General features: G+C 48.8%; 2 protein-coding genes across 2 annotated transcripts; both read left to right on the forward strand.

The window, feature by feature from the left end:
* Positions 1-49,074: 49,074 nt before the first annotated feature.
* On the forward strand, positions 49,075-82,545 carry LOC133359554 (E3 ubiquitin/ISG15 ligase TRIM25-like). The gene is made up of 6 exons (XM_061577997.1): positions 49,075-49,796; positions 50,381-50,476; positions 69,273-69,506; positions 71,692-71,714; positions 72,012-72,115; positions 78,647-82,545. The coding sequence occupies exons 1-6, from the start codon at positions 49,224-49,226 to the stop codon at positions 79,192-79,194; spliced, it is 1,578 nt and encodes a 525-aa protein (XP_061433981.1). The 5' UTR covers positions 49,075-49,223; the 3' UTR covers positions 79,195-82,545.
* A 13,681-nt stretch (positions 82,546-96,226) lies between these two features.
* LOC133359602 (E3 ubiquitin/ISG15 ligase TRIM25-like) lies at positions 96,227-113,463 on the forward strand. Its single transcript, XM_061578065.1, has 6 exons — positions 96,227-97,338; positions 97,612-97,707; positions 107,644-107,877; positions 108,707-108,729; positions 109,930-110,033; positions 112,351-113,463. The coding sequence occupies exons 1-6, from the start codon at positions 96,766-96,768 to the stop codon at positions 112,896-112,898; spliced, it is 1,578 nt and encodes a 525-aa protein (XP_061434049.1). The 5' UTR covers positions 96,227-96,765; the 3' UTR covers positions 112,899-113,463.
* The last annotated feature ends 6,604 nt before the right edge of the window (positions 113,464-120,067 follow it).

A 120,067-nucleotide genomic window follows, 5' to 3' on the forward strand; every position in this document is an offset into this window, starting at 1 on the left:
ATCCACGACCCCCTGCATACCAGGCGAGGGAGTTAACATCTCATCACACCAAAATAAAAAAAAAATCTACATCTTACACGGTTTACGTTTATATACAACGTGAAACATTGATACAGAGCCAAGAACAGAGGCAAGGCATCGCACCCACGAGCAGCAGAGGGCAGTCAAACGCACGAATGCGCGGTGCGCACTGCCATTTGATGTGGTACGTTCACTCGCTGTTAAAATAACTCCACGCGTTCGTCAAACACTGCGTAGAGCTTAAAAGTAACATTAATCGACCTTTCAGGCAACGGCCCTACTTCATAGGACATAATTGAGAGTTAAGCAGGACTGCGATTAAGAATGAGTGCGTGCGTGTTTGGGTTTGACTGATGATCGTTGCTTGAGTGAATGTAAGGGTTTGGAATTGGTTCCCACGCACGCGTTTCTCTCTGTGTGCACGTGGCAGAGTTTAGCGGATCAACAGCGAATTAATAAATAAATAACAACGCCAGCTTCTGTAGCGCCGTAGCATGGCGAGCCGTTCTCAAATCACCAAAATGTTTTGGCGACGCTGCGTTTGGCAGTGGCGCACAAATAACAACAACAACAAAACAATCTCAGCACATTCGGAGAATCGCACCACAACTTCTCCGGGCTCACGATGTGCTGTGAAGAGGGGCCTTTGCTCGACACGTCGCCTGTTGTATACAGTACTGCCTTTTAAGGCCACAGAGTGTCATGAATCAACTGGAGTTTTCATTGTTAAAAATACGAGTGTATTTGCACGTGTATATATTTGTGTGCATTTCAGTTTCTCCGTGTGTCTATGACAGTGTAACTCACATCACTGAGAAGCTATGCCAGTGTGTTTATATTTACTACCCAGACCCAAGCGATGAGGTTGTCTATAACATGACACATCACACTATCTACTACGTACAGCTCAGATACAGTACACGTATGAGTAATGCTGTTACCCTCACCATGTACTATAGCTGAGTTATAGACAGTGCATAGTGTGTTGTGTAGTGTGTTGTGTAATGCTGTTACATACCCTCACCATGTACTATAGCTGAGTTATAGACAGTGCATAGTGTGCTGTATAGTGTGCTGTGTAATGTTGTTACATACCATCACCATGTACTATAGCTGAGAGGAATTTAGCATATTTATGGGAAATTCAGGAATGCGATTAGTGCTATTTGTGAAATGCAGCATCAAAGGAAGGGGATAGGGGTAGCATTAATAAAGGGAAGGAATGTTAATAGTATGTAGCTGCAGTAACTAAACAACAACGTAAAAAGCTAAAGTATAAACTACATAGGGAGGGGATAAGGGTAGCATTAATAAAGGGAAGGAATGTTAATAGTATGTAGCTGCAGTAACTAAACAACAACGTTAAAAGCTAAAGTATAAACTACATAGTATTAAATTGTATACTGTATTACTATACACTACCCTATTGTTGTATATGTTGGTTATGAAAATTTGTTATGTTGTATGCGTGCGTGGGTGAAATTATTATGTTGTATATGTGGGTTATGAATATTCAGTGAAAATAATAATAATTAAATGAAATTTGGCCAAATGTGTAATTATCCGGAAATATGTTAATTTATGTAATTACGCACATTTTAATTATGCCAATTCGAGAGGTAATCGTATTAATTATGCGAGTGGGTGTAATTATGATAACGCAAGTCGTTATGATAACCAGACCCCGGTTCACCCCGTTATCGCTTTAACATTTACTGAGTATGTATTAGTGTGTTTATTAAGGTCACCAAGTTCAAATCTCAACGCAGAAGCAGATCTTATGCATAGATTTCAGGAAAGAATCACACAACCACTTCTGTATTGATCAATTTATTACTAATTCAACCTTAACTATGATATAGTATGCGAACTCTCAATCCCGGAACGTCAATACGGCATCAATACAGTATCATCAACGATTGTCTGATTTCACTTTGACAACGGCACATGGATCCCGCATAACGCGATGGTTCTTAGTGAGAGAGAGAGTCGTTAAAACATGCAAATATTATTCTAAGAAAACCTTAACGTTAATGAATGATTATACTCAATATTGTTCACGCAGTACCGCACTCCTTATTGATCATACGCAACCCTTATCACGTTGTTAACACCTTGGGTCACGGAACAGTTGAATATTCTGTAGAGGATGCGAGTACGTGCGGCGATTATGACTGAAAGATACTTGAAAGATTATACGGCGATAAAAAAACACAATCAAAAACAGTTATTATTCTTAAAGGCACCAATCTCAACAGATACATCGGCAGGTTATCTCAGAACGGCTCGGAGTAAGGGCCTGCGACGGTGCTCCTTTTCCGAAGATCGTTATCTTATACCAAGTTTACTAATTGGGGACCAGATCACCTGATAAGGATCCGGTGGGCCACCACTCCCCACGTGAGCGTGGCTCGGCGGAAGGAGGTGCCAAGAATCAGTTCATATTGATGGATCTGTTGGGAATTTATGCGATTAAGAGTACAGCCCACTAAATATTAAAGATAAAAATTAAGAATACTCTTATAAACGACGGAGGGCCATCCCTCGGTCTCGTTGTGATGCTTTCCAGCCACGGATGGCTTATGGGTTCGAGTGTTTTTGAGTGGTAAGAGTTGTCTTGAATAGTCAGTGTTCGGAGTCGATTCTTTAGGTCAAACAGACGCCTGGTGGTCGTGTGGTGAGGGGGCGGTGCGCGTCATACGTATCAGTCGATCCCCTGTCACCGTGGTGGTTCGGATGGCTGTTGATACGCTGTCGCAGTTCGGAACCCGGTCGGTAGGTGGCGCCCACAACTCGCTCGTAGCGTGCAGCGCTGGATCGTCGCCAAACCGCAACGATCACCACTCCGGCGGCAGCAGAGACCTCCGGCGGCAGCAGAGATTGACGAGCTGAAGATGAGTCGAGCCGACCCGCTGGTCGCAGCTCGCTCCTGAGTCGACCCTCCCGGTCGAGCTCGCTCCTGGGTCGACCCGCTGGTCGCCCTCGCTCCTGAGTCGACTCTCTGGTCGCACTCCTGAGTGGACCCACTGGTCGCACTCCTCCTGAGCCGACTCTCCCGGTCGCGCTCCTGAGTGGACCCTCTCGTCGCACTCCTGAGTGGACCCACTGGTCGCACTCCTCCTGAGCCGACTCTCCCGGTCGCGCTCCTGAGTGGACCCTCTCGTCGCACTGGTTTCCAATGCTCAGGATCCGTTCCTTTATGCCGAAAAATCCCCCTGGATCCCGCCCACAAGGCGGGGCTTCCGATTTTTGCTGTGTCAGGATCTGTCCGTAGGCAGGTGTGTCCATGTGTGTGTCCGTACGTCCGTGTGTCCTTGTGTGCATCACTGACGGTATATTCCGTTGTCACACTCCCTCCATAAAACCCACGAGCAAACAATCAGATGTTACAAATTGCCTCGAAGTCGTCTCTCTGTCTGGGTGCAATATTATCTCTTGTCTGGCCTTCTTCATGAACCCAAAACACAGACGTTACAAATCGTCTCATAGGCGTCTTTGTTCGTGTTGCACAACCTGGAGGGAGGGGCAACACTCTCTCCGACCCGGCGCACAAAGAAATGGTTAAAAGTTTTAAGTTAACATTTGTCCCTTACTATTTCACAGTTATGATTCTGTATGTAACCTAAGGTCTGTCGTTTCCCATCGTGGTGCTTGACTCCAGTAGGTTTTTCCCCGAGCGTATACACACTCCTATCCTGCGCTGCGGGGATACAAAGACGGCCGGGATCTCCCTTTCTCTCCGACCCTGGGTTTAACATCGTTTTTTTTTATTATGTATTCATATTCGACCTGGTGGTGATTCATCCCGTTATCCTGGCTTTTCCATAAGTTTTACTTTTGTCTTTTCATGCATATACTTATTACTATTAATTTATTTCCGATATCTTAGGTTAAGGGGTAAGTTTCTTGATCCTAGGAATTCGTATTCCTTGGTGCCTGCATGGTTATATAAGCGGAATATAGTTTACGGTGAATAGCGTTAACATTGATGCTATGTACGATATTATGTATTGTGATGTCTTTAACTTAACTTGTTTGTCAGAGCTTTACTGACACGAAGTTGTATTTCATAGCCCGCAGTCTTTGCCCCACCCTATCTCTGCTCGCCGTTGTTGTTGCCTGCCGTTAATTCAAGGCCTCATTAATTTCCGTCACTCCTGAGTAGGTGAGGGCGGTTGAACCTTGGAGTCAGTTCTGGTTTTTGTCTGCCTGCTTCTTCTCGTGTCCCCTGACCCCGGGAGTTATTATTCTACTTTATGGCCTGTCGAAGCCCCACTCGCTGTTGCTGGGCTGGTGTTGTTCCCGGCTTTTTGCTTACGTTTGCAGTTCGCCGTGCTCTTAATTTCCTTCCCTCGTCAACCTTATATCGACTATTCGCTCCTGTCTGGGTGCGATTCAATTTTGACTTAGGAAGGTTCTGATTGTCATATGCTTCGGGTCGAGTTGTATAGAAAGTATTAAAGTATGGAAATAACATTTCATATTGACTTAATAATGGTGATGGTTCAGTAGGCGTAACTTGTGGCCTGGTTTAATTGGAGTGGGTGTGAATATCAATAACTTTAGCCTACTCTGTTGTTGAATTTCGAATTTTGACGTTACTTTAAAACCATGCAGGATGATTGGGCTTTTGCCTTAACTATGTCTGGCTGACACTCCCACTGTCTCTGCCGCCTGCACGGGTGACATGTGCCCGTTCATCAGGCCTTATCTTCCCTTGAAGCAAGGTTGTAAATTCTGCCATCCTAGCCCTCCTCCGGTTCATTACTTAACAACACCTGGTGTTTTGCAGTTTGCTGCGCTTGGTGTGTTTCACTCATTAAAAAAAACAAGTAAAAAGATAATATATAAAAATCATCAAATATTATTAATCTCAATTATGGAAGAAGGGTTAGGATACAACATTCCGCCCTTTTAAAAATGACCAGTGGTCAAATGGCCACGGGTTATTTAAAAAAAAAATGTATACCCTTCTTCCATCATGAACCATCGATTGTCCTCAAGTTTTGCTGCTATTCCTTACAACGCGCGCGTACGTGTCACAACTTAACATGGTTATATTGCATTGAGCAAAGAAAATTAAACAAGCGTTAAACATCGATATTGCGTTACATCGGTTCTGATACATCATGACTCCGACGAATATTCATTTTTGTTTTTGTTAAATCCTGGGAAACGCTAGGTAGCGGTTTCGAACGCATTTATGCGTTACCTTCCTCATGTTGCCTCGTTCACCACTTATCACTTCGATAATTCGATCACGGTTTTCGGGTTCGTTTTTGTAGTTTCCTCTCTCACTCTCTGTGTCGTGGGAGTGTGTGGTGAAAAATTGTGCTGCACATAACCAGAATTCGCGCACACGACCCACTTTGACCCTTGGTTCGAGGCATTCGCTCTCTCTGCGATTACATGCACATTTGCCGAGTCAGTGTGTCGATTTAATTCTGTCCCTCGTAATGTTGCCCTCTTTGTTTTTACTAGTGTGTTGGATTTCAACACCATTCCCGATACGTCATGGACATTCGTCTCCATTTTAGCACTCCGATCCACATAATTTTTGGTTTCCCTTGGATATTTTCCATTCAAAGGCTCATGCCTGCGCTCCTCAGGGCGTGTCCCTGCTGTCTGTTTTTGTACTGTCCGATCACGCTTCAATGCAACCCTGTCCTTGTATTCGATCCGCGCGTCATTTACGGGAGCACTGTCCACGTTTTTGCCCGCCCTGTCACTTGCAGCCTGCCTGTATTTCACATTGAGCGCCGGGTTTAACACCTCGGCGGGTGTGGCGCGTATGGGCTGCCCGCTCTCAATCACTGTGGATGGTTCATCACGTATTTGGACCGTATTCTGTGTTATTCCTCTATTCCCTCCTGGTATAGCCGGTGGAGGAATTGGTCGGAATTGGATCGATTGTGTTTGACCTCCCATCCTGCGATTCTCGTGAATGTTCGCATCCATACCTCCGCGGTATGTGTAACACCTTCCCGCTAGGTGGTTATCTTCCCATCTCTGTGCGTAATTTGAACCTTGCGTGTGTCGTGGGATGGGGTGTTGATATGGTTCTGCTCTGAACCTCTCCCTCCTACGATTCTCCTGCACCCTTGGCCCAGTGTTTTTCCCATTTGGGTGCCAAATTTTTCCTGGATTGTTACTTCGCCATACCTCCGGGTAATCTTGACCTTGCGCATGTCGGGGCATGGGGTGTTGGTATGGTTCTATTCTGAACCTCCCCCTCCTGCGATTCTCCTGAATGTTCGGCTTTGTGCCGCTCTCATTCTCGTGCCAACCTCTCTCTGGGTTATTTTGCCATGTGTGCGTGCGTTTCTGCTGCTCTCTGCATGGTGGGACTGCTCGGTGATTTTTATTCCTCTCTGAGAGGCTGGGTTCCTCATCCCTCTCCCTGTGTTCTGGATCCGAATTATGATTCTTAGCTCTGTATAACCATGCCATGTACGCCTTGCTCTCTATGCGGCGTAAGGATGCGGTTTCTGGATTCAAAACCATTCTCACCCTTTCTGTAATCTCTGGGCTCAAGGATTCAAAAAACATAATTTTGAACATTTTATCCCCTTCGTGGTATTGATTCACATCGCCTGCGTAATACGCTCTTTTAAATTGGACGAGGTAGTCACGTGGATCTTGGTCCATGCCCTGGGTCATCGATTTTACAGCATAAAACCCCTCAGTGAGTGTCGAATATTCTCCAAACTTCCGAATCACTGCCAGGCTCAATTGTTTAAAATCATTTCTAACCTTGTGTGGTAGTGACTTTACCCATGGAATAGATTCTTTATGTAAGGTCCGTTTCAACAAACTCGCTTTTTCATCCCGTCTCCTCAGCCCTCTAATCATTGCCTCCTCTTCCACTGTCGCGATATGTGTGTGGATATCCATAGTCTTATTGTGGGGGTCAAAATCGGGAATTCTGACTAGAGCCTTGTCCATCAACTTAAGGGTTTTACTGGTGAACAGGTATTCCGAAAGTTGATTGCTGACAGCGTCATCATCAAACAAGTTATCATCAGGCAATCTGTCACTTTGGTCTGTGCTGTGTCTCCTGTGTTTAAGTGGTGTGCATTTTCTGTGTGCGCGCCCAGGGCCGTGTCGCTCGTGTTGCCATTTCCCTTCAGTTTTTGCCTCTGCCCTTAGTGTACCATGTCCTGGCGATTTTACTTTAACTTTTGTGCGATCAATCCCTGGACTCTGTCCACGTACCCAAGAGAGTGATTTGATGTTACTTCCATATTTATTCTGTGGCTCAACGTCTGTGAGTTTCGCTGGTGTCGCGAGCTTTGATTTCTCCTCCCTCTCGAGGGTGTGAGGACATTTCTCGTCGTTTATTAGAGACGATTTCTCTCCCGTTTCCTTTCCAAATTTTCCTTCATTCCACAATCCCTGTCTGTATGCCTGTGTGAGAAGGTATGAGTCCTGTCCTGCCTTCTCTGCAGTTTTTGCATCGTGTTTGCCTTCGTTACTTTTTATCCAGTCAATTAGTTTCCCCCAAGGTGTGTTCGTGTTATCGATACAGCTCCCTTCCCATATGTCTCTCTGACTGTACTGCTTTGTAACAGATTGGTCGGTACGTTTAAATACGAGCTCCCCGTATCCCGTAACCCATTCAAATATTGTTCTTAATCCTAGCATCTTAAGTATGGCAAGAGTTACCTTAATATTTCTTTTCAGAGTGCATATAAACAATTGTATCACAGGATGCGTCAGTTCAACTCGAGCAAATAATCTCAGCCCAGCTGTCTTTGTTATACTCTGCTACTCTGGTACCTCCCTTCAGAGCGCGTTTTGTTTGTATACCCCCGTTTACAATTGAAGTACCCGTCGAGGACGCTTGACAACGGAGTTGAGGCACACGTATATTTATTTAACAAGTTGCCAGTACAGGACAGCACTAGAGGGGGTAGCGGCCCCCTCACCCGTATAACTCAGGGAATACCCCTAGCTATCCATAGCCTATCCCCTGAGTCCTCCACTAAAGAGCTAGGGGAGGCTGTCTGGCCCGACACTGGTAATCGGGCTACGGTACCCGGAGTCCCAGAGCACTGGCTCTGGTTCACGGGACCACGCCGCTGGCTCGAGCCTGATCCCGTGGGGCCCTGATAAGGGCGGCGATCAGGGGGAGTCCAGGGCTCTAGCTACGACGTCTTCCGACTTCTTAGCTTAACTATAACATAACTGACTAAGCCCATATAACGACCCCTTTTTATACCCAACCCTCCTTGAGGGGTGGGGCCCCGGGGGATCGTAACGCCGAACCAGCCCCCCCCCAGGGTGTCTGGCTCGGACGTCGCAGAGGGCATCTCCCTGTGCACACACGTAGCCCCGCCCACTGTGTTTCTTTCCCATAGGCTGCCATGCATAACGGCCCTCTCTCCAACATCCCTACATCACTCCCCCCCGCATAGCTCGCAGCCGTCCCGGCTGCAACAATTTCAACAAATGAATCTTTACCCCTTGACTCCCCCCGTGTGTGCCCCATTTTTTCATTTAACAGAACGAGAATTGAACAACAACACTAACAATGCCCCTAAAGGGAGAACAAACCGACGCGCCCCCCCCCCCGAATAAATACGAAATCCGTAGAGGCAAAATATGTACATTTCCCGGAACCCTCAGCGCACACACAACACGCACACAAGACGCACACACACACACAGCCATAATACAACAACGCGCCAAGAGCGCCACACGAACGCAGCGTCCAGTAACAATAGCACACGAAAGTGTACCAGAAAACGCAAAAAAAATAAAAAAAATTTTCTTCTTATTTTCGTTTCGTTTCCACTTCTTGTTCGCGTTCCAGTGTTTTTATAAGAGTCTGCGCATTTTAGCGCGCGTCCTTGCCGCAGGCCCGTCACAAGGGCCAACCTCAGATGGCGGACCATTCGGTGGCCGCTGTCCCATCCGAGGCGAGTCCGCAATTGGAGCGGCGGGACCCTCGGCATCCCCCGTGAGGGATGTGCGCGAGCCCGTCATTCCGGGAGAACCTGGGGGCGGGGCAACCGGCAAGACGTCAGGTGAGATCAACAGAGGCGGACCCTCCGGGTCGGTCGACCCCTCACATGCTTGGCCCTGCGCGTGTGGAGCAGAGCCCCGCACCGCAACGAAGGGTTTTAGTCTAGAGGGGTGAACGAACCACCGGCGCCTCCCCCACTTGATACGAACGCACTGCGGTCGCAAAACCTCGACCACCTCGACGGGGCCCCGCCATGGCCGTACCAGTTTCGAGGAGGTCGCAAGCGGTACCTGGGGACAGTGCAGCCATGCCCTGTCCCCTGGCTTCCACTGCAGCACGTGCGCGCGCGCGAGTCTGAGGCGCTCATTCGCCTTTTGGCGCATGCGGGAATTGAGCATGGCAGCATCCCGCGCCTCAGTTAGCTTTTGAAGGTTAAATTTAACGTGCTCGTCCAATTTTATTTTACCTAGAGGCGCGGGGATCTGCAGCTGTGCCCGAACAGGTGGGTCATGTTCGCGACCATACATGAGAAAGAAGGGTGAAAATCCCGTGGCAGCATGGGGGGCCAATCGATATGCTGCCAGGACCCCTTGAATTTGCAAGTCCCAATTGGTCTGTGACTCCGAAACCAGGTGCGACAACATAGACGTGATGGTACGATGCAGACGCTCGACCATCCCGTCAGTTTGTGGGTGATAGGGAGAGGTACGAATCTTCTTTGTACCTAGGAGATCACAGACTTGTTTGAGGAGGTTCCCGGAAAAATTTTTACCCTGGTCGGTCAGCAGCCGCTCCGGAGCACCTTTGTCCATGACGTAGCCTTGGACAAAGGCGTCCACGATGGCTGCTGCCGACTGATTTGCCAGGGGCCAGGCCATAGGCCAGCGTGTGAAGTATTCGACCCCTGTTAGCAAATATCTATTGCCCCTAGGAGTGGCGGGAAACGGCCCCAGGATATCCAACGCTACGAGTTCGTTCACCCTGGAGACTGTGATGGACTGCAACGGCGGGTTCGACTCCCGAGCTGGTGGTTTGCGTTGCGCACACCGGGGGCATGCTGCCAGCAGATCCGTGACATCCCGTGTCATGCCCGGCCAAAAAAAATCCAGCTGGAGCGAGGCGAGGGTCTTTTGGGTACCCAGGTGGAGGAGGCGCTCATGAGCAGCCCACACCACCTTACCCCGTAACCCCGCAGGAACTACCAGCCGGTGACGGTGGGATTTACCGTCCCAATGCATGAGCAAGCCTGCGTGTATTTCCCAATTGTCGGCATCACCCGTCCCACACCCCCTCTCCCTGGCGCGACGACGCAGCGCGAGGAGGGAGGCGTCCTCCATCTGGAGGCGTCCCCACTCAATCACAGGCAACCCAAGCAGGGAATCCCTTCCCTGTTTCCCGATCTCATCGGGGAGCGATGTGTCAACATCGGCGGCGGCCGCCAGGACTGGAACCGTCATGTCCCCAGCTGGCTTGCAACGCCCCGACCCCAGGAGGCATGCGCATTCGGAGGTGGTTGGCATGCGCGACAGAGCGTCCGCATTTGTGTGGCGAATGCCCTTACGATAGGTGGTGTCAAAATCGAATTCCTGGAGGACCTCCAGCCATCGGGACAATTGTCCCGATGGCTGTTGAACCTTCAGGGCGTACTGCAGTGCCGCATGATCCGTACGGACAGTGAAATGCTGACCGTACAGATATGGGCGGTACTGTTGGATGAAGAAAACAATTGCCAACAGTTCTCTACGGGTGACGCAATATTTTTGCTCCGCTGGAGACAACACCCGACTGCCGTACGCAACCACCCGTTCCACGCCATCAACCACCTGGGAAAGCACGCCTCCGATACCTGTGTTGCTCGCGTCGGTGTCGAGCAAAAACGGCCTCGAAAAATCGGGGTAAGTCAAAGGAGGAGCCTTCACCAATGCATCCCGAAGGGAGCAGAAAGCTACTTCCTCATCCCGACCCCAGTGGAACCGAACCCCTTTTGATGTCAAAGCATGTAGGGGTTTGGCAATTGTAGCAAAATTAGCGACGAACCGTCGGTAATATGAAGCGAAGCCAATAAAACTCCTCACCTCCCCCACCGAGGTCGGAATTGGCCAGGAGCTGACACACTGCGTTTTGGCGGGATCGGTAGCAATACCCGAGCGCCCCACGATGTGCCCCAAATAACGCACTGACTCGCGAAACAAATAGCATTTTTGGGGCTTAAATTTCAAATTAGCAGCCCGCATCCTTTGGAAAACCGCCCGCAGCCTCTGGAGATGTTCGTCAAAGGTTCTTCCAAAAACAATTACGTCATCCAAATAAATCAGGCACGATTCCCATTGCAATCCAGCCAAAACCAATTCCATCAACCGCTGGAAGGTTGCCGGCGCTGAGTGTAAGCCCATCGGCAACCGGTTGAATTGGAACAGGCCGTGCGGTGTACGGAAAGCGGTTTTAGGCTTCGAGTCATCGTCCAGAGGAAGCTGCCAGAATCCCGAAAGTAAATCTAGTGTGGAGAAGAATCGCGCTCCCGCCAAGGCGTCCAGCGATTCGTCCATCCGTGGGAGCGGGTATGCGTCGGCAACCGAAACCTTATTAAGGCGACGGAAATCTACGCAAAACCGCAACGAGCCATCCTGTTTCTTAACCAGGACAATCGGTGCTCCCCAAGGGCTGGTAGAGGGAGAGATAATGTCGGCGGCTAACATGTCATCGACAGCCGATTTGACATGGTCCTTTTCGGCGGGACTCAACCGAAAAGGATTTTGGCGAATAGGCGCGCTGTCACCCGTGTCAATATGGTGACGCAGCAGGTGAGTACAACCCAAATCGTATTTATTCCGACTGAAAACGTCGGAAAATTCCTTTAGCAGCGATCTAAGCCGTTGGCGCTCTAAATTGGACAGGTTCGTCGATCCCGCACAAAGCGCGTTGAGCCACCCTTCATCGCCGTCCGAATGCGGGTGCGTCCGAGCAGCAGTGTCAATGTGGTTCACGGCAGGTTCCTCGCAGGGCACCGGCGTCGCGTGAGCGAGCACAGTCCCTTGGGGAACCACTACTGTCTGCGACCCGACATTGAGGACCGCGATGAAGGGATCCTCGTCCCCCCTTACGATGGTCTGGGCCGGAATTAAATGAGGCCCATTAACCCCGGCCCTAGACGGCCCCAGCACAACACCCTGATCCCCAACACCCTTAGCGAAGGGCCTACGAAGTTTAAGAGGTACCAGCATTTGTGCCCCCGGCGGCACACGCACTGTTTTTACGACGAACGCCGGTACCGTCGCGAACGCCGTCCGAGTCGCTACAGGGGAAGGCAGGAACGCCATACGTCGCCCCGACGGAAGCTCAATGCATCCTTGGTCGATCAAAATACGAATTGGCATCCTGCCCAAGAAGTCCGTCCCCAGCAGGCACGGAACTGCCAGTGAGGAGGAGACAAAAATCGGCCCCGACAATTTGATGTCCCCGATAGAAATTTGCGCTCGAATCTGTCCCACGATGCCGAGAGAGCCCCCGTTAGCGGCATAGAAAGGGACATTAACCGGTAGCAAAGGACGGCTCTGCACCGGTAGAATATTGTAAATTAGTTCCGAAATAATTGTCGCCGATGCCCCTGTATCGACTATGATGCGTACCTCCACCCCATCAATGTAACCGACCACGGCCGACGATCCCGACGCCGCGGCCACCACGCGATGGGCCAACACGGACCACCGCTCGGGCTCGATTTGAGTCCCCGCAGTGATCCGCGCCGGTCCATCGCAGCGCCCCACCGGCCCCCCGTTCGTTACGGTGCGAGAGTGTGCGACAGGTGGGTGCGTTGGCCAAACATGTGAGGTGCCGCGACTCGCCGGATCATGGTGCTGGAGCTTGGGAGGAGGAAGAGGAGGGCCGGCGTCCTGTCGAGGCGTCGTCCCCCGCTGTCGAGGAGAACGGCACCCCGAGGCGACATGGCCCCGGATGCCGCAGTTGAAGCACCGCGGGAGCGCCGATGGAGACGATGGACGGTCGAAACGCCTCGGCCCGTCCCGACCCGGCCGCGCCCCCGTCGTCTGTTGCCGTCGATGGTCGACGGCATAAAGTTCTTCTGACGGAAGGGTGGCTGCAGCCACCGCACGCCCAGCCGATGCCCTGTTTGCCTTTCGCCGCTGCTGCAGAAGGTTGGCGTGGAGGAGTCGCGCAGCCTGGAGGGAGGTCATTTCTGCATCCCCTTGTGCGATGACGACGATGTCGAGGTCGTCCGCCAAGAGGAGGATCTTCTCCGCGACCATTGCGTCCACGCCGTCGTCGTCCATGCGGGGAAAGGCTGTTTTTGCCAGCGCCAGAAGACTTGTCCGGAAAGCCAGAGGCGACTCTTTTTCACCCCGCCTGCGATCGTAGAACTGCTGACGGCATTCGGCTGAAGGTCCATAGACCCCGGCCAGCAGCTGTAGCGCCATTGGTAGTGTAGCCCGCTTCTCTTTTGGCGCCGACGTGAGTGCGGCGAGCGCGTCCCCATCGAGGAGCGCCGGCAGCGCGCAAAGGGCCTCCTCGTCGGACCACCGCGCCATCTCCTGATGGGCGAGGAAGCGTCGCCGGAAGCCGCCCCAGTCACCCTCCGCACCGATGAATTCCTTCAGCGGGGGCAGTCTTTGGTGAAGCGCAGCGGTCGATGTGGACTCCCGCAGGTTGCTTTCACCTCCCTTTGGCGGTGCCTCGGCGCGACTGGCCGATGGCATCGCCTGTCGCGGCAGCGATGACGCATCCTTCGGCTGCGATGACGCTGCAGCCCCGGCGACGGCGATGTCGGAGCCGATGTCTAAGCTGGCCACGCCCCGAACAGCCGCGGCGTCCATGGCGGGAAATTCAAATTTTGAAGTCGCTGAAATGGCGGGAAAGTGCTCCGGCCGCCGGTTCTCCTCGCCCTGCGGTGGACCACCAACCCCCAACCGCGTAATGCCTTCCAGTGTGGCGGCAGCGGCATAAAGTAGCTCCGCCAGCCGTTCGTGAGCCAGTCGTAGTGCATCTGGCTGCGGCCCCTCTCCATGCTGACGTCCCTGTGAGAAGGCGCCAGGCTCCGGCTGCACCCCATCTTGTTGCTCTGTCTCGGGCTCGGCGATCTCCGCGGCGTCCTCCTCTCGTGGTACCCTGGTCCGAGCTGTATGGCGCGTTTCCATTTTTACCACTTCTGACGCCAGATGAAGTACCCGTCGAGGACGCTTGACAACGGAGTTGAGGCACACGTATATTTATTTAACAAGTTGCCAGTACAGGACAGCACTAGAGGGGGTAGCGGCCTCCTCACCCGTATAACTCAGGGAATACCCCTAGCTATCCATAGCCTATCCCCTGAGTCCTCCACTAAAGAGCTAGGGGAGGCTGTCTGGCCCGACACTGGTAATCGGGCTACGGTACCCGGAGTCCCAGAGCACTGGCTCTGGTTCACGGGACCACGCCGCTGGCTCGAGCCTGATCCCGTGGGGCCCTGATAAGGGCGGCGATCAGGGGGAGTCCAGGGCTCTAGCTACGACGTCTTCCGACTTCTTAGCTTAACTATAACATAACTGACTAAGCCCATATAACGACCCCTTTTTATACCCAACCCTCCTTGAGGGGTGGGGCCCCGGGGGATCGTAACGCCGAACCAGCCCCCCCCCAGGGTGTCTGGCTCGGACGTCGCAGAGGGCATCTCCCTGTGCACACACGTAGCCCCGCCCACTGTGTTTCTTTCCCATAGGCTGCCATGCATAACGGCCCTCTCTCCAACATCCCTACACAATCACAAGGCAACGTTAGTTCACAACACTTCGATTAACACATCAGTGATTCGTTCCTGAATTCATGCACAAACTGTCTGCGAGAGATCCCGGAAGACGAGCCCCCATTATGTTGTATATGTTGGTTATGAAAATTTGTTATGTTGTATGCGTGCGTGGGTGAAATTATTATGTTGTATATGTGGGTTATGAATATTCAGTGAAAATAATAATAATTAAATGAAATTTGGCCAAATGTGTAATTATCCGGAAATATGTTAATTTATGTAATTACGCACATTTTAATTATGCCAATTCGAGAGGTAATCGTATTAATTATGCGAGTGGGTGTAATTATGATAACGCAAGTCGTTATGATAACCAGACCCCGGTTCACCCCGTTATCGCTTTAACATTTACTGAGTATGTATTAGTGTGTTTATTAAGGTCACCAAGTTCAAATCTCAACGCAGAAGCAGATCTTATGCATAGATTTCAGGAAAGAATCACACAACCACTTCTGTATTGATCAATTTATTACTAATTCAACCTTAACTATGATATAGTATGCGAACTCTCAATCCCGGAACGTCAATACGGCATCAATACAGTATCATCAACGATTGTCTGATTTCACTTTGACAACGGCACATGGATCCCGCATAACGCGATGGTTCTTAGTGAGAGAGAGAGTCGTTAAAACATGCAAATATTATGCTAAGAAAACCTTAACGTTAATGAATGATTATACTCAATATTGTTCACGCAGTACCGCACTCCTTATTGATCATACGCAACCCTTATCACGTTGTTAACACCTTGGGTCACGGAACAGTTGAATATTCTGTAGAGGATGCGAGTACGTGCGGCGATTATGACTGAAAGATACTTGAAAGATTATACGGCGATAAAAAAACACAATCAAAAACAGTTATTATTCTTAAAGGCACCAATCTCAACAGATACATCGGCAGGTTATCTCAGAACGGCTCGGAGTAAGGGCCTGCGACGGTGCTCCTTTTCCGAAGATCGTTATCTTATACCAAGTTTACTAATTGGGGACCAGATCACCTGATAAGGATCCGGTGGGCCACCACTCCCCACGTGAGCGTGGCTCGGCGGAAGGAGGTGCCAAGAATCAGTTCGTATTGATGGATCTGTTGGGAATTTATGCGATTAAGAGTACAGCCCACTAAATATTAAAGATAAAAATTAAGAATACTCTTATAAACGACGGAGGGCCATCCCTCGGTCTCGTTGTGATGCTTTCCAGCCACGGATGGCTTATGGGTTCGAGTGTTTTTGAGTGGTAAGAGTTGTCTTGAATAGTCAGTGTTCGGAGTCGATTCTTTAGGTCAAACAGACGCCTGGTGGTCGTGTGGTGAGGGGGCGGTGCGCGTCATACGTATCAGTCGATCCCCTGTCACCGTGGTGGTTCGGATGGCTGTTGATACGCTGTCGCAGTTCGGAACCCGGTCGGTAGGTGGCGCCCACAACTCGCTCGTAGCGTGCAGCGCTGGATCGTCGCCAAACCGCAACGATCACCACTCCGGCGGCAGCAGAGACCTCCGGCGGCAGCAGAGATTGACGAGCTGAAGATGAGTCGAGCCGACCCGCTGGTCGCAGCTCGCTCCTGAGTCGACCCTCCCGGTCGAGCTCGCTCCTGGGTCGACCCGCTGGTCGCCCTCGCTCCTGAGTCGACTCTCTGGTCGCACTCCTGAGTGGACCCACTGGTCGCACTCCTCCTGAGCCGACTCTCCCGGTCGCGCTCCTGAGTGGACCCTCTCGTCGCACTCCTGAGTGGACCCACTGGTCGCACTCCTCCTGAGCCGACTCTCCCGGTCGCGCTCCTGAGTGGACCCTCTCGTCGCACTGGTTTCCAATGCTCAGGATCCGTTCCTTTATGCCGAAAAATCCCCCTGGATCCCGCCCACAAGGCGGGGCTTCCGATTTTTGCTGTGTCAGGATCTGTCCGTAGGCAGGTGTGTCCATGTGTGTGTCCGTACGTCCGTGTGTCCTTGTGTGCATCACTGACGGTATATTCCGTTGTCACACTCCCTCCATAAAACCCACGAGCAAACAATCAGATGTTACAAATTGCCTCGAAGTCGTCTCTCTGTCTGGGTGCAATATTATCTCTTGTCTGGCCTTCTTCATGAACCCAAAACACAGACGTTACAAATCGTCTCATAGGCGTCTTTGTTCGTGTTGCACAACCTGGAGGGAGGGGCAACACTCTCTCCGACCCGGCGCACAAAGAAATGGTTAAAAGTTTTAAGTTAACATTTGTCCCTTACTATTTCACAGTTATGATTCTGTATGTAACCTAAGGTCTGTCGTTTCCCATCGTGGTGCTTGACTCCAGTAGGTTTTTCCCCGAGCGTATACACACTCCTATCCCGCGCTGCGGGGATACAAAGACGGCCGGGATCTCCCTTTCTCTCCGACCCTGGGTTTAACATCGTTTTTTTTTATTATGTATTCATATTCGACCTGGTGGTGATTCATCCCGTTATCCTGGCTTTTCCATAAGTTTTACTTTTGTCTTTTCATGCATATACTTATTACTATTAATTTATTTCCGATATCTTAGGTTAAGGGGTAAGTTTCTTGATCCTAGGAATTCGTATTCCTTGGTGCCTGCATGGTTATATAAGCGGAATATAGTTTACGGTGAATAGCGTTAACATTGATGCTATGTACGATATTATGTATTGTGATGTCTTTAACTTAACTTGTTTGTCAGAGCTTTACTGACACGAAGTTGTATTTCATAGCCCGCAGTCTTTGCCCCACCCTATCTCTGCTCGCCGTTGTTGTTGCCTGCCGTTAATTCAAGGCCTCATTAATTTCCGTCACTCCTGAGTAGGTGAGGGCGGTTGAACCTTGGAGTCAGTTCTGGTTTTTGTCTGCCTGCTTCTTCTCGTGTCCCCTGACCCCGGGAGTTATTATTCTACTTTATGGCCTGTCGAAGCCCCACTCGCTGTTGCTGGGCTGGTGTTGTTCCCGGCTTTTTGCTTACGTTTGCAGTTCGCCGTGCTCTTAATTTCCTTCCCTCGTCAACCTTATATCGACTATTCGCTCCTGTCTGGGTGCGATTCAATTTTGACTTAGGAAGGTTCTGATTGTCATATGCTTCGGGTCGAGTTGTATAGAAAGTATTAAAGTATGGAAATAACATTTCATATTGACTTAATAATGGTGATGGTTCAGTAGGCGTAACTTGTGGCCTGGTTTAATTGGAGTGGGTGTGAATATCAATAACTTTAGCCTACTCTGTTGTTGAATTTCGAATTTTGACGTTACTTTAAAACCATGCAGGATGATTGGGCTTTTGCCTTAACTATGTCTGGCTGACACTCCCACTGTCTCTGCCGCCTGCACGGGTGACATGTGCCCGTTCATCAGGCCTTATCTTCCCTTGAAGCAAGGTTGTAAATTCTGCCATCCTAGCCCTCCTCCGGTTCATTACTTAACAACACCTGGTGTTTTGCAGTTTGCTGCGCTTGGTGTGTTTCACTCATTAAAAAAAACAAGTAAAAAGATAATATATAAAAATCATCAAATATTATTAATCTCAATTATGGAAGAAGGGTTAGGATACAACACTATGTCTTAGAATAATACATAGTGTAATATTACACTATGTATTATTCTACCCACCCAACTGTATATCACACTGCTGTATATTCACTACACAATTTCGATACTATATATTACCTTATACATTGTATTAAACATTACACTTTAATAATATTTATTATTATACAATATGCTATACACTATACCATTGACCGTCGCGTGAAAGGTACTAAGAGGAAGCAACGAAATATGTCAATAGGAGAGTGGTGGTAAGCAGCTTGCAGCGGAGCAAAGAATCCATTCCCTGCAGAGAATACAAGATATATAGTCAATGTCAGTGAGTGGAACGCGGTCTGAAAGTCACCGTAAACGTGGACACAATCAATTAAGATCCGAAATGGTTAATTACGTCCTTCCAATGATTGCTAAGCCGGAATCCATCTTCTTGGTTGAAATTGTCTCTGTGCTTGTATATGTGGATCGCCTCATGAACGAATCTCTCATGGTAGCCAGATGGCTTGCAGAGAACCTCTGTCTTGGAGAAGTCAATATCATGTGAGCCCACTGAATTGTAACAGTGATCTGCCACGGCTGAGGTGTTAGTCCTACCGTGTTTCAAGTCTGCTTTATGTTCACGGATGCGGTCCGAGACATGTCGTTTGGTTTCTCCAATGTAACTGCTACCACAGAGGAAACTTAGTTTGTAGACGCCAGGGTACTGTATGTCTGGAACCACATCTTTTACAGACGGGACCAGATCACGGATTTTATGTACTGTGTTGAATCGGACCTAGATCTTGTGTTTAATCAGGATTTTGGAGATCTTTTTTGTGACCCAGCAATGTAGGGTAAGGTGATGGTCTTGAGAGGCTCCTCAACAGGATCCTTCTTGATGGTTGGAGTGATGGCTTTGCGGATTGTGTAGTCGGAGTAACCATTAGCCTTAAGAGTTTGGCGTACGTGTTTTAGTTCACTGGCAATGTGTTCCTGGTCGGAAATGCATTGGGCTCTATGATATAGAGTCTTGATGAGGGAATTCTTCTGGGATGGATGGTGGTGGGAATCCGGTTTTAGGTAAGCATCCGTATGGGTGGCTTTCCTGTAGACAGAGTGGCTCATTGAACCATCAGGTCTCCTTTTTATTAGGACATCCAAAAAGGGTAGCTTGCCATCTTTTTCGACTTCCATGGTGAATCTGATGGCTGGGTGTATGGAATTGATGTGGTCGAGAAATTGGTCTAGAGCAGGCCGGCCATGTGGCCAGATGACAAAAGTGTCATCTACGTACCTCTTCCATAAGGTCCGGCGTAGAGTGGCAGTCTGGATGGCGTCAGTCTCAAATTTCTCCATGAAGACGTTGGCTACAACCGGAGATAGGGGGGGGGGGGGCATTGGGGTGCCCTCAGTTTGCTTGTAGAAAGTTCCATTCCAGGTGAAGTATGTATTGGTTAAGCAGTGTCTCACTAGGGGGGGTACCCCAGCATTCAGTCCTTGATGAACCAAGTCTTCAATGATTGCGATGGTGTCAGGCACAGGAACTTTGGTGAATAAGGAAACCACATCAAAACTGACAAGCAGGTCGTCTGGGGACAGGGAAATCCCCTTGATTGTCGATACCAGGTCAGTAGAGTTTAGTACCGCAGAGGTGGTTTTTCCAGTGAAAGGCAGTAGGATTTCAGACAAAAAACTAGCCAGTTGTATGTGGGGGAGTTGATCGTAGAAACAATGGGACGAAGAGGTGTATCTTCTTTATGTATCTTTGGCAAGCCATATAATCTTGGTGGCCTGGCTGCAGAAGGTTTCAACGAGAACTGTTTGGTCTGATCAATTAATGTGGTTGAATCAGAAATGATTTGATTGGTTTTAGAGACGAGGCTGTTGGTGGGGTCTCTTTTAATTTTTGTATAGCTGCCATCGTTGAGTAGTTCTTGAATTTTGTTGTTGTATTCTATTTTGTCCATGATGATAGTGGCATTGCCTTTGTCGGCTGAGAGGATGACAATGTCATCCCTCTTTTTTAATTGAGCTAATTCAAAACGCTCATCTTTGCTGATGTTGCTAGCTGGCATCTTAGCGTTTCTGAGGGTTGCAGAGATTTCAGATCTTGCTACGTCTGCAGAGATGTGACTCAGGCCCTTGAGAGCTACATCTACTCTAGCAATTATATCATTAACTGCTATGCGTCTAGGTGTGACTGCAAAGTTTAGTCCTTTAGCTAAAACGAATTTCAGACCTTCAGAAATAGAACTGTTACTGCGATTAATTACGACTTTGTTAACGTCTAGCTTTTCAATGTGTGGGTCCGGTCTCTTGTTTGAGAGGCGGTTGAATTTGGAAATCAAGTTGTCCTTACATTTGGTCGACATAGCAGCAGCTGACGAGGCAGTCATTTTGTCTACATGTTCCCAATCCGATGTGGACATTGTTGCACTCAAAGATAAGTGTGATTTGTAGAGTGTCTTGTCTATCTGATCTAGATCGGTGCACGTAGGGCTGATTTTCTCTGAGATAAGAGCTAAGCTAGTTCTAGACAGAATTCGTTTAGCATTAGAAGAAGTTACAGCAGCAGATGTTAGTGTAAATGCGTTTGGTATTACCTTAGAGTCGCGGCATCTCTTCAGAAAGGTGAGAGACTCGATTAGCTGAACCTTCTTATCACGGAGCTTGTTGAAGGATCTCAAAGTTATGTGGAATCCCTCCCCGTAGAGGCGGTTAAATTTCGATTTAAAGCTTTCGTGACTGCAGGGATTCATCTTCTTGGTTCTTTCGGTAAAGTCACGTAGAAGGGAAGTAATAAAAGAATAAAAATAAAAACATATAAAATAATTCTCACGACGTTTCGACCACAACACAAGCAGCCATTCTCAGCTGAAGACCAGGTCTGTCGAGGCGACAGCATCTAAAAGAAAACACCACCACGCTTGGAGCGTCTATTTAAGCTGGGTTGGAAGGGAGGGAAAATGCGCATTGGCAAAAGAATCTGCATATCAAGAGAAATTTAGCATATTCATGGAAAATGCAGCATATACAAACACAGAGACAATTTCAACCGAGAAGATGGATTCCGGCTTAGCAATCATTGGAAGGACGTAATTAACCATTTCGGATCTTAACTGATTGTGTCCACGTTTACGGTGACTTTCAGACCGCGTTCCACTCACTGACATTGACTATATATCTTGTATTCTCCGCAGGGAATTGATTTTTTGCTCCGCTGCAAGCTTCCTACCACCACTCTCCCATTGACATATTTCGTTGCTTCCTCTTAGTACCTTTCATGCGACGGTCAATGGTATAGTGTATAGCATATTGTATAATAATAAATAGTATTAAAGTGTAATGTTTAATACAATGTATAAGGTAATATATAGTATCGAAATTGTATAGTGAATATACAGCAGTGTGGTATACAGTTGGGTGGGTTGAATAATACATAGTGTAATATTACACTATGTATTATTCTAAGACATAGGGTAGTGTATAGTAATACCGTATACAATTTAATATTATGTAGTTTATACTTTATCTTTTAACGTTGTTGTTTAGTTATTGCAGCTACATACTATTGGAATAACAGCCATAGAGGGTTCACGTGGGGATTGGCTTGCCGGTCCTGCTTTGTAGCCAATAAGGGATGAGCCAGGGAGCATGGCCTCGGCGTGATCACGGCATGTCAGCAGGGGTGATTGGCCTGGCCATTCGGGGCCCCAGCTAATTGGGAGCCGGATCAGAGGCGTGGTCCCGGGATTGACAGGGAACCATCGAGAACGGTCAATGCTGTCTATGGAGGATTGGCTGGGGGGTACCACGTGACGAAGGGATTAAGAGAGAGAGAGAGAATGATCGGGAGCAGACTTGGGAACGACAAGAGCAGGGTCACGCGCATACGGGGGCTCTGGGTGCCACGTGCGCGGTGGGGACTTGGTGTGAAGTCTGCCCTCTCTCCGTTGTCTGCCAGCAACGGAGAGTGTGTGAGTAAAGTGTAATTGTGGAAGTGGAAATATAAAGGACTGATTCCGAAGCCGTCTCAAGAAGGTTTATTACAATTGTATTAAGCATATAAATGTTATACTATTTGTTATTATACACTGTACCGTGACTGCAGGGATTCATCTTCTTGGTTCTTTCGGTAAAGTCACGTAGAAGGGAAGTAATAAAATAATAAATATAAAACATAATAAAATAATTCTCACGACGTTTCGGCCACAACACAAGCAGCAGTCCTCAGGTGAAGACCAGGTCTGTCGAGGCGACAGCGTCTAAAAGAAAACACCACCACGCTTGGAGCGTCTATTTAAGCTGGGTTGGAAGGGGGGGGGGGGCAAATGCGCATTGACAAAAGAATCTGCATATCAAGAGGAATTTAGCATATTTATGGAATGCGATTAGTGCTATTTGTGAAATGCTAATCCTGCATAATGCATCATGGATTAGCAGCATCAAAGGGAGGGGATAGGGGTAGCATTAATAAAGGGAAGGAATGTTAATAGTATGTAGCTGCAGTAACTAAACAACAACGTAAAAAGCTAAAGTATAAACTACATAGGGAGGGGATAGGGGTAGCATTAATAAAGGGAAGGAATGTTAATAGTGTAATAAATCTTCTTGAGACGGCTTCGGAATCAGTCCTTTTTATTTCTACTTCCACAATAACACTTTACTCACACACTCTCCGTTGCTGGCAGACAACGGAGAGAGGGCAGACTTCACACCAAGACCCCACCGCGCACGTGGCACCCAGAGCCCCCGTACGCGCGTGACTCCTGCTCTTGTCGTTCCCAAGTCTGCTCTCGATCGTTCTCTCTCTCTCTTAATCCCTTCGTCACGTGGTACCCCCCAGCCAATCCTCCATAGACAGCATTGACCGTTCTCGATGGTTCCCTGTCAATCCCGGGACCACGCCTCTGATCCGGCTCCCCATTAGCTGGGGCCCCGAATGGCCAGGCCAATCACCCCTGCTGACATGCCGTGATCACGCCGAGGCAATGCTCCTTGGCTCATCCCTTATTGGCTACAAAGCAGGACCGGCAAGCCAATCCCCACGTGAACCCTCTATGGCTGGTATTACATCACCCGCCCCCTCCCCCCCCCGGTAAAAAAATTTTAGCCGTCTAGGCTGGATAAAGGGTGATGAACCAATTCCGTTAAACATCTTATTAGGGCACCAAGGTGCATTTAACAGTAGAGGGTGAAACGGCGTCTCCGCGCCTAACAACACTTAAAAACAGTCACCCATGAAAAACCCGATATACATTAGGGCGCCCCTGCAGCGCAGTAACGACAGGGAAAATAGCTAAACGATCAAACGTTAACGAAACGGGAAAGATTTCGACCGCGTACGCGACGCGGGACCCTCTCCGCTTCCAGCGCATGGTCGCTTTGCTTCCGGGTGGACAGGAGGTAGTAGGCTCGAAGAAGAAGTAGGTTGTTGGTGCTTGGTCACGTCCAGGGCAGGCCCCGTTGGAGGGGGGGCAGCAGGGGCTTCCTCAGCCCTCAGAACCTGTTCATCTGTAGGAGGCACAACACAGTCCCCCTTGGGATCAACGGGTGTGGCAATCGGCGTTGTGGGCTCGGCAGAACCCGGCAGGTCAGCTAGTGGGGATGAAGGACCGACACGCGCGTCAACATAGGGTTTAAGTCGTGAGGAATGAACATACCAGAATCAAAAATCAGAATCAGAATCAGAAACGTTTTTAATCGCCATGTAAGTTTGCACAAACAAGGAATTCACTTTGGCGGGACGGTGCAAACATTGAACAAGTAGGAATCTTAACTTATATAAAAGGTATACACTCTAACTATACTAACGTTACAAAGTATAAGTAATACTAAAGGGCTAAAATCTTTAAAATTATGAATAAGTAGATCTTATAAAATGCGAAATATAAAATGTTAATTAGCCGTATTAAACAATCTTAAAATACAAAAATACAAATAAGATTACACGTTGTAAGTATGGAAAGGTGTAATTGTGTAGATAAAATGTTATAGTAAGTGTAACAGTCATTTTAAGTGTAAAAGTCATTTTAAGCCCTTGGCCTTGTTGAGGAGGCCGTACTGAACGCGGATACTTTGCGAGTTCCGAACATCTACCAGCATCACAGGCCCCCGCCACGGCCTGTGCAGTTTGGGGGATGTGCCCGCCGGTACCTGGGGGCAGTGGAGCCACGCCAGGTCTCCCACTGACCAAGGCATGCGAGTATGCGATCGACGCGCATACCGTTCGTTCCTTGCCTGGGCACGGGCCGTCGCACACCGGGCAGCCTCTCGCGCCTCTATTACTCGTTCAAGCGAGTCACGCACGTGGTCAGGCAAGGAGCGGGACGGTCGTTTACTCGGCTTACCCAGTTGCACATCGATGGGTGGAACATTTTCACGGCCATACATAAAAAAAAATGGTGAGTATCCCGTGGACGTGTGTGGAACCATGCGGTATGCCGCTAAGACGCCTGGTATGTGCAGGTCCCAATCGGTTTGCTTTTCACTGACCGTGTGACAAAGCATAGCCGAGAAGGTACGGTTGAATCGTTCCACCATACCATCTGTTTGTGGATGGTATGGGGAAGTGCGAATTTTCTTTGTACCCAGCGCATCACAAACTTCCTTAAGCAATTTAGAGGAGAAATTCCGCCCTTGATCTGTGAGCAGCTTCTCAGGTGCCCCCTTGTCCATGACATACCCGTTCAAGAAAGCGTCGGTGATGGACGCTGCCGTTTGGTCGGGCAGAGGCCAGGCCATCGGCCATCGAGAAAAATATTCCACCCCGACCAGAAGGTATTTATTGCCCCTAGCCGACGGGAAAAACGGGCCCAGAATGTCGAGAGCAACTAATTCGTTGATACGGGACACCTCAATGGAACGTAACGGTGGTACATAGTGGTTCCGAGGCGGCTTCCTCTTCGCACAATCATGGCATGAGCGGACAAAGTCATTGACGTCTGCCGTCATACCGGCCCAGAAAAAATCCTTTTGCATCGCGGCCAAAGTCTTTTGGACGCCGAGGTGCATCAACTTATCAGCGTGCAGAGCACGGAGCAGGTCGTAGCGAAGCGAAGAAGGCACTACCAAGCGTGGTCGGTCAGACAACCCGTCGGTACACATTAACAATCCCGACTTGCCTCGGAACATCTGCCACTTCCAGCCCGCCAATTGAGATTTTTGTTTCCCTACCAATTTCTGTAGCGGAGACAGTGAGGCATTGGCCTCCTGCTCACGTAACCAGACCGCGTGCGGCAGCCGTAAGGTATCATCGGTGTCCACCGACACCTGCTGGTCATCCTCCTTCGCTTTCGCCCCTGCGTCGTCCTCATTCGCTATCGCCCCCATAACCGGTCAGGGCGACGTGGGCGGTGCCGCACAGCGGTGCGTGCCCGTCAGGCAAGTGCACGGAGGAACGGGCGGCAGCCTTGAGAGCGCGTCAGCGTTCGCGTGACGGGCCCCCTTTCGGTATGTAATATCGAAGGAAAATTCCTGTAACGATTCCAACCACCGAGCCAATTGGCCTGACGGCTGATCCAATTTCAAGGAGTATTGCAAAGCCGCATGTTCAGTGCGAACCAGGAATATCTGTCCATACAGGTACGGCCGGTACAATCGAACAAAATGGACAATTGCCAAAAGTTCCCGCCTTGTCACTCAATATCGCGTTTCCGCAGGGGATAGAACCCTGCTGCCGTACGCCACCACTCGCTCTACCCCGTCCTTACGTTGCGACAAAACGGCCCCAAAGCCGATATCACTAGCATCCGTTTCAAGGATGAACGGCTGTGAGAAGTCTGGGTAATCTAGCGTAGGCGCCGTGGCGAGGTGGTCCCGAAGTGCCCTAAAAGAACTTTCTTCCTCCGCTCCCCATTTAAACCTTTGATTTTTGCCAGTTAGAACGTGTAATGGTTTTGCCAACGTCGCAAAGTTCTTAACGAAGCGGCGATAATAGGAAGCGAATCCAATAAACCACTGAACATCACCCACTGAAGTGGGTGTGGGCCACTGTCGTACACATTTGGTTTTCAGAGGGTCAGTGGACACGCCGTCCGAACTGACAATATGACCCAAGTAACGGACGGAGTGTTGCAGATGGTGGCATTTCTTAGGTTTACACTTAAGGTCAGCCGCGCGCATTATTTGAAAAACCGTCTCTAGGCGTTGGAGGTGTTCCTCGAACGTGCGGCTGAAGACAATTATATTGTCTAGATATATGAGGCACGTTTCCCACTGTAGTCCAGCCAACACCAATTCCATGAGCCGCTGAAACGTTGCCGGCGCCGCATTCAAGCCCATAGGCAACCGATTAAATTCAAAGAGACCTTGCGGTGTGCGGAATGCCGTTTTGGCCTTCGACTCATCATCGAGGGGAATCTGCCAGAAGCCCGAGGACAGGTCAAGGGTGGAAAAGAATTTAGCACCCGATAAAGCATCCAATGAGTCATCCATCCTCGGTAAGGGGTACGCATCCGCCACCGAAATTTTGTTCAACCGGCGGAAATCAACGCAAAACCTCGTACCACCATCCTTTTTCTTAACCAGAACGACGGGCGCGCCCCAAGGGCTGTTGGACGGCGAAATAATATCCGCCGCCAGCAATTCATCTACTGCTCCGCGCACGTGTTCCCTTTCCACCGGGCTCATGCGATGAGGGTGCATACAGATGGGAGGTGCCGCACCAGTGTCAATATGGTGCGACAAAAGCGACGTGCGGCCGAGGTCCAAATCATTTCTGCTGAAAACATCAGCGTACCGTAGCAATAGTGAACGCAGGGCGTTCCTTTGTTCATTCGACAAGGAAGAATTCTCTCCACATAAATCTGCGATCCAGCGTTCTTGTGAACGATCGTGCGGAGGCCCACCCGCGGGCATCCGGGTGCGCGGCGTTTTGTCACAAGAGGCGAAATCGGTGGTGGCGTGAGCCAGCACCGATCCCTCCGGAACAACAACGCGGTCGGGTCCCCCATTCAACACCTGTATGAAAGGTGCCTGACTTGGTCGCACGATCGTTTGTGCCGCCGCCAAAGAAGAAGATTTAGATACCGAATTCGATGGGGATAATAGCACGCCCTTCGCATCCCTTCCCATTTGAAGGGGTTTTCGGTAACGCAGCGGAATGAGCATTTGCGCTCCCGACGGAACCTCCACCGTAGCAGCAACTACGGCAGTAACTGCATTACCTGTAGGCGCATTGGCCAGCAGGGAAGGCAGGAACGCCATCCTACGACCCCCCGGCATTTCTAAACAGTCCTGGTCGACCCGTATTCTCAGCGGCATCCGGCGCAGGAAATCAGTACCAAGCAAGCATGGAACAGCTAGCGAGTGAGAGATTAACACAGGTCCTGCGGCGGTAAAATTTCCGATAGCGATGCTCACATCTACCTGACCACAGATACCCATGCTTCCCCCATTTGCGGCAACACACGCATCATTAACCCTGCGTATCCGCGACGTAGGAATGGACAACAAATGGAAAATAACATCTGAAATGATGGTAGCAGACGCGCCCGTGTCTACCAAGATACGGACGTCAACGCCGTCGATGGTACCCCGTACCATCGACGAGCCCGACGCCGCAACCACAACCCTGCGAGCCAATTTCTTCCACTGTGTAGTAGAGCGTGTAAATGGAGCAGGAGAAGTAAAATTATCTTTAGGAGTGTAAGAATGAGTGCGAGTGGATGAGTGATGTGACAAGACCTGCCGGGTGTCCGATTTGTGCCGACTCGCCCGAGGTTGTTGCAGCTCCGCAGCAGGTGGAGGAGATGGAGGTCCCCTTGGCAGAAGAGGCGACAGCAGAGGTCGGCAGCGGCAGTCACGGGCGAAATGGCCCCGTCTGCCGCACTTGAAACACGCGGCCGACGTCGGCCGGCGGTCGGACGCCCTTGCGCGTGGACGGCCCGTGTAGTCGCCACGTTGGTCGCGCAGCCGCCGTCCCGGAATCCTATGTGGAACAGCAGCAGCCAGTGTGATGCCGCCGCCACGAAGCCGTTCGGCAGGCGCCCAAATCCCCGACCTCGCCACCACCAAGCAAAGGAGCCAACCCCGCGTCCCCCTCACCTCACCTCACACGAACACACCCGCACGCATTTCCCCCCCCCCCCCCCATAGAGCTCCGAGGGGAGGTCACCTGGCCGACCGGTTTTTATCCGAGAAACCCTTATCGGGGTTAACTCTCACGGTTTCCGGCGATCAGGGAATTGGACGACCTCCCCCGTGCTACGTTGCGCCGCGGCGCTGCGACCAGCCTTAATATGGTGTGGTCGCGGCATGGGGCATTCGGCCACCGCGGTTGAGGCGCATTTCCCCCCACACACACCCCCACGGGTCGACGGGGCAAGCAGGGGAGGGACGGGACAGCATGAATAGCGGGACCGCAGGAGCTGTTGCGCATAGTCATGGAGGGTTGGGATAATTACGCTTGAGCGCGCAGGCCCCATTGTTAGGAAGGGTAAGGGATGAATTAGGATGTACGCCGCCAACGCCGCTCACTGATTAGCAGATCAAAAGCGCCCGGAACCGCCGTGCGCGGGCTCGAGGTGCACGAGCCCATTGTTCAGCGCAGCACCCCCTTTGAGGTAGGGAGGATAAATAGAGGGGCGCAGAGGGGAAATCGCTCTCTTTTCTCCAGGCCAGCGGACCAGCAGCAGCTCCAGCCAGCGACCCGGACGTCCGTGCGACGCATCGAGGTGCGCTGTTAGCGCAGAGAGCAGCGAACCTCCGCAGGCACCAAACAGTGAGTTGGGAGGTGAAGTAGGGTAGCGTAAGCCGATAAATAGGGAATAGGTACAGGTTTGGGTGGAATAGGCCAGCCTCGTCGACTCACTGATTCAACATCAACTCGCAGGTAGCATATAATAAATCATTAATAGCGAAGCGTGGTCTCGCGTGATCTTGTCGTGCAGTGTGGGCGTGTGGGTGCGCGTGTGTACGCAGTGATTCTGTAGTGCTGCGGCTCGCCTCGGGGGAGCGCTGCGCAGAGCGGTGCGAGAGTGGGTGTCGCGTGTGCTCACTCCGTGTGTGATACAGGTGCGCGATCGTAACTTGAGTAGTCAGTGTGGAGTTGGAGTGCACGAAGCGGTGTGTGTGTGTGTGCATACGTTCGTTATGTGTCGGATACGGATGCGCATTGGTAACGTGCCGCACAGGGCTATACTGCGAGCACGGCGTTTGATTGATGATGATGTGCGCACGTATGCTCGCAGCGTGGGAGCGCGGCGCGAGTCTGTAACAGTAGGGGCGTCGCGTTCGAATGCCGGCGAAACCGTAGTGGGTAATAGGGAGGTGGGGTAACGTAAACGGAATAGGGGATGCAGGCGGGAGGGACCCCGGGGGCCAACGGCCCCCACATATTGGTGTCAGAAACGGGACGATCCCCCGTGCCCCCAAGGGAAAGAGGCCCCCCAACCCAGGTTAAAATCAAATGCACATTTACGGGCAAAGGAATTCCATCATGGAAATCGTTTGCCCGCAGCATCAGGGGGGCTAAAAAAGTTAATGGGTGGTCAGATGAGGAGGCGTTGCAGCAGTTAGAGCTACATTTAGATGGGCGAGCAGCTGACTTTGTGGAAGCTTTGCCCGCAAGCGCATAAACTCAGTGGGAAAAATTAATGTGCGAACTCGAACGGCGCTTCGGCGCCTATGACGAGGAGGATGCGCAGACGGCCTTAGAGGCACGCCGCCGCCAACCCGACAAGGATCTACGAGATTACGCAGAGGATGTACGCATGTTGACCCAGCTCGCGTACCCAGAGTACGAGGCCAAAATAATTGAGGGCCTCGCCGCCGGGAAGGTCCAGCGATATTTGGCACGCACCCCGTGGTGGCAGCCAAATATAGACGGTGCACGCCTCTCCTTTAACACACTTGTCGAGCGCGCGCGTAAATGCGAGAAGCTCTCTGGTGAGCGCGCGCAGCCTCGAGGGAGGGGACGAGAGTGCGCCGTAGCGAGCCTACTCTCGGACGAGGCGGAGGAGCTCGCCATCGCAGGAAGGGGACGGGCAAGGGAGCCCCAGAGACCCAGCGAGAAAACCCCGGGGTGGGTAGCTGGGTTACAGGCCGGTATGGGAGATATGATAAACCAAGTAGGTGAGAGGGTAACCCAGGTACGCAAGGAAGCAAATAAAAATATGAAGACCATCCAGTCTGAGATGGGTGAGCTACACTCCACAGTAGGGGGGCTGACCGGGAAGGTATCCCAATTAGAGTCCGAGTTGGAACAACTGCGTACAGGGAGAGGGAGCGGGCAGGGGACCCACTACGGAGCCGCCACCCCTCCCCGGGCGTGTTATGTGTGCGATCGGCGAGGGCATTTCAGGAGGGACTGTCCTCAGGTCGCCCGAGCTAGACAAGAGCTAAGGTCAAACACTAAGGCCCCCCTAGAGAGGGGACTACCGGGGGGTGAAATCGACGTAGCCGCGACACAAACAAGCTGTAGTGATAATGGCGAGCGAGTGATCTCCACACAGGTTCCAGCAACAACGCCCACGGAAACGGTGACTCCTGGCGACTGGCTGCAGGAGCTGGTGGCGGGGATCACGAGGGCCACGTCGCTGGTGGAAGGGGAGGTAAACGGAGTGCGTACCCGAATCCTGCTGGACACGGGAGCGGTGGCCTCGCTCGTGAGCGCAGCGCACTGCAGCGCGATCGGGGTCGACGTGCGTCACCTGCAGGCCCCGGACCGCGCGCTGCACACGGCGAGCGGAGCCGGAATGGGGTTGCTAGGGAGAGCCACCCTAGAGGTCCGCATAGGCAGCCAGGTGTGCACCCAGGAGTTCTACGTGTCGAGTGCGTTGTGTCACGAGTGTATCGCAGGTACCGACCTCCTAGAACGGTTGGGACTCAACGTGCAACCCCGCCAGCGATGCGCCACCATGGAGAGCAACGGCGAGCGGATACCGTTCCTGGGACGAGAACAAACGTGCCTCCGCTTTGCACCTGTGGCCGCTATCCTGGCGACGGCAGTCACCATCGGCCCGCTCACCGAGATGCTGGTGCCGGTGGCAACATCCCCCACCGACCCCGCACTCCGACCATCAGGGGAGGTAATGCTAACTCCTCACCCGGAGTTGGCAAAACGGTATGGGGTTGTGGGATCCGCCACGTTGGTAAACGCAGATGGGGACCGATTGTTTATGCGGATGTTTAACCCCCACAATACCCCAGCGATACTGCGACGGCGCACCCCGATAGCCACAGTACACCCCCTGCACGCACGCCACTCTAACGTATCGGTGTTCGCACTCTGGGCTGAGGACCCCGGTCGTCCTGAGGGTGAGCAGGACCTAGCCTGGCGAGTCGGCCCGACTCCCCGAGCCGAGGTCGTTCTTCTGCTCGACGCGTAACATGTACCATGGGCGGACTTACCTAAGGGAGAGGCCGATCGGCTGCGCGAGTTACTGCGGGAGTATGCCGACGTGTTCAGTGAACACGACTCAGACGTGGGTCGGACCGACCTTGTTAAGCACCAAATTGACACCGGTGCAGCCCGACCCATCAAACTCCCTGCATACCGAGTGGGCGCACCCGAACGCACCCAGATCAAAGAGGCGGTTGGAGACATGCTTCGCGATAACATAATTCAGCCCTCGGCGAGCCCCTGGTCAGCCCCGGTGGTACTAGTAACGAAAAAGGATGGGTCAACCCGGTTCTGCGTCGATTACCGTAAACTGAACGCAGTCACGCTCGGCGACGCCTTCCCCATACCCCGCATCGACGACACTTTTGACAGCCTCGCCGGAGCGCGATATTTTTCCACCCTCGATCTCGCGTCCGGGTACTGGCAGGTGGAGATGGCGGAGGAGGATCGGCCGAAAACCGCATTCACCACCCCGATGGGACTATTCGAGTTTCGAGTACTCCCGTTCGGACTCACCAATGCACCCGCGACGTTCCAGCGGCTGATGGAGTTGGTGATGCGGGGTTTGCAATGGGAACAGTGCCTGATTTACTTGGACGATGTGATCGTGTTCAGTAGATCTTTGTCTGAGCATTGGTCCAGGCTACGAGAGGTGTTCCAGCGACTGCGAGCGGCTCATCTCAAGCTCAAGTCACGTAAGTGTTACATCGCACAACGCGAGGTGGGGTATCTCGGGCATCGCGTCAGCGAGGCAGGCGTGCGTACCGATCTGGAGAAGGTATGCGCCGTAGTGGAGTGGCCACGGCCAAGGAATCTGACGGAGATCAGATCATTTTTGGGGCTCGCCACCTATTATCGTCGATTTGTAAAGGGATTCAGCGAGATTGCACGCCCCCTCACCCAACTCACTTCCCCTAAGCACCCCTATCAGTGGACGGGGGCCTGCCAGACGGCCTTCACCACTCTCAAAGACCACCTCACCCACGCCCCCACCCTCGCTTTCCCCGATTTTACCACAGATTTTATTTTGGACACCGACGCCTGCAGCAGCGGGCTGGGCGCGGTGTTGTCACAGGTACAGGATGGGACGGAACGAGTCATCGCGTACGCCAGCCGGACCCTGAGTGGGGCCGAGCTGAACTATTGCGTGACCCGCCAAGAGTTGTACGCCGTGATTTTCGCATGTAAGCAGTTCCGGCCGTATTTTTACGGCAGGAGATGTCGCGTACGCACTGACCATTATGCTCTTCAGTTCCTTCTTACATTCAAGGAGCCGCGGGGGCAGATGGCCCGTTGGTTGGCGCAGTTGCAGGAGTACAACCTGCAAATCGAGTATCGGGCTGGCCGGACGCATGCAAACGCGGACGCCTTGTCGAGGCGGCCCACGGTGTACGCCGAGACAAGGGCGGAGGAGGCCTGCCCCTGTTTCACGGGGGGACGCTGCCGGCAGGCAACGGACCCCCGAGAGGCCGCGGCCACTGACCCCCCCCCAGCGAGAGAGAGTGCAGTGTGCGCCACAGAGACCCTCACAGGTGGCACCGAGGATCCCGTCGACCGCCCGGCAAGCGCGGGACCCGCGGCTCGGGACCCGATCGGACGGATCCAGGAGGACGTCGGCTGCGCCTTCCCGGGCCTGAACGACGAGCAGCTGAGACAGACCCAGCAGCGAGATCCGGATCTGGCGGCCGTGGAGGCGGCACTGCGGGAGGAAAAGAGCACCCTACCAGGACCCTGGAGTGGTTTGTATGCCCGGTTGTGTGTGCAGAACGGAGTGGTACGGGAGTTAACCGAGGCCGGCCAGCCGGGGTGCATCTGTGTTCCTGCCCAGGTGCGACCCCAGCTGCTACGGCTGGTGCATGACCACCCACTCGGGGGCCACGATGGGGAACGACGCACGCGAGAGACCCTGCGTCGCCAGTATCTCTGGCCCAAATTGGCACAAGACGTGGCGGCCTGGGTACAGGTGTTATATGTGTTGGAATTATGAAATTTTGATGAAAATAATAAAAATTAATAATTTTCCGAAAAATGCGCAAATCGCATTAATTATGATAGTGTGTGTATTAATATTCATAAATTATGATAATGCGTGTGATTATATGCATAAATTATGATAATCACGGAGATAATCGTAGTAATTTATGCGGATGCTTGCGGTCATGTTAATGTGTGCAGTTGTGATAATTAGGCTCGGTTTCGTTTATCCAGAGTTATCAATCAGGATAACACGATTATCATAGATTCATTTACCGATTATTCTAGTGTGTTATAATATTTTAGGTCTCCATTTTCATATCTCATCGCAGGATACAGCTCTTATGAATAAGATGGTTTTGCATGGACTTGGAAAGAACACTCAATATGCTTCTGTGATAACAATTTTATTCTAACAAACACGTGACATTCTATCATGCAGGTCAACATGCGTCAATAATTCATGGGCAAGATTATGCAATTAACTAATATGAACGACAAAACTTATGCAGTTGTGAAATTATGCAATTATGCAATATGAATAACGAAACTCTTATGCATTTGACTAAAATGAATGAATAAACACTTATGCATTTGTGAAATTATGCAATTATGCAATATGAATAACGAAACTCTTATGCATTTGACTAAAATGAATGAATAAACACTTATGCATTTAACGAACTGAATGACTAAAAACACTTCTATCAATTGTAACCTCTACTTTTCCTACCAGGCATCTCATTAGTTCGCCCATGTATCGATCACAATCGGCGACTGGTCGAGTTTGAAAACAAGCATGACACACTTCCTATGGCGGTAATATAGCACTTATTGTACCCAAGAGGCGAAAGTATATGTCAATAGATTCATCGGCAAGTATAAAAATCCTCTTAACGGAATGTTTGATACAATGGTGGGTGAGGGCGTGTGGGCGCGAGAGCGAATCTGGCTCTGTTTTAATTAATTCTTCGGCGAGATTCTGGGACAAAGGAAACTGGTTTGACAAGATATTCTCTCTCTGTGTTCGGTCGATTCGTAATGAGGATTTCGAGAGGTTGAGTTTGCCTCGACGAGTCTATTGATCGCCTATGTGATGAGCGAAACAAGGGAAAGGCACGCTAAACAACCTCACTCTTATCACCGACGGACTCTTAATCACTCGATGGGCCACTATTCCTCGTGGCCAGCTGATGGTTCATGTAGTTGATAATCAGTCTTTCGATAATTGTGTAGGGTTGATATGATGGTAGGGACGACATGGATAGTCTCAAAGGGGGTTGGGCGTCGATGCGTGCGTGTGTGGGTCTATTGGTGGGGGAAGTTGTGGGTACGAACGACTTTAGGAGAAGGACCCTCTGGCTTGCGCAGCTGCGGTGAGAGGGTGAGCGGCTCGCTTTCCGACTCCTCCCTCGGCTGACCCCGTACGATGACTGACGGCGCGGCCACGCTCGTTTGCGTGGTCAGGCGATGCACCTCGGCGTGGCGACACGGCAGGGGAGCTGGGCTCGTACACTCGTGTGCGGCAGGCGATGCACCTCGGCGTGGTGATACGGCAAGAGAGCTGGGCTCGTACACTCGTGTGCGGCAGGCGATGCACCTCGGCGTGGTGACACGGCAAGGGAGCTGGGCTCGTACACTCGTGTGCGGCAGGCGATGCCTCGGCACCGCGCGATCCTCGTCCTTCTGGATGACGAAAAACTTCTTCGTTGGCGGCGACGAGAAGAGATAGAGCCGAAGCCCTGGAGATCTGTGATGGGGGCCAGAGCCCCTGACGATCTGTTGGTGGAGCCAAAGCCCTGGCGACGAGGAGGCCCTCGTGGCCCGGATGATCTGCGTTGGAGCTCGTGGCCCGGATGATATGCTTTGTATGGATTTTCCTTCGGTTTATATCGGAAAATTCCACTCGGCTTCCCGAGTTGTTCAAAGGCTGTGTCATAAAACCTTCCTGTGGGGGTGGACCATCTGCGTCCGTGTGTGTGTCCGTCCGTGTGTTTCGCGTGCGTGTTTGTCCGTGTGTTTCGCGTGCGTGTTTGTCCGTGTGTTTATTAGCTTTGAAGACACAGCTGTGTGTGTCGTTCTGGAAGAAAGGGGTGGGGGTGGGGGCCTCGTGTCGGCTGCTTCAGAAGTTATCCATTAGCCAGACCGATGATTCGCGTCGAGTTATAAAAAAAAACATTCGAATCCATGTTTTGTTACTGATTAATATTTGTCGCGAAAACCTACGCGTTAAGCGAGCTTAATTATTCCCTCCCTTGCTCTGGGATCACATCTTTTGTCTCACACAGCTTAAGTTGGTTTGGTTTGGAAGTTGAAATGCAACTTATTTGCTGCTTGGTTCCATCTGCATAGTTATGCCGAAACAGTGTTCACGATGTTTCATCGTGACCCGATCTCTCATGGAAATGTTATTTCCATGCGTGTGCAATTTTTGCTGTCCGTGTTGTGGGGAGACAAAGGCGGTTGTTTCCACGGTGGGAGCATCCGGCGCATGCGCTTATTTATTCGAAGGCGTGTGTTAATTTCCTTTGAGCCCTTGCCCCAACTTTTATGGGTGTCATTTCCTGGCTTGGTGCCTGTGTGTGGAGATCCTCTCGGAAAGACAAAGGCGGCCGTGTTGCTCGCTTCCCATGGGTGTTGTGTTTGGTTAATTTTGAGAGCCTTCTCCGCCCTTGATTCCTCTTCTACTTTAATTCCGTACTTATTATTTGACTTCTTGTGATTATTTGATCTGATATCCCGGCTAGGAATTTGTTTTGGAGCGAAATAGATGCCATAATTATTCTTTGATGCTTCGGCCCGGCCGTGTAGATATTCTTTAAAGGTAAATAATGTCAGTACTTAATTAATAATGATGGGTCGCGATTCTGGTGCAATTTTTGTCTGGTTTTCAATTGGAGTGAGGATGGATACTGTTTGCTTAATCTTTATGGTTAAGTTGGTAACTTGTGTATTTAACATGGTTCAAAGACCCATCTGTGCTTTTTGTCGTCGATGCTGTTTCCTTGTTAAGAATATAATTATCTCTTCCTCCGTGTCTCCTGGTTCTGTGGGGTTTTTTTTTCAAAAGGGCGTCCTGCTGACCCCCCTGGCTGCCATTCCCCCCCCCCCCTGTTCCTCTTGTGTGAATTTAGGGGAGTTTTTATTACCTTATTGCCCCCCCTTTCATGTCCTCTTTCCTTTCAAATGAGGTGTGCGCGCATCTGTGGTAGTGTGGGGGCCTCTGTGGAAGTGTGGGGGCGTGTTCGTTCCCACGTGGCCGCGTCTATTAGAAAAAAACGATATTATCTATGTTGGCAGAATAATTCTTAAAAAAATATATAAAAAAATAAATAAAAAGGGGGTACATACACAACACAGGGCTGCCGCGCCTGTCAGCAGTGCGGGCCGAAACCGGCACGATACCAGGTACCCCTAAGGCCGTTCCGCGTCAGCCGCACGAATCAGCTGGTCGGGATCGACCTTCAGGGGCCATTCCCGCGATCCCATCGAGGCAACCGGTATATCCTGGTCGCAGTAGAGTATTTCACCCGCTACCCCGTGGCAGTGGCCATCTATATATATAAAATCGTGAATGTCTGTCTGTCTGTGTGTGTGTGTGTGGATTTCGGCCCATACGCACTTTCATTGGACGGCGGTTGCCCCTGGCAACGGCTAGCCACGCCTTCGCCGCTTTCAATGGACCTTGCAACGGCTAGCGACGCCTTCGCCAAGGGCTGCAGTTTCATTGGACGGCGGTTGCCCCTGCCAACGGCTAGCCACGCCTTCGCCACTTTCATAAGCTCCGTATTTAATTAAATAATTGCCATTACACAGTATTGTTGGAGAGCTAGGGGGGGGAAGGAACGCCACCCGTACCCTGCCTCTTCCAAGCCGACAATTTTAGGCGAGGCCGCAGGCTTTGCACGCTACTAGGCCTCGACACCCACCACGCCACTCTGAGGTAAATTCATCAAAGTTTTTCCTACTCTTCACTACACCCCCAACACAATGTGTGCTATTAATATTACTTTTAAACCCAACGCGCCAACAATCGATTACTTTAATGTTCACTGTACAAATACTCATTAAGCTGGGTGAGCGTACTGCCAGTCTATCATGTACACTGTAGCCTGCTTATTAAGCTCGGTGAGCGTACTGCCACTCTATCATGTACACTCTAGCCTGCTTATGAAGCTGAGTGCGTGTACTGGCAGTCTATAATGTGGACTCTTGCCTGGTTATTATAATCGATTCTTTATATGTTCTTTGTACAAACAGTCATTAAGCTGCTTGAGCGACCCCAGTTCGATTCCAACTCACGCCCACGACCGCTGACGATTATTTGAAACGGACCTGGCCCTCCCCTAGGTCCACTCAGCCTCAAACGCGTAACTGCTGTGGTGTGTGAACATCGTCACTGGGGAGACAAAGGCGGCCGGGCATCGTGGATCCAAGTCCCGGGCGAAGCCGGGTCATGTGTATGTGTGTTTGTGTTTATGTGTATGTCTCTGTGTCTCTATGTATGTGTGTATGTATGTGTATGTATGTGTTTGTGTGTATGTGTGTGTGTATGTATGTGGGTTTTTTTTGTATGTCTTTATGTGTATGTCTGCGTGTCTGCATGTATGTGTGTGTGTATTGTGTATGTGTTTGTGTGCATGTATGTGTGTGTTTGTGTGTATGTGTGTGTATGTGTGTGTATGTGTTTGTGTGTATGTGTATGTATGTATGTGTGTGTATGTGTTTGTATGTGTTTGTGTGTTTACGCTCGCATTACACAAATGTGTTGCTGGCCTAAGGCGTTCCTCGCACAGCATTGCCGCTTTATTATTTCAGTCGTTTACTGCCTTACGCACCCTGAAAGTCGTGTGTGTCTGCAGCAAGCGCGTGTATGTGTACCTATGGACGCGCGCGCGTGTGTTGTGTAGGGGGAACGGTAGTGTAGTGCTTAGCGTGCTGTCTGTGTCTGTGTGTGTGTCTGTGTGTGTGTCTGTGTGTGTGCGTGTGTGGTGTGTGGGGAGTGGTAGTGTAGTGCTTAGCGTGTTGTCTGTGTGTCTGTGTGTGTGTGTGTCTGTCTGTGTCTGTCTGTGTGTGTCTGCGTGTGTCTGTGTGTGTGTCTGTGCGTGTGTGGTGTGTGAGGAGCGGTGGGTGTAGTGCTTAACGCTACGCTGCGCTACCAACCCGGCGAACCGAGTTCGATTCCCGCTCACGGCCACCACCGGTGACGATTATTTGAACCTCCCCTAGGTCGACTCAGCCTCAAACGAGTAACTGGTGTGGCGTATTAACATCGGCACTTGGGAGACAAAGGCGGCCGGGCGTGGTGGATCCAAGTCCCGGGCGAAGCCGGGTCATGTGTATGTGTTTATGTGTATGTCTGTGTGTCTGTATGCATGTGTATGTATGTGTGTGTATGTGTTTGTGTGTATGTCTGTGTGTGTATGTATGTGGGTTTTTTTGTATGTGTTTATGTCTATGTCTGTGTGTCTGTATGTGTGTATGTACGTGTGTGTATGTGTTTGTGTGTATGTATGTGTGTGTGTATGTATGTGTGTATGTGTTTCTGTGTATGTATGTGTGTGTATGTATGTGTGTTATGTGTGTCTCTGTGTGTCTGCATGTATGTCTGTGTGTATTGTGTATGTGTTTGTGTGTATGTATGTGTGTGTTTGTGTGTATGTGTATGTCTGTGTGTATGTATGTGTGTGTATGTGTGTGTATGTGTTTGTGTGTATGTGTGTGTATGTATGTGTTTGTATGTGTTTGTGTGTTTACGCTCGCATTACACAAATGTGTTGCAGGTCTAAGGCGTTCCTCGCGCAGCATTGCCGCTTTATTCTTGCAGTCGTTTACTGCCGTGCGCACCCTGAAAGTCGTGTGTGTCTGCAGCAAGCGCGTGTATGTGTTCCTATGGACGCGCGTGTATGTGTTCCTATGGACGCGCGCGCGTGTGTTGTGTAGGGGGAACGGTAGTGTAGTGCTTAGCGTGCTGTCTGTGTCTGTGTGTGTGTGTCTGTGTGTGTGTCTGTGTGTGTGCGTGTGTGGTGTGTGGGGAGCGATAGTGTAGTGCTTAGCGTGCTGTCTGTGTGTCTGTGTGTGTGTGTGTCTGTCTGTGTCTGTCTGTGTGTGTCTGCGTGTGTCTGTGTGTGTGTCTGTGTGTGTGTCTGTGCGTGTGTGGTGTGTGAGGAGCGGTGGGTGTAGTGCTTAACGCTACGCTGCGCTACCAACCCGGCGAACCGAGTTCGATTCCCGCTCACGGCCACCACCGGTGACGATTATTTGAACCTACCCTAGGTCGACTCAGCCTCAAACGAGTAACTGGTGTTGCGTATTAACATCGGCACTGGGGAGACAAAGGCGGCCGGGCGTGGTGGATCCAAGTCCCGGGCGAAGCCGGGTCATGTGTATGTGTGTATGTGTTTATGTGTATGTCTGTGTGTCTGTATGCATGTGTGTATGTATGTGTGTGCATGTGTTTGTGTGTATGTATGTGTGTGTGTATGTATGTGGGTTTTTTTGTATGTGTTTATGTGTATGTCTGCGTGCCTGTATGTATGTGTGTATGTACGTCTGTGGATGTGTTTGTGTGTATGTATGTCTGTGTCTATGTATGTGTGTTTATGTGTTTCTGTGTTTGTATGTGTGTGTATGTATGTGTGTTATGTGTCTGTCTGTGTGTCTGCATGTATGTGTGTGTGTATTGTGTATGTGTTTGTGTGTGTTTGTGTGTTTACGCTCGCATTACACAAATGTGTAATGCGGGTCTAAGGCGTTCCTTACACAGCATTGCCGCTTTATTATTTCAGTCGTTTACTGCCGTACGCACCCTGAAAGTCGTGTGTGTCTGCAGCAAGCGCGTGTATGTGTACCTATGGACGCGCGCGCGTGTGTTGTGTAGGGGGAACGGTAGTGTAGTGCTTAGCGTGCTGCCTGTGTCTGTGTGTGTGTGTCTGTGTGTGTGTGTCTGTGTGTGTGTCTGTGTGTGTGCGTGTGTGGTGTGTGGGGAGCGGTAGTGTAGTGGTTAGCGTGCTGTCTGTGTGTGTGTGTGTCTCTGTCTGTGTGTGTCTGCGTGTGTCTGTGTGTGTGTCTGTGTGTGTGTCTGTGCGTGTGTGGTGTGTGAGGAGCGGTGGGTGTAGTGCTTAACGCTACGCTGCGCTACCAACCCGGCGAACCCAGTTCGATTCCCGCTCACGGCCACCACCGGTGACGATTATTTGAACCTCCCCTAGGTCGACTCTGCCTCAAACGAGTAACTGCTGTAGCGTATTAACATCGCCACTGGGGAGACAAAGGCGGCCGGCCGTGGTAGATACAAGTCCCGGGCGAAGCCGGGTAGTACAGCTAGTCCCTGATAAAACGGCCTTGGTGGTGGCCCGGGCATTTGTGGAACATTACGTACTGAAGCACGGGATCCCAGAACGAGTCCTCACCGACCAGGGTAGCGAGTTCGAGGCCGAGCTGTTCCAGGCACTGTGCCGAGAATTCGGAATCCAGAAGGACCGAACCACAGCGTACCACCCCCAGGCGAATGGTATGGTAGAACGCATGAATCAGACCCTAGCGGTGGGGATTGGCTTGCCGGTCCTGCTTTGTAGCCAATAAGGGATGAGCCAGGGAGCATGGCCTCGGCGTGATCACGGCATGTCAGCAGGGGTGATTGGATTGGCCATTCGGGGCCCCAGCTAATGGGGATCCGGATCAGAGGCGTGGTCCCGGGATTGACAGGGAACCATTGAGAACGGTCAATGCTGTCTATGGAGGATTGGCTGGGGGGTACCACGTGACGAAGGGATTAAGAGAGAGAGAGAGAACGATCGAGAGCAGACTTGGGAACGACAAGAGCAGGAGTCACGCGCGTACGGGGGCTCTGGGTGCCACGTGCGCGGTGGGGACTTGGTGTGAAGTCTGCCCTCTCTCCGTTGTCTGCCAGCAACGGAGATGTGTGAGTAAAGTGTAATTGTGGAAGTGGAAATAAAAAGGACTGATTCCGAAGCCGTCTCAAGAAGGTTTATTACATTGGTGTCAGAAGTGCTTCTGCGACTGTTTGGACGATCGTCAAGATGTCCAAGCACCCCAGAAAAAAGAACCTGCCCGTGCCTCCATCGGAGGAAGAGGTCGAGACGGATGAAGATGAGATGTTGGGAGCTACAGCCCCTATGCCGCCTGCTGATAATACTCTCCTCGACGCCTCTCAGCGTCGACCGGGTGAAGATGCGACCACCGCAGGAGCAATAGACGAATGGCGGTTGATGGCGGAGCAGATTTAGTCATTACGCGCCATTCTGCTAAGCCTGGTGACAGCGGTGGCGTCCTCACCAGCCGTGGGTCGCCAGATCGCCGATCAGCTGGACGCCGCGGGAAGGGGTCCTGCAAAGGAATCTGAGTCCGCCATTGCTCCTGCCACGCGGGAGGACGCCGTCGTTTTGGGTGGGGCGGCTGCGCCGGAGCCGTCGGCCACCATTTTGGGCGCGCCTACCGCCACGCGGCTGCCGGATGCCATTTTGCCTGCAACGGGTGAAGAGTGGGAACGGCAGTCGGAGACGCCCGCGGCGCGCACTTGCCACCGCGGACATCGCCTTCCACAAATTAAAGAATTTATCGCCGGGGGCGATTGGAGTGCTTTTACGTGGCGCTTCGAGTCAGCTTTCAGATCCGTGAACTGGATGGAGGATGAAGCGCTGGGAGCGCTACCTACACTGCTTGATGATGTTTCTCTGGGGGTCTTCCGCTCCATCCCGGCGTCCAAGAAGAAGACACTGCGGGATGCGTTCGCAGAGATGGCGGAATTTTATGACCCACCGACGTCAGCCACCAGAAAATTTATGTCGCGTCGCCGAGCATCGGAGGAATCGCCGTTGGCTTATCGGGGGGCGTTGATGGCGCTGGCCATGGCTGCCTACCCCGACGCGATGGCCGATCATTTGGATCCTCTCATCATTTCCCGTATGCTGGAGTTGTCTCAGGAGCTCAACATTTCTCTACCAGTGTGCAGCCACGAACCGCTTACATCGTGATGGGTGGCGCGCTGCCTGGACGCTAAGTTTAATATTAAGCGTTGGGACCAGATGGCGGCGTGGACGGGGAAACCCGAAATCGACGGGCCGCCTTTGGGGTGGTCTCCGCGACTGGTTGTCCACTGCTCCGACGACCTGGGCGATGACGACATGCTGGTGTGGGGGCCGTTGGCCCCCGGGGTCCCTCCCGCCTGCATCCCCTATTCCGTTTACGTTACCCCACCTCCCTATTACCCGCTACGGTTTCGCCGGCATTCGAACGCGACGCCCCTACTGTTACAGCCTCGCGCCGCGCTCCCACGCTGCGAGCATACGTGCGCACATCATCATCAATCAAACGCCGTGCTCGCAGTATAGCCCTGTGCGGCACGTTACCAATGCGCATCCGTATCCGACACGTAACGAACGTATGCACACACACACACACACCGCTTCGTGCACTCCAACTCCACACTGACTACTCAAGTTACGATCGCGCACCTGTATCACACACGGAGTGAGCACACGCGACACCCACTCTCGCACCGCTCTGCGCAGCGCTCCCCCGAGGCGAGCCGCAGCACTACAGAATCACTGCGTACACACGCGCACCCACACGCCCACACTGCACGACAAGATCACGCGAGACCACGCTTCGCTATTAATGATTTATTATATGCTACCTGCGAGTTGATGTTGAATCAGTGAGTCGACGAGGCTGGCCTATTCCACCCAAACCTGTACCTATTCCCTATTTATCGGCTTACGCTACCCTACTTCACCTCCCAACTCACTGTTTGGTGCCCGCGGAGGTTCGCTGCTCTCTGCGCTAACAGCGCACCTCGATGCGTCGCACGGACGTCCGGGTCGCTGGCTGGAGCTGCTTCTGGTCCGCTGGCCTGGAGAGAAGAGAGCGATTTCCCCTCTGCGCCCCTCTATTTATCCTCCCTACCTCAAAGGGGGTGCTGCGCTGAACAATGGGCTCGTGCACCTCGAGCCCGCGCACGGCGGTTCCGGGCGCTTTTGATCTGCTAATCAGTGAGCGGCGTTGGCGGCGTACATCCTAATTAATCCCTTACCCTTCCTAACAATGGGGCCTGCGCGCTCAAGCGTAATTATCCCAACCCTCCATGACTATGCGCAACAGCTCCTGCGGTCCCGCTATTCATGCTGTCCCGTCCCTCCCCTGCTTGCCCCGTCGACCCGTGGGGGTGTGTGTGGGGGGAAATGCGCCTCAACCGCGGTGGCCGAATGCCCCATGCCGCGACCACACCATATTAAGGCTGGTCGCAGCGCCGCGGCGCAACGTAGCACGGGGGAGGTCGTCCAATTCCCTGATCGCCGGAAACTATGGGGGGGGGGGGAAATGCGTGCGGGTGTGTTCGTGTGAGGTGAGGTGAGGGGGACGCGGGGTTGGCTCCGTTGCTTGGTGGTGGCGAGGTCGGGGATTTGGGCGCCTGCCGAACGGCTTCGTGGCGGCGACATCACATAGCCCCCCGAGATGCCAGTCCCTGTCCCGGGTTGACTGGAGCACCTCGCTTGGGCCGCGCCCACGAGGAAACGTTGCGGGGTCCGGGGGATCTGTCCGGACCTGGTGGCTGGCCTCGGGGCGGGTGGATCCGTCCTCTGTAGCTCCTGCGGCGGTCTCCTCCTCCACTCCAGCGGCTCTCCCCGTCCTCCGGCACCTGTGGGCTGCCAGTGGTGGAGTTGTGATTGGCACTAGATATGGCCGGGAGGGACAGCAGTAGAATACACAGCAGAACTGCCATCTATTAAATAACAAAGAACCACAACAGTTAAACACACACGTGAAAACGTACAGGTAGGCCGAGCGCGAGCTGGGGGGGCCCGTAACCTGGACCAAAGCGATGAGGTTGTCCATAACATTACACATCACACTACCTACTGTGTACAGCTCAGATATAGTACACGTGTGCGTTTCATACTCTCACCGCGTACTATAGATTAGTTGTATACAGTGCAAAGTGTGCTGTATAGTGTGATGTGTAATATTGTTTCATACCCATGACTGTCAACCCATACGGTTTACCCGTATTCTTGACTAAAGATATATTTTCGTCTATTTGTTTGTGTTTCTCCCTTGTGATTGGACTTTGTAGGATGAACGTTGAGATTTATAAGGGCACGGGGTGACCAATAAGGTCTGAATTGGTCTGTAATAAGGGGTTGACAGCTATGCATATCCACACCATGTGCTATATCTGAGCTTTTTTGCAGTAAATGGTGAGGGTATTTTGATAAAATAATCAGAAGTGTCTGTCGTCAAAGAAAAGTCACACCGGTGATAAATCGTACATAGTGAAATAAAAGAGACATCGGTGACGTGTCAACCATCAATGTTGTGCAACAAAAGCAGCTGTGTATCAACATTGTGTATATTCGTACGCCGTTTGTCACACCACTGGTAACATGGAGCCATGTCGAATAAATCGCTGGATTCCGAAAAAAACGGTTTATAAAGCTGGCACTTTCTTGCAATCTCGGAATGTAAACAGACGCACGGAACTACTAACTTATACTGTAGATGTGTTATGGTGATTTCTTAACTTCCTTGTACTTGCACTTGCACTACTATCATATTTGTGTACTGTTTGTTGTTGTAATGTTCTTCCCCCGTGCCCCTACTGGACATCTGTTTTATAGAGCGTTACAGGTTATCGCATTTCTCCTACAGTATAAATATTCCGATTTTGATGTACGTCAGTCCAAAGATGCCAAATTAACATCAATGTTCGACGCACGGCGGTCAAAGCACGACTCTACAATGCTCACAGATGGACTTTGGACAAACTCTGTATGCGTTTGTGTTCATGCCTGGCATTGGTAATGGGGCTTAAACCATCAACTCGTTTCACCGGAGAACCGCGTTTAATCACAGGCGACTGCTTGGAATCGAAAGCCCGCATATCAGGATGTGTTATTTTTACGATTGTGATCATGTGCTTACAAAGTCCATTGTTGGCACTGGTTAAAGCCAACGGCGCGAATCTACAGGTACATCTAGACAGGTTTGTGTGATGCGGGGCTTTTTTTTACTTTCCTTAAACATCTGAGCACATTCCATGGGGTGCCTCGTGAGGTTTGTAACCCCGTGTAAAGTAAGTTAACATCCACGTTTCTTGTCTGTGAGCCTTGATTAAACATATTCATGACTCACTATCTACACACTATTCACCACCCCATATCCACACTACTCAGCATCTGATATACACACACTACTCACCATCCACACACTACTCACCATCCAATATCTACACACACTACGCACCACCCCATATCCACACACACTACTCACCACTCACCATCCATCTACACACTACTCACCATCTATACACTACTCACCATCCACACACTACTCACCATCCACACATTACTCACCATCCACACACACTACTCACCATTCACACAAACACTACCCACCATCCACACACACTACTTACCATCCACACACACCACGCACCTGCTGTCATGCACCAGGGACATCTCCCCCAGGAATAAACCCGTTTCGCAGATTTTCAGAAGGAGAGAATGAGACCAAGAAATAACTGCAAAGTGTAAACACAGATCCTCGCAGAAGGAAGAGGCAATGACACAAACGAGAAAAAGGCAGCGCCAACCGACTCGCCCTCGCATTAAATGGACTTGCTCCTTCCTACCTCCTTCAGCCACGAATATTCCATCAAGATCGTCAAGATCCTCAGCTTGTGCATTGCTCACCGTGCCACGGTCTCCAGGCTACACACGTGGGGGGTGACGGTGCCTTGGCAATCGCGGCACCTAAACTCTGGAACTCGTTGCCCTTCGAGGTCAAGGGGACTTCCGAGACACTGCTCATCTTCACATCTCCACTAAAGCTGTCTCTGTTTAAAATGGCTTTCTCCCTTTAGTGATGTTCAAATCTCCTTCTCACTTCTTTCCTTGGGTGATGTTCACTATTTTCTGCATTACCATGCATAGCACCCCGAGAGCGATTGTTTAAGGGCGCTTTGTAAATGTTAATTATTATTATATTACCATTACTGAATGATTATGTAATCAGTAGAAAATATAATTTAATTATTAAAATACCATTATTAGCGTCAAAGTATTATAGCACAAACAGTAATTTAATATTTAATTATTATTTAGGTATCAGTATTAAACCGTTATTTAATTATAATTAAGTTAGTAATACGTAAAAAATTGCTCAACCATTATTTTATTATTATCCATTTCCAATTACATAATAATGAGATTATTATTACTTGACGGTCACGCCAATTGGTTCAGGGCACAGGGTCGGCAACCTGTGGCTCCAGAGCGGCGTCTCTCGTACTCACCACGTTTTTATATATGAAGGACCACCACCACTGTGTCTAGTACTCACACCACGTTCTTGTTTATCAAGGATCACCACCACCGTCTCTCGTACTCGCACCACGTTGCATTGCGGCTCTTGAAATATTGAGTTGTTTGGTTTCTGTTTTACTTACGGTTTATGGGAATCGTTTTTTTTGTGAACCTTGAATACGAATTAACAGCTGTGTGGTTTGCTGGGCAAAACGCACAGAGTCACTCATTGGTTGTGTCGGGTGGTGGCGAGTTTAACGACACTTTTATATTTACGCGATCTAACCCAAAAACACATTTAATGAATAATAGTGGTCGCGAAAGCCTACTTATAATTTTAAAGCTTAAATAAGAATTTACACGGTGCGGTTTACAGTGAAAACCCAAGCCTCACCCAATCCGGTGTAACCAGTCTGTAAGACAAACCATCACTGTTTTCATGTTTATTGTGGGGTTTTTGCAAAAATATATCAATTGCGACTCTTTAACCTTGACACTGTGTGTGTGAATGTGACGCCACGTCTACACAGGTGAGTACGGGCTGCCGCGTGCAACATTCCAGAGCGCGTCTCATGTTTATACTTTAGCTACAGGTGAAGTCAGTTCGTTTCCTTGTTCGTTGTCGCTGCTCTGATTTTTTAAATTAATCTTGCCGTGTTGGCTAGGAGATGTTAACTACCTCGCCTGGTATACAGAAGGCCGTGGGTTTGATTCCGACCCTGACGACTGTACATGCACTTGGAGTTTGCATGTCTCTCTCCCCGTGGTCGTGCGAATTTGTCTCCGGGTCCTCCTATGTTTCCCTCCACACTTAGAAACGTGCTTTTAGAGTGTTTGGCTGCGAGAACTGCCCACGTAATAAGCCACGTCGCTGAGCTATCATTTGTGGCTAGGTCGCTTCTGAAAAGAGCAACATACCTCAGGGGGCCTTACCTGGCAAAATAAAAAGTTTTTTTTATAGAATCGGCCAAACTCAGCGAGTCCAGGTGGTAAAATATTAACATTAACAATAGGTGATGAATATATGTTTGTTAGGTTGCAAATTTTTAAAACCTCTATTTTTTTACGAATAATAGGAAAATGTACAGTGAAAGTCATATCGATAATAAGTTTAAACAAAATATGATGTTTGTTAAGCCAGGGGCTGTTCGCTGTGGTAATGTGTGAGACCATCCACCCGAAGACCCAACCACTCAACCGCACGCCCTCCAGGCCACCCTTTCTCCCTCCCTCACCGCCTGCTCGCCCACCCATCAAGCCATCATCCTGCCCATCTGTCTCCCCTCTCACCAAATGACCCCCCCACTCACTCAACCACCACCACCCACTCACTCGCACCTTTGATTAGCACGAGTGGCTACGTACGCTGCGAAATAAGTTCAACATTCATACTCACCCACTCACCCACACACCCACTCGCCCAACCACTCATCCACACATTAACCCACTCACCCATCTACACACTCACCTATTCACCCACACACCTCCGATTAGCACAGTTGACTACGTACGGTGTGAAAGAAGTTCAACATACATACAACCACCGTCCACCCAGAATAAAACGGTGTCGTAGGAATAAAAAACAAAAACATATTGGGCAGATTAACAGAGGACGCATAAAGCCAGTAGTTAAATATTAGCTGGTAAAGGTGGAAGACGATTACAGATTGCGAAGCTTAAACAAACATGCCTTGCAAGAAAAAAATGGATAAAGACACAGATGGAAAAAAAGTTTACATTTAAATCTGAATGTTTGTACAATATGCGGTTCCACTGTGGCAATGCACACAACCTGACTCTAGCGGGTCAATGAGCCTGTGGGACAAACCATCATCGCTGTGTCCAAAGCTGCTGCTACTGCTTGTTTTTTTTGTACAATATGATTGCACTTGAGACCATTAAAAGCTATGTGTGTTGAACTTCTTCCACACCGTACGTAGCTAACCGTGCTAATCAGAAGTGCAGGGGAAGAACAACAAACTAAACACAAAAATAATTTTAGCTAACACAGTGCGTGACTGTAAACCCATGTCTACACAGGTGAGCCCAGCCGCCGTGTGGAACATTCCAGGGCGTGTCTCGAGGTATTTTTTCCTTACCTGAAGGTGAAGTCAAGTTCATTTCCTTGCTCGTCTCCTCTGTGTGAGCTGCTCACACAGCGTCTCCTGAACAGAACACACGTCGTCAATGGTAATCAACATCTCACGATATTATAAACAAAAAGTATTTTTGTTGAAATATATTCTCTGAGGCACAGTGAGGAGCTATTTTGGTTGCATCCTCGGGTCATGGCGAGCGCAGCTCCATCTGAGAACGTGGACCGTGAGTTGATCTGCTCCATCTGCCTGGACACGTTTGACTGCCCCTCCACGCTGAGCTGCGGCCACTCGTTCTGCCTCCAGTGCCTGGAGGACGCCTGGAAGGAGACAGACTCCTACTGCTGCCCGCAGTGCCGCAAGACCTTCCCTCGACGACCCCAGCTGACCAGGAACGTGACGATCGCCAACCTCATAGAGCAGCTGCGAGTGACTGAGGCCATGGCTGCTGCTGTTGCTGCTGGTGTTGTTTTCTGTGATCATTGCTCAGAAGGAAAGACGCCTGCAGTGAAGACTTGCCTCAAGTGTGACACGTCTTTCTGCACAGAGCACCTCACGCCTCACCTGGAGAAGATGAAGTTTAATGATCACGTCCTGGTTTCACCAGATGTGAAACCTGAAGAACGCAAGTGCAAGAGGCACAAAGAGGAGCTCAAGTTCTACTGCAAGCAAGACGTGAGCCTCGTGTGCACAGTCTGTGCCATCACTGGAGAACACAGAGGACATGATGTCGACACGCTGGAGGACCAGCATCAGACACGGAAGGTAAAGCCCGAATGCCGATAGTGAGAACCACTGAGGTGCACAAAAATACATGCATTGAGATTATTCGGCTGCTATACATTTCCACATGATAAGCCGCTTTGTTGAGTTATCATTTGTGGCCAGGTCGCTTCTGAAAAATAAATTGATACCTCGGTGGGTTTTGCCTGATATGATGGGTTTGGCTTAGTTGTATGTTATTGGGTGATTTGTTTACCTTTCTTGTACTTTGCACTACTATCTGTTTTTTGTATAGTTTGTTGTTTTAACGTTCTTACCCACCCCTACTGGACATTTGTGAAAAAGAGCTTTATAGCTCATCAGATTCCTCCAGTATAAATACATATACTGATTTTGATACCTCTACATGAGCTGATAAAAACTGTCACCTGGGAATAATATAAACATCTCATACAACAAACATCAACGTGGGTTGATTCTCTGTCCACAGGCCCCTTGCCTTTTAGACTTTTTCTCATCAGTCCAGGCTGACTTCCTGACCACGCTTCTGGCGGGAAATTCAGAGTAGTCATTGTGGAGGGCTCCAGATGGAGTGGAGTCTCCTCTGATGACTTTGTCTCTTGCAGACTGGAGTCAGTGAGGAGATGCGAGCGGTGGAGGAGGGGAGGCTGGAGGCGGAGGCGTCCGTGGAACGGATGGAGGTCGCTCGCAAGGACGTGCAGGTACCACGCGTGAGCTCTGTGACCCTTTGATTTACACCCTGCGTGGAGTCTTTGACTCTCGCTGTGAAGACAACTCTATATATTCAAGTGAACTTTGTTGGGCTTGAGTCAGTGTGTAATAACTGTTAAAGATATTGCATTATTAAGGTTATGGGTGATTGAAATGTTTTTTTTTAATGCAACGTTTTAAGTAAAAAAGTTGATATCTCGTGAGACTGCACATAATTTAGCAGGATAACTCGAATTACTTGCCATGGGTGATATAAAATAACGCAGTAGGGAGCAGCGATTGTATTGAATAAGAAACTAGAAATGAAACGAGTGAAGATGACGATAAAATACGACGGGAAACCTGGCTGTTAAATGCTACAATAAACACAAGAGAAGAAACTTAAAGAAAATACACGGAATTCAGAAAACACTTTTGCTCTCATGACACAAGGTAGAGCCAATTAGTATTTAAAACGTTCTAAATTGAATATGCACGAATCATGATGTATTAGTGTTTAACTCTTTTCATGTAGTACATTTTAATGGTTCAGATAATTAAATAATTGAGTCTACTTTTGATATGTCTTCAACGATATTAATATGAGCCAGTTTGCATTGTCGCATGCATGAGTTCGTTCGTTTTTCAATCCACTTGTCCTGGTGAGGGTCGCTGCGGCAGAATGTTGAGTAGCGCGGTCCAGACCTCCCTTTCCCTGGTGACAGACTCTAGCACTTCCTGGGGGAATTCCCAGGTGTTCCCAGGCCAGCCGAGTGACATAGTCCCGCCAGCGTGTCCTGGGTCAGCCCTGGAGTCTTCGCCCAGTGGAACGTTCCCATGACAGTTCCAGGAGCAGTATCCTGGTGGGCATTTTTACCAGGTGCCGAAACCACCTTAACTGGCTCCTCTCGATCCGGATGAGCAGCGGCCCCACTCTGAGGCTTTCCCGGATTACCGAGCTCCTCACCCAATCACGGAACGTGAGCCCGGCAACCCTGCAGAGAAACCACATTTCGGTCACTTGTACCCGGGATCTCATCCTTTCAGTCATTATGAGGGAACGTATATCGACCTGTAAACCGAGAGCTTTGTTCTAGAACTCACCTACCGCTTCAATACCACGGAATGGTACAGTGCCTGCAACACTGCAAACGCCACACTGATCCGCCGGCAGATCTCCTGCTCCCGCTTACCATCACTTGGGGAAAAAACCCCGAGGTACTTGAACTCTTCCACTAAGGGCATATTTTCCCCCCTCACCGGGAGAGAACAATTCAACATCTTCTAGGAGTGAGCCATGACCTAAGATTTGGTGGCACTGATCCTCATCCCAGCTGCTTGACACTCGGCATCAAAAAGTTAAAGTAAAATCTGGACTGATGAGGAAAAGAGGACAACGTTGTCTGCAAAAAGCAGCGATGCCACCTCCATGCCCCCATACTGGATATTCTCCAGCGATGATGGATCTAATCCCCCCAGCTGTTTTCAGGGTTGCCTTCTGAGAGGAGGGCATGTCCACCGGGTTGAGGAGCTCCTCAAAGTGTTCCTTCCACCTCTCGACTATCTCCTTAGTTGAGTTAAATGTTACTGAAAACAGCCTGAGCTGGTAGTCTTTTCCATGGCCTCTCCAAGTGCCTCCCATGCCCGGGCTTTCGCTTCAGCGATTGCTATCGCTGCCACCCTCTTGGCAAGCAGTTACCTCTCAATCGAGTCGGGAGACCTTTTTCTGAGCATAGCTAGGAAAAATCCTCCTTATTCAATTTGACAGCGTCCCTCACCACTGGTGTCCACCAGAGGGACCTAGGTTTCTCACTTTCACAGGCACTAGCTGCCTTCCAACAACAGCTTTTCGTCCACTCAGACTTAAAATCCATCACCTTCTTTGGATCTTTGGAGTGCAGGAATTTTTTTCTTAGAGGTGGAAGTTGAAATATTACTGCACTGGGTCTTCCGCCAGACGTTCCCAGAAAAACTGCATTATTAGTTTGGGCCTTACACGTCTTTAGTTGATTGAACTGAGTCGCAGACGCACTTCTTGGAGGCAACACATTTATTTGTACCAACACATTAACACAAGGGGTAACTGCCCCATTACTAGATACCAGCCTATGGTGGTGGACCAGGCTAAACTACACTAAACACACTGGGAGTTAGCTATAACCGACCCAACCCCGGCTTGGGTCCCGGACCATGCTTTAGTGACTTCTTCTTGGACGTAAAACGTAGATCTTCAGATGACGGTAGCAATACTGAACTTCGGTCCCTGTGGGGACCCCGGTTTATATGCTCCCGGGTGATGGCTGGCTCCACCCCTGGCCACGACCACCTTCGAGAAACCTCTTGGGGTTTCTCAATCCTTCCCGTAGGATCTTTCCCCCGACACGTGACCACCTCCTAGCCCCCACCCGGGGCCCTGTGTAACCTTTACTCGTCACGTGTCCTTCGGAGTCAACCAGAGTGCCATGGCCCACAGTAACCTCGTTTCCGTGGCCTGCACTCTCACATCCTACCCTGTAGGGGTCAGCATTACACGCAGAGCGTGGTGTCATTCAGCGCTGTCACTCTAGGGCTGGTACTACACCCACATATATACGGGGTGTCCACGATGGCAATGCATCGCATGCCGTGCTTCACTAGAGCCGGCATTACCCAGTGACATCCATGATGTTGCTACATACGTGATGTCTGTGATGTGAGAATGCCATGCCTCTCTAGAGCCAGCACCACACAGTGACTTGCGCGATGTCACAACATCACCCCTCCCCTTCGTAGCATCCAGCCGTCCCGGCTGACAACTCCCCCGTTTAAACAAACCAAGTGAGTAAGGTGATAAAAAGTGAGTAAAAGAGTGTAGAAACGCTATGTGTGCCTCAACAATAACAATCACCAATTAAATACCCAAGCCCACCTATACAATATATACACTATTTTACAAATGTACATAACTAGTAGGGGAGAGAAGAAAAGAGGTAAAAAAACGCAAGCACAGAACAACAACACGAGAGAAAAACAGTAACACGCTATCTCTCGGAATCCCCTCCAACACCAACATCTTCCACCGTCAACATGTAAAAACACCCGTAAGCACAATAAAGGTAGGTTCAGCCAATAGCCGATACGGCCTACTGAATGCGACAACCAAATGACGGTGTGGGAGTGTGTGTGCATGTGGATCACGAAAACCGAGTCTATGATCGAGTCCTTGTGGCCGGGCTCCAGGGGAGGTGGGCTTGCTCACCCTGGAGGTCCCGGGGGGAATATGCAAATGTACCGTCGAACCCAGCTCCTCACAGAGAGCAGTAGGCTGGGTTGAGGGGTTCTCCTCTCCTGAATCTAGTGGAGATGGCGCAGGTGGTGGCTCGTGGGACGTCAAGTGCGCGGCACCTGAGGACAGAATCAGATCACTCCGCTGAGGACCAACCTCAGCGGGCACACACCCCAGCTCGCCGGACGCATCTGACACTCGGCCCCTGGGGTGTGGAGATGGTACAAACTCGCGCAGAGCAATGAATGGCTTAAGGCAAGAGGGATGAACAAACCAACTCCGCCACCCCAAACTGATCTGGACACACTGTGGCCGAACGATCCGAATCACATCAATCGGCCCTCTCCAGGGTTTGAACAATTTGGGCGTCGTACCCACCAATAATTGTGGACAGTACAACCAGGCCCTGTCCCCCATTACCCACTAATGTGTAGAAGCACGGACACCCCTCAGCTGCTCATTGGCCAATTGGCAAGAATTGGAATTTACCCTTTAAGCTTCCCGTGCCTTGGAAAGCTTTTGAAGGGTGAATTGCACAGCGTCAGAAATTTTAGATTTAACCTTTTTGGGCATGGCTTGTAACTGCACATAAATCGAGGGATCGTGTTCACTTCCATATATGAAACAACGGTGAGTAGCCGGTGGATGCATGAGGGGCCATCCCATATGCAGCTAGGACTCCGGGAATCGAGTTGGGACTCACTGACTTGATGGCTTAACATGGAGGTCAGAGTCCTGTGCAGCCGCTCAACCATGCCATCCATCTGCGGGTGGTACAGTGACATGCGTACCTTTTTTATTCCCAACAATCGCAGACCTCACGCAACAATTTCTAAGAAAACATTTAGCCCTGATCGGTCAAAAGACGTTCGGGAGCACCCTTGTCCATTACATGACCATTGAGGAATGCCTCAGTGATCCTGGCTGCCAACTGGTTTGGGAGCGGCCAGGCCACAGACCATTGTGAAAAATACTCGACTCCCACCAGCAAATACTTTTTCCCACGAGGGGTAGTAGGGAATGGACCAAGGATGTCCAGGGCAATTGTTCATTTACACGGAAAACCTGGATCGATTGCAACGGTGAACAACAAGGTTTCGCTGGTGGCTTCCGTCGCGCACACTGCACACATTCTTTGAGCAAATTAGCGACATCTTCAGCCATACCAGGTCAGAAGAAGTCTAAATTGAGTGTGGCCAGCATCTGCTGCACACCCAGGTGCAAGAGGCGCTCGTGCACAACCCAAACAATCCTGCCTCCTAGGGCAGAGGGCACAACAATGTTATAACGGCACAACCCTCCGTCCCAATGCATGAGTAAGCTGACTCTAAGAATGACAGGGGCGACACCCCATTGATCCACTCCCATATCAGTTTCTCTGACATAGCGTCATAATTTAAGCAGGGAAGCGCCCTCGGCCTGGAGGCGCCCCCATACCTCGTGGTCGAACCCAATGACAGCGTCACGTACCCCCAGACCACCGGCCGCCTCAGATGTTACAGCCTCGGCTGATGCCACAAGTGCCCCGAGCCCGAAAAGCACGCACACCCATCGCTCGTTGGCAATTGCAAAAGGGTGTCAGCGTTCATGTGACAGGAGCCCTTGCGATAAGTAACTCTAAAGGAGTAGTCCTGGAGGACTCCCTACCAGCGTGAAAATTGGCCCGATGGTTGATCAACACGCAACATGTACTGTAGCACTGCTTGGTCAGACCACACCTAAAAGTGTCTACCGTATAAATAGGGGCGATACTGTTGCACAAAAACCACAAGAGCCAACAGTTCCCAGCGTGTGACACAATACCAGTGTTCGACCGGAGACAACACTCTGCTTCCATATGTGACAACACTCTGGATGCCATTGGCAACCTGGGACAGACCAGTTCCGATTCCGGTGTTACTAGCATCCGTATCAAGGATGAATGGCAAAGAGAAGTCGGGGTAGCACAGGGGAGGGGCGGTCACAAGCTATCCCGGATCACAATACATGCGGCCTCCTCCTCCTCCTTTCCCCAATGGAAGTTATGACCTTTAGCTGTCAAGGCGTGGAGAGGTTAGCATTGGAAGTGAACCTGGTTACAAAATGACGTTAATAAGATGCAAATCCTATGAAACTGTGTATCTCCCCCACTGACGTGGGGGACAGCCAAGTTCGAACACACGCGGTTTTGTCTGGGTCGGTCACAATATCCGATTCGCTAACTATGTGGCCAAGATACCGAACCGATTTCTGGAGGGAGCGACATTTCTGCAGCTTAAATTTTATGTTGGCCGCACACATTTTGAGAAAGACAGCGCATAGCTGTTCTAGGTGTTCGTCGAACGTACGGCTAAAAATGATAACATTGTCGAGTCCCACTGGAGGCCAGCCAGAACCAGTTCCATTAATCGCTGAAACGTGGCCGGCGTGGAATGAAGACCCATTGGAAGCCGATTGAATTCGAACAAGCCTTGTGGTGTACAAAGAGCAGTCTTAGGTTTAGAGGCTCCGTCAAGTGGCAACTGCCAGAACCCGGATAGAAGACCAAGAGTAGAAAATAACCGCGCTCCTGCCAAAGCATCTAGCGAGTCATACTCTTAGTTCTTTCGGTAAAGTCACGTAGGTAAAAAATGAAATTAAAATTAATAAAAAAAAATTAAAAATCACGACGTTTCGGAGGCAACACAAGTCTCCGTCATCAGGTGGGACCGTCACAGACAGATTTGCTGCATCAAGTGAGGCAGGGATTGATGGTAGCCAGAGGGTTTGCAGAGCACCTGAGGGTTTGCAGAGCACCTTAGTCTCGGAAAAACAATATCATGAGATCAAATCTGACTTGTGCTCGCGGACACGATCAGAGTCTCTGATCATGTCCACGAGCACAAGTCAGATTTGAAACACGACAAAATTGAGTCTTCCGCCGTTGCCGATCATTGCTACAACGCGGTGGGCTCTCATGATATTGTTTTTTCCCGAGACTAAGGTGCTCTGCAAACCCTCTGGCTACCATCAAAGGTTTGTACACTAAGCCATTCAGATATACAAACACAGACATAATTTCAACCGTGATGATGGGTACAAACTTAGTAATCATTGGAAAGATGTTATTAACCATGTAAAAAAGATTTAACTACACATTTTTGGACCATCTTATCTGACAGGCACTATTTTACTTTACCGAGTGTTAACATCCCCAGTGTTTAACAGTACTCTCTTTATTGTCAGCCAACACTGGTATAAACATAGGCATTTTCGTTATTTTCTATCATGTGCATCAACAGGTGCTTGTGCACAGGCATGTCCACGTACAGGTGCACCACGTGCTCTCTTTTAGCCCCCCCCCTTCCAATACGTTATCATGTGCAACAACAGTGACTTGTGCACAAACACGTCTACCTCGCCGATGCCTACGAGCACCTCGTGCCCTCTTTTAGCCCCGCCCCCCCCTCCCGATACGTTCCATTCATTGGCTACCACATTCTGATAAGCTCCCCCCCCCTCTCCTCCCCCTTAACTTGTATTTAAGAGCTTACATCTTGAATCCCTGCCTCACTCGATGCAGCAAAAATTGGCTGTGACGGTCCCACCTGATGACTGAGACTTGTGTTGCCTCCGAAACGTCGTGATTTTTATTTTATTTGTATTAATTTTAATTCATTTTTTACCTACGTGACTTTACCGAAAGAACTAAGAGTATGAATCCTTGCAGTCACGAAAGCTTCAAATCTAGAATCTAGCGAGTCATTCATCCGAGGTAGAGGGTACGCATCAGCGACAGAGACCTTATTGAGCTTGCGAAGTCAAAACGGAAACGTAAGCTACCATCATGCTTTTTAACAAGTACAATTCGGGTGAAATAATGTCTACAGCTAACATTACGTTAAAACGCCAGCCGAATGTATTATTTTTCCATAGGGCTCAGCTGGTAGGAATTCTGAAGGATAGGAGCGGCATCTCCCGTATCAATGTAATGACTCAAGAGCGTCGTGCGGCTGATATCAAATTTCCCTTTGCTAAAAACATCAGAAAATTTGCACAATAGTACCCGCAGCTTTCTCCTCTGGGCCTTGGACAAATCCGCACTCTCACCACAAAGCTTATCCATCCACCCCTCGTCAAGACTCTGGTGCGGTCGCGTATTAGACGCGGCGCCCACATTGCCAATGATGCTTTCCTCAGGAAGCTCTGGCAACGCATGAGCTTGCACGGTACCCTCCTGGATGAGCGACGTGCTTTACCCTGCATTAAGAACCTGAATGAAGGGTTCCTGATCGTTGGAAACCAACGTCTGAGCCCCTACTAATGTGAGTCCACGACTGGCCTCATTAGAAGGCCCCAAAACGATTTATCCCACCGTTACTCCCTGGTCAAGCGGCTTCTGCAATTGGAGGGGAACCAATATTTGTGCGCCGGGGGGAATTTTCACTATCCTACACGCAAGTGCTTGCATGGTAGCATTAGCCATGCATAAGCGAGTGGGAGAAGGCAATAATGCCATTCGACGGCCTGATGGTAATTCCAGGCACCCCTGGTCAATCCGAATTTTCAGGGGCATCCTACCCAGAAAGTCGGTCCCGAGCAAGCGAGGAATAGCGAGGGATGTGGAAACAAGAACCTGTCCCATCAGTTTAACATCAGCGATGCACACCTCGGCTGTTATTCATCTAATAATGCCCAACAAGCCGCCATTTGCGGCGAAGCAGGGAGCTTCGACAGTGCATAGGAACCCACATTTATGGGGCAAATGATATTGTTAATAAAGTCGGAAATTATGGTCGCTGACGCACCGGTGTCAACGAGCATCTTAATTTCCACCCCTTCTATAAAACCCACAAAAGCGGACGAACCTGCGTCCACGGCCACCACTCGATGGGCCAGCTCCAACCACTGACCAGGTCGGAGTGGCCGGTCTTTATGATCACAAACAGAATCCCCCCATACCGACGTGCGACCGGAACGCGATCCGAATGTACTAGATGGGTGAGGTGGATTCAGGGGCCGAGTGTAAAATGTGTCACGACTCGCCTTCGGGTGCATTGAAGCGAAGGACGGTCGGGCGGATGACGGTGATGGTCCAGGGAGGCATCATTGTTGTACGCGGCAGCCCAATGAGACATGCCCCAGCAGGCCGCAGCTGTAGCACACGACGTGACTGCCCCCCGGACGAGGCGATGTCTTTGGCCGTCGCTGGTTGTCCGCCCATCGCACCATGCCGTCCTCTCGCGCGCCTCCGCTCTGGGTCGATGTACAAGCTGGAATGGGCTTCATGTCTTCAGGTGCATCCAGCCCTTCACAGGGCGTGGTACATGCAGCCGCCAACCCCTTGTGTCGTTGCAAGAGCTGCTGAGCCTGGATGCATCTTGCAACCTTGATGGACGAAAGAGATCGTCGTCTACGGCTGGCAGAATGTTGTTGAGGTCCTTGGCCAAAGCCAGCAGTCTCTCGAGGACTAACGAGTCGATTTCATCGTGGTCCATCCTCTGAAAGGCAGCTTTTGCCAGCGCCAAAAGCGTGCTATGGAAGGTGAAGGGCATCTCGGTTTCCCCTTTCCTCCATGTAGCGAACTTGTGGCACACGTTCGATGGTGGCTCGTAAATTGCCGCCATTTGGTTGAAGGCCTTAGTCAGCATGGCCCTCTCCGACGATGGGATGAAAAGGAAAGCCGCCAGGGTGTCATTATCAAGGACGGCGGCAGTGCTCTCAGCGCCTCCGCCTCCATCCATCCTGTCAAGTCGACATTCATCAGGAACCACCGTTTGAAGGCGACCCAGTCGCCTCTGGCAGCTGAATAATTATTTCACGAAGGGAAGCCTTCGTCGGAAAGATGGAATGTCTACCGGCGATGTTGATGCAGCTTCAGATTTGGCAGACTCCCGCGCTCTGCTCTTTCAAGAAGATAGCGGCCGCAAGTGTGGGCTGCGCTACAGAGGTACCCGCGTGGTGGGAACTGGTGGCGGAAACGTCGTCCCCGCGCAGCTCCGCTGCTCCGTCTGCCACCGCCGGCTCTGCTGGGTGGGGCTCCGCAAGGATGGACGCTGCGGCTTGGAGGAGCTCTGCGAGGCAATCGTGTGCCACCTGAAGCTCCGTCCCCATCAGCAGTGAGCTGTTGCGCGCCCGGGTGGTGCTCTGCTAAGCCGTCATCGCCTCGACTCCATCCTGCGGGGCTGTTTGTGGGATGAGATCTTCCTCCTCATCATCTGACGTGCTGGTATGTAGTCTGCGGCGTATAGACATGGTATATAGCTAAATAAAATAGCGTATTGGCCACTTCCGACACAAGTTGTAGTGGATTCAACTAAGTCGCAGATGTACTTCTTGGAAGCAACACATTTATTTGTACTAACACATTAACACAAGGGATAACTGCCCCTTTACCAGATAACATCCTATGGTGGTGGACCACCAGGTTAAACTACACTAATCACATTATGTTTCTAAGGTTTTTTGGGTTCGCGTCTCCCATCTTCTTGCTGTATTTGCCTCCATTCAGTTTGCCGTTCTCTGTGTGCTCTGTGTGTGATGTTCCTCTGTGTGTTCCCTCGCTATGTGTTTTGAGCCATTTCCACCTGATGATGAGCGCTTGTGTTGCATTCGAAACGTGTGAAATTTATTTAAATGTAATTTTATTTGTGATTTATTTAAATTATATTTTATTTATACATACATGACTTTAGCGAAAGAACCAGGGAGTATAGTAATTTCTGCAGTCACGAAAGCTTCAATTATAGATTTATCCACCTCTACGGGGAGGTTGTCCTTACAATTCTGTCCAAAACATATTTCCCGTGTTGTCTTCTCTGTGTATGTACCTCTGCTCGTTGTAATTTTTCTTCGTTTTCGTTTACGGTGGTTGGTGTCTCCGTTTTCATTTTCCCATGTGCTTTCTACGTTTTTGTTTCTCGATTATTTCCCACTATTTGTTGTCTGTGTAGTGAGTTCCAGGGAGACTGACGACAGAGTCGAGGCACACTCTTTTATTAAACTCAAGGGCAGTACAATACTTGAAGGGGTAACGGCCCCTTCACCCGTACTAGATAGGAAAACCTCCTAGCACTATTTCCCCTGTCCTGTTAGCAGTCCTCCTCTAATAGTGCTATGGGAGGCTGTCTGATCCGGCCCTGGTAAAGCACGGATCCCGGCACCCAGCTAACCCGGCCTTGCTTTTACAAGAGCAGAGGTCCGGAAGCTCTTGGGGCCACGCCACTGGCTTGCCCAGCTTGGCCCTGACAAGGTCAGCGAGACAGGGGAGTCCCAGGGCCTATTCTGCCGGTCTTCAGACTTCACTGGTAAGCTTCTTCCACACTGGCCCCGAGCTCTCTGGCTCCCCACCTTTTATAGGTATCCCCTCCGAGGGGCGGAGTTATGAGGGATCACAAAGCCCCCATGGCCCCCCAGTGGTTAATGGATGCGGACGTGGATGTAGACACCTATGTGTGAGTGCAGACACCCTTGTGTTTTCTGTCCGCCCTTCTCCCCGTAATAACCCCTACACCTGCATTGGTCCTTCTCTCCGCCCCTTCCCTTCCCCCACCTCTACAGCCTATATAAGTCCCTGTACGTTTTTCCTCCGGGCGTCTTTCTGTGTGTGCCTCTCCATGTGTGTATGTTTCTTGGTGTGGTGTTGCTCTGGTTCTAGATTTGAAGCTTTCGTGACTGCAAGGATTCATATTCTTAGGTTTTTTCGGTAAAGTCACATAGGTAAAACATTAAAATTAATAAAAGTAAAATAAAATAAAAATCACGACATTTCGGAGGCAACACAAGCTTCCGTCTTCAGGTGGAACCGTCACAGCCACGACAGCTGTATCAAGTAAATGAGAGATTGCAAGAGCTACCACTCCGTATATATAATGGTTGGAGAGGGGGGAAGGGCCAAGTACGGCACACTTTTTATTCATATGGTAAGGTGAGGCTTAAGGGGGTGAGCCTTTGTTATGGAGAGGTACGGTTTGTGCCTAAACCTGGCCCACATAACAAACAGTGTGAAAAGGAGAAAACAACTAAACATGGTAAAACAAGCCTGGCTGTCTATCACTAACCTGTAATAGTTGTCTGTCAAAAAAGATTGGCCAAATAAGTGTAGTTAAATCTTTTTTGCATGGTTAATCACATCTTTCCAATGATTACTCAGTTTGTAACCATCATCACGGTTGAAATTATGTCTGTGTTTGTATATTTGTATGGCTTCGTGTACAAACCTTTGATGGTAGCCAGGAGGTTTTCAGAGAACCTTGGTCTCGGAAAAGACAATTTCATGAGAGCCCACCGAGTTGTAGCAATGATCGGCAACGGCCGAAGAATCTTGTCTTTTCCGAGACCAAGGTTCTCTGCAAACCTCCTGGCTTCCATCAAAGGTTTGTACACGAAGCCATACAAATATACAAACACAGACATAATTTCAACCGTGATGATGGTTACAAACTGACTAATCATTGGAAAGATGTGATTAACCATGCAAAAAAGATTTAACTACACTTATTTGGCCAATCTTTTTTGACAGACAACTATTACAGGTTAGTGATAGACAGCCAGGCTTGTTTTACCATGTTTAGTTGTTTTCTCCTTTTCACACTGTTTGTTATGTGGGCCAGGTTTAGGCACAAACCGTACCTCTCCATAACAAAGGCTCACCCCCTTAAGCCTCACCTTACCATATGAATAAAAAGTGTGCCGTACTTGGCCCTTCCCCCCTCTCCAACCATTATATATACGGAGTGGTAGCTCTTGCAATCTCTCATTTACTTGATACAGCTGTCGTGGCTGTGACGGTTCCAACCTGAAGACGGAAGCTTGTGTTGCCTCCGAAACGTCGTGATTTTTATTTTATTTTACTTTTATTAATTTTAATGTTTTAACTACGTGACTTTACCGAAAAAAATCTAAGAATATGTTGCTCTGGTTGTCCCTTTGTGCTGCCCAACACATCCGTAATGTGAGGTTACACCTGGATGATGATAGGCTCTGCCAGCTTAAGCCCGCAATCAATGGGGAGTCGAGCCAGGGGCGTGGCCCTGGAGCCGTACAGTATCTTCGGGAAAGTTCCAGGGGTGTTGCTGAGGATTGGCTGCGTGGTATCACGTGGGCCAGGGATTAAAAGGGGCGAAGAAAGACAGCACGTAGTCAGTGTGTGGAGCAACGAAGGGGGAAGCAACTCTGGTGCCATGGTCCGGAGCCTGCCACGTGGTGGGCCGTGGCGGTCTCTCTCTCTCTCTCATGCTGTCAGCCAACAGCGTGAAGGAGCAAGGGACCTGAAGGAACGAATGTGGTGGAAGCTGTGAACGAAACCGCATAAAGATTTCCCAAGTCACGACGTCGTCTGAATGGGGTTTATTACATTGGAGTCAGAAGTAAATTTTGAGACCACTTGGACAATCATCCACGATGTCTAAGCACCTCAAAAAGAAGAACCCACCGGACCCGCCGTCGGACGACGACGACGATGCCGACGAGGACGAGCTTCTGCGGGCGACGGGACCGCTGCCGCTGACTGCTGCTCTCCCCGATGCCGCGCCAAAACGACATGCCGGCGCGGAGGCGACTCCAGCTGCGGACGAAGGGTGGTGACGAGTGGCGGAACAAATTGAGTCTCTCTGCGCGGTGATGCTGAATCTCGTCACGGTGGTCGCGTCGTCTGCCGCCCTGGGTCGGCCTCGTGAGATGCGTCCAAGTGCGGACAACCTTGGCCTCCAACGGGGGGCTGTGACCGAGGCGGCCGCCATTACACCTGCTGCGGGGAAGGAGGCCGCCATCTTGGGCGCGGTCGCTGCCATGCTGCCTGCGGCCGCCATCTTAGCTGAGCCGCGTGCTGCGCGGGTGGCGGGAACGAGCGCGCCCATGGACAACAACTGTGGCCGCAGCCATCGCCTCCCTAATATTAAAGAATTTGTCGTCGAGGGTGACTGGAACGCTTTTACATGGCGATTTGAATCCGCCTTTCGATCAGTGCGGTGGACAGAGTCTGAGGCACTGGAGGCTCTACCTATGCTGCTAGATGACGTGTCCCTGGCCGTTTTCCGCTCCATCCCGGTGAGTAGAAAGAAGATGCTGAAGGACGCCTTCGCTGAAATGGCGGAGTTTTACGAGCCGCCATCGGCTGCCCACAGGAAATTCATGCAGCGACGTCGGGGGCCTGAAGAAACGCCTCTGGCATACCGTGGTGCGCTATTAGCGCTTGCTATGGCCGCCTACCCCGAGTCCTCCGCCGACCTTCTGGACCCTCTCATTCTTACAAGAATGATCGAGTTGTTACAAGAGTTGGGCATCTCGCTGCCGGTGTGCGGCCATGAGCCGTTAATGTCTCGCTGGGCGGCGCGATGTTTGGACGCCAAATTCAATTTGCGCGTTGGGACCAAATGGCAGCGTGGATGGGGGACCCCAAAAAGGATAGTGAACCTCTGGGATGGGTCCCGCGTCGCGTCGTACATATTCCGGACAAGTCCAGTGACGACGACTTGGTGGCTGCTGCTCCTCGCTGGACCCTGCAACGCCGGCAGGACACACAGCGTGACGGGGCCGGACAGTCCCGAGTGGGGGCCGAGGCGACTGACCGTCGGGCGGCCGCCACACGGAAGCTGGTTCCGACCTCCACAGCTTCCGTCAGCCCTTCCTCCATCTTCTCCACCGGACGCGGATCGACATCCTTCTCGGGCAAGTCAGCACGCATCGGGCACCCGGCAGGTCCCAACACCTCAGGCATCCGCTCACACCCCCGTAGGCTTATCGGATGTTAATTGTCAGAATGCTCATTCGGTACCACACACTATTACTCAGTGGAAGAAATTGGCTCGGAGGGTGGTTGCAGCCGCGTCGGGGTCTTCTACGGTGCCGGGCACTATTCAAGGGGTAGACATGCGTGTTTTCGTAGACACCGGTGCGTCGGCAACCATAATTTCGGATGTAATTTTTCACCTGTTATCCATCCCTGCGTCGCGGGTCCAGCCGGCTATCGACGTATGCATTGCCGCTAATAGGGGTGGCATGGGTATCATAGGACAGGTAGATGTCCACATTGCCATAGGGAATGTTGCCGCGTAGGGATCGGTTCTTATCTCTCGATCGTTGGCAGTTCCATGTCTGTTGGGCACCGATTTTCTTCGTCAGCTGCCTGTTAAAATCCTTGTGGATCAGGGCTGTTTAGAAATGGTAGGGGGCTGTAGGATGTCTTTCCTGCCGTCCTTGTGGGGCCGCCCACCTACGGGAAACGCCATTCACGCACTTGCCGATGTCACTGTGGAGATAGTTCCCAGTCCACAGATGCTCATCCCATTGCATTATCGAAAGCAGTTGGAGGTCGCGGATAGGGTGGTGGGTGTTGCTGTCCCCGTCAAACTCCTTAGCTAAGGCTTTCTCTCTTGTCGTGGCTCAAACTATCGTTCGGGCTGGACAAGCCCCGTTCTTACAAGTGTTGAATGGGGGCCCGGAACGAGTAGTCGTTCCGTCGGGTGCGGTATTGGCCCATGCCGGGGGCTAATTTTTTCTCTACCCTCGACCTCACATCGGGTTTTTGGCAAACTTTTTTCGGAACTCAGATTGGTTTCGATGTAAGAGATTGTTGTCGGACAGGAAACTGCTAATTTGGTAGTTCAATCATTTTTCAAAACATTTCATCAACGGGGACAAAATTTAGATAGGTCGGTAGTTATTTGGATCATCTTTAGGGCCCCCTTTGTGAAGTGGACGAACATAGGAATGTTTCCATTCTAGAGGTGCTGATGCTTCTTTGACTGACAGGTTGAAAATATGGGCTATAGGTTTGTAAATTAGGTGACCAACAGTTAGCAAAGCAAAAACAGGAATGCTATCCGCTCCGGTAGAAGAGGACCCTTTGAGGTAGGAAAGTTGTTTCAGAACATTACTTTCGTGGATAGGCTGGAAACTAAATTCGTTGCATGTTTGGACAGGCGTGTAGGAAATTGCATGAGCAGGGGTTAATCCCAATACATTATTAAAAATGTCACCAGCTTCAGAAAAATGAAGGTTAAAATTGTCGACTAGTTTTTGGGGCTCTGAAAAATAGTCTCCTTTTCGGTTAAGCGCAAGGGGAAGATTATCTGTGTTAGATGCCCTTTTGATACATTTTACTGTTTTCCAGAAGATTCTTGCGTTGCCATGCGATTCCAGGAGAGTGGAGGAAAAGTATGAATTTTTTGCATGCCGTATTTTGTTGACACATCTATTCCTTAAAATCCTGTTTCTAGCCAGTCTTTGACCAAATTACTTTTCTGAGCACATGCCCAAGCCTTGTCCCTAGTTTTCATGAGCTTTGTAATCAAAGGATCAAACCATGGTGGGCGGTTGCCTTAAATTTTCAATCTCACAAACGGATCATGTTTGCTAAGAATTTGGAGAAATGTATACCTGAAGGTTTCCCAAGCCATAGTCAGGTTGGGGATATCACAGACCTTATCAATATCCGAGTGAAGCACATCATTAGTAAATGCCTGTATGCTGAAGTGTCTCATGGAGTGCTTATCAACCAATTTTGGGGATGCTTTGGGTTTGGCTGACGATCCCACCCCAAATATGAAGGAGTGATCACAAAGGTTATTACCCAGAACACCAGTAAGTGGGATATTGTGAGGGGCATTAGTCAATAGGACGTCAAGCAGAGATGACTGTCCCGGATTTTTTAGGTTGGGTCTTGTGGGGATATTTATTAATCGAAATAGCGCTGACACTCTTTCTCTTGGCTGCGCTAGTCAGGCTCTCTCCACAGCTCCGTGCTTTCTCCCTTGGCTGCACCTGCCAGCTTCACGCGGGCACCCTGGGGTGCCTCTCCCGCCCTTCCTCCAGGAGGGCTCAATGTAGAATAAAACTTTCAGCGATACTCTGTCGGTCAGTGCGAAACTCAGCACTTAACAATATATCGCCCCTCTCCTCTGCGAGACAAGACACCCATGGTTGATTCCGAGGTCATACCCTGGAGTCTGCCACTCGCAGCATTTATTTGCGTGTTATGTGTTCTTGCTTATATCTGAAATTCTCCCACCTCTGCGCGACTTCTCACAAAGGACCGGAATTCTTTAAGATGTCGCTCTCAGCCAGTGGGAACAGCTGCTTAGTTACCCCTCAAAGTGTTTGACTAGTTTTACAACTTTCCGGGGGGGGGGAGCGGGGGGGGGGGGGGTTCCTTGTACCTTTTTGTCCGGCTGTCTTTATTAACGCCATGTTTACATTCCCGTCCTGGGCTGCGATTTTCCCCCTTTTCCCTCACGGTTAGAGGTGTGACATATTTTTTTTCGCCTCAGACTTGCAGTCTCTCACAAAGAGGGGCGCTGTGGCCTTTGAAGTCTGACCTCTTGTGCACGGGTTAGAAGTTAAAAAATAAATAATTTTACACCTCTTATAGCTTGGTACCGTACCACTTTCCACAGTTTTGACTCTGCAAGCGACTCAAAGTACGTTTTGAGCAGTGTTTACCGCCCTCACGTCGCGGTGTGGAATCCTTGCGTGATATTTGATATATTAAGGGGAAGCACCCCCCTTCATACATACTTTACTGCTACCATGTGCTGTGTTAGCTGCTGGAAAATAAAGGCGGTTGGTGAGGCTCTTAGCCTATGGAATACATATTATCTAAGTCGTGTGTGATTGACCTATTTCGCATTGTATCTCTTCTTAATGACCCTAGGTCTAATACTTACACAATTATTATTTGGTTTATGCTTAACCAAGATTTGTGGCATACCATAGTTGTTACCAAAGGTAGTCTGAGGGTTTTATTAACCTCCGTTCCCCTTCTGTATCGCCAGGGATCCGTGCTTCTTATTCTCGAGTTATATTTTTATATCCTGAGGTTGAAGATACAGCTAAGCTTCGAACTTTTACTGTTGTATTTTTAAAACCACGGCCAGTTCGCAATGCCCAACCGCCACTGGCTGGCTCTTGCTGTCTGGGCCTTTCCCTAATTACATTCATTTTTTCCTCCAGCTGTCGCTTGTGTGGCGAGGCAGGAGGAGTGACGGGTGAGACCCCCCTCCGCACCCCCGTGCTACATCCTGATTAAACTTAAAAAAAAATTCAGAATCACTCTTAATATATATCTTTTTTAAAGGCATATATACAACATCCTGCCTTTACTGCCATGCGTGGTGACAGAGCCCTTGTTACACAAAAAATCCCATTTAGCCAGTTACCCAGTTATTTTGCAAGGGAAATCCATAATGTATCAGCATAGAACAAAAACAACATGAAGTTAATATTTGGGGAGGGACGGGCAACATCGGAAAAGAATGCTTCAGAGCTACAGGAATTAAAAATATCATAAAGAACAAAATTTTACAATATTAACAAAATAAACACGGGCGTATTGCACCGATTAAGGGTAATTAATGGTTAGATGTGTGCGAGGTGAAGTGAACATAATCGTATGTATGCCAGTTGTGCTAATCGGAGGTGCGGTGGAAAGACAACAAACTGAACACAAAAAGCAGTTCTACAGAAATAAGTTTTCAATCGAGATGATGTAAAAGTGCACAGCTCAAGTGGCTTCCTAATATTGGAAGGAAGAGCGTTCCAGATGGCCACAGAAGTGCACCTGAAAGTGTGCGATGCCGTGGCCATCGTTATTCGATCGAATGAATAAAAAACCCATCATGGAAATGTAAAAAGTAACATCAAAAAGGTTGGGTCCAGGTGTAAAGACTGTGTCAGTAAGTCTCGAAGATGAAGACAGGGTGTCAGCGAGGCTGGATGCAAAGACATGGTGCCAGCAAGTCTGGAGGATCTTGGCTGGGAAATTCTCCAGAGTGTCCAAAAGAGACAGCTGGGGAAATTCCCCTGGAGAATCCACGAGGATAAAAGTAGGGCAAGAAGGGATGTTCAGGGTCTGTGGAGAGGGACTCTGGCCATCATCGCTGTCTTCACGTCGTCGCTGTCTTCACGTCATCACTGTCTTCAAGTCATCGCTGTCTGCTCGGTCATACGATTTCCACGTCGCCATTATCTCATGACGATGTGGTCCTAAGCTACGTTACGTGCAATAAAATAAACCTCTAACGTTCGAGTCCAGAGTCATTATACAGGTACAGCAGCTGAAGTGTGAAATCTGAGCGAGGAGTGCATTGAAACGGTGGAGGGAGGGGAGAGAGCCCAGCCTATACTGAGAGGCATGAACATTCCAGTAACACGAGATAGTTTTAATAACAGGAAATTTTAGTAAGTTATTAGTCGTTATTTTTCTCCACATTTGTGCATAAAATATCTCAGTTGTATAGAACGATTTTTTTTGTATGTTTTGGGTCAGTACATTTGTTTTAGCAATGTATCTTGGGTCATATAATGGTACCATATAGAAAATTATGTTTCGATTAACAATTTTATCGTTCACTTTATGTTTTATTTATTTCCGCAGAGGAATCCAATTTAACTTTTTATCTTACTAACCATGTAATGGACGTAAAATATCTACATATTTAAAAGTTTTGGACCCGTTCAATGAGATGTTAGTGCAGAGACATAATATGGAGGCAGGGAAAACTAGGTTTGGAGTAGCCAAAAAACAATGTGACTGGTATTAATAGCATTGAATATGAATTGATAACATCCATCGCACACCCTTGCAGGAATGCATGGTCCAGGCCAAGGCTCGCATCTCAGGCGAGTTCACCCGGATGAGGGCGACGCTGGATGAGGACGAGAGGGCAACTCTGGATCGCGTGGACGTGAAGGGGCGTGAGTTGCTATCTCAGATCGAGGAGAACATCGCTCATTACGAACGCGAGATCAGCAACCTCCAGGCAGCAGCCACGCGCCTGCACGCTCTGCAGGAGGAGAGGGACTCGCTCACGTTCCTGCAGGTAGGGCGCTCGTGGGGCCAGGGGAGTACTCTACTTACGAACACAACTCGTTCCCAGGCCTGTTCGTAAGTCGACCCGTTCATAAGTCGGAACACAACAATGCACTCTATTTAAATGCCCATACAGTCGATGTCACGAAATGTGTTATGGTTCATCAAAAATTGGAAGCATTGTTAAACTCATGAATAAGAATAAATACTTAACATTCAGTTACACTGTAAAATAATTTTATAATAAAAAAAATACCATAACATAAATAGAAAGAAAGAAACAAATCACTAACCTTGAGTCCTGAATCTGTCTTGCTTGTTGAAAGAGGCACAATCAATCACTACAATTGAACACACACACGGGGCAAAAACGGAGATCCCCCGTATAGCCTGAACAGACTGTTGGGGCAAGTGCTGTTAGCGAGTACCTATGAAGACCGGACCAGCACATGATGGGGTGAGTGGCCAACACCACGCCCGGCCGCCTTTGTCTCCACAGTGGCGATGTTTACACACCAAACGAGGTAATACGTTGAAGCTTAGTCGACCTAGGGGAGGCCCACGACGAATTTAGATAATCGTCACTGGTTTGGTCGTGAGCGAGAATCTAACTCGGGTCGCCATTGCACTACCACTCCATACACATGAACTTATACATGCACGCACATACACTGATTGCCAGCACGAGGCTGACTCATTACACCTCGCGGAGGATGGCTCCGATTAACAAAATTGTTACGTGATTAAGTTCGCGTTTTTCGTCGATGTAAAAAAAACATGTAATTCATGGAAGCTAGTTTGTAAGTATGGTGTTCGTAAGTTGAGAACTGCCTGTACATTTATGCAGATGGCACATGCGAGGTATCGCACAGAACAGAATAACGCACCTTGCATTGTCAATACAATCTATGGCCCATGTGTCCTGAAATTAAAGGTAGAAACAAGTCCACCAACGTGTATTTGTATATGCTAGTAATAATATGAATTGCCACTAAATTGACTTCTCGACAGACTTGTTCTCCACCTGAAGACGACTGCTTGCGTTGTGGCCGAAACGTCGTGAGAATTATTTTATTGTTTTATTTTTATTATTTTATTATTTTCCTTCTCCGTGACTTTACCGAAAGAACCAAGAAGAGGAAAATAAATAAACGATTAACGCACAAATCCTTCGAGTTAATAATCGGTTGGTAATTTATATAGACGTTGGCACAACATCTAACAACATTTAAGCTACTTACTGCTAGATTTTGTTTATTCTAGTAGTCAAATGTCGACCAACCAAAGTAATGCTATAAGCACAAGTTTTTTTAACATTATGAAAGCCACAGAAATTCGTTTTTTTCATCAGTCTCGAAAAGTTTTAACCAATATGGTGATTGTCTGCTTCAACAAGTGTTCACCCTGAATAGAGTTTTTTTTGTTAGATCGTGTAAATATGAATGTGTCATTAAACCCGCCACCACCCGACGCAGCCTTTTAGGTTTGTCACGTAGTGATAGCATGCCAATTAGATACTAGTTCAGCACGCCGGTGTGTTAGAGAGTAAACCCATAATATTTACAATTGGAGTACGACGTAATCACAACCAGCCTCATCAGGTGACAGTCAGAATTGTCGAGAAATTCTCCTGTTTTGGTCTTAGAGAAATAAATGTGATCTCATCACTGAGAGCCAATCAGGTGCGAAGCCCAGAGTGGGACAGGTGGATTAATATATGCATATAAATGACAATATTATTTGTTGGGTTATTCACAGTTAATCAAGATACATAATGTACGTACGTTATGTATGTACATTACCGACTTTTGAGCCCAAATATCGTATCAAAGGTGGGCTTCTCTGCCATTTTTCGGCCCAAAAATCGTATAAAAATTCTAAACTACTGACAAAGGTAACGCGATGCTCTGAGTGTAATTCGCAGTGGATAATTATTTCCAATGTTGGTTCACAATCACTGCCACTCGATATCGAGTGCCACCTACGCCTATTGCCCGTGGCAACAGTTTGAGAGGCCACACCTTGCTGATAAGAACCATCGAGTCCAAACGAGTCCACGGCTTTGTCTTGATTACAACCAACAACACTGGGGTAGGCGAATGGTTGAGTGCAGCCTCATCACGTCTACCAATCACCGTGTGGTTAATGTGGCTGGAGGTAAACTGACTCGTGCCCCCTGTGTTTGACTCCTGCAGGTTCACCTGAAGGAGACAGATTGGTATGGACTCGTGAATTTGCACAGATTCACACACTGGGTGATGCTGTGTTTGGGACGTGGGCTGCGTGATTATACTGTGTGTAATGATGCTGCGTGTGTTGATGATGCTATGTGTGATGATGCTGTGTGTGATGCTGCTTTGTGTGATGATGCTCTGTACCACGATGAAGTTTGATGATTCTGCGTGTGATGCTGTGTACCACGTTGATGTGTGATGATGCTGTGTGATGATGCTGTGTGTAATAATGCTGTGCAAGACACGGGCTGTCTGAGTCACTACTGGTTCTGGTGTCATAGGAGAGACGCTCAGAAGGAAGCTCCACACTCATCTCCCAGCAAAGAAGATATAGCCACGATCAGCGCACAGCAGGGAGCTCTGATCAAACTGATGTTGTTCATGTGTGAGTAACACGGACTCTTGGCACGTATGCATGTATGTTATTGCGTATGTAATCGTGTCTGTGTGTATGTATCGATGAAATGGGGTGTGTGGAAAGTGGTAGTCTAGCAGTTGGCATGCTGCACTACAAATCCAGCCACCGGAATTCGATTTCTGCTCACGGCCAACACCAGTGACGATGATATGAACAGGTCCTGGGCCCCCCTAGGTAGACTCAGCCGTAAATACACGGTTCGATATGTGCGGTGTGAAAGCGGTTCAACATACATACAAATGAGTATCTGGTGCAGTATGTAAACATAGACACGAGGGAGGCAAAAGCAGCCGGGTGTGGTGCTGGTCACCAACCCACTCGTGTGCCGTGCCAGTCTTCATAGGTGCTCGCTAACAACACTTGCCCCACAGTCTGTTAAGGATTTTACGGAGGTATATTTGCCTTTGTAATAGTGTCTGTATGCATGTGTAATGTGTAATGTAGCTCTCATGATGGCTTGGCCACCAGCCGAGGGGGGTCGAGGTTCTTGGAGGCCATCATGGGTAAGGCTAACAGGTCATCTGCAGATGGCCCCTTGTGTGTGGCGGGCCTTCGGGTTTCCCCGACGTCAAGGGCTCGAGAACTGCGGGTGGCACAACATATTTTCCTCGGCTTCCGATTACTTTGGCCAACCGCCCCAGCCAGTCCAACACACCAGACCCCAACCGCAAAGACACTTTGGATGAATCATCTATTCGGGGACGCACACAGCTTTAAGCACGATGAGTGGATAACTCAGCGGTGACATCTTACTTGCTCATGCCCACACCATGGCCGTCGAATTTCAACGACATCCACCGGCCATTTCCCTGGCCAGTTTAATTTCGGGGATTAATGCAATAGCACTTCTCAACCAATCTTAGCCATGCTCTATCCCTTACTACCCCTCAGCTGCCTTGCATACTTCTGATACATCATTCAGCGTGACCCACACGTTTTACTAGCAAGTAAGGTCTCTCCCGTCCTGAGGTCGGACCCCATCAAACATCCATAGGGGTGAACTTCCACAGCCATACTTCACTCAACAGGAATCACACTCAACCCCATGCACCCCGGACAACTTAGGTTTCACTTCGCAAAACGTTTCCTTCCATGCTTCGTAAGAATATACAGCATGCATCACCTCTTACACCTCTGTCTCCACAGTGGGTCTGAACACGTCGCTCCCTGCTAACAGCGCATAGGCAATACCGTTACCACCTGAACCCGGATAATTCCATATCCCCAAATAGGACTTGCAGGAACGGTTCCCAATCTCCCCTGAACTTTTTTAGCACCCCGAGCGGTGTGAGCCCACGGCCCTTCTGCTCTAGAGGGGCCAAGGAGGACCCCCGCCTCCGGCCTGCCAGGTCAAACTGTCCGCAACAATGCAACGGGACCACATCCCCCGAGCAATGTGAGCCCCAGCCCATTGCTCCACATGTGCTAAGGAAGGTCTCAACCTCTGGGCCATCAGGTCACGCCGTCTGCTACAACACGACGGGACCACTACTCTTGAGTCAGGCGGCATCTCTAGAGATTCCCTGAATATAACGTGAACCAAAACTTCTGCTCGCCAATGTGGGGAACCCACGTAACATTTGTGGCTCCGATGGCATCTGACCACAACCCCGGTCGTCAACAAATCGCAGGGGCATCCAGCTCAGGATCCGTGCCCCAGAGATAGGCTACAGCCAGCGTCTCAATTCCAATACTGGCTCCATATCTCAACCTCGCTTGAATCTGAAACAGGCTACAAAAACCCCAACTTCCCCCATTCGCCGCTACACGTGCAATCACCATAAGCGAACCACAATGATCCCTCAATTTAAAGGGCCTCATAACAAAATACAACTCGAGAATCACAAGTAACCAAGGCACCCATCCTTTAACACGCAAAACTCCACACCTTACACACAATCCGACTATTTCCGATGAACCAGCCACCGCTACTACTAATCGGCCCACCAGCTTTTGTCACTGCGTGCCCGAGTTTGGTCTCTACGACATCCGATGACCCTGATGCATGAGGTGGTTTTTAGCTCTAGGGTGTCTGGTGCATCGTGACTTGCCTGGGCCGCACCGTGGCTGTCCATGAGGCAGTGGATGCAAGGGCTCCACGATGTCCCCACGACTCTTGGCGTCCCCGCACAAAGTGTCGCAGCTGGACCGGGATCGCCACTTCCGGTGCCGTCCCGGCGTCCCTCCTCACCGCCGGTGCACTACATGATCCACTGCCATCACCTCCCCCATAGACTCCGTTTCTTTTTTCCAACAGCTCCAAGACAATCTTTGATGATTGGCCAGTCCACTCATCCCCAATTCCAGACTTTCCGATCCATGCAGCCACCCAAGCCAGTTTTTGTAAGGTTTCGTATGCTTGCAGGCGCCACGCGGGGCCGGTGGTGGGTCATATACTGCAGATATCTCCTTGTAGGCATCCTGAAGCATAGCCCTCATCTCCTCAGGGATGGCCCAGAACGTTGCGAGGCCATCATCGTCAAGAGCCATAGGTAAAGCTCTCAACGCCTCCTCCTCCTTCCAGTTGACGGACCGGTATGCTGCTCCAAACCAGCGTGTGAAGGCACTCCAATCTCCCCCCCACTACCATACATTCTCTAATCAAAGGCAATCTTCGTGGTCGCTCGGTGGCCCCTCGCCACCCGAGTTGACACCGCCACTGCTGCTTCATGCGCAGGACCCCAAATGACGGCCATCAGTCGCGTCGCCTTCAGCGAAATGGCAGCCCCCGACTGCGTGGTCTCCAGCGCGGGAACCTCGACCACAGGTGGCCGCTCCACCATCCCTGCGCAACTTTGCGGCTTGTCCCCAGCTGTGCCAGCCCTCAAAGTTGCCGCTCCCTTCGTCGCCACCAACTCAGCGATGGTCGAGCGGAGCCGATCTGCTTCTACCTCCCGGTCTTGCCACTCTTCCGTCACTGGCGCTGTTTTCTCTGCACCTACGGGTTTTGTCACTGGGACCCAGGCTCCTGGGGCTGCAAGGGGGACTCCGTGGTCGTCTTCCTTCTCCTTCTCTGAAGATGCTACAGGTGGGTTCTTACTCTTTCCTTTCCTAGGCATTTTACAAGCCACTTCTGACACCACTGTAATGGAGTTCTCAGAGACACCATCTTCTTCTTTGATATATATTTATTATGAATAAAGTCTGCTGATCATTACTTTAATGCGGCTGGTTCACATGAAATTGATTTCTATAAAACGATGGTACTTTGCAAGCCGACTGGGTATCAACAAAGTTTCGTTCATGAAGCAATCCATATGTACAGACACAGACACTTTCAACCGAGACGACGGTTTGAAACTCAGCAATCATTGGAAGGATGTCATCAACCACTTTGGGTCATGACTTGATTTGTGTTTTCTTGTCAACCTCTACCATCAACAGTCTGGATGTGTGTAACGAGGTGTAATGCCCCCCCCCATCTCTACCCCCCTCCCCCTCATCTTTAACCCCCCCTCTCTCTCCCCTTATCTCTACCCCTTCCTCCCCCCATTGTCTCCTCCGACATTAGCACTGGCTGACCTATGCCGCACATCTCTCCTCCTCCCAACTCCCCCATTGTCTACTCCTACATTGGCACTGGCTGACGGGCTGCCCCGCCCATGCTGTTTTCCCTGCACAGCCTTCCTTCTCCCAACTCTCACCCCCCGCCCACTCACTTTGAAAACCCTTACAAGCAGTTGCATTTGGAGGCTTGCCCCCTCTTTTCTCTTTGCCTGATGAAGACCACTGTGTTGCAATCGAAACGTCGTGGGTTTTTGCTCTTTTTTTTAATCCTTTTTTTCTATCTATGTGACTTTACCGATAGAACCAAGAATATGAAGTCCGCTGACAACTTAACGAGTAACCACGAGTAACTATATACACTTGGGTAATTTAAACCAGGGGTCCCCAACCCCCGGGCCGCACAGCAGGTCAGCGGTGAGTCCGCGCGTGGCCCACCCATTATTTTTTTGGCACTTCCATCCTTGCCTCTTTCCCGCACTGCGCACTTGTCTCAGTCACAGTTTTTGTAAGCCCACAAGCTAACCCCTGGCCAAAATGAATAAAAATACAAGCGTCGCTGGAAAGCGTCTTTGAAAAGGGGGAAAGACCCAATGATGAACCCCCCCCCCCCCCCCGGTTCGTGAAAAAATTGTCTTCCACGAAACCAGTCACTGGTGCCAAAAAAGTTGGGGACTGCTGATTTAGACAACCCTATTCTGAGATAACGTAACTCCAGCCCTTCAAGACTACACGGCGCCTACTCCAGGATGATGAGGCCGACCCATTCCAAGGTGACGATGGCGACGATGATTCCCCACAACAACAGCCGCGAGGTCCGGTTCACGCCAGCCCTTATCCCTTTCCCAGCCCGGCCACGCCCCTATTCCTGAACTCTCGCTCACCGCACCTGGCCATGTCAATCTCTGCCCTTATTACAATTTACGACCGTTGGGTCCCGTGCTTCCCCCCACGTGACCCTGTCATCGCGTATCCCATCAATCATTATTAGCAACCACTTAGGTCCCACATTACCCTAACATGACCCTGTCTGTTCCGTTTACGTTAATTAGTAACCATGGTCCCGGGGGGCCATACTGTCCCTACATCACCCCATACTGTCCTTACACATGTATTTTGAACTTCTTTCACACCGTACGTAGCCAACCATGCTAATTGGAGGTGTATGGGTGTATGGATGAGCGAGAGTGAATGTTCAATGAACATGGGATGGTTTGTGCACTGAGCTACAAACATGGTCACCTACACGTGATTCATGGCCATGGCTGGATTCTAAGGCTGGATTATGGATTGGGCCAGTGGAGCTAGTGTCCCGGGGCCTCGGACTGCAGGGGGCCTCCTAGCCTCAGGCCACACGCGGTGCATGGCCCAATACTTTTAAAGGAAGTTGAACGCCAGGGCCTAAGCGCACACAGTGCAAGCTGACCACTAGGCCCCTGGTTGTTTACAGCGTGAGCTAACCACTAGGGCCCCCCAGACCCCTCAGCGCTTACAATGCGAGGGCCCCCCAGACCCCTTGGTGTTTCAAACGTAAGCTGACCGCTAGGGCCTCTGGGCCCCTCAGTGCTTACAGTGTGAGGGACCTCAGGCCCCTTGGCGTTTAAAGAGTGAGTTGACCACAAGGGCCACTAAGTTCCTGGGGTTTAAAGCATGATCTGACCACTAGGGGCCTTGGGCCCCTCGGCACCTACAGTGCGAGGGTCCCTAGGCCCCCCCCCCCTACTAGGGCGTCACACCTGGGCTCCTTGATACATAGAGAGCATGCTTAAGACGATAGCCTCTCAGAGAGTATGGTGCTTCTGTACAACTGAGCCACTGGTTGATATGCTACAATATGCTGTGACATAAAACATTATTCACCAACAAGTCACTTCACTCTGCATAACAGGACAGTTTTAAGGGCGGCATATCATGACAAGCCGTTTGTTATTTGACTTACCGTAACTAGCTATCCCTTTATTTTAGCTAGATGCCCATATGATTCAGCTTGTAAACATAAATTAGTTAGCTAGCTGACATTTTTGCCAGCTAGCTGCCTTTACAACCACATTAGCTGCACTAAAAAAAACAGCTAGTGAGATTGAGGGTTCGTCGATTGTTAAAAACTTAGTTAGCCATTGACAAATCGATTATTAAAAATACACCGCTAAAAAGCTATACTTTTTCATACACTAACGCATATATGAGAACCAATACATACTTAAAGATTAAGGAAACGCCATTCATTTTTTTCCAAAGACCGTCTGTTTTTAGATCAACGGAAGTACATAATGCTCACGTTGACATGCAAATTCTCTACAGCTCTTACGAGGCCTTTTTCCCCTCCCCATCGATGGGGTGTGGCCTATGTGCATCGTCTCCACCCAGTCACATGGTGACTTTCAGACCGCATTCCATTTTCTTCTCCCCCTCCTCTTTTCCGAACATAGATGGACTCGTCCATCTGATCAACTGCCAAATCGCTGTCTGTGGTGCTGAAGTTAAGAAAAAACTGCTACTTTTTACAAAATTTTCTTGCTGTGGATTTCACACCTGATGATGATTGCTTGTGTTGCAGTCGAAACGTCGTGAGAATTTTATTGTTTTATATTTGTATTAATTTATTATTTCCCTTCTACGTGACTTTACCGAAAGAACCAAGAATATGAATCCCTGCAGTCACGAAATCTTTAAATCAAAATTTAAGGAACGAAACAGTAAGACTTCTCTCAAATCTGGCTTTCGCTTGATGAGGCGAGTTGTAATTACTGGCGAAACGTCGTACTCAGATAGTAAATGTTGCGGCTTGTCTCTCCAACACGCCAGTGTGCTGCACTAGTGACGAATTGGCATGTTCTTTTTACGTGACAACCCTTACTAGTTGGCTGTGTCGGGTGGTGGCAGGTTTTAACAACACATTTATACATTTATGCGATCTAACCCAACACCTCTATTATGGGCTGTTGTTATAGTTGTGCTGTTGTTATACAGCTACTGTGATTATCGTTACTGCAGACGGATGCTCACCGACTCTGGACCCAAACTCGGCCTACAACAAACTCCAGATTTCCTCGGATCTCAGGACGGTGACGCTGACCGCTGTCTCCCAGGGTCGCCCCGATCACCCACACCGGTTTGATGCCTGGTCACAAACCCTGTGCTCCGAGAGCTTCTCGTCGGGTCAGCACTACTGGGAGGTGGACGTGGGGGATGCGGCGGGGAGCTGTAAGGTTGGAGTCGCGTACAGGGCGATTGCACGGAAAGGGTGTGGTGAAGAGTGCAGTCTGGGAGAGAACGACTCATCCTGGGTTTTACATAAAAATAACAACAGCTGCTACGTGATTCATGATGGTGTCTGGACATCAGTGCCGGTGAGGGATCCTCCCCGGAAAGTCGGGTGTCACCTGCACTGGGAGGCGGGGCTGCTGTCGTTTTACCGTGCCGACTCAATGGAGCTGTTGCACTCCATTCACCACCCGTTTAGTCAACCGCTCTACCCCGCACTGTATGTATATGGTGCTGGTGGCTCAGTGACGATTCTGGATCTGAGTCGTGCGTACTGAGAGCACGGAGTGTAAGCGGCGAAGAGAAACGGGCCTCATGCACACAAAGACACATATCCCCCGTATAGCCTTAACAGACTAATGGGGCTAGTGCAGTCAGTGAGCGCCTGTGAAGTCCGGCACAGCACTCGAGATGGTGGCTAGTCAACACAACGTCCGGCCGCCTTTGCCTCCCCAATGGTGACATTTACACACCGTACCAATAACTCATTTGAGGCTGAGTCGACCTAGGGGAGGCCCATGACCGGTTCACCAACACCAGTGACGATTATTCGATTCGGTCCTGGATCTCTCCTAGATCGACTGAGCCTCAAATGAGTACCTGCTGTGGTGTGTAAACATCGCCACTGGGGAGACGAAGGCGGGTCAGTCGTGGAATTGGCTACCCACCTCCTTGTGTGCCATGCCGACCTTCCTAGGTGGTCGATAACAGCACTTGCTCCAACATTCTGTAAAGGCTATACAGGGGATCTTTGTCTTTGGGTGAGTGGGTTGGTGTGTGTATGCCTTTATGTGTGTATTTCTTATTGTGTCTGAGTCTTCGTGTCTGTGTGTATCTTTGTTATTGTGTCTGAGTCTTTGTGTCTGTGTGTAACGTTGTTATTGTGTCTGAGTCTTCGTGTATGTGTGTATCTTTGTTATTGTGTCCGTGTCTTCGTGTCTGTGTGTATCTTTGCTATTGTGTCTGAGTCTTCGTGTCTGTGTGTATCTTTGTTATTGTGTCCGTGTCTTCGTGTCAGTGTGTAACGTTGTTATTGTGTGTGAGTCTTCGTGTCTGTGTGTATCTTTATTATTGTGTCTGAGCCTTCGTGTCTGTGTGTATCTTTGTTATTGTGTCCGTTTCCTCGTGTCTGTGTTTGTGTCTGGGTATGGTCCAGGCTAACCCCCCCCCCCCCATCACCTCGTGGGCCACAGTGCCAGCCTTCATAGTTGCTACTCGCTACTTACAGCACTTACCCCAACAGACTTTTAAGGCTTTTCGGCGTATCTTTGTCTTTAGTGTATAGAGAGCCATGTGTGTAGTGTGGGGTGGAGCAGTGGTGCAGTAGTTAGTGCACTGGTGGGGGAGGGAGGGGGGAGCCAATCTTCTCTCTGACGCCATCGTCCCTCGCACCGCGCGCCGCGTGGCGCTCAACGACGAGAGGGCGGAGCTCCACCGCGGGCGTGCTGGGAACACGCGTCACGTGACGCTACGGGGAGACGCGCGATCACTCGCTCGTTGGGCGATAAACCCGGGGTGGGAATGGGATGGCATCACTAGGGGGGAACGACTTGTGGTGTGTGCCGAGCATCGCTGTGCTAAAACATGTTTGTTAAAACCAGCGGTCGAGTGACTCCTCCACCCACCAAAAGTAGTTTTATTTTACAGGGCATAGATAGAGAGCAGCCATTTTAACACCTTGTAGGAGTAGCAGGTCTTTCGCCACCAATAGTGTTAATAATAAAGATTGGTTTTAATTAATATTTTATATCTGCTCTCAGACTTAGACTTGGACCAGCAGCCACAACCTTCGAATCGTGGGATAACGCCTCCCTCTGCTGACAAAAATTGGACTGTCTTTTGACTTTGAAGTCTGTTATTTAATTAAGCACCCGAGATATATATCTAGAGTGAAGATTTACCTTACACTACAACACGACTAATATTGTCTCAACACGCATTAATAACACACAGAAATTTCCCCGTTGTTTGCTCCTTCACAGTCATCGATGTTAATGTGGCACCGGGTGTTAGGTAAGAGTGAAAGAAAAGATTAACACATAGTCCGCTTTCGCGACAAATATTATACATAAGAAGGGTTTTTATGGGTTATATCGCATAAACATAAATGTGTTGTTAAACTTTAAACGTTAAACTTAAACACAGTTGATCAGTAAGGTTTGTCACGTTTAAAAAACGTGGCAATTAATTACTAGTTCAGCACACCGGTTGTGTGTTGGAGAGTAAACGCACAACATTTACAACTTGAGTACTGAGACGTTTCGCTGGTGATTACCGCCTGGCTCCATCAGGCGATTTGCGAGAATTGTGAAGAAGTCTTCCTGTTTCTGTGGTTTCTCCTCACGCATCTGAGTCGTCTCCTCCTCCTCTCTCTCTTTGTGGAGAGTGAATCGTGTGTGGTGGTGGAGCGTTACAAGTCGAGTTATTATTATTACTACTAAACCATTAAACAAAACTACTCCTAAACTATTTTTATTTTACCAAGTGTCAAGACCCACTGAGCTGTGTAGCTCTATTTCAGAAGCGACCTGGTCATTGCAAATTATATTTTCAACAAAGTGAAATATCATGATCATCGTGTGGAAATTTATAGTTGCATCCAACAACTCTAAATGCATAGATATACATAGTGACTCCTAGACACCTATAAAGATACATAGATACCCATATAGATAGATGGAGACCCACAGATTAAAATAAAATTAAACTATTTTATTTTACCAGCTCAGTGTCCACTGAGATGTGTAGTTCTTTTTCAGAAGCGACCTTGCTATCGCAAATGATAACTAAACTAAGTGGTTTATCATCATGCGGAAAGTTATATGAGCCAAATACTCGAAACGCGTGATGTTGATTCTATGTGCGGAAGAAAAACCGAAGGACCCGGAAAAAAGACCCACGTGAACACCACAGCAAGAGAGACGCCACAAACTTCAAATATACACCAGGTGCCAGGGTCAGGATCGAACCCACAACCTCCTGCATACCAGGCGAGGGAGTTAACATCTCCTAGCCACCACGGCGCTCCTCATTGACGTAAGGCACCTATCCGATGTGAACCCAACCTCGATTCTCAGGCTGTTTAGCAACTCGTTGATGATTTGAGATGCATTGATGACATCGTACCAGTTGTGTAATTGTGTGATCGCTAATCGTATTGTGGTCTCGGCTACGTGAAATTTCTATTTGTTTCATTGGTGGGATGTGTTTGACTTCTTCATTTTTCATTTTTATGGCCCAGGTCACTTTTGTCATGAGACTCATTCTGGTCTCGTGAGTTCTCACCTCGTTAAACTCAAATTCAACTCGACTCGATCATCAGCAGCAGCATCAGCAAAAGTATCTTCAGCAGCAGAATTAGTAACAACAGCAGCAGTAGCTCCATCATTATTATCACAATCAGCATCAGGAGTAGGACCAGCATCTTCAATAATAATAATATAATTATTATCACCAGGAACAAAATCATCATCAGTAGCAGCAGAAGCAGCATCATCATCACTCTTGCAACCGAGACTCATCCTGGTCTCTTGCGTTTTTACCTGGTTAAATAATCGGACTTGATTGTATATAAATATACTTAATTTTGTTCTGGGTTTTCCTGAGAATTAGAATCACAATGTATTCTGGGTCAAGGGTCAATGTATTTTGGGTGATTAAAAAAATAAATCTGAAAACACATTGACTGTGCTGGGGTGTGTGGGCTCAACTGTGGGTGTGTGGGCTCAAATGTGAGTGAGCTTCCTTGTAACTAGGCGGCTGGGTGGTGGAAGTTTGACATCTTAATTTTAGTGGTAGCTATCCACTTGGCTTGGTATCCCGGACTGTGGAGGCGAGGTTGGTTGATTGTTCAAATATTGGGAAAGTCCATTTCCGTGTGAGTCGAGGAGGTGCAATACCCTGCTTTCTACATCAAAGTGCGGACTGAAATAATGTCCCCTTCTGTATGGGTGAGAGTGTAGCCCCATAGCAGGCATGGGTTTTTTTCCGGGTAATCCGGTTTCCTCCCGCGTGCGTACACACTCCTTCATATATATGGTGGCACCTTGCCTGATGTTCGTTCACGGGATCGTGGAGAGGGCTGCAGCCACGGGTGGTGGTGCAGAGTGAAGTGTGCCAAGTGCAAGTCTCAGAGCGCCCTTGGGTTTGGTTATGACAAAACTTCGTGGTACAAGGCTGATCGCACAAGGGTAGTTTACACGTTTTCTTGTGAACGAAAACCACCGACCACATCAAGACCTCAACAATGTTACTTGCCACAAACTCGAGTCCTGACCCCCTTTCTGGGATTGCGCTGTCACCATCCTAGTATCTCACCCAGATCTGGTAGAAGGCTGCTAAAGAATGAAACAGCGAGGACGTCCAGAATAAACACCTCGAGACCCACACCTCCTGGCTTTGATATTCCTTCTCAAAGACACTCACGGAACCATCAACCGCATCACAACATCAACAGGTCGATGCGCACTTCTTCTGTGAATGGAAAATTAAAAATACAAGCCACACTATTGTAATTGTCGCCATGCAACCCAAACTATAGAACCATAAAATAAACCACAGTGCTCTGCACTCCTTAAACAGATGAATAGCAAATCTACACAAACCCTCTCCTGAAGCCCTCTCATCGTGGCTTGCAGAATTCGACGTTGCATTTAGCTTCTGAAGATTTTTTACCTATTCACATTTTTTTTACCATGTAAGGCCCACTGGACTATATCGCTCTTTCTCAGAAGGGACCTGACCACAAATGATAGCTCAACGATGTAGCTTGTCACGTGGATGTTTATAGCAGCCAATCAATCTAAAAACATGTTTCTAAATTAGGGAAAAACTGGAGGACCCAGAGAAAAATCCACACGATCACGGGGAGAACATGAAAACTCCAAATATACAGGCGTCAGAGTTGGCATCGAACCCACGACCTCCTGTATAGCAGGCGAGGTAGTTAACATATCCTAGCTACTGTGGCGCCATATGTGAATGTAGCGCTGTAACAGCATAAAATGACTCTGCCACGGAGTGAATGATAAAATGTGTTTATGCTTTAGGCCCAAATATGGAGAAACGGGGTGTCGCTTTGCCCATATAAGAAATACTGGAACCGGAATCGACATGTTTACGATGTAATGTTTGATTAAACGGGATTCGAACTGGATCAAGCATGTTGTTTCCTGCCGCATAATTTCTGGACCGAAACTGACGATTTATGGATCGCACGATTTCTGAAATTAAAAAGACGATTTGTGGATCTAAAAAGCCCACATTAGGCCGCTCCTCAACAACACATTTTTTGTCATTCATTCTGTCGTGGGTTCATTTCGTCCTGTTACAGTGCTTTCAAACTGTAGCGCTTTTGTCCGGTTCAGTGACTGCGTATTTAAGTGTTTTAAATATGGTCTGCAAGTGGGACCGGGGTGTCGGCACGATGGACGTGGAGACTTCTGCAAATCCCTACCCAGACACATGTATATTTGGAATTTGCATGTCTTTCTCCCCGTGGTCACGTGTATTTTTCTCCAGGTCCTCCACTTTATCTCTCCATATTTAGAAACTTGCGTTGAGAGTATTTGGCTGCTATAAACTTCCACAAGCCACTTCGTTGAGCTATCATTTGTGGCAAGGCTGCTTCTGAAAAAGAGCTTCATATCTCGGTAAGCCTTTACTGGTAAAATATATATTTTTAAATGCTTAGTTTATGTTCGGTTTAGTTGCTGCATATTTAATTGTTTTAAAGATGGTCTGCAAGTAGACCAGGGTGTCGGTACAACGGACCTGGAGACTTCTTCAAGGTCGGTTCCGTTTTAATCTCAACTCCAAACCCGTTACACAAGAAGCATAACACGAGGCCTCTGAGCCCACGCCACCCACGATGCGTGGAGCCCCTTGTCAGCCAGCCACGCGGGGAGACCATCGTTTATCACAGCATAACAACTAAATTAGACAATATTGTTAGCAACATTAACCAGCACCTTATTAAAGTATTTCACATATTTACCCTTAAAACAATAACTCGCAATCATTAGATTTAAACTCTAAAATTAACTGTTAATTTATCACACCTCTAATTTGCACCGTTGACTACATATGGTGTGAAAGAAGTTCAACATACACACATAAACGATCTGAATCAAATGCAGTAGCATGACTCATTATATAGCAAGACATTATGTGCTCTACTGTTCTTGAGTCGTAAATATTGTAAATATTATACAAATCACTCTAAACAGAATAAAAATATGCAAGATGATTCATGTTGGTGCTTAATAAGCGTTTCCAGTCTTTAAATACATTATTTCTAAATACATCTACTGACATTAATTAATAAATAACAATTATACGATGGAATTAGTAACATTAGATGAAAGACCATGGCATTAGTAACATATGAAACACGATGGCATTAGTGACATTACATGAAAATCAATGGCATTAGTGACATATGAAACACAATGGCATTAGTGACATTATATGTGTAATAAACCCACTCCGGACGATATTGTATTTTCTTGTCTTGTCTTTATTCGTACTTTCTTGTTCACAGCTCTCTCTCTCTCTCTCACACACCGCTGGGTTCCTTTTTCCCGTTACTCCCTCTCGAGCGTGGCGTTCGCTCGCTTTCCTTGCTCCCTCACATCGCTGGCTAACGGCGTCGGGAGACAGCCACCGGACTGCCACGTGGCCGCTGGCGTGCCGGAGGCACCCGACGTGGTCTCTCCTCCAAGCTCTTCACACTGACCATGAACTGTCTCTCTCCGCCCCTTATATCACCTGACTCACGTGATGCCATGCAACCAATCATAAGCCTCTTCCCTGGAATCTTCTAGATGTTGCTATACAGCCCCGGGTTATGCCATTGGCTCGACGTCCCATTGGCTGCGGGCTGAGGCCGGCAGAGCCTATCACCATCGCCCAGTTACCCCCGGGTGCATCCTCATATTACATATGGAATACGATGGCATTACTGACATATGAAACACGATAGCATTAGTGACATTACATTAAACATAATGGCATTAGTAACATATGAAACACGATGGCATTAATAACATTAAACACGATGGCATTAGTAACATATGATCACGAGGGCATTAGTGACATATCACACTTAGCCTCTCGGTCCACGTCATCTAAACACGCTCCCACGTGCCCACCGTCCATCAGCCACGTGGGGAGAGCACGGAACGAGCATGCGTGCATGGTGGGCGGAGCCTCAATGTTACACTGCTGCCGTGTACAACGCACCCAGTCCTGGCGCCATCCACATTGGCTAAGGATGTTGTTCATTACACGCAGATGTGGACTTTCCACTCCACACCTCCGATTCGCGCGATTAGATAGATCGTTTATTGTCATTGTCACCAGTACAACGAAATTTAAAATGCTCACCAGTCAGGGCCTCATTCATAAATTTAAATTAAATAAAACAAGAAAATAAAAATAAAATTAAATGAAAGATAATCAATTTATACTATATATAAAAACAGCCCAAGTATACCCACATACCCACATAAGGTTACATTTTGTCATTGCACATCTCTATTTCACAGTCAATTGTAAACGCTATTACTTAATAATTAATTAGCATTATTGAGTGTGGTGATCGCTGTAGGATAAAAGCTCTGTTTGAATCTGTTTGTCCTTGTTTTGACTGATCTGAATCGTCTGCCTGATGGCAACAGCTCAAACAGTGAGTGTCCAGGGTGAGAAGAGTCCTTTATAATGTTCTGTGCTTTTTTGATGCAACGTGAACTGTGTAGTGCTTCCAGTGTGGGGAGATGGCAGCCGGCGATCTTTTGGGCTGTGTTGATGACCCTCTGGAGCGCTTTCCTCTGAGCCACTGTGCAGCTGGTGTACCATACACAGATGCAGTATGTAAGAATGCTCTCGATGGAGGCTCGGTAGAAGGACACCAGCAGTTTCTGTGTGATGTTATTATTCCTGAGAATTCTCAGGAAGTAAAGTCTCTGCTGGGCCTTTTTCAGAAGCTCAGTGCTGTTGGCGCTCCAGGTCAGGCCCTCCCCAATGTGGACTCCCAGGAAGCAGAAGTCTGCCACCCTCTCCACACAGTCCCCGCTGATGATTAGTGGTGGAGTGTCCGTTTTCTTTCTCCTGTAGTCTATTATGGATACTTATGGTGCAAAAAAAGTTCAACATACATACAAAGAGACCCTGAGACACCCAGACTCATAAAGACCCACAGAGACCTACAGATGAACAACAGGAGTGAACAAAAGTTCAAGTGTCTCTGTGTGTAATAATGTGTTTTGAGACAATATTGGCCAAGTTGTAGTGTACTCTCCATCGTTACTCTAGGTAAACAGTATATCAGGCACCTAATTGAATGCTGACTTCAAAGTCAAAAAGAGTTGCAATTTAAGTCAGAGGTTGTGACTGGAGGTGCACATCTAAGTCTGAGAGAAGATGATTAAAATATTTTAAACAATTACCCCTAAATGGCTTAATGTGTGTTCGCACGATTGTTTGCTTGTGTGTCGAGGTGTTTATATACACGTGTGTTTATGTGTGTGGTTACATGTGTGTTTGTGTGTGTTTACATGTGTGTTTGTATTTTGAGTAGTATGTTTGTATGTTTAGGCTCATAACAACAGTCTGGACCACTGGACGGATTCTGCAGGATTGGAAGGAAGTCCTGGTGGTCCCCCTCTTTAGGAAGGGAGACCACACAAACTGTAACAACTACAGGGGCATCTCACTCCTCAGTCTGCCCAGAAAGATCCTGGCAAGAATTATTCAACATCGCCTTTCTAAGCACGCTGAGGAGAGGCTTTCGGAGCCCCAATGCGGTTTCAGGAAAGGGCGGTCCTGCACAGATGCCATATTTTCTGTCCATCTGCTACAGCAGAGGTGTAGGGAACTCCAACAAGACCTACATCTCTGCTTTATTGACCTGGTCAAGGCCTATGAGAGCATCAGTAGGCCTGGGCTCTGGGTTGTTCTTCGTGCTTTTGCAGTCCCTGATCCTCTACTCACGATCATTAATGACCTTCATGATGGTGAGCGGGCCCGGGTAAAATTACGTGGCTGGGAGTCGGAGCCATTTTGTGTACACCTTGGGGTGCGACAGGGTTGTCCTCTGGCTCCAAGATTATTTAACATCTATTTCGACCACGTAGTTCATGAAGCCTTAAATAGCTGTACCGAAGGAATTTCCATCTGTTACAGATACAATGGGAAGCTGATCGATGCCCGGGTGCGGTCAAGGGATGGCTCCCTATTGCTCAACCATGTTATGCATGACGATGATCTGGTAATTGCTGCACCTGCCTGGGTATTTTGTACCATCGAACACTCGACCCCCACAACTTCAAATTGGTGATAGGGCAGTTATAGAGAGAGTGGAGAGTTTCCCATACCTAGGCAGTGTGCTCATGACTGGCTCCGGTTTAACAACAGAGATCTCCCTCTGAATCAGTCAAGCGGCATTATCTTTTCATCGGTTGGATAATGCTGTGTGGAAGCTACCTGGTCTGTCGCTCCACATGAAGCTTCAGGTCTTCTCGACCACAGTCATTCCTTCCCTTCTCTATGCTTGCGAAACGTGGACCCCCCCTAATGGAACATCTTCACTGGTTAGAAACATTTTGGCTGGCCTGCCTATGATCCGTCCGGGATTTAACCAGGTTGGATTGTGTGAGGAGCTCATAAATCCTTGAAAGATCTGGACGAAGTGAGCTCCTCTGGCAGGCAAGGCTGCGTTGGCTGGGCCATGTAACCCGTATTCCCAGCCACCGCACACCTAAACAGCTTTTGTCCAGCCGCATCGAGGGGGATAAATGAGCGCGGCATGGGCTAGAGAAGAGATGGAGCGGTGTGGTGTGGCACAGGAGGATGTGGAGCTGAGTGGACTTGCCAACTGGTACAAAGTATACAGCTGGTTCGGGATAGGGAAGGGTAATAAAGCAATTTTATGGTCGGCACGAGATGAGATTGCATGTGGAGGTCTAAGCCTAAAAGCCAACGGAATAACGCGTTCAACGTCTTTATGAGCAGATGTTTCAATACGTGTGCTTGTTTGTGTATAGGCACGACTGGTTCAGATATCAATAGCAAGTCACTGCCAGCAGTTGACATCAAGTAGCTGGGTTTCGTTCAGTTGGGCTGGATTTAAACAACCAAATGTATTTATCGATGTAGCAGCCCAATTATAGTCGTACACGAGTGTGCTAATGATTGAAAGCCATGGACCATTGTTATGTGCGCAGTGTCAGGGTTACTAATTTTTTCAGATGGCACGAAGTACAGAGCTTGGTGCAGGAGGCCAGGGAGGGAAGGGACATGCAATCAGTTGAATGACCAGGATTTTTGAATCATACCGTGGTGGTTTTACTGCGCTATAATTGATCACCTTCCTATTTTTAGATTTAAACATATGAGCAATTATCATGATATCAATTTCCCATAATTTCGCGTAAACATGTGATCTTTTTGTGTTTTGATAGACTCCAGGTTCTCTTAAATATTATTTAAGAGTTTTAAACTGCAGTAAATTCAATATAAACTGTCCCTCAGTCTTCCGGTCATTGCACATTGGCAATCTGCAATGATTGTGTAGTGTTCTGTTTATTTACTCACACCGACACGTTGTAACAAGTCACCTGCTTATACTTGATTCACCTTGATTTGAAGCTTTCGTGACTGCAGGAATCCATACTCTTGTTTCTTTCGGTAAAGTCACGTAGGTAGAAAATAATAGATCATGACGTTTCGATCGCAACACAAGCAAACGTCATCAGGTAGGACAAATACAGCAGGAAAACTGCTAAATGCAGGCCTATTGCATCTCCGACCAGCACCACCTAGCCAGTGAGCTTGAGCAATGGGCGTTGCATCTCCGACCAGCACCACCTAGCCAGTGAGCTTGTGCACTCCAAGCTCTCAAGATGAATGGATATTCAGACCGCACCATCCGCAAAACTGTATCCCCAACCATGGGGAGAGAACCATCTGAGGACCTAATCAAAACCATTTTTCCAAAATTTTCAATAAACACAAGATCCAGGTTCGATTCAACACAGTACACAAAATCCATGACTTGATCCCATCTGTGAAGGATGTGATTCCTGACATGCAATACTCTGGTGTCTACAAACTAAGTTGTGTCTGCGGCAGCAGTTACATTGGGGAAACGAAACGACATGTCTCGGACCATGTTCGCGAACACCAGGCAGATCTGAAACACGGCAGAACCAATACCTCTGCTGTGGCGGATCACTGTTTTAACGCGGTGGGCACACACGAAATTGTTTTTTCCAAGACCGAGGTGCTCTGCAAACCTTCTGGCTACCATCAAAGATTTGTTCATGAAGCCATCCAGATATACAAATATAGACATAACTTCAACCAAGAAAAAAGATACAAATTGAGCAATCATTGGAAGGACTTGATCAACCAGGTAAACTTTTAACTTTTGTGTTGGCCAACTTTCTGAGTTGCATTGCATTATTAAGTTTTGCTAAGTTTGATGTCTTAGCTTTTCTCTCTCTCTCACCTAAGCCCTCGTGGGATTGCACTCTCTTTCTCACACACCCTAATTTCATTGCACACTCGTTTAGTCTCATTTTATTGCACTCTCACTCTCACATGCCCTTCGGATTGCACTCTCATTCTAACATGCCCTACATGCTAATCTCTCAAAATCTCGAGCCCCCACCCTCTTGCCCGGTGCACCCCCCACCCCCTCTCGGTCTATGTAATGCCTTGTCCACAGCAGTCTGTTTCTTTCACCTGAAGACGATCGCTTGTTTTTGTGATCGAAACATCGTGATCTATTATTTTTATTTTATTATTTTTTATTTTCTATCTACGTGATTTTACTGAAAGAACCAAAGATTGCGAATGTAAATTAATTTGTATGATTGGGCAGTCGACTGACATGGGACAACGACTGCACGGAAGGCGCAATAAGAGCGAGAATCGCAAAGGCAAAAGGAGGAATGGCAGGATGCAATGATATCTGGAGAAGCAAGCAAATCAGCTATGGTACCAAACTAAACATATTAAGAACATGCGTGTTCAGTACAGCTTTGTATTCCTGCGAGACTTAAAAAATACTAAGCGAGATAAAATATTGGCACTCGAAATGTATTGTTGCAGAAAGGATACTGCCTCTAAGCTGGTACCAAAGAGTGACAATCGTAGAAGTAAACTCTTAATCTACTATATTTATATTACCAAGTAAGGCCCATTGAGCAATATAGCTCTATATCTGACACTACCTGGCCACAAATGATATCTCAAAAAAGTTGCTTATCATGTGGAAATGTATAGCAGCCAAATACTCTAAACGCATGTTTCTAAATATGGAGGAAAAAACCGGAGGATCCGTAGAAAAATCCATGCGACTACGGGGAGAACGTGCAAACTCCAAATATACAGGTGTCAGGGTCGGGTTCGAACCGATGACCTCATGCATATGAAGCGAGGCTGATAACATCTCTCCACCTGATGCAGGCCGACTATTGGGGTTTTTTTACGGAACGTGTGTATGTTTTCAATGTATTTAATGTAGTATAGTGGTGTTGTGTATCGTAGTTTAGTGTAGTGTATAGAAGTGTATCGTGTGTGGTGAGTAGTGTAGTGTCGTCGTGTAGTGTATATTAGTGCTGTATAGTTGCATGTATATTGAACTTCTTTCGCACCATACGTAGCCATCCGCGCTTATCGGAGATTCGCAACACGGTGTTATGTTAGTTGTACCTGCGCACCACCCCCAACGATGCATCGCCAAATAATGTTCTCATCTCGACCAGGAGGCAGCAATTACCAACCCTCCCAGCTGCGTTGTCGATGTTCGACGCACGACGGTCAAACCACGACTCTACAATGCTCAGAGCTGGACTTTGGACAAATAAATCGCAGAACCAAACTCTGAATGCGTTTGTGTTCATACCTGGCATTGATAATAGGGCTTAAACCATCAACTCGTTTCACCGGAGAACCGCGTTTAATCACAGGCGATTGCTTGGAATCGAAAGCACGCATCTCAGGATGTGTTATTTTTACGATTGTGATCATGTTCTTACAAAGTCCATTGTTGGCACTGGTTGTAGTCAACGGCGCGGATCTACAGGTACATCTAGACAGGTATGTGTGATACGGGGCTTGTTTTTACATTCCTTATACATCTGAGCACATTCCATGGGGTGCCTCGTGAGGTTTGTAACCCCGTGTAAAGTAATCTAAAATCCTTGTTTCTTGTCTGTGAGCCTTGATAAAAAAAACATTCACCACTCATCATATACACACTATTCACCACCCGATATCCAAACACACTACCAACCATCTCATATGCACACACACTACTCACCACTCACCATCCACACAAACTACTCACCACACACACACTACTCAAAAGCCACCATTAACCAGGGAGAACATCTCCCCCAGGAATAAACCCGTTTCGCAGATATTCTGATGGAGATAATGAGTCCAAGAAATAACTGCAAAGCATTGCAGAAAGAAGAGGCAATGACAGAAACGAGAAAAAGGCAGCGTCAACCGACTCGCGTCGCCTTAAATGGACTTGCTCCTCCCTACATCCATGACCTCCTTCAGCCACGAATATTCCATCAAGATCGTCAAGATCCTCAGCTTGTGCATTGCTGACCGTCCCACGGTCTCTAGGCTACACACGTGGGGGGTGACGGTGCCTTGGCAATCGCGGCACCTAAACTCTGCAACTCGTTGCCCTTCGAGGTCAAGGGGACTTCCGAGACACTGCTCATCTTCACATCTTCACTAAAGCCGTCTGTTTAAAATGGATTTCTCTCTTCAGTTATGTTCAAATGTTCTTCTCACTTATTTCCTTGGGTGATGTTCACTATTTTCTGCTTTACCATACATAGCACCCCGAGAGCAATTGTTTAAGGGCGCTTAGTAAATGTAAATTAGAATTATTATATTATTATTATTAAATTACCATTACTGAATTATAATTTAATCAGTAAAAAATTATTACTTTATTATTAAAATATTATTGCATTATTATCATCGAAGTATTACAAAATAATTGTTTTATTATTATTAAATTATTATTTAAGTGTCGGTAGGAAACTTATTTAATAATTAAGTTAGTAATAGTTTAAAATGTAAAAAAAAATAACTAACTCATTTATTATTATACATTTCCAATAAAATTATAATAATTCAATTATTATTATTACTTGATGCTCACGCCAGTTGGTTCAGGGCACGGGGTCTGCAACCTGCAGCTCCGTAGCAGCGTGCGGCTCTTTGAGGGACGTCTGCTTCGTGAGACGTATTTATTTATCGAAGACCACCACCACCACCATTTCTCCTTCTCACACCACGTCGCATTGCGGCTCTTGAAATATTCAGTTGTTTGGTCTTTTTTTACTTACGGGTTTGTAAAAAACAAAGAAAAAATGTCTCTTCTTGTTATTTTGGTTTTTGAACCCCCTGGATTAGGGGAATCGTTTTTTTTTGTAATCCTTCAATACAAACTTACAGTTGTGTGGTTTGCTGGGCAAAACGCACAGCCTCAGCCTTGCCGAAATGTTTTTTGTTTAGGTGACAAACCTTAATCATTGGTTGTGTCGGGTGGTGGCGGGTTTAACGACACTTTTATATTTACGCGATCTAACCCAAAAACATGTTGTATGGATAATATTGGTCGCGAAAGCCTACTCAGAATTTTAATTATTTAATACAAATTTACAAGGTAGGGTTTACAGTGGAAAAACACAGCCTCAGCCAAGCGAGTGTAACCAGTCTAGAGGACAAACCATCACTGTGTTCATGGTTACCGTGGGGTTTTTGTAAAAATATATCAATTGCGACTCCCCTGACACTGTGTGTGTGAATGTAACGCCACGTCAACACAGGTGAGTACGGGCTGCCGCATGCAACATTCCAGGGCCTGTCTCATGTTTATGATTTAGCTGCAGGTGAAGTCAGTTCGTTTCCTTGTTCGTTGTCGCTGCTCTGTGATAATTTTTTACATTGCGCTGCAGTGACTCAGAGATGTTAACTACCTCGCCCGGTATGCAGGAGGTCGTGGGGTCGATCCCAAAACTGACGCCTGTACGTGTACTTGGAGTTTGCATTCTCTCTGCCTGTGGTCGCGTGCATTTTTCTCCCAATCCTCCAGTGATTCCCTTCACACTTAGAAAAGTGCGTTTAGAGTGTTTGGCTGCTATAAATGTCCACGTAATAAGCCACGTCTGTGAGCTATCAATTGTGGCCAGGTCGCTTCTGAAAAGAGCTATAAACCTCAGTGGGCCTTACCTGGTAAAACATTTTTTTTTTATATAGAATCGACCAAACTCAGCGAGTCCAGGATGTAAAATCTTAACATTAACAATACATAGTGTAATATTACAATGTATAGTCTAAGGTGGTGTATAGTAACGCAGTGTATAATTTAATGTTGGGTTTGTCTATGGCAATGTATAGTACGGGGTATATCCGTGTGATGTAAGAAAAAAGTTTAGCTGGAGGCATATTATATTTTTTGCGACATAGAAGTGTAATGTATGACTTACTGTTAGTAGCTCAGCTTATTGGAGAGTATATTGAGTATATTGATGATATTGATGTAGTTTATATTTTAGTATTTTATCGGTTCACTATATGGTAGTCATTATACAGTGTAGTTTATACCCAGTTACTTAATGTTAATAGCTCAGCTTATTGGAGTGTATATTGAGTATTGATTAGATTGATGTATCTTCTTGGTTCTTTCGGTAAAGTCACGTAGAATGGAAATAATAAAATAATAAAAATAAAACATACTAATAAATAAAAATGAAACAGAATTAAAAATAATTCTCACGACGTTTCGGCCACAACGCAAGCAGCCGTCCTCAGGTGGAGAACAGGTCTATCGAGAAGACAGCGTCTGAATGACTTTCAGACTCTGTCTTCTCGACAGAAGATGAATCCCTGCAGTCAAGAAATCTTTAAATCGAAATATATTAATGTAGGTTATATTTAGTTTTTTCACATCGGTGTATTATATGGTAGTAGGGTATTTGCAGTTCTTTAGAAACTCCTCCTTTTTTGTTGTCCACAATGCACGAGCTTGATACGTGGTGGTTTGGCTGCTGCAGCTCCTTACTATTAACATTTCCCTCCCTTTATTACAGCTATTCCTACTTCCCCCCTTTATTACTGCTAATCCTACATAATACACTAGCATAATATGACTTTGAGACCCCCCCCATCACCTACACATTCCACAAGTAGTGACTAAACCCATATCTGCATTTGCCAACAATATGCTAAATTCCTCTGTTGATATGTAAACTCCTTTGTCAAGGCGCTCTCCTCCTCTAACTCAGCTTAAATATATGCTGCCAAGCTTGGCGGAGTTCATTGGGACGCTGTCATTCCAACAGCCCTGTTCTTCATCTGAGGACGGCTGCTTTCGTTGTGGCCGAAACGTCGTGATAATTTTATTTTATTATGTTTTATTTTTTATTATTTTTAATATTTCCCTTCTACGTGACTTTACGGAAAGAACCAAGAAGATGAATAGGTGATGAATATATATTTTAGTTTATTAAGATTTAAATCCTCGATTTTCTTTTACACATAATAAGAAAATTGACAGTGAAAGTCACGTAGATAATTAGCTTAAATGAACGACGATGTTTGTTTAGCCAGGGGTTGTTCGCTGTGTTAATGCGTGAGGCCACCCCCCCCAGGGAACCAATCACTCAACCGCACACCCTCCCAGCCAATCTTCCTCCAGCCCTCTCTCACCACCTGCTCGCCCACCCTTCACGCCATCTTCCTGCCCATCTGTCTCCCCTCTCACCAAATAACCCCCCCACTTACTCACTCAACATCCACCACCACCCACTCACTCGCACCTTTGATTAGCACGAATGGCTACGTACGCTGCGAAATAAGTCTGTACAAGGTGCGGTTCCACTGTGGCAATGCACACAGCCTGACCCTATGTTCGACGCACGGCAGTCAAACCACTACTTTACAATGCTCAGAACTGGACTTTAGACAAATTAATCGCAGAACCAACTCTGTATGCGTTTGGGGCTTAAACCATCAACTCGTTTCACCGGAGAACCGCGTTTATTCACAGGCGACTGTTTGGAATCGAAAGCCCGCATCTCAGGATGTGTTATTTTTACGATTGTGATCATGTTCTTACAAAGTCCATTGTTGGCACTGGTTAAAGCCAACGGCGCGAATCTACAGGTACATCTAGACAGGTATGTGTGATGCGGGGCTTGTTTTTACATTCCTTATACATCTGAGCACATTCAACCATCCACACACACTACTCACCATCCACACACACTACTAACCAGCTGCCATCCACAAGGGAGAACATCTCCCCCAGGAATAAACGCGTTTCACAGATTTCAGGAGAGAATGAGACATGTGGGACAAACCATTATCGCTGTGTCCCTGGCTGCTGCTGCTCGGTTTTGTTTGTACAAATATTATATCACTTGAAACAAGTCAAAGCCATGTATGTTTGGTGAACTTCTTACACACCGTACGTAGCCAACCATGCTAATCGGAAGTGCAGGGGGAGGACAACAAACTAAACACAAAAAGCAGTTTTAGTTACACAGTGCGTGACTGTAACGCCACGCCTACACAGGTCAGCATGGCCGCCATGTGGAACATTCCAGGGCGTGTCTCAAGGTATTTATAACTAAACTGCAGGTGAAGTCAGTTGATTTCCTTGTTCGTCTCCGCTGCGTGAGCTGCGCACAGAACAACTCGTCAATGATATTCAACATCTCAAGAGATTATAAAAGTAAAACTATTTTTTGTTAACATATATATTTTTCCGAGCGACAGGGAGTGACTAACTTTTGGTGCATCCTTGGGTCATGGCGAGCACAGCTCCCGCTGAGAACGTGGACCGTGAGTTGATCTGCTCCGTCTGCCTGGATACGTTTGACTGCCCCTCCACGCTGAGCTGCGGCCACTCGTTCTGCCTCCAGTGCCTGGAGGATGCCTGGAAGGAGACAGACTCCTACTGCTGCCCGCAGTGCCGCAAGACCTTCCCTCGACGACCCCAACTGACCAGGAACGTGACGATCGCCAATCTCATAGAGCAGCTGCGAGTGGCTGAGACCATGGCTGCTGCTGCTGTTGTTAGAGCTGTTTTCTGTGACCACTGCCCAGAAGGAAAAACGCCTGCAGTGAAGACCTGCCTCAAGTGTGAGATGTCCTTCTGCACGGAGCATCTCGCGCCTCACCTGGAGAGAGCGAAGTTGAAGGACCACGTACTGGTTTCACCAGATGTGAACCCTGAAGAACGCAAGTGCAAGAGGCACAAAGAGGAGCTCAAGTTCTTCTGCAAGCAAGACCTCAGCCTCGTGTGCAGGGACTGCACCATCGCAGGAGACCACACGGGTCATAAGTTCATCACACTGGAGGATGAGCATCAGACACGGAAGGTAAGGCCTGCGTGCGTTGAATTGGAGCCACTCAGGAGCGAACAGTACCATGACTTGAGCCCATAAGAGTGCTACAACAACATTTAATTAAATCAAAACCATCATGGTGGGATGATTCTCTCTCCATGCTGTTTTTCTATCAAGCTGACTTCCTTGGACTCTTTTCTGTTGGGCAGTTATAGAACGATCACTGTGGAGGGCTCCGTGTGGAGTGGGGCTGAGAGGGAGCCGCTCAGGGAGTGGAGACTCCTCTGATGACTTTGTCTCTTACAGAGTGGAGTCGGAGAGGAAACGCGAGCAGTGGAGGAGAAGATGATGGAGGCGGAGGCGTCCGTGGGATGGATGAAGGCCACTCGCAAGGCCGTGCAGGTACCACGCGTGGACTCTGTTACCCTGTGACCTCCACCCTGAGTGAAGTCTGTGACTCTCTCCCTGTGAGGACAACTCCGTAGATTCAAGTGAACTTTGTTAGCTTTGAGTCATTGTGTAATAACTGTGCAGGATATTGCATTATTATAGCTATGGGGGCTTAAAATATCGATATATATAAAAGTCAAAAATTGTTTGTGGGTTTGTGTGTGGGTGTGTGTGTGTTCGCGCGCTTGTGAGGGATTTGGCTCTCAAACGGTGGGGTTTCCGAAAAACAGAGCCAGGTACCACGCCGTAAGCCTCGCGGTTGGCAAGCGCTATTCCGTTTTCCCGTTACTCACCTTTAAAAGAGTTAAAATAGGCGTTTTTCGCGATTTTTCTTAATTTAAATATGTAGTTGTGCGATCATTTCTTTATTTCTCTTCACCGTACGGGAAGTGACAACGCAGCAAGCTGCACTTGTGCACTACGCCCACTGGGTTACCCCCTAGCAATCCACATGCACCATCGCCCAAGGTAAGTCGCACACATTAGTATTATAAGCATTTATCTAATTACACTTTCACTACTGACATGGGTTGCCCCGAGCAATGCTCACACAATCGGCACAAATTTTCATTCGCGTTAAACATCCAGAAAAAACACACAAAACACGTAAATTCTTCACAGCGTGATGTCCTCTTCTTCCCAACCCACCCCAATGCGTCCTGAAACTACTGAAGAGCCCCTACATAATATTATTATTTGACAGGCACTATTCTTCAGTTATTGTATAGTTTCTTCTTCTTTTTCACACACTGGTTTTCCTGCTTTAAGTTTTACCACACATATTTGGCAAATCTAGAATTAATCCCAGCAACGTAGCAAAGTGCTGTTTCATCTACATAACAAAGGCTCAGTCCCATTCACAGCAGCCGCACCTTTACATCAGCCGCACCTTAACAACTCTTGGAACCTCCCAGTTCAACCAGTCTACACAACAAACACTCATTCCTAGCAGCGTGCTTCAGCCGCACCGAACCTCACAATAATAATATCCAGGTGCCTGCCTTGGCTCGTCCCACCCTCATCCAGTATCTATACAAGGACTGTTTTCTTGGAATTGCTCTTACTTGATACAGCAATCGTGCTGTGACGGTTCCACCTGAAGATTGAAGCTTGTGTTGCCTCCGAAACGTCGTGAATTTTATTTTATTTTTATTTTACTTTTATTAATTTTAATTTTGTACCTACGTGAATTTACCGAAAAAACCTAAGAATATGAATCCTTGCAGTCACGAAAGCCTCAAATCTAGAATATTATTATAGCGCTTACATAGTATTATTGTTGCACGGCCAGGTGGAGTGGCCCAGCCACCAACCTGCCAAAGTCACACCTCGGCCGGCTGAGAAATCTTGGTGAGGCAGGGGGCTCTGCACGGGACTAGGCCTCACCAAGGCACTCTGTCTGGTTAGTACTTTGTGTTATAGATTTGATAAATACTGCTATCGAATCAGCATGTACTACTGTAGTGATAGCAACTACCACCACAGTCAGCATGCACTGCTGTTATCATTGCAGGTGCCACCACAGTCAGTATGCACTGCTGTTATCATAGCAGGTACCACCACAGTAATCATGCACTGCTGTAATCATAGCAGGCACCACCACAGTCAGTATGCACTGCTGTAATCATAACATGTTCCACCACAGTATGCACTGCTGTAATCATAGCAGGTACCACCACAATATGCACTGTTGTAATCATAGCAGGTTCCACCACAGTCAGTATGCACAGCTGTAGTGAAAGCAGATACTACCAAAGTCGGTATGCACTGCTGTAGTGATAGCAGGAACCACCACAGTATGCACTGTTGTAGTGAAAGCACGTACCACCACAGTCGGTATGCACTGCTGTTATGATAGCAGGTATCACTGGAGTGTTTCTCTGGAGACACTTCGTAGGGGGACATCTTTATTATACACACGCGCCCTAACTACTATACATCAACTCATCGTACAGTTGATCTCCTGTGCTTCTTTCACTCGGTCTAGTATACGCCACCTATGTAGCGTGCCTACCCCGGCTACGCTCCAGGTCCTCCGGCTATAATATCCTATGGGAGGCTGCCTGACCTGACCCAGCCAAGGTACAGGTCCAACCACAGGTTCCTCAGACCTGGCCCTTATGAGGACGGCAGGTAAGGGAGACCCAGGGTCCTACACGAGCAGGTCTTCTTGCTTCTGTCTTCAACTGCTTCGGGTTTCAACTCCCCGGACCTCTCCAGAGGTCCGCCTTATATAAGTTTCTCGGCGGAGGTGCGGACTTCGGTGAGGGATGTGGGTGTCCCCAGAGTCCCCCACAGAGAGGTCCGCATGTCTGCCGTTGCAGGCCAGTGCAGCCGCAGCCCCCAGCCATTGGGAGTGTTTGCGAGGGATCGTAGAATCCCTCACAGTCCCCAACCGCTTCTGGGCTGCCTGTCGTTGCCTGCAAGTGCAGCCCATCCATGGCGCTACACCACCACAGTCAGTATGCACTGCTGTAGTGAAAGCAGGTACCACCAAAGTCGGTATGCACTGCTGTAGTGAAAGCACGTACCACCACAGTCGGTATGCAATGCTGTGGTGATAACAAGTACCACCACAGTCAGTATGTGCTGCTGTTGTGATAGCAGGTTACACCACAGTCAGTAGGCATTGCTGTAGTGATACCAGGAACAACCACAGTTGGTTTGCACTGCTGTAGTTAAAGCAGGTACCACCACAGTCAGTATGCACTGCTATAGTGAAAGCAGGTACCACCACAGTCGGTATGCACTGCTGTAGTGATAGCAGTGCATACCGTTGATGTGTGTGTGCGTAAGTCGTTGTGTGTGTGTTAGTCAGTGTGTGTGCGTGGTATGCGTGTGTAGACAACTACTTATTTAAAATTAAGTTACTTATTTTCACAATAATAACGTGTGTGTTTAAGTCCATGTTGTCGTGTGGGTCGTTGTGCGTGTCTGCGGCGATGTATGTGTGTAAGTCGATGTGTCTGTGTGAGTCAATGTGTGTGTGTGAGTCGATGTGTGTGTGTCAGTCGATGTGCGTGTGTGTTGGTCGCTGTGTTTGCGTGGCTCCATGTGAGTCATTGTAAGTTAATTTCTTTGCGTGTGTGTAGGTCCATGTGTGCGTGTGAGTCCGTGTGTGTGTACGTACATGTGTGTGTGTGTGCGTAAGTCCATGTGTGTGTGTCAGTCCATGTGTGTGTGGCTCTATGTGCATGTGTGAGTCGATGTATGTTTGTGTGTGAGTCTATGTGTGTTAGTCGATGTGTGTACGGCAATGTGTGTATGTGTGTGAGTGTCCATGTGTGTGTGTGCGTCGATATGTTTGTAAGTCCATATGTGTGTGTGTAGGTCCATGTGTGTGTTAGTCTATGTATGTGTGTGTGTGTGTGAGTCGATGTGTGTGTGTAAGTCGATGTGTGTGTGTGGGTCCATGTGTGTGTAAGTCCATGTGTGTGTGTCTAAAGTCGATGTCTGTGTGTTAGAGTCCATATGTGTGTTTGTGCATGTAAGTCGATGTGTTTCTATGTGTGTGGATCGATGTCTGTGTGTAAGTCGATGTGTGTGTCTGTCTTTTTCGCCCGGGCAACGCGGGGTACTTCCCGCTAATAAATGATAAAAAAAATGCAACGTTTAAAAAATTATATCGTGAGACTGCAAAGCTCATCTCAGATTAACTTGAATGGCTTGCAATGGGTGAGATTAAATTACGCAGTATGGAGCTACGACTGCATTGAATTAGAAACTAGAAATTAAACGAGTGAATATGAAGATGAAATGACAGAATATTGGCTGTTAAATGATAGAATAAACACAAGAAACGTGACTTCAAGAGAGTAATGGGAATGCTGGAAAAAATGTTTCTTCTCATGACAAGCACCCAACTGTCAAGCAGACATAACATAGAGTCTGACTATTTCAAACATTTTAAATTGAATTTGCACGAATCGTGATATATCGGTGATTAACTCTATGTGCAGTACATTTTATTGGTAATGATAATTACGCAACTGTGTCTATTTTTAGTATGTCTTCAACGATTTTGCTATGAGCCTGTTTATGTTTGCGCATAAAGAAGTAACCATTGTAATGCAGGGCATCGGGTCAGCTGGTGATATTAACAATTTACAAAAAAACGTGGAGAATATTAGTAACAAAAACAAGATAAGCACATAAAACGCCTCCATAATATATCTGCCTTTGTATAAAAATGATGAGAAAAATATATACATTCCATCAGCCCCACGACGTGGGAGTGCATTTTTCAAAAGTATTGAATGGGTAAAAGCAAACTCTGGACTGATTTCCACACCCAGTGTCTCGGTATCAGAGGCAGGCTTACTTGCGGTAAGGCTGATGAACTGCCCTATGTTTATAGGCAAAGACCCTTTCGTAATTATATGGGTCCTAGTTAGATGCCAAATTATATAATACACAACATAAACATAATAATTAGACTCGTTGCGGAGAACATCACTATAAAAACATTAACAGACGTTATGATGTCCTTACACATCTGTCTCTCCACGTAATACATATGTAGTGGGTTTTTATGAGAGCAGAGATTGACCGGTAGAGGCAACACATTTATTAACAAATGCTATAACACAGCAGGTACAGCCCTAACACTCGAAGGGGTAATGGCCCCTTCACCCACTGCCTGAGGAGGTATGCCTCCGGACTGGCGTGCCCTACTACTGGGGCTATGGTCTCTGGGTCCTCCGGTTAAGGGTGACCTAGGAGGCTCTTCTGACCTGACCCAGCCAAGGTACAGGTCCCGACCACTGGCCACTCCATCCCGGCCCTGACAAGGACGTCGGGCCCCGAGGGTTCCCAGGGTCGCACCACTAGCCCACTCTGACCCGGCCCTTATAAGGACGGCTGGTCAGGGGAGTCCCAGGGTCCTGGCTAGCAGGTCTTCAGTCTTCAACTGCCTTTTGGACCCGTCCAGAGGTCCGGCTTTTATACAGCTCTGGAGATGTGCCCGCCCCCGGACACGCCTCCCTTCTAGAGAGTTCCAAGGGGGATTCCCGGGGGATCCCAGCACACCCCGCAGCCCCCCTTTTACTCGGGGCTGGGGAATCTAGCGGGCCCTATGCCGGCCCGAGGTATTGCTCCTGGTGGATCCCATCTGCTACTGTAGGTAAGTAGCGCGACCCATCCGTATACACAGTCCCATTTACAGTGCTACACATAAATTCATAAACATTCCATCGGCTCCACAGTATTCTGGGAGTGCATCCTTTTAGCAGCATTGATTCTGTAGAGGAAATACTGGACTTGTTTATATATCAAATACGTTTTTCGTCTGACTAAGATCTATATCATAGAGGGTCCTTGTCTATAACACCTATCAGTTGACCTGAGTTAATTCAAGCGAGACTGACTCTTCTGATAAGACACTGCATGCCAACACCGGTCCAGAGTTTTTATGCACTGAATGAATACAGTTATGCTAGAATTATACAATCACAAAAGGCCACCAGGCCAATAGATTGCGTACAAAATACTTTTATTGTTGATGTGGAGAGACAGATCTATGAGGAAGGCGACTTGTGTGCTTATCGATTTTGCAAATAATTTACAGAACCTCACCAATACACTTTTATACGAAGGCTTCCCCACATCGTGTTGATCATTGAGGCTAGTTGGCCATACTTAGTTGTGCGGGTGAGTATGGGTTGCTGAAGGTAAAATCCAGAACTGGTTCATATCTCACTCATCACGCAGGTCTCTAATCATTTTGGAGAGTGGGGAGGAAGCCCAGCCTAGGCTGAGAGGCACGGACATTCCAGTAACGTGAGGTAGTAGCAGCGGCATGGAAGGACGCATCACAAAACCAAGTTTTAATAATATATATATTTTTTATGAATAGGGAGATTATTTTGAAGCTGCGACTGGAAATTTGCTGAGCTAGGAGGTCCTTACATATGTAGTGACATCGCGGGTGTCACTGTGTGGTACCGGCCCGAGAGGGGCACGTCGTGCGATGTACTCACATCGCGGACATCATGTATGTAGCGACATCGTGTATATCACGGTGTAATGCCGGTTCTAGTGAGCCACGGCGTGTGATGCATTGTCATCGCGAACACCCCGTAGGTGGGCGTAGTACCAGCCCTAGGGGGGGCTCGGTGAGCGCTGGGATAGCGCAGTGGCACCACGCGTGGCGTGTAGTGTTGACTCCTACAGGAGGGAGTGTGATAGTGTCGGCCATGAGATGAGGTTACCCTAGGTCATAGCACTCTGGTTGACCCTGGATGGCACGTAACCAGTAGGATCTACACATGGGCCCCAGGGTGGGTGCTTGGGGGTGGTCATGTGTCAGGGTAGATCCTACGGGAGGGGTCGAGAGATGACCTGAGGTTTCTCGAAGGTGGTTGTGGCCAAGGCGGGGCCAGCCACGACCCAGCAGCATATAAACTGGGTTCACACAGGGTCCGGGCTTCCGCGTTGCTGCCGTCATCTGAAGATCTAAGATCTACGTTCTACGTCCAAGAAGAAGTCACCAACACGCGGACGAGGACTCCAGCTAGGGTCCTGTCCGTTGTAACTACTCCCAGTAACTAACGTAGTTAGCCTGGTGGTCCACCACCCTAGGTTATCTGTTGAAGGGGCAGTAACCCCTTGGTTAGTGTTGGTATTAACAAATATGTGTTACCTCCAAGAAGTACGTCTACGACTCAGTTGAATCCACTACGCATATGTAACGACTCCAGGAGACACTGCTCTTGTGATGATTTTTATTGAAGGCACATTCACTTGACAGGCGAAGACCCTGACTCCAATAGCAGCCTCGAGCCCCTCCTCTCGACCCCTTTCATCCCCAGCGTGGCCATCCCTTGACCCTTGGCCATGCCCCTTCTCTTGAATCTTCTCGATGGCTCTCGGCCCCTGATCCACACTGCGACCGTTTCAACTCTATAATCTTCCCCCTTCCATGCCATGGCCGGTGTAACTTGGGAGACATACGCAGCGGCACCTGCGGACAATGTAACCATGCCCTGTCCCCGATTGCCCATGGAAGCACGTGCTCACGCCACTCCGTGTTCCTTTTGTTAGTGGCTTGTGCCATGGCAGTATTTTCTTTTGCTGCCACGCGCGCTTCTGAGACATGCCCAAGTGTATCCTTTAGTGGCATGGGTACGGACGACTGTTTTATCCCAGTTGAGCCTCTATGGGGGTTCATTTTCCCGTCCTATACATTTGAATAAAAAGGGGAGAATCCCATAGAGGCGTGTCGGGCTATTCTTTATGCTGCCAGGATGCCCGGGACATGCAAGTCCCAGTCCGTCTGTGCCTCATTAACCAGTTGACAGAGCATAGATGTTATGTCCTGTTCAAGCATTCTACCATCCCATCCGTTTGAGGATATTATGGCGATGTTCTAATTTTCTTTGTACCGAATGCATCACACACTTTGTGCAGCAGTTTAGAAGTGAAATTTTTATCCTTGTCAGTGAGAAACTGCTCTGGGGCACCGTTATTTAAGACGTGGCCATGCGGGAATGCATCTGCAATGGATGCAGCTGTTTGGTCCGGCAATGGCCAAGTAATTGGCCACCGAGTAAAATACTCCACTCCCACCAGGAGAAACCTGTTCCTCTTTTGTGAAATGGAAATGGGTTCATGATGTCTAGGGCAACCAATTCATTTATGCGGGACACTGTGATGGACTGCAACGGGGGCTGATATCTTTGCAATGGGAGCTTTTGACGCATGCACTCCATGGAACATGCGACCAGGTGATGAACATCGGTCGACATTCCAGGCCAGTTAAAGTCCCATTGCAAGGTCAACAGCGTTTTCCGATGCCCAAGGTGCAGCAGCTTAGTTTAATGCATAGCTCGCGTCAGCTTACCCCGCATGGAAGTGGGGACCACTAAGCAACGATGGTGTGAAACCTCTCTGTCATGGAGAACAACTTGCGAGACTCTCGCATTGCTCTGGCATCTCCACGCAATGTGTCCTGGCTGTCCCCACTGGAAGCAGGCAATGGTGGGACCCCGCTGTGGAGGGGTCGTCTCCGCCCTTGGTCTCCAACCTCGAGGCCGTCACGATGTCTCTTCTTGCCGCCGAGCCCAGCCTTGCACCACCACCGCCACCAAATTCCCCAGCTCCAGATCCTCCTCTGTCAGTGCCTCTGCGCTTCCCGCTGACTGGGCTGTTGAGGCTTCGCCCAACACGGGCTCACCTGCCCATGCAATCACTCGAGGTTGCGGGATCATGCTTTCATGAGCCTGCAGGCAGCTGGCTACCCACAGAAAGGTCTGTGCCTCCTTCTCCACGATGGGCAGCACGACCCCCATCTCCTGTGCCAACACCAGCATCTTCTCCAAGAATAGTGAGTCCAGCACTGTCTTGTCCATTCGCGGGTATGCTGCCTGCCCGAGTGCCATCAACATGCTATGGTAAGTGAGGGGCATCTCGGCCTCCCCCCGTCTCCGCTGCAGGAACTTCCTCCATGTGTTGGATGCCTGTTGAAGAGTGGCCCTTCATCCCTCAGGCACAGCTTGGATTGCAATGAGGGCATCGTCGTCAAGGGCGGTCGGCAAAACCCTCAGTGCTTCCTCCTCCGTCCAACCTATTGCTTAATATGCTGCCTCAAACCTCCGGGTGAAAGTGGACCAGTTATCTCCCGCTACCACAAACTCCTTGATGGGAGTCATCCGTCTTGGACGGTCCGCTGCTCTCTTTTGCACCGCCGGAGCTGCAGCTGAATGGCGGCCGTCGATTGTGCAGTCTCCACCGTGGAAATGACTGCGGCTGTCCATGGCTCCCCCTCTCGCTGCAGTCACCTGTAACTGCAAGGTGAGCTGTGCGACTGCCGCGAATAGTTGGTCCAGCCGTCCCGCCATCTCGCTTCACCCCTCCATGATTTTTGGCTGCTATGGTTCGGCCCCCTCCCTCGTTGCCGCCGCAGCTTCTTCACCTGCGGGGTTGTTAACCGGGACCCCGCCTCCTGGGGCTGTCTGAAGGGGGGTCTCGTCCTCTCCCTCGTCTCAGGTGGGTTTTTCCTCCAGTTATCCCGTGACACGATGATACCACCCCACTTCGGACAGCAGTTGTAACGACACCAGGAGACACTGCTCTTGTGATCATCTTTATTGAAGACACGTTGACTTGACAGGAGAAGACCCTGACTCCATCAGCATCCTTAAGCCTCTCCTCTCGACCCCTTTTATCCCCGGTGTGGCCATTCCTTGACCTTTGACCACGACCCTTCTCTAGAACCTTCTGGATGGCTCTCAGCCCCTGACCCGCACCTGCTCTCTTCTATCACTCGGCCACAGCCCCTGTTCTTGATCCTTCTTGTAGGCCCCAGATCCTTCCTCTGTCTGACCCTTAACCTGTCATTATCCCATGTGGCCCCTAGTCTCTTCCCATGCTAATTCCCCTGTCATTACCCCCTTTGCCCACTATGTCAATTAACCTGTCATTACCCCTTGTGGCCCCTCATCTCTTTCTTTGCTAATTCCCCTGTTATTGCCCCCTGTGACCGATAGTCCCCTGTACTGTCTTTGCACATATTTGGTAGTTTTATTCAAAATTACGTTCAAGATGAAGGTATCCAGGGGCTACAAATTAGAGGTGATACAGATGTTGCAATCATGCATTGATATGGAGGCATCAAGGTCAAAGTGGGCAGCCAGGTGGTATAATGGAACAAGAGGCTAGGCGGTCGATGGTTACACAGGAGTCAAAGATGGGGAGGATGGTGGCTTGGACTATATCATTACTGGCCAGATGATCAATGTGAAGGACAAAATAACACCTATATACTTACAAATATTGTCCTGTTCCAACGACAATGTCGAGACAGGGAAATCTATGTTTGAAGTATCCAGTGACTTTGGTCTTCACAGCATGATATATGAATTGATAGAATCTATCGCATGCCCTTTGCAGGATTCCATGGTCCAGACCAAGGCTCGCATCTCAGGCGAATTCACCCTCATGAGGGCGACGCTGGATGAGGACGAGAAGGCAGCTCTGGAGTGCGTGGACGTGAAGGGGCGTGAGCTGCTGTCCCAGATCGAGGAGAACATCGCTCATTACGACCGTGAGATCAGCAACCTCCAGAAAGCAGCCACGCGCCTGCGCGCTCTGCAGGAGGAGAGGGACTCGCTCACGTTCCTGCAGGTAGAAATATCACGGAGCCAGGGTGATTGCCCAGTTCGCGTATATTCGTTGCATTTTTTTAATGCGGCACATGCGATGCAACTCAACGCATGGGCTTAACATTGTCAATACAATGTAAAGCCCATGCGTTATTAAACTAAATGTAAAATCAAGTCCACCAACATTGAGTTGTATATTTTGATAAAAAATATTAATTACTTTTGAAATTCCAATTCATAAATAAACTATTAACACACAAATCTCTCGAGTTAGTTGGTTGGTAATGTATCCAGATGTTAAAAACTGTAACCACATGGTCTTGTAATGTACAACAGATTGAGGCTACTTGACATTACAATTAAATTATTCACGTACCAAAGTTAGACCAACCATCAGTCATCCTAAAAATAGAAGTGCTTTAACTTCAGGAAATCCATGGGGCTTTGTTTTTTAGCACTGACTGCTGATAAGTCCAATGCGGAGATTGCCTGCTTCAACAAATGTTCACACTGTTAAACTATAGACTCTGTTATCTCGACGCTCTGGGTGTAATTCACACGCACAGTGCATACTTATTTTGAATGTTGGTTCACAATCACTGCGAATCAAGTGCCACGGACACCTCTTTCTGTGACATCAGGTACCGAGTGGCAACGGTTTGAGAGGCCACACCTTGCTGATGAGAACCATCGAGTCCGAACGACTCCACGGCTTTGTCTTGTTTACAACCAACAACACTGGGATATGCGAAAGGCTGAGCACAACCCATCTCATCGCATCTACCAATCACCGTGTGGTTAACATGTCTGGAGGTGAACTGACTTGCGCCCCCTGTGTCTGACACCTGCAGATTCACATAAAGGAAACAAACCGGTATGGACTCATGAAGTCACACAAATTAACACATGGGGTGACGCCGTGTGTGGGGCATGGGCTCCGTGATGATGATAATGTGTGTAATGATGATGATGTGTGGTATGATCCTGTGAGTGATGATGCATGTTGATGCTGTGATGATATTGTGCGTGATGATGATGATGTGTGGTATGATGCTGTATGAAACGATACAATAGTAAAGGACCTTTTTGCCAATGACTGACTCAGAGACACTCAGAGTTGGAGGCACACTGTTTATTAAACGGCCTTAACAGTTCACACTTGGTAACTATGATTCGCAGTCAGGACAGCTGGTAGACTGGCTGGCTGGTAGACTGCCTGACTGGCGACGCCGAGATGGTGAAGACGGAGAGGAAGACGAAGACTCCAGCAGCAGGAGCACGACAGGTTCCCAATCCAAACGACAGCCCCGAGGTCCCCTCCCAGGGCCCCTCTTATACTGTCAGCGTAGCCTAGCTCTGCCCCGGCCACGCCCCCCTTCTGGAACCGACTAGCAGGTTCTTGATGTGTCCCTTTCGTGACCCTTCCCGGACATCCATCTCTGGTCTATCACGTGACCTGCTGTCTGTCAGGGCTGCTGTAAGCTGCAAATCCCCTTCCCTGCCAGCAGCCAGCGCTATGCTATGTGACCGATTCCATGTCACTACAATAGTATGAAATATAAGAATAGGTTTTACCCTTTCTGACAATAAACAGGTGTTAAGATGTTCAAACAGCAATATATACCTGTGGCAAGGAATCAAGGCTACATTAAACCACACTTTCTTGTAATGAACCTGCAAACAAACATGCTCACTGTTTGCATTTGGCGTTCTCTGGTCTGACACTGTTGAGACTAGGCCATAAAGAAGGCTGTTTTTGTTCTAGGCCAATCAGTTTGAAAGACATTGCATAATATATAATTATTAGAGAATGTTTGTTTGCATGTTCACGATAAGTACGTGTGGTTAATGCAGATTTTATTCCTTACAAAATATATCAATTTGGTGTTTGAACATCAGAGCACCTAGTTTATTGCCAGAAAGGGCAAAACCTATTCTTATTTTTCAAAAGATGATGCTGGGTAAGACATGGGCTGTCTGATGTTGCTGTGAGTGATGATGCTGTGATGATGCTGTGTGATGATGCTGTGTAAGACACGGGCTGTGTGAGTCACTGCTGGTTCTGGTCTCACAGGAGAGACGCTCAGCAGGGATCTCCACCCTCATTTCTCAGTGAAGAAGATATCGCCTCAATCAGCACCCTGCAGGGAGCTGTGGTCAACCTGCTGGCATTCATGTGTGAGTTCCACGGACTCTTGCCACGTGTGCGTCTGTTATTGTGCGTGTACTTTAGCTTGTACATGTATGTTGCGGAGCGGTAGTGTCGTGGTTAGTTTGCTGCGCTACGAACTTGGTGTCCCGAGTGTGAATCCCGCTCAAGGCCAACACCACTGATGGTTTATCTGAACCGGTTCTGGACCTCCCGTAGGTCGACTCAGCCTCAAATGAGTTTCTGGTGTGGTGTCTATACATCACCACTAGGGAGACAACGGCCACTCATTGTGCCATGTGGGCCTTCATAGGTGCTTACTAACAGCACTTGCCCCAAAAGTCTGTTGAGGATATGCGGCGGTATCTTTGTCATTTTAAAAGTGTATCGACGTTTATTGAAATTCTTTCACACCAACCATGCTAATTGTAGGTGTATGGGTGTATGGATGAGCAAGAGTGAGTGCGAATGTCCAGTGAAGATGGGATGGTTTGTGCACTGAGATACAAACATGGCCACCACCAGGCTATTCACGGTCTTGGCTAACATCAGTGGTGAGTGGATTCAGAACCAATTTTGCAGCTCTCCTAGGTCCACTCAGCCTTAATGAGTACGTAGAACGTCTTGTAAAGATCACAACTACAGACACAAAGGCTGCCTGTAGGATTTGTACAGTTCAATGATAAAGACTATGGCTTTTAGAACGAGATCAAGGTACGTTTAGGAATTGTATGGTTGATTGTAAATACCCAAGGAGCATACGTCCAGAATAAGAAACATTTAGGAGTCTTAGGCTAACAGTTTGATGCACAGAGTCAAACGAATGCACTTTTAGAATTCTTAGGTTCCCCAGTTAATGGCTGATGTTCACAGAGCCAGACTAAGGCATAACCATGGTCAACCTTGTCTATCACTCACTGTACATGCACACATAAACATTATGACTATAATGTATTCATTAGACGATAATATATATCACACACACTAGGGTATTTCACTATTACATAAGCTCCATTGATATTACATGTGTGTATTATCCAGCGAGGATGCTGTTGGCCAAAGTAACCATTGTAGCAGATAAATCTATGACTATAAGTCTTCTCTGTGATGGATGGCATCATCAGACTCGAGCCAGACTACATCACTGTTGTGATGCAATAGGTTCATTGTTAATGGTGTGGGCTCATAACCAGACTAAGGCAGCCACATAATTGTCATTCGAAATGCTTGAAGCTGCTATATCCCTGCTAAGGCACAGTACGGATTATACTGGTAGGAACCACCTGGTTCCACCAGCCCACAGGGGAGTATTGTGTCCGTCCGTCGTGCATCCAAAAATGGGAGGGGTCGGGCTGGGTGGAGAAGGGAGGGTGGGGAGGGGCTGGGTGGGGAGGGTGGGGCTGGGTGGGGGGTAGGCCTGGGTGGGGTGGATGGGGCTGGGTGGGGGGTAGGAGGGGTGGGGCTGGGTGGAGAGGGTGGGGCTGGGTGGGGGTTGGGAGGGGTGGGGCTGGGTGGGGAGGGGCTGGTCACCCCGTGGTGCTCTTATAAAACTCAACGTTTAACCTACTCACGCCGGCTTGTGCCCGCCCTCACAGTCAGCCATATTTGCGAAATACACCACGCCGCAATTGACCCTGGCCAGTGACCGAACAACCCAATGTTCCTGTAATAAAGGACTCGACCACGAAGTCTGGCTTGGTGTCCTTTATTCGGTTCCTTCTCGTTACCCACACGGCTGTCCTTCTATGAGGCTCTCCGCACTCGCTGATACTGCTGTTACCCTCGTCACGCCAACAGCTCCGCTGTTGGTCTCCCGTAGTTCTTGTAACCTTCCAGCAGCCTCGCCGCTGTTACCCTCACGCAGCCCCACTGGCTGCACTCGCCGCAGTTCCTCCTTTCGTCGCTCTCGTAGCCTCTGACAGCCTCGCAGCTGTTCCTCCGTCGCTCCCGTAGTTCTTAGCAGCTTTGCTGCTGTCTCTCACACACAGCCTCGTCGGCTGTGCTCACCGCAGCTCCTCAACCGCTCTCTCTCTCCAGCAGCCCCACTGCTGTCTTCTCCTGCAGCTCCGCTGGCTGCTCCCTTAGCTGGCCACCGCTGGCCGACGGTGCCACTCTTCCTGGCTTCGCCCAACGTGGCCTTACTCTTGTCCAGTCTCTCACTCTCTCCCCTCCTCTTCCGGTTTCATCCCTTAAGAACCTTAACCTTGCTCCCACGTCACCTAACTCCACCTCTCCGTGACGTCACATCCGGGAGGTCGCCCGCGCCCGCATTACATTCCTACCAGCTCCCTCCGCAGGAATGTGTTTACGGGTTCAATGTTAATACTGTAATTATCGTTGCTGCAGATGGACGCTCACCGACTCTGGACCCAAACTCGGCACACAACCTCCTCCAGATTTCCTCGGATCTCAGGACGGTGATGGCGACTGCTGTCTCCCAGGGTCGCCTCGATCACCCACACCGCTTTGATGGCTGGTACCAAGCCCTGTGCTCCGAGAGCTTCTCGTCGGGTCAACACTACTGGGAGGTGGACGTGGGGGGTGCGGCGGGGGGCTGTGTGGTTGGAGTCGCGTACGGAACGATCGCACGGAAAGGGAGTGGTAAAGAGTGCAGCCTGGGACAGAACGACTCATTCTGGGTTTTATATAAAGATAACAACAGCTGCTACGTGTGTCATGGTGGTGTAGAGACCTCAGTGCCGGTGAGGGATCCTCCCCGGAGAGTCAGGTGTCACCTGCACTGGGAGGCGGGGCTGCTGTCGTTTTACTGCGCCGACTCCATGGAGCTGCTGCACTCCCTCCACCACTCGTTTAGTCAACCTCTCTACCCCGCACTGTGGGTGGGTGGTGATGGTGACTCAGTGAGGATTCTGGATCTGAGTCGTGAGTCCTGAGAGCACGGAGTGTGAGCAGCGCAGAGAAACGGGCACAACGCACAGACTCACGCACACAAAGACACAGATCCCCCGTGAAGCCTTAACAGGCTGCAGGGGTAAGGGCTGGTACAGAGCACCTATGAAGGCCAGCACGGCTCACAAGAGGGTGGGTGGCCAACACCATGCCCAGCCGCCTTTGTCTTCCCAGTGTTGACGTTTACACACCGCACCAGTGACTCATGTGAGGCTGAGTCGACCTAGGGGAGGCCCATGACCGGTTTACAAACACCATTGATAGCGATTATTTGAATCGGTATTGTGTCTCGCCTAGGTCGGCTCAGCCTCAAATGAGAACCTGCTGCGGTGTGTAAACATCGCCACTGGGAGACAAAGGCGGGTCAGGCGTGGTGCTGGCCACTAATCCCCTCTTGTGCTGTGGCTGCCTTCATAGGTGGTGGTTGACATCACTTGCCCCAACAGTATTTTAGGGATATATGGGGATATTTGTCTTTGGGTGAGTGGGTTGGTGTGTGTGCCTTTCTCTGTGTGTCTTATTATTGTGTCTGTGCGTGTCTTTGTGTGTGTCCGGGAATGGCACTGGCCACCAAGCCTCTCGTGTGTCACAGTGCCAGTCTTCATAGTTGCTACTCGCTAATAACAGCTTGCCCCAACAGTCTGTTAAGGCTACATGGGGGTTGTTTGTCTTTAGTGAATAGAGGGGCATGTGCGTACTGTGGGGTGGAGCGGTGGTGCAGTGGTTAGCGCACTGGGAGGGAGGGCGGGGGGAGCCAAGGTTCTCTCTGTCGCCATCGTCCCTCGTACCGCGCGCCGCGTGGCGCTCAACGCCGAGAGGGCGGAGCTCCACCGCGGGCGTGCTGGGAACACGCGTCACGTGACGCTACGGGGTGGCGCACTGTCCCCTCGCGGTCACTCGCTTGTTGGGTGATAAACCCGGGGTGGGAATGGGATGGCATCACTAGGGGGGGAGTGCAAGTGGTGTGTGCCGAGCGTCGCTGGGCTAAAACATTTTTGTCATAACCAGGGGTCAAGTGACTCCTCCACACACCCAAAGTAGTTTTATTTTAAAGGGCATCGAGAGAGAGAAGCCATTTTATGACCTAGTAGGAGGGCTTTAGCCACCAATATTATCCATAATAAAGGTTTGTTTTGATTAATGTTTTAATTATCTTTGGACCTCCAGCCACAACCTTCGATTCATGGGATAACTCCTCCCTCTGCTGACAAAAATTGGAACTGTCTTTGACATTGAAATCTGTTATTTAATTAAGTCTGATATATATCTCGAGTGAAGATATACCTTTCACTACAACACGACTAAAATTGTCTCAACATGCATTAGTACCACACAGACACTGTGTGTTATTACAGGGAGAGAGACACTGCAAACTCCAAATATACAGCAGCTGCCATGGTCGGAAACCAACCCACGACCTCCTGCATACCAGGCGAGGGACTCAACATCTCCTAGCCACCACGGTCACCCTCCTTGACGTGATACACCAATCCGGTGGAAACCCAACCTCGAGTCTCAGGCTGTTTAGCAATGCGTAGATGATTTGAGACACATTTATTATATCGTAACAGTTGTGTACTTGTGTGAACGCGAATCGCATTGTGCTCTGGGCTGTGGGTGAGATTTATATTTGCTTCATTGCTGGCATGGGATTGACTTGTTTTGGTTTTTCATTTTTGTGACCCAGGTCACTCTTGTCAATGAGACTCATCCTGATCTCCTGAGTTCTGGCCTCGTTAAATTTAAATTCAACTCGACTCGATCATCAACATCAGCAGACGTATCATCAGCAGCAGAATTAGTAACAGGAGCAACAACATCAACAGCAGTAGCTGCATCATTATCAGCATCAGGAGTAGAACCAGCAGCATCAATAATAATAGAATAATTATCAGCAGTACCAGAAATATCATCAGCAGCGGAAGCATCATCATTATCATCACTCTTGCAACCGAGACTCATCCTGGTCTCTTGAGTTCCCACCTGGTTAAACAAATCGACTTTAACACGGAGGCTTTCGCGACCAATATTATCAATGATAAAGGTTTATTGGGGTAGATCGCGTAATATAAATATACTTGAATGTGTTCTGGGTTACCTGTGAATTGGAATCGCATTCTATTGTGGGTCAAGGGTCAATGTGTTCTGGTTGAATAAAACATTTAATCTGAAAATCTATTTTGAAGATTGTCATCCAGGCTGTGAATGTGACTCTCTCATAACTGAGACTGACTTGTGTAAACATGTATTTTTTTGGATGGTTCCAGTTGTTTTGTTTTGTATGGATGTTATATTATCGGAGACTAAACCTGGGTACGGTTTGTAAATCTACAGCTTACGCCTTTGTTGTGTTGTAATTACAGACGAATAAACTTCTCTATGACGCACACACTGTTAATTGTCTTTCTCCGACACGGTCCCTAACACACAAGGTCCCCGTACCCGATACCTAGGGAGGTATGGCCTCCGGACTCGGCAGGACTTCCTCACGAGTTACCCGCTAACCTAACGTCTTCCAGCTGGGACCTAGGAGAGGCTGACTGACCCGACCGCTGGCTCGGTGGGTCCCCGACCACTAGTTACGCCGAACCTCAGTCCTTAGAAGGGCTGCAAGGCTTGGTCCAGGGTCCTATCTATCTTCAGCCCGGGCTACGGTCTTCGTGTGGAGAGAACTGCCCCGAGCCCTCAGCGCTCTCCCTTTTATACCGGTTCGTCGCTGGCTCCATCCAAGCCATGCTCCATCGTGTAACCTTCTGATTGGTCCTTCCCAATCGGCTTGGTGCCTTCTGATTGGTCCTTCCCAAATAGTCGTTCTGATCCGTTTCACCTTATCTGACCCCGGGAATTTCCCCAAGCAGGAATTGGCGTTCTGATCCGCTCTCACCCCCGCTTGACCCCGGGCATTTCCACCAGGGAGGTAACGCTGCTGCACGCCGTTGACTCTCAGTGGTACTGCAGGTACTGAATGGTGAATAGCGATCACCTCTACATCTTCACAGGTAAGTGCTGTCTGTAGCCTTGGGCCACATTCCATGGCGTGTCTCGTGGTATTTATAGCTGCACTCTCAGTCAGTTTGCTTGTTCCTCGTCATCATTAGCCCTAATGATGAATGGATCCGGACAGATGGATGATGATGAAGAGGACAATGATGATGATAATGACTACGCTTGGTAATGATGACTAACACCCACTCACCTGCACCCAACACTCTCCTACCCGACACCTGCCACTCCCTAACCTACTACCCCCCCAGCCATCTAAAGGGCCTTTCCCTCCCATCTGCCCACACTCACACCTGCTCGGCCATACACTTGCCCATCCCGCCACCCTCCCACCTGTCCACCTCATGCTTATTCAAGCGCCCATTCCCGGCTGATCTCCCTCCCACCTGATCGCCTGCAAACCCGCTCACTCACCCACCCGCACAAAGACAAAGATCCCCCGTATAGCATGAACAGACTGTTGGGCAAGCGCATCTATGAAGGCTGGCACAGCACACGAATGGGTGCGTGGCCAGCACCAATCCCTGCCGCCTTTGTCTCCCGAGTGGTGAAATGTATACTCCACACCAAGGTACTCATTTCAGGCTGAATGGACCTAAGGGAGGCCCATGACCGGTTCAGACAATGGTCACTGGTGTTGGTGGCCATGAGTGGGAATTGAACTTGGATCGGCAGGTTCATAGCACAGCGCACTAACCACTACAACATCAATCTCCACCCACACACACCTCAACCACCCACACGATCACCCTCCTCCCCTCCCATATGATCCCCCACTCATTTACACGTGAAGAAAGGAGATCATTTGTCAAAAAAATGCACAATATTAAGTTGATTCTTTTTTAATACAATTTTAAACTGTCATGCTAAAATAATTGCAATGATAATAAGAATGTTTTACAAGGTACGGTTTGGTGCAGAAACCCACAGAACCTCACCATAGCCGACGAAATCAGTCCAAGGGGCAAACCATCACCTTTGCATGGCCACTCTGGGTTTTGTAAAAATCGTGACCCATAAACCCCAACACCGCGGTGTGAATGCACTGCTCCTGTCTACGCTGGTGAAAGTCGATTCGTGTCTTGGTTCGTCGCCGCCATATGCGCTCCAGGGACAGCGTCTCTCAGCCACAGCGAGCGGCTATCTGTGAGAAGCCACTGAGAGTCGTGGCGAGCGCAGCTCCACTGAGAGCATAGCGAGTGGACCTGGCTCCCCCCTGGAAGTGGTCATAGCCGACCGTGTAACGTGTCTCACGTTGCGTCTAGACAGCTGCGTGCGATTCGAAGCTCGTATCTGACCTTGACCACCTGAGCACATTTCCACGTAGTGTCTCGTGAGGTTTGTAACCTCGTGCTAAGTAATGTTCGCTTTCTTGTCCGTAATAAAGTAGGGCACGGATAAGGGGTTGGCAGCTCTGCATACCCACACCATGTGCTAGATCTGAGCTGTAAACAGTTAACGGCGAGATTATTGTGAGAAAATGATGAGAAGTAAACTCCTTTGATCTTTCGGTAAAGTCAAGTAGATATTTTTTACCGAAACAACCAAAAAGTATGGATTCCTGCAGTCACGAAAGCTTCAAATCAAGAACGATGATAAGTGTCTGTCGTCAAAGTAAAAAGTCACATCGGTGATAAAATCGTGCGTAGTGAATTGAAAGAGACATCGATGAGGTGTCAATCATTAATGTTGTACAACAACAGCAGCTGCTGTGCGTCAACGAGCTGCACCACTCGAACGGCGTTCGCCACAACGCGCTACAGACGCAGTCCATGGCGACACGGAGCCAATGCGAATTCGTCGCTGCACTCCGACAACAAAGAAAGCGGTGGATAAAGCAAAGCGCTTTGTGGAAATCACTCGAATGTCAACAAGACGCAGGGAACTACTAACTTTTATATTTATATATACTGTAGATGTCCATAATGCAGGTTGTTTGGGTTAGATGGTTAACCCCCAATAAAACTGTATAATGGATATTGGTCGCGAAGGCTTTACGTGTTAAACTCCTGTAGATGTGTCATGGGGATGTGTTAACTTTCCATGTACTTGCGCTACTATCATGTTTGTGTACGGTTTGTTGTTGTAACGTTCGTACCCCGAGAGCTTTACAGGTCATCGGATTCCTGCTGCAGTATAAATATTCCGATTATGATGTGCGTCAGTCCAAATATGCCAAATTAACATCTGTGATAATAACAAATCGCGTTAACGGCATCTGCTTTGATCCACATTGCTCACCGTAGCTGTTGGGCTGTTCGGAATGTACCACTCACTCAGCGGGTGGGGGGGGGAATATCAACAATTTCGCATGGCATTTTACTTTAAAACATAAAAGAAAGAAAGTCACAGCATTACAAAATCACTGCAACTGTTATTGTACAACCATTAGCAAATTACAATTTGAATCGATGGAATATGGTAACGTTTTATTCGTAAAATTGTGAAATAATGGTTGTCAATGGTTTCTCTCTCCGTGGGTCATCGTGGACAAATTATTTTATTCAATTGCAATTAAACTTTTAAGTATATTTTAAACATGTTATTGTATTAAAACTTTTAAATATAGAAACACTTGTTTTCGTGTAAACATCCCTGATTGTAAATGTTGTTTTGGCCAATCAGCAGGCGGGAAATAGCGAGCGTTAGCGTGACACACGTACACACGAACTATGAATTTGTATTATAATAGATGTGTAGCACTCGTACCGACACGACAGCTTCTTGTCTTTCCTCGGTTCTTTATTCAATCATATAGTTCCACATTCCTTCCGTCAACACCGCTCAATGTTCCTCCATACACTCCAACCCACAACTCTCCGTCAACATCACTCAATGTCCCTCCGCTCGCTCGCTGCGCTCCGCTGGCCTCGCTCGCTCTACTCTGCTCCTCCAGCGACTCTCCTCTCCGCTCTCTCTCCAGCTCGGCTGCTCTTTTGTTTACTCTGTCGTAACTCTCCATCGTCTCACTCCTTCGTAACTCTCCGTCATCTCTCTCTCCACTAATGCTTCTGTTACGCTGCTGCTACCCTATGCTGTACTCACGCTATCTACTGCTACCCTATGCTATACTCACTCTTCATAATCAACGTTTTTGGGTTTAGATCGCGTTATTTATAAATGTGTCGTAACCCTCCACCACCCGATGATGGAAGTTTATAAATGTGTCGTAACCCTCCACCACCCGATGCTGGAGGGTTACGCCTACGTGTTATACTCACTCTATCCGCTGCTCCGTCTCTCCATCCATTCGTCTCTCGTCCCAGGCACCAACTCTCGTTTCACTCCACCATCTCACCCTTTATCCCCGAACCAATTACCCTTAATTAATTAGGTCATCCCCCGTGACGCCACTCGCCCCCAGCCCCCGGTGCCACGTGGCATTGTTATTCCAGACATGCCGGCGCCAATCTCAGACAACAACCCCTCTCGTCCAATCAGCGCCCTGCATCCTCATTTACCCGCGGCCACCTGCAGCCCCCTTAACTATCACACCACCTTAATTTGTACAACAACAACAGTTAGCCAATCAGCGCCCTGTGTCCTCGTTTGCCCTCACTGTCCGCCACGTGCACGCATGCCGACCCAGCGCGTGACGCGTGTTTCTCAAGCACTACAGATGGACGAGTTATCAATGCATCTGTGCTTGCATCTAAATGAGAGAGTGTAACTCACACCGCTGAGTAGCTAAGCAAGTGCGTGTTCACACATTCGCGTATTATCACTGCGGGGCAGCTATAGCACGAAGTGGATATTGCACGGAAATGTGACAATTGCAGTTGACCGGCGATATAAAATATAAACTTTTACAAAATAAAAAATCATGATCGACTACAATCTTATAGGCACGAAAAGACGTATCGACACTTAACGTGGATGCAGAAATAAGAACGGAGGGAGGGGTGACGATGAGGGTACCACAGTGGCTAGGAGATGTTAACTACCTCGCCTCGTCTGCAGGAGATCATGGGTTCGACCCCGATCCTGACGCCTGCTGCTGCTATATATTTGGAGTCGTCGGTATCTCTCCTCCCGTGGATTTTTCTCCACGTCTTCCGGTTTTTCCCTCCACATTTAAAAACACGCGTTCAGAGTGTTTGGCTGCTGGACGTTTCCACGTGATGAGCCACTTCGTTGAGTTGCCATTTGT

This window comes from Lethenteron reissneri, chromosome 65 (genome assembly GCF_015708825.2).
Source record: "Lethenteron reissneri isolate LAM-NWPU_2019-01 chromosome 65, ASM1570882v1, whole genome shotgun sequence".
In the NCBI taxonomy this organism is placed as follows: Eukaryota; Metazoa; Chordata; class Hyperoartia; order Petromyzontiformes; family Petromyzontidae; genus Lethenteron; species Lethenteron reissneri.

What these genes read in the sequence shown, in the direction of transcription:
- LOC133359554 (XM_061577997.1), top strand. Translation starts at nt 49,224, where the DNA reads ATGGCGAGCGCAGCTCCATCTGAGAACGTGGACCGTGAGTTGATCTGC. An exon ending in ACCAGCATCAGACACGGAAG is followed by an intron (nt 49,797 to 50,380) that starts GTAAAGCCCGAA and finishes TGTCTCTTGCAG; the next exon opens with ACTGGAGTCAGTGAGGAGAT. An exon ending in CAAACTGATGTTGTTCATGT is followed by an intron (nt 72,116 to 78,646) that starts GTGAGTAACACG and finishes TCGTTACTGCAG; the next exon opens with ACGGATGCTCACCGACTCTG.
- LOC133359602 (XM_061578065.1), top strand. Translation starts at nt 96,766, where the DNA reads ATGGCGAGCACAGCTCCCGCTGAGAACGTGGACCGTGAGTTGATCTGC. An exon ending in ACTCGCTCACGTTCCTGCAG is followed by an intron (nt 107,878 to 108,706) that starts GTAGAAATATCA and finishes TGACACCTGCAG; the next exon opens with ATTCACATAAAGGAAACAAA. An exon ending in CACATAAAGGAAACAAACCG is followed by an intron (nt 108,730 to 109,929) that starts GTATGGACTCAT and finishes CTGGTCTCACAG; the next exon opens with GAGAGACGCTCAGCAGGGAT.